This window comes from Podarcis gaigeae (genome assembly GCF_964106915.1).
Source record: "Podarcis gaigeae genome assembly, chromosome: 5".
In the NCBI taxonomy this organism is placed as follows: domain Eukaryota; kingdom Metazoa; phylum Chordata; class Lepidosauria; order Squamata; family Lacertidae; genus Podarcis; species Podarcis gaigeae.
In genome coordinates this window covers 24,220,726-24,340,651 of record NC_139681.1, presented here as the reverse complement: position 1 = coordinate 24,340,651, position 119,926 = coordinate 24,220,726, and the positions used below count along the sequence as shown (strand labels likewise).

The 119,926-nt window shown below is 43.4% G+C and overlaps 4 protein-coding genes and 2 long non-coding RNA genes across 17 annotated transcripts; 3 read left to right on the top strand and 3 right to left on the bottom strand.

The window, feature by feature from the left end:
• Positions 1 to 357: 357 nt before the first annotated feature.
• Positions 358 to 4,104, bottom strand: SLC18A3 (solute carrier family 18 member A3). Its single transcript, XM_083738635.1, has one exon. It carries the CDS (start codon positions 3,021 to 3,023, stop codon positions 1,380 to 1,382), a length of 1,644 nt encoding a protein of 547 aa, XP_083594761.1. The 5' UTR covers positions 3,024 to 4,104; the 3' UTR covers positions 358 to 1,379.
• Positions 4,105 to 18,821: 14,717 nt separating this feature from the next.
• LOC310845199 lies at positions 18,822 to 25,294 on the top strand. 2 transcript variants are annotated; one of them, XR_014564569.1, is made up of 3 exons: positions 18,822 to 19,020; positions 23,536 to 23,720; positions 24,458 to 25,294. It is a non-coding gene; the product is annotated as an uncharacterized lncRNA (long non-coding RNA). The 2 variants fall into 2 exon arrangements; XR_014564570.1 differs by lacking the exon at positions 24,458 to 25,294 and adding an exon at positions 22,349 to 22,476 and having other exon boundaries at positions 23,536 to 24,448.
• Positions 25,295 to 35,460: 10,166 nt separating this feature from the next.
• RGR (retinal G protein coupled receptor) lies at positions 35,461 to 55,319 on the bottom strand. Of its 3 annotated transcripts, none has more exons than XM_083738093.1 (7): positions 55,012 to 55,319; positions 46,125 to 46,281; positions 43,205 to 43,326; positions 41,406 to 41,559; positions 39,886 to 40,003; positions 39,465 to 39,578; positions 35,461 to 38,650 (listed from the first exon to the last, which is right to left on the bottom strand). In XM_083738093.1, exons 1-7 carry the CDS (start codon positions 55,091 to 55,093, stop codon positions 38,507 to 38,509), a joined length of 891 nt encoding a protein of 296 aa, XP_083594219.1. In that variant the 5' UTR covers positions 55,094 to 55,319; the 3' UTR covers positions 35,461 to 38,506. The 3 variants fall into 3 exon arrangements, with proteins under 3 accessions (XP_083594219.1, XP_083594220.1, XP_083594221.1); XM_083738094.1 differs by lacking the exon at positions 55,012 to 55,319 and adding an exon at positions 49,856 to 50,007; XM_083738095.1 differs by lacking the exons at positions 46,125 to 46,281; positions 55,012 to 55,319 and adding an exon at positions 43,506 to 43,820.
• A 14,434-nt stretch (positions 55,320 to 69,753) lies between these two features.
• On the top strand, positions 69,754 to 94,071 carry LRIT1 (leucine rich repeat, Ig-like and transmembrane domains 1). 3 transcript variants are annotated; one of them, XM_083740415.1, is made up of 4 exons: positions 69,754 to 69,846; positions 78,748 to 79,214; positions 88,785 to 89,090; positions 91,909 to 94,071. In XM_083740415.1, the coding sequence occupies exons 2-4, from the start codon at positions 78,773 to 78,775 to the stop codon at positions 92,907 to 92,909; spliced, it is 1,749 nt and encodes a 582-aa protein (XP_083596541.1). In that variant the 5' UTR covers positions 69,754 to 69,846; positions 78,748 to 78,772; the 3' UTR covers positions 92,910 to 94,071. The 3 variants fall into 3 exon arrangements, with proteins under 3 accessions (XP_083596541.1, XP_083596539.1, XP_083596540.1); XM_083740413.1 differs by lacking the exon at positions 69,754 to 69,846 and adding an exon at positions 73,139 to 73,384; XM_083740414.1 differs by lacking the exon at positions 69,754 to 69,846 and adding an exon at positions 75,662 to 77,333.
• Positions 75,375 to 80,126, bottom strand: LOC310845472. The gene is made up of 3 exons (XR_014564781.1): positions 80,081 to 80,126; positions 79,103 to 79,235; positions 75,375 to 75,655 (listed from the first exon to the last, which is right to left on the bottom strand). It is a non-coding gene; the product is annotated as an uncharacterized lncRNA (long non-coding RNA).
• A 3,873-nt stretch (positions 94,072 to 97,944) lies between the features above and the next one.
• Positions 97,945 to 114,517, top strand: LRIT2 (leucine rich repeat, Ig-like and transmembrane domains 2). Of its 7 annotated transcripts, none has more exons than XM_083740412.1 (5): positions 103,741 to 104,020; positions 104,181 to 104,921; positions 105,602 to 105,844; positions 106,406 to 107,187; positions 113,023 to 114,517. In XM_083740412.1, exons 3-5 carry the CDS (start codon positions 105,729 to 105,731, stop codon positions 113,820 to 113,822), a joined length of 1,698 nt encoding a protein of 565 aa, XP_083596538.1. In that variant the 5' UTR covers positions 103,741 to 104,020; positions 104,181 to 104,921; positions 105,602 to 105,728; the 3' UTR covers positions 113,823 to 114,517. The 7 variants fall into 7 exon arrangements, with proteins under 7 accessions (XP_083596533.1, XP_083596536.1, XP_083596537.1 ...); XM_083740409.1 differs by having other exon boundaries at positions 105,568 to 105,844; XM_083740406.1 differs by having other exon boundaries at positions 104,181 to 104,959.
• The last annotated feature ends 5,409 nt before the right edge of the window (positions 114,518 to 119,926 follow it).

Sequence of the window (119,926 nt, the reverse complement as noted above, 5' to 3'; positions counted from 1 at the left end):
GATTGTAGCCTTAAGCACATAGGTGTACATTAATGGCAGTGGCTTTTAATTTTTTTTAAAGTGCTTCCCTTTGATTGGATCTGGCCAGCCTGCCTTCGTCTTTTTTCTATAGTATTTGGGTAGGTGGCAGGAGTATATGATTTCAAGCGCATCTCTTGCGGGGGACGGAAGTTGTATTTCCAGAATGACTCCTATAACTTTACTGTTTCAGCCAGGAATTAAAGCTCCTATATGGACCCATCTGACAGTCACGTGCATTATTATTAGACGTTCCACCGAATGCAATGGAATTTGCTCAATAAGCATGATTAGGACTACACCCGGGTCTTTACACAAACAAACAGCGAAGCCAAGACGTACAGTTCCCCTGAACGCCATTTATTCAGCCGGCACAACCAGTGTAGCAGTTTCAGACTAAAACATGGTACGGTATATTGCATTTATCAGAGTAGCAGCACAACAGAAAAAATAAATAAATGGTTACAGATTTCTTTCCCCCTCACTGAGAGGAGAAATAATACGACGTGTTTTCCATTGCTGGCATTAAATATGAAACCGACAGTTTCCACACAGGTACCTATATATATTTATAAAAATGTACAATATTTATTGAGACCCCGGATGTGCATTTTGCAACTTACTTTTTTCTCCCTTACAATTTTAAGAAGATACTTCATTGGTGCTGTAAGGTGTTTCTATGAGAATTTATGCAGGACAGGGTGATTGGCACCTGTCTCCCTCGAGCTAAAAAATCCAGGGGATGATTCACAAAGGAGGAGCAGACCCTCACAAGCCCAACACCACAGACATAATTTTCAGACCACCTCAAAAACACAACGCTTTCTCGGCGGAGTCAGTTCACACATTCAAGTCATCAAGTGTGCCGCAGTCAAGTGTAGGGAAAAAGAAAGAAAAAGAAAACCCGTGTAATTGTGTGAAACGCTTCCAAGGGATAGCATTACCCCCGTGTATGTGGCAAACTTAGTGATGTACATGCATGTGTGAACCAGCCGAAAGTCACACACAAACATTGCGAGAAAAACTTCTTGGCACAACAGGCTTTTGTCAGGGAGTTTTGGACGTGTGTCCTTCCCTCTTTTAACAGGAAAAGACCATCACAGATCTCTGCAAATGCACCGTTCATGTTAGGATAGTTATCTGGAGCTTTCATCTTGACAGGGTGTTTAAGGTAATACCTTTGAGAGAAGAAGAAGAAGATGAAGAAGAAGAAGAAGAAGAAGAAGAAGAAGAAGAAGAAGAAGAAGAAGAAGAAGAAAGCCATCACATCAAGACAAAGGTTAAAGTAGTATATTGGCACATTGGGGCATAACAGCCAAGATGCTCTCCATAACTCCCTCTTGGGGTACTCCGCCCACCCTCTAAGTATAGTCATAGTCTGAAGAGTCCTCTTCAGACGCCCCTCTGAAGTCTCTATGGAAAGAGTCTACGCTATTCTCTTCAGCGCCCCCTACCGGGTGGAGGTGTTTGCCCTTGCCTTTGCGTTCTTCCATCTTAATAGTGTCGTAGAGCCCCTTGGGCCCCTCCTCCAGGAGAATGTTCCTCTCCGAGTGCGAGGGCTTCATCTGGCAAATGTTTTTGAGGGCCAGGAGGATGGGGGCGTAAAGCACGTTGGCCAGGCCCATGCCCAGGTTGAGTTGCACAAAGCCAAAGGAGTGGACGATCTCCCCGGCCACAATAGGCCCCAGGGCGTATGCCACCGAGTAGGAGATGTCGGCGATGGCATAGACGCTGCCATAGACCGACACGTAGCGGACGTCGACCAGGAAGGCGAGGGTGGGAAGCAGGGCGGTGTCCACCAGGGCAATGCCAAAGCAGATGCCACACAGAGGGACGGTGAGCTGCCAGAAGTTCCGGCAGGCGGGCACCATGCAGGAGGAGGCCCCTATGGTGGCCAGGCCCAGCGCCCCATAGAACCACTGGAGGTGGGGGTACTTGTCTGCCAGCTTGACGGTGACATAGACGCCCAGCACGTGGGGGATGAAGGCCGGCAGCCAGGTGAGGCCCATCTCCCACTCGTTGGCGTCCATGGTCTTCTTCATCCAGTTGGAGATGGTGGGCTCCAGGAAAGCCAAGGGGATGTTGCACGTGGTGAGGGCCCCGGCTACCACCATGATGTAGGGGTCTATCATGAGCTTGTAGATGGGGGTGCCCACGGGCATGTTGTCCCGAGACCTGTCGCTGAAAGGCTTGATGGCCAACAGGAGGAGCAGGCCGTCCAGGAGCGAGATGAAGGCCAGTACGAGGAAGGGCACCCTCTTGCCCGCGAAGTAGTACAGGATGCCTCCGAAAGGGGGCGCCACCAGGCTGCCGAAGGAGATGAAGGCGAGCGCGATGCCCAGCGCGCGGTTGCGCTCCGACTCCTCCGTGTACTTGTCGGCGATTAGCGCGATCCCCGACGTGTCGGCAAACGCCGAGCCCAGGCCCTGCAGGCTGCGCGCCGCGAACAGGGTGCCGTAGTTCTCGGCGAAGGCGAAGATGATGGTGGACAGGAACATGACGCCCAGGCCGATGAGCAGAGGGATGGCGTAGCCCACGCGGTCGATGAACGTGCCGCTCAGCGGGTTGACCAGCAGCTGCAAGATGGCCTTGGAGGCGAACAGCACCCCGATCCGGATGTCGTCGCTGTCGGCCGGGTAGCGAGGCCTCAGCATGGGCCGGGTGCTATTGAGGGACCAGCCCAGGCCACCACCTGTCGTGGAGATGTTGGAGGCGGCGGTGGTCGGGGCGGGCGCCTGTTGCTGCTGCTGCTGCTGTTGCGCTCCCTGCTGGCGTTCCTCGGCGACGTTGAGAGCGGCCACGAAGTCCGGGACGATGGGCACGATCACCATGTACAGCATGTTGTCCAGCAGCAGCGCCACGCACACGATGACCAGCAGGAGGCGCCGCTGGCGGTTGGCTTCATGCAGGGCGCTGCTCAGGGCTTTCGTGCGCTGGCCCACCGCCTCCGACAGTTTCTCCACCGCCGAGCGGGGCCCCGACGGGGCGGAGGCCTCCTCCTCCATCCTCCGCAGCCGCTGGGAGTCCAGGGAAAGGAGAAGCAGCCGCCGCAGCCGCCGCAGGAGGCGTTAGCTGGGCATGGGGCGAGGGGAGCAGAGGAGCCCTGCTGGGATGGGTGGAGGTGGCGGCAAGAGGAGCCTCGTCTGTCCCACCAGTATCGGTCTCTCTTATCTATCTCTTCCTCCCTCCCTTCACTTCTCCGTGCCTTTCAACCCCCTCTTTCCCCAGATCTCATTTCCCAGGGTCTAACAATGCTTCCTCTCCTGTCTTACCCAGCTTACCTTACTCCTTTCTCCAGAACGAACTTTCTTTCTTTTCTTTTTCACCCTCCCTCCTCCACTTCCCCAGGAGGCTCGGCCGCCTCCCTTCACTCCTCGCCTTCCCCCGTTCTTAAACGCAGCCCTCCTTCCACGACGCCACCCCTGGCTTCCCCGGCTTTCCTTCCAGAGGCCCGCTCCCTCCTCTGCTCCCCCCACCCACAAGCCTTTCCTACCGGCTCCTCTCCTTCCGGTGCTCCGCGCTGCCCTTTGGAGCCAGACGCGCACCTCGGTGGCTCGACGTCCAGACGGAGCCCTCCCTCCTCCCTCTCTCCGTCTGTCTTTCCCCCCCTCCTCCTATCCGTCTCCCTCGGACCTCACTCGCCTGCTGAGCCTCTCTCTTCTTTCGCCCTCTCGCCTTTCTGGCTCACGCACACTCTTTCTGGTCAAGCGGCGCTCCGTGGCTGCGCTCCTTGAGTGCTGTCAGTCTTTCTCAAGAAGCATCCGAGGGCGCGTCCTCTTGCGCTTGCCTTCGTCTTTCCCCCCCTGGCCAAGGCTTGGTGAGGTGGCAGGAACCGAGGGTTGCCCATCAATCCGTCCAATCTGGAGAGTGGAGGGCGAGGATCTCTCTCTCTCTCTCTCTCTCTCTCTCTCTCTCTCTCTCCTAGCCCCCTTGCTTCTCCTTCCAGCTCAGGGACTCTTGGAGAGCTCAGACCGTCCCTTCGGCAACTCCATCCTTGGCTGCCTCCAAGCGCCTTCTCTTCGCCTTCCTTGACGGAGAAGCCTGTCTCTTGGTGCCGCCGGCGCGGATGGACTTGCCAGCTCTTACTTTTTCCTTCCACTCCGCCCCGCCTCTCCAAAAAAAAAGCCGGCTCCCCCCACCCTCACGCACTCACACACTGGCCTCCCACCCCGCGCAAGTTGTGACGCACAGTTCAGCTCCGGTCCCCGAGTGGTTCCTTCGCCAGCTGCGTTTCTTTATGCTAATTTAACACATGGAGGAGTCTTAGCCAATTGCTAAGCGGGGAGTCCGCACCCCGGAGCAGACCCCCCTCGGAAGGAGGGAGAGAGAGCCGGCCCGGGGTGTGTATGTGTGTGTGTGTGTGTGTGTGTGTGAGAGAGAGAGAGAGAGAGGGAGGGAGAGAGAGTGGACGCGTGTGTTGAGTGCAGCGCTGCTGCGCCGCTTGGCAGAGAAGAATGCCTAGCCTGCTGGAGCTGGAAAGGGCTTTAAAAAAACCGGAGAAAGTCGCAATCCGCTCAAGTCCGCGCAGGCGAGTGTAGCGGCCACCAATCAGGCTAGCGGAGTGGAGCCTCCAAGCTCAGAAGTAGTCTACCGCGGAAGACTCGGAAGGAAAGGAAAGGAAAGGAGAGGGTCGAGTGCGTTTACTGAAGCGCTTCTCAGACGCATTGGACTGGGTTCCTGCTGGAAACGGGATGTGGGGCGAGGAGGAGCCCTTGTTCTGAGCCAGCCAGGACACACTCCCTGCCCGCCCCCACCTCCTGCTTTAGTAGAGACAGATTCAGCTCTGAAGAGGACTGTATAACGTGAGAATCTGACAACCCCAAGAGGATAATTTCCAGTTTCCCTGAAATGATTTCTGACTCACTGGGGGAAAAGGGGCAGGCAGGCGGGTGGGTGGGAAGAGAAGGGGATCCACCGTCCTCACGGGCACTATTGGCAGAGTCGGGACAAAGGGAACATTCAGACAGGGCTGGATTAAGGCTCAGCCTTGGAGTCCCGGTTCACAGCAGAGGCTTAGGTTTAACAGAAAGCAAAGTGATTTTAAGCATATGCAGACAGCATATGCAGAGAGCACAACTGTGATTTACAGGCTGGCTCAAGCTCAAGCTGTGAGACTTGCCGTTTTTAGATACCAAGCCTTGCATAACACCTAGAGAAAACTCTTTACAGACCGTACAGAAAAGATCCCCTTGCATTATCTTCTATTCCCACTCCCCATACAAAAAAACCGCTGCCGCCAACAATAGTATCGAATTCAAATGCCTTGATTGTGTAATGAACAGCAACACGAAAATGCCTTTTTTATAATGATGGAAGCAAACTGGACTTACTTCTGAGTAAACGTGCTGGTAAAGTGCTCTATGAATGTGTTAAACCCACCGCTGCCGCCAACTTCTCTCCAACTTACTAACTCAAAGCAGGGCTGTTGGCTAACCAGGTAACAACATGGCAGTAGCCGGTTGCTGCTTCAGAGCCCGTCTTTCACCTCATTCAGACTGGATGAAGGTTCAGCATGGCAGTGAGCTGATACCCTGCTCTGTTGAGCTCATGGTGGCTGCAGTAGATGGGTGCGTATATTGATTAGGAGTTATTCTATCCAAGCCACTGATGGTAGCAAAGGCTGATAACAGTAACTACGGGCTAAACAGCACTGCACAATCACCCACCTTTACTCTCATTGGAGAGAACACTTCGCACAGCCAATTTTCACCGACCATTTAGGTTGAAGGATGACAGCTTGTTTTCATTCACAAGCAAAAGGTGTGTTTTTTTTTAGTAAAGAGCAAGATCAAAATCCAGGGGAAGGTTTTGAAAGGCAAAGCCAAGACAGCCAGAACCAATCAATGGTCTGGTTAGACAGTAAAATTCATGTTAAATTGCTGTTTTAGGGGTTGTTTTTAAAAGTCTGGAACGGATTAATCCGTTTTGCATTACTTTCTATGGGAAAGCATGCCTTGGTTTTGGAACACTTTGGTTTTGAAATGGACTTCCGGAACGGTACTGCTTTCCTCTTCTCTGGGCACTTCAGGGAGAGAAGGGGGGGGGCAATCTCCACCATTCCTTCTCAGTCTCAGCCCCTTCAGTCCAGTCCCTGACAACAGCACATAGTTAAACTATGGAATACACTCCTGTGGGAGGCTATCCCCTGCATGCAAAGACAGGCTCTCTGGTGGATTGAGTGGACTAGACCAATAGTGGGTCCAATGGTCAAGAAGCACATGTTGTAGAGGGAAGTGAGGGGCAGATGGGGTCATCAAGTTGGGAAGGTAGCCCACCCGAGAGAAGGAAAACTCTGATCCTAAGACTTCATTGCCTTGCAGGATATCTTCGAGATAAATAAAGGCTAAGGAGTGAAATCCTAAGGCAGTTGGGTGGAGCCTTGTACTCCTTCTGGCAACTCCTGCAGACAAGCTGCTGCCAAACGTATTGCTCTGCTTTCCTTTGGACCACATCAGTGAGGCCAAGAGGGGGGTCTTGCTGTTTGGGCAGCCCAGGACCCCCATACACACTGCCCAGACTTGTGCCCCAGGAAGGTCATTTCAGTAATACTACTGCAGCGGTTTGACTTTATTAGTGCAACCTCTGTTAGCATGTGTTAGAGAGTGCAAGTTTTCATCAGTCTGAATAATTCCCATCAATAAAGAAACAAAATCAGACTAAATATAAGGGGGATTAGTTCCCCCAAAACTTAAAGGCAGCTGGATACAATGATCCCTGTACATACACATTCATTGTTTTGTTCTCCATCAGTGGTCTCTGGCCAAACAAATTTTGCAGGTTTTTGAAGGGGAGAGTGCTGTTGTGCTCAGGTCCTGCTTTTAAGCTTCCTATTAGGCAACTGGTTGGCCATTGTGAGAACAGGATGCTAGACTAGATGGACCAATGCCCATATCCAGCAGACCACAACCCTCCAACGTTAACTGTCCCCCTCTGAATGTAGTTTGCCTCTGAACAGGGAAGGTCCATTGAGTTGCCTGCAGACCTATTTCCCAAGCATTGATCTAAACTTAAAAATCTAGACAAGGGGCCATCACACATCTACATTGTTGTTGTTTAGTCGTTTAGTCGTGTCCGACTCTTCGTGACCCCCTGGACCAGAGCACGCCAGGCACTCCTGTCTTCCACTGCCTCCCACAGTTTGGTCAGGCTCATGTTTGTAGCTTTGAGAACAGTGTCCAACCATCTCGTCCTCTGTCGTCCCCTTCTCCTTGTGCCCTCAATCTTTCCCAACATCAGGGTCTTTTCCAGGGAGTCCTCTCTTCTCATGAGGTGGCCAAAGTATTGGAGCCTCAGCTTCACGATCTGTCCTTCCAGTGAGCACTCAGGGCTAATTTCCTTTAGAATGGAGAGGTTTGATCTTCTTGCAATCCATGAGACTCTCAAGAGTCTCCTCCAGCACCATAATTCAAAAGCATCAATTCTTTGGCGATCAGCCTTCTTTATGGTCCAGCTCTCATTTCCATACATCACTACTGGGAAAACCATAGCTTTAACTATATGGACCTTTGTTGGCAAGGTGATGTCTCTGCTTTTTAAGATGCTGTATTAGAGTATTTGGACCTTAAAATAGACAAACCTCTGGTGATTATGTTAGTTGACTCTGACAAAGCATTTGACAACATCTCATGGAAATTTATGAAAGAACTATTGGAAAATATGAAGTTTGGACAAAATTTTTGTAGAGGAAGAAGTGCCATATATGCTGAACAGCAAGCCAAAATAATTATTAATGGCAATATCTCGAAGGAATGCCAAATTAACAAAGGCACATGTCAAGGCTGCCCCTTATCTCCTCTAATATTTATTTTGATTTTGGAAATCTTAAATAGAAGAATACAAGAAGAAAGACAAATCAAAGGAGATAAGTCTTATAAAATAAAGGCATTCGCTGATGATTTGCTCATAACGATAGAAAACCCCAAAGAGGGCTTATCAAAAGTAATGGAAATAATACAAAACTTCGGTGAAGGAGCAGGATTGAAATGAAATAAAATCAAAACAAAACTACTGGTTAAGAACATATCAAACCAAGAAGAAGAAGAACTGGGAAAAATGTTTGGTTTGAAAATCAGTCAAAAAGCAAAATACTTGGGCGTCTGGCTAACTTCAAAGAATATTAACCTATTTCATGATAATTATGTAGGAACCTGGGAGGAGACCAAAAGAAATTTGGATATTTGGGCCAGACTTAAACTATCCTTTACAGGAAGAATCTCAGTCATAAAAATGAGCATTCTGCCAAAACTGCTTTTTCTATTTCAATCAATCCCAATACTGGGCAAGACCGACCACCTTCAGAAATGGCAATGAGCTATTTCAAAGTTTATCTGGCAGGGGAAGAGGCCCAGAATTAAGCATCAGATCTTAATGGGTATTAAAAATAGAGGGGGCCTCTCCCTGCCAGACCTAAGACTGTATTACGAGGCAGCTTGCCTAACATGGTTAAAAGACTGGTGTACACACCAAAATCCAGAACTGCTTGACTTAGAGGGACCCAACAATAGGTACGGCTGGCACGCGTACTGAGCATATGGGAAAGTAAAAGTACATCAAAACTTCCTGAATCATATTGTTAGGAAATCCTTGTATCTGGGAAAAATATAAAGATCTTATAGAACCTAAGATGCCCAGGTGGATATCACCAATGAAATCACTAGCGGTTAAAAGGAAAAACACAGAAGGAAACTGGCAGACATACCACATATTATTGAAAGAAGAAGAGAACCAACTAAAGCTGAAAAAATTTGAAAAGTAAGAGAATATGTTGTTGATTGGTTCCAATATTATCAATTACTTGAGAGATTTAAAGTGGACAAAGGGGAAGGCTTTGCTCAAGAAAGTTCAAGATTTGAGTTAGACTTACTGTCAGGGGTTCAGGAGCAGAGACACAGGAGATGGAGCAAATGGAGAGCGAGGAGGAGGAATCCGAGGGGGGTGTAGGCAGTGACAGTGGTCAGAGAGATTCCACGAGTCTCTCCAGCGAATCGGAAGATTCACAGAAAGGAGCGCCGATGGCCAGGGCAAGGGGGGTGCCAAGGGGGAAACCCCAGAAGGAAGGGGCCAGCGGGGACTCCCTGAGCAGCAGTTGGAAATCAGGACCAGCTTCCCCACCAGAGCGCAGTGGGGGGGGAGGAGTCCCAGGCATCGGGACCAGTGTTCTCACCACCAGAGAGAGGAGATGAGTCAGGATTGACCACGCCTCCATCGGAGAGCGGGGAAACGGTCAAGAGGAAAGTCACAGGCTGGGCACGCGCGCCAAGTTCAAATGTACAGGCGAGCGGCACAGCAGGTAGTCTGGATAGGGAGCCAGGTCCTAAAGCCCGCCGGAAGGAAGGGCAAGACTCAGGGGGGTCAGCGTCAGAAGAGTCCAGGAAGGAGGAAACCCCAGGGGGCAGAAGGACCCAGAGGAGGAAGGAACAGCGCAGGAGGTGGAGCCGGGCTAGGATCTTAAACTGGTGCGGAAGGGATAGTGACTCAGAGGGGACTTCGCCGATCTAGAGTCAAGACGTAGGGCTGCACGCTCTGGGGTTTGAAATGGAAACTAAACTTCAATAAAGACTTTTGTACATTACATCAACCGGGCGTTGGTCCTCTGTGAGCTGGGACCTAGAGGCAGCTCTGACACTTACGTAATTAGGACAAAAACTAGGGCCCTCTTGAAAGTATACCAACTCCTCCTCGACTGGCAAGTCAAGGAGGAGGTCAAACCAATGATGATTAGATGGGCCCAAGATTTGGGCCACAATAGGGACGCAGGTGGCGCTGTGGGTAAAACATCAGCGCCTAGGACTTGCCGATCGTATGGTCGGCAGTTCGAATCCCTGCGGCGGGGTGCGCTCCCGTCGTTCGGTCCCAGCGCCTGCCAACCTAGCAGTTCGAAAGCACCCCCGGGTGCAAGTAGATAAATAGGGACTGCTTACCAGCGGGAAGGTAAACGGCGTTCCGTGTGCTGCGCTGGCTCACCAGATGCAGCTTGTCATGCTGGCCACGTGACCCGGAAGTGTCTGCGGACAGCGCTGGCTCCCGGCCTATAGAGTGAGATGAGCGCACAACCCTAGAGTCTGGCAAGACTGGCCCGTACGGGCAGGGGTACCTTTACCTTTACCTTTATAGAGATGTCTCAGTGGGAAAAACTTTGGAGGGTAAATTTGAAGTTTACGTCTTGTTAAACTATAAGGGAAAACCTCCAAAAGGTTTTTTATCGATGGCACTTGACACCTTGTAAACTTGCAAAGATGTATAAACATCTCTCTGATAACTGCTGGAGATGTGGAGAACCTGGCGGGAATACATTACATATGTGGTGGACATGCAGGGAGATTAAACCATTTTGGAATGACATATATTTGGACTTAAAAAGAATTTTGAAAGTGAATATTCAAAACCCCCTGAATCATTCTTATTAGGTATTACTGGTTTGGATATTTCCCCCCCCCCCTCAAACAAGGAAAGGGTTATAATAGCTACCCATTGGAAAAGTAGATATATACCCACCTGATCTGATTGGATCCAAAAGGTAACAGAGTATGCAGAGTTAGACTATTTATCAGAAAGAATCAAAGATAAATCCAAACAGGAATTTGTTTCAAACTGGAATTGTTTTAAGGAATACCTGAAGAGTAACTGCTGCAATTTAAAAATGGTGACAGCATTTGAGTAGTTTCTGTGGATAATAATTTCAAAAGGGAAACTGATATATATGAAAACATTATAAATAAAAAGACAATTGATGGATATAGGTAATAAGTTTATTGGTACAAAATACAAGAGACAGGAATTCACTTATTTATGAACAATATTATCATTTTAAAATTACATCTTTTTTCTTTCCCTGCTCTTTTTTATTTTTTCCTTTTCTTCTTCTTTGTGTACAGCAATGTTTGCCGATCTATGATCATAACAATCATGAACCTACTTTGAAAACAAGACTATGTATAATTGCAAGATGTAAAGTTACGATGTAAAGATACATTTGTGAGTACTAAAGGAAAACCAATAAAAAAAAGAAGTTTGTCAGATTCATTTATTAGTTACCTATAGCCACCAGACCTCCACAAAGCAAAAGTTTAGCAAAGTAACATGTAAAAAGTTAGCCAAAATAAAGCTATATACAAGTCTTACTGAGTTCCATGGAGCACTGAGAAGACACATAAGGCCACGGATCCTAAGTAATGCCAAGGAGGTTGACATCTGCATACTATCTATAATAAATGATAATGCCTTGATGTTGCAGAATTATGACTAGGCTAATTCAAGGATGTACTTTGAGAAATGCTGTTGAAGCTCATTAACCCTGCCGGTGGTACAATTTTTGGCATTAGTATGGAGTCCAGACCATCTTTATTTGTGTTATCAGTCTGCTGAGGCCAGCAGGAAAGGCAGTGGTAATTTATAATATAATATAATATAATATAATATAATATAATATAATATAATATAATATAATATAATATAATATAATATAATATAATATAATATAATATAATAATGTATACCACGCCCATCTGGCCATGCCTCCCCAGTCACTCTGGGTGGCTTCCAAGAGGATATTAAAAACACACTAAAACATCAAATATTAAAAACTTCCCTGAACAGGGCTTCCTTCAGATGTCTTCTAAAAGCCAGGCAGTTGTTTATTTCCTTGACATCTGGTGGGAGGGCATTCCACAGGGCGGGTGCCACTACCAAGAAGGCCCTCTGCCTGGTTCCCTCTAACTTCACTTCTCACAGGGAGGGAACTGCCTGAAGGCCGTCAGAGCTGGACCTCAGTGTCCAGGCTGAACGTTGGGGGTGGAGGCGCTCCTTCAGGTATACTGGGCCAAGGCCATTTAGGGCTTTAAAGGTCAGCACCAAAACTTTGAATTGTGCTCAGAAATGTACTGGGAGCCAATGTAGGACCAGTATTATATGGTCTTGGCGGCCACTCCTAGTCATCAGTCTGGCTGCTGCATTCTGGATTAGTTGTACTTTCCAGGTGAGCTTCAAAGGTAGCCCCACATAGAGCGCATTACAGTAGTCCAAGCGGGCAGGTGGGGCTCAGCCTGCGTACCAGATGGAGCTGGTAGACAGCTGCCCTGGACACAGAATCGATCGGCACCCCCATGGACAGCTGTGAGTCCAAAATGACTCCCAGGCTGTGCTCCTGGTCCTTCAGGGGCACAGTTACCCCATTCAGGACCAGGGAGTCCCGTTGGCAGTAGCAGGCTGCTGTGTTAGAAATGAAACTAACATTTAGCCGGGGTGGTCAAATGTCTTTTCTCAGTGAGCTGCCCTACAAGTTCCATGGCAGGATGGAGACTTTGTCAGAGAATCTGACCCCCTTGTGTGTCATTAGGTTTGAGTTGTGTAGCGCATGTATATACCCCTGGCTGAGATGTCCTATGTAAAATCCAAATAGAGACCCCTGACCGAACCCCTGAGTAAAGTTTGGTAAGCTTGCTATGCGTCCAATAAGACCTGGTGGCTTGGCAGCTACCAGTTTGTCATTGCTGGTTTAGTCTTAAAAGCTCATCTGTGCCAAACTGCAGAATCATGGTGCAGTTCCTACTGGCTGGTGTCCCGTCTTGTTGCAGTTGGGAGATTCCAAGACTGAATTGCTTTCCTTGGGTCAATTGCTTCTTGACCAGAGCAGGCAAGATCCCATGAAGAAGGCTTCTAGCCTTCTTTGTGGGGAGGATGTTGTGTGTGTGTATGTGTGTGTGTGAGAGAGAGAGCGCACGTGTCAAAACATATGCTCCCCCCCCATTTTGAAGTGGAACAGTCCAGGAACATTTCTACCGCATGATCAGGGCACAACTATGACATAAGTACACAAAGGAATGCCTGATTCAATGTGAAATTGCTTACTTAGATTATCTTTAGAGTGTATGTCCCGGAATTAGATAGGAAATGGCGGATGGATGGAACCATTTCTATAATGGCAGTCTGGATGCAGAATCACTACCTCCGGAGATGTTCCCCTGGTTTCTACCTTTTTGTGTTGTGGACTCCAGGTTAAAACTGTTTTATTTACCCAGGCATTTAATGAACAAGGAAGTGGTTTTTAAAGCACCGTTACTGCCATTTTATTGCTGTTTTTACTAGCTGCTTCTACTGGTTGCATATTTGGTAACTATGCTTTTATTTTTGTTTTGTGACTGGAAGTTTCCTTGTGAATTCTTGGAACTGGAAGGCAAGGTATGAATAAATATCAGAGGCAAGATTCATTATGTGCAAATACCGTTTCATTTGTACACTGCCTTCCCACAGTTAAAACCATGCTCAAGGAGCTTACAGCATGAAAAAAGTTACACAGTTCAAAACACTACAAAAATAGCCATCCGCAATGAATGAAACATCAAAAAGTACACAACCAAATTGAACCATTTCCACATAAACCATAATAAAAATACAAAATAAAGATTCACAAAATAATAGCAGCAACAACTCTGCCCCAACTAAAACCCCTAAGCAATATTTCAGCTCAAGAGTCTGTTTAGCAGCTTTTGTAGCTGCCATCCTCCATGAATTTGTCTGTTCCTTTTTAAAAAACAAAGAACAAATGCCAGTCACTGTATCCATCCATTTCTAAGACAGCTTGTATCTTTACATCTTTACAAAAGTGTCTCTCATCAAGAAGGATCTCTTATCCTCTTAACCGGAGCTTTTTTTCAGCCAGAATTCTCCAGAACTCAGTTCTGGCATCTCTCAGGTGGGTGCCAATACCATTTTAAGAGTTATGGTGAGTTCTGGCACCTCTTTTTCTAGAAAAATAACACCAATCTTAACTAGGGATGGGGAACCTGTGGTTGTCTGGATGCTACTGTACTCCAACTCCCATCTGCCCCAGCCAGCATGCTCAATGAGCAGGAACGATGGAGTTGTAGTTGAGCCACAGGTTCCCCATACGTGAGTCAATGTCTACAGGTCTTCGATGGATGCATCAAGTTGTCATGGGGCTTTTAAAAAGAGGTCCTCTACAGACGAAACCAAGAATGTATAAAAGAGGAACCTAGCTGAAGGGCGCTCTCCTTTATTTGAGATGCAGGTCACATCCGCAATGAATAGTAATGGGTTTTGTGGCTGCAGTACGAAGAGGGACATTGACTTTGCCTTACTGCTGTGCGGCAGCCAAGAGTATTGGAATCTTGGCCCTTGCTTGACGATGCACTCTATTTGATTAGTCCCTCTTTTAATCAAAGATAAAGCCATTTCCCATCACGAAAATAGAATCTGTCCGAGCTGGAAGGCGGGGTGGAAGAGGACGAGTTGCGTCTGGAAAATGCAAAGGTCTCTTTTCCAGTCTCAAGGGAACCAAAAGCGACATTTATTATTATTATTATTAGCAAGGAGAAGCCGGGATTACATTTGCTAAGAGGGGCATAATAAATTTAGCCTTCTGGACAAATCAAATCAGCCGATTTGGTTACAGCTCTGGTGGATGAGTCATTTGTACGTGGACTTCATTGAGTGGGCAACACAAAGGGTACCTTTGCAATGCGACTATCCTTGAAGGCGCCATTGCAGTATTTTGGAATGAAATATCAATGCGGGGAAGCTTACAGGCCAAAATTCTCATTTTAACAAAGTGCCGCAAGCTGATTGGAGGCAAAACAGCATGTCACATATATATAATTTTTCAACTTAAAATTTTACAGAGATATATCAAACATAAATCATAAAAACAAGATTCCAAGGAATCTCCTGGACTTCCACCCTCCCCTATGTGGGTCCTATTATTAATAAATTCCTCCCGCATCTTTTATGATAATCCAAACCCTTTATCTTTTCCATTATGTCCGGAATCAGCCTTAAACTACAAGTGATATTCCAATCCTATTAATAATTTTAACTGTTTACAATGGTCTTTAAGATAAGTTATAAAATTCCCCCATTCCTTGTTAAAATTATGGTTTTCCTGATTCCTGACTCTTCTGGTCATTTTAGCCATTTCAGCACTTAATGGACTATGCTCTGTAAGATTTTTAAAATGTTGTAACATATTTGGAACTCAAACTACTGGGTAATATATTTTTTAACTAGCCCTTCCATTTTTACATTATTTTACATTATTCATTCGCAGTCCAAAGACAAAATAAAGTTTTTGGTTTTTTTTTTGCAGATGTGGATGATTTATTAGCACTAAACCATTGCTGCCCTTGCTTTAAGCTGGAAGTGGGGGTCACTGTTCTGTTTATAGATTTCTGGCACTCTTTTCTCTTTTTTGAAGCCCATAATGATTGGGACCATTACGTAGGTGAAAGGGTGAAAAACGTCTTTCCCCACTCTTCACTGTGCTCCAATAACCAAGCTCCAGTAACATGGGGGGGGGGGGAGGAAAAAAAAAGGAAATGAATGCAACGCTATTTGGAAAAAAGATGGGTTGAAGTAATTGAGCAGAATTTGAGTGCTCCCAGCTTCCTAGCCCTCCCCCCCACTTTTTACATCAACTTTTAAGAGTGTAAATTTTTGCGTAGTCACCTGGAGTTAACTCCTGGTGGTCGCAGGTGACTGCAAGCATCTTCTACAGAGCTGAGTCAACATTTTGTGAACTTCATTTTTTTGTGCCAAATACTCTAGCTACTGCACCACACTGGCTTAAATTCTATCTATTCACCTATCTAACCACAGAGGTATGAGATAATTTTAGATCTTTATCAAGAAGAAAAAATAGGTCCACAACTGGTGACAAATAATAATCAAATAATCTTGATGAGATAATTTTAGATCTTTATCAAGAAGAAAAAATAGGTCTACAACTGGTGACAAATAATAATCAAATAATCTTAAGTGGCTTCACAACATTGCAATGCAGACATGGTATGTAATATCACAAAAATATCAGCACAGCCAGATATTCTACAACATATTTAGGGCATTTTACACATTGCAGTGTTGTGAAGCCGCTTAAGACTATCTGGTTATTATTGTACATTCTTTTGGCCACTAGCCATAGACCTCTTTTTGTTATGTTTTAAAATTATTTAATCCTATGTTATAATATATAAATATTACATTTGTTTAGACCTTGACATTCATCCATATGATTGACAGGATCGCAACCTACCACTTCCCACACTATAGAATCTATAACCTCCCACACCATAGCGTACTTCAATGAAGAGGTTTATGAGCCTTTGAAACCCTACAGGCATCTAACCAAGAAACCCATGCCTAACCAGGATGGAACCAGCTATAGGGACCAGGTCTGGGTGGTTTGGTCACACATGAGGTCACCAGACTGAACCCTTGATACAAGCACTCTGTATCAAGAGCTGGGAGGAGACACACCATCATAGGCACACCTCTAATAGTGCAGTGCAAGACTCGATCGTAGTTAACTGCCTAGCTCTTCTTCTTTTTAAAAAATATAATTTTCTTAAATTTTCTGTTTTACAACTTAGAATACTCACTTAAAAACCCTTAAAACATCAATGACTTCCCATCTTCTCTTTCCATGGTTCATTTTACATATCATAAATCCCTGCATATTTTAGGTAAATCCCTGCATATTTTAGGTAAGCTAAACCATTCAGTATTCCATTAGTACATCCATCAAAACTTATTTACACTATTGAATTTATTTTAATGCTGCCAGCATTTTCAGCTGTACACAGTTATTTCCCATATATTCAATAAACGTTGTCGAACGTATGTTCTCCTTGTTCTCTTATTTCATATGTTAAGTCTGCAAGCTGCACATAGTCTGTCAACTTAAGTTGCCATTCTTGTTTAGTTGGGACCTCTCTCGTTTTCCATGCTGGGGCTAACGAAACACAGGCCACACACATAACCGTTTTTGACACCTGGTGTCAAAACTGCCTAGCTCTTCTGTGACTCAGGTTTACTAATTCCATTGGCCTACTCCCCTTCAATCCATCCCCATCTTCATTTGCTTCATTGCTAATGCTGGCTGGTTACTAACCCAGCAAGGCCTCATTGTCCATCACCCTGCTTCTATTTGTCCTGCAGCCCAGTGATATGGTTCACCCCACCAGGAACCAGGGGGCTCATGAGCTCTTAGGATCCTGCCCCCTTTCCTCTCTCAGGCTTCCAGAGTATGGATAAAATGCAGGTCCCGAGCCTGGGTTGTGTGTGTGTGTGTGTGTGTGAGAGAGAGAGAGAGAGAGAGAGGAGAACTCTTTGGGGACCTTCCCAGTGAAAGTCCCATCCTGAGGACAACCTGAAGATCAGCCTGACAATCCTGAAGTCAGAGATGGAGTGACCTCAGAAAGCAAGGCAGATGCAAGGGACTGACAACCTTCTTCTAGTGGGGCTCCTGTGCTTTTGAGAGGCGGACAACAGAGGAGCCGCTGGCAGTGCAGCTGTTAAGGATTCCACCTTGCCTGTCCCCTTGCACGGCAGAAGGGGGAAACGCTTTGGTGTAAGGACATGTAATGATTCATCAAGTTAAAGTCGTTGATATCTTTCAAAATACCCATTTCCTTAATGGCTCCTCCTGTACTTAATGTCTTTAATAAAGATTTCATCCTTTTAAGGATCTGGCAGTACATTTTGGCATTCGTCTCCGAGCTGACTTCTTCTTTCTCACTGGGACCAGAATGTCTTTTTCCTTTACGTGGGAGTGGGGTGGGGAATAAGAGGAATAATTATTTTAAAGCAATTGTACTAGGTCCTCTTGGACAGGGAATGGAGGAAACAGACTCAAGATACAGACAGGCAGTGTAATGTGTTCAATGGGACTTACTTCCAGGCAAGGGAATACAGGGTGGAAATGAGTGGTGTGTAGTCAGTAGACTAGTGAGACTAGGCTAGTCCCACAAATGTTCCCGGTAAATTAGAGTATTAAAGCCTGTTGCCTCCTTCCTAAGGCCTGGGAAGCTTCTGTCTGGTTTAGACGGAGGCATGCTGCTCTGATGGGGTCTAATAGCCCTCCCATCACCTTCTGAAAACCAGGCTTTGAGAAGGAGGCAGGAGGACTCCAGCATCTTGTTGGAGGCCTAGCGCCTCCTCCCCAAAGCCCAAGAAGCTTCTGTCAAGCTTAGGGAGGGAGGTGTGATGCTTGTGATGTCACAAAGTCGCCCCCCATCACCCTTACAAGCTGCCCCATCGAGCCTTAACTTTTCCCCTCTGGAAAATTTTACCACATACCACTGAGACAATCATCTACATATATCCAATCAAGGATCCCCATCAGCAATGCTGGCAAAGACCTTGACCCATGACTGTGGAGTATTATTTATTTTTATTTACTAAGTCTTATACTCCACATTTCTTCTGTCATGAAGCTTAAGACAATGCACATGGGATTCCGGGGCAATCTTGTGGGAATGTTGTGGATACTAGGAGAGGATATATTGATTAAATATTATCCTTCCTCACTCATGCTTGTGAGACAGCAGCAGAATATATTCCCCAGCATATAGCAGGAAGCTAGTTGGTAGATTGGTTTGAATCTCTTTACTTAAGCAATCCAATCTGGCTTTGTCCAGATTGGGTATTGTTCCTGGTAATAATACCTTTATTGTCATTGTACAACCTATATACAATTAAATTAAACGAGCCTCCCCCCCAAACACTCAATCTCTAATTGAACAACATACCACCTCACAAGTCAATTTCGCTATGTTATTTTCCATTCAACAGCCTAACAGCCAACGGATAGAAGCTATTTTTTAGCCTGTTGGTACGGCTGATTATACTTCTATATCTCCTGCCCGAAGATAGAAGATTAAAGAGGTGATGCCCGGGCTGTGAGTCATCCCTGATAATTTTTCTCGCTCTCCTAAGGCAATGATCCCTTGTGATGTCATCTAGCGGACTCATGATATCATGTGCTGTATTCACCACCCTCTGTAGAGACTTTCTGTCTGTGGCTGTCAGGTCAGCATATCACACTGTGATACAATATGAAAGGACACTTTCTACTGTGGACCGGTAAAAGGAGCTCATCAATTGTTGTTTAACATTATTCTTTCGCAAGACCCTGAGGAAATGGAGTTTCTGTTTGGCCTTTCTGACCACCTGAGTTATGCTGATTTCCCAAGTGAGGTCCTCACTAAGGTAAGTCCCCTTTTATTCCTCCTAAAAAGAATAAAGACACAACAATCCTCTTTTAAAAGTACTAAGAAGTTTACTTACGTTCAGTTCACAGTTGGATATCTGAAGGCAGGCTTTAGCTTAGAGTTACAGAAAAGGGTTTGAGTTCATCCCATATGGGAATGAGCCCATGTCCTGGTGGCTGAGAGCCAGCAGGCAGCAAAATACATCAGTATCACAAGAGCATGGCATCAAGAAGAAGAGTCAAAAGAGGAAGATCGCTGCATGACCAGCCCCTTTTATGGGGTCTCCCAGGGTCATGTCCACCTACCTGGTCACACGCTGGGGGAGGAAGCTCCAGACCAGGTGTGACAGGAAGTCCTCCTGGCTGGAGTAACACCCCCCCCGCCGCACGTCCACTCTGGGCAAACAAGAACTTGACTGCTTATGTTACATCCCACAAATCTCCCATCCGAACACTGGCTAGACCAAGATCTGCTTGGCTTCAACAAAACAGGGTACAATGTGCCCTTAGGCAGTGCTGGTATTTATTCTACCTGCTCCTTTTCCTCATAACTTGGGGGGTTGGTTTGTGCATGGTTATGCATTATGACAGCTCCAGCATCCATTGGAGACCCCAGAACTAAGTCTACAGGTAGAGCTTCCACATCAGCTCATATGCAGTGCTTTTCAGGCATAAAATACCCACAAGTCACTTCAATAGAAAGTCTTGATTTAAATACAATCAAGAGAATAGTCACAGGATCATCTCTAAAAATGCCATGAAAACCTACCAAAGATGAAACAAAATTCAGTGTGGCAACATGCCGACCATTCAACGTGTTATAAATTCTGTTAGGTTACCTTGCAGTAAGATACCGTGGATAATTAATAGGGATGAATGGAAATGCAAGCAACACTTTAAAAGGGTTTTGGCAGAAAGGGGCATGAATGCATTACCACTCTTCTCTGCTGATCCTCTGGAGTGGATTAAGACATATGGAACAGATTCAGCAACTGATTCTTGGCATGTGCTGAGAGACCCATAGTGCCTAGGCCCCCATAAACTTGCTCCAAATTCTTCAGCATGTAGATGAAATGATGATACCACTGCCCTCCCTTGGGCACTGGAGACTTTGCAGTGCACGCCTCCCCACGCCCAATAATTAATCTTTCATATTCGGCTACATAAATTGCATTTAATAGTCTCAGAACTAAAAATACAACGGCTAGCTTATGCACGTCTCTGTAAAATCTCATCAGTAACAATAGGAGACTCAAATGTATTTTGTGTTAGCTTAGAACTAACCTTTGCGACTCATTACCAATTCGATCAAAGCCTCTCTTGCTAGGAAGTCGTCTTTCCTTCATGGCAACCAAGCTGTCTTTATTCACCTGTGCTTTCTGACAGGACCTTCAGTTTTCATGGAGGCTATATGTGCCTGCCTTCATATAACCACACCTATTCTCTCCCTACCTGTAAAAGTTGCTTCAAAACAGCTTTTTCAGCCAACTTCAACACCTTATGCAAAGAATCGGGTTTCCTGATTACCGTATTTAACCAAGTGACGTTTTCCAGCATTGTGGGCATTCTGATCATGCTTCAGGTGCAGGCGCAGTGTCATAAACAAGCATTCTGGAAAGTCATGTTAAGCAACCAGTAGGATGATTGATAGGTCTCGTGCATCCAAAACATGCAGAAACTGGCTTTGGCAGTCAGACTGAATGGATGATGCAGTGGAAGGAGAAGCAGGGAACTTCTGCCGCTCACGGAACAAAGTGTCTAGTGACTCTAATCTTATGACACCTTCATGGCGCACAACTGCCTTCTGGCTTAAAAGACTTTTGACATGTGCTGTTGACATGGGCAGGCAGAGGACAGATGCACAGATATGTCCCTCACACATTTCAGTCATTTTCATCAGTGCCTTCTCCAGTATCACGGCAAGTTAAAAAAAGAGATTAACACTGCGACCAGAGATTTTGAATGTTGCAATAACTTCCCATATGTTAGCTCAGCCCAACAATCCAGTGAGGTAGGTGCAGTTGTGTAAGTTTAAAGAACAACCACGGCACTTTTACATACGGTACATGCAGTCTTTTCCTCCCTTTTTTTCCTAGAGGAAAGGGTCTCATGGATTCGGAAGCTGCCTTTTAATGAGCCAGACCCTTGGTTCATCTTGTCCAGTGTACACGAAGTGGCAAGGGCTGTCCAGGATTTTGGGCAAATAGTATTCTTAGCCCCACCTGGAGAGGACAGGAATTGAAGGCAGGATCATCTTCATTCAAAGCAGGTGCTTTGCTACTTGGGTCATGACAATTCATGTGAAAATTGGGGGGGGGGATGGGATAGATTTCTAGTTTCATTTAGGTAACCTTATCTGCAATGTGAAAAGGCTTGTCAGTCTGGCAAGTACAGTGGTACCTCTGGTTACGTACTTAATTTGTTCCGGAGGTCCGTTCTTAACCTGAAACCTTTCTTAACCTGAAGCACCACTTTAGCTAATGGGGCCTCCTGCTGCTCCACACCACTGCTGCACGATTTCTGTTCTCATCCTGAAGCAAAGTTCTTAACTCAAAGTACTATTTCTGGGTTAGTGGAGTCTGTAACCTGAAGCGTTTGTAACCTGACAGGTACCACTGTATTCTCTCTCTCTCTCTCTCTCTCTCTCTCTCTCTCTCTCTCTAACACACACACACCTATCTCCTCCTCCTCCTCCTCCTCTTCTTCTTCTTCTTCTTCTTCTTCTTCTTCTTCTTCTTCTTCTTCTTCTTCTTCTTCTTCTTCTTGTCATCTGTCTCGGAAGACAATGGAGGAGTGTCCCTTTGGGGGTGAAGTCAAACTGTTGGAAGGTCCTCTCCATCATTATATAATCATCATTTTCTTTATTTATACTCCACCTTTCAGGACAACTCCTTACAAGTAGCTTACAGCTTCCAAAATATATAACTTCATGTAAAACAAAATAGAAAACAGCATCGATACAACCTCTTCTTAAAACTGTCTCAGTCTCAGGTGACGACAAATGGGACTTCCTTCTTGCCTCCAACACACAATGCTTTTCCAGTGGTTCAGTGGTTCAGCTGTCAATCACTGAATATTGAGACTGGCAAGAACTGACTGGCAAGCAATAAATAAATAAATAAATATGTACATGTGTGAACCTGGCAACCTGCCCTTTTAGGACCGTGGATCCATTAGATGACTTTTTTTTTAAGACTGGTGCCAATGGCTTGAGGCACATAGCAGCCCTGGGAGAGGTTGGGACCATAGTAAGGGCAAATGATTAAAAAAAAACCCGTACAGCCTCCCTCCAGCTATGGTTCTATCAGACTGCCCCAATTACTTTAGATCAGCTTCCCCCAATTAAGGGTCTTTCAGATGTTGCGGGACGCCAGCTCTTATCAGCCCCTGTTAGCATGGCCAAAAAGATCAGCGATTATGGGAGTCATGGGACAAGAACATCTAGAAGGTAACAGGTATGGGAATACTATTCTGAACGATAAATTACACAAATGCTAATAATCACAAAGAGCACTATGTGTTGCGCAGCTCTGAATGTGAAAGGACTCTAATGTTTGGGGAGTCTATCTGGAGCGGAACAAAGGAGCAATCTACCCAGTAGTCCTTGTGACACCTTGTGGCTGAAAAAAAATACAGCTTGAGCGTGGAAAATGGTTTTTCTTTTACACAACAGCCTCTCCTTTTAGTTGACTTAAAAATAAAAATAAAAGAATGACTAATTTCCTTTGATTGCCTGGGGACTATCACTTGAAGTGCATGTTCCATTTTAAAGGTAGATTTGCCGAGTCTGACAGTTGTCCTGGCAGGTGTCAAAAGGTCAGGTATCCACGCTGATTCCTTTAGAAGCATCAAAGTAATCTTTGATACCATGGGGACAGCCAAGTGCATGATTCATAATTAATACATTTTCTCAAGGAACTGAGCTGTTCCTGCTTATGAACTGATTTCTGAGTGATCTGGGCTTGTATCACATTCATAATCTTCTCCCAGGCCTTTGGCCAATTAAACAACCAATGTCCTTTTAAACTGGGCGTGTTTTGTTTGTTACTATGGGTTAACACTCACCTTTTTGCCCTGCTCTTTCAAGGCAGATGTCTGCACTTTAATGCTCCATGTCCGTGTGTGTGTGCCACAAGCTTCCCCCACGAAAATCCACTCTTTAAAGATGAATTGGAGCAAAGACAATTTCCCACGGATTGCTGTTTGCTCCAATTGAGTTTTAAAGAGCAGCTTTTCGTGAGGAAAGCTCCAGACTGCAGTGCTTCCCAAACCTGGGTCTCCAGCTGTTTTTGGACTGCAACTCCCATCATCCAGCAAGACCGCTGGTCAGGGATGATGTGAATTGTAGTCCGAAAGCAGCTGGAGACTGAAGTTTGGGTAACACTGCTCCAGAGCAAAACAGGATGCTCATACGCAGAGCTTTAATTTGTGGACCATGCCTAGAAAGAGTGGAGGAAAGTTTAGTAAAAACACTTTATGTACCAGTTGGTCTTCATCTGCTGTTTCCCTTCCAGAGCTATGAGCCCTTTCTGCTGTTCTCTCGACGCATGATCTTTTACATGCTTCTCCGCCACTCAAACTTGGCACCAAAGCTGTGGGAAACCTGCACAAGTGTGTCTGACCTCGTACTCTTGTGGAGAGCTCATGAATGGATTCTGGTGCTGTGATTAACATCTGGAGGGCTGCCATAAATCAAACTGTATATACTTAAGAAGGCTGGGCTAGTCTAATGGGAAACAATGTGCAGGAACGATGAAAAAAATTAACCTGGGGTAGTTCAGATCAATGCAATCATATGATGCATCCCTTAATGTTCTGATCAGTGCCACTACGATAAGGATCACAGGAACTATCCAAATCTCTCTCTCTTAAAAAAACCACCATGGTCCCAAAGATATCTGACCGAAGCCTCTTGGGTTTTTAAAGGCTAATTGGCTGCAAAGATTGAATTGTTTTTGGCTGGTGAACATGCTCTCCATTGGGTGGAATAAACTCTGCTCTTTATAGGATATTTTCAGCTGAAAATGTTTTTTTTTTAATTTTTTTGCTGCTATCAGATATTTGCTGATGGTTTGAATATTTGCTAAAGGGTCGCTGAATTTGATTAATGACTACGTTTAATTTTAAGATTCATTTTTTATGTTTGTTTTAAGTTCTTTTCATTAGTTTGCCAAATGAAATATAGGTATGCGTTTCAAGCACATTCTGTCTATTCCACTGCGGTATGCTAAATGCAATCATTGGGTTGTAGCCAACCATGTCATCCCATTAGCACAATAACTTCAATCAATACAATTTTTCCTGTATTACTATCTTCCAAGCTCAGAGCAACCAGCTGTTTATCATGGGAATGCCCTGACTTTAATATCTCCATGCTGCCTTAATTCTTGGCAATGCTGAATTAAACTGGTTACTAATTCTATATCTATATAATAGGTATCGCCCAACCCAGCCTCTTCATACTATGAATAGTGGGACAACTTTGCACCCAGCAATGGATGAGGTACAGGGAACAGACATGTGTACAAATTTTGTTCAGCCAGTTCAGTGTGGAGGCACAACTCTGGTTGTTAGAAAGCAGAGGTGGGGAAAATTGTCACCTTCAAACAATACAACTCCCATCATCCATGACTATTGGCCCAGGTGGGAGGGACTGATGGGATATGGAGTCCAACAACATCTGGAGGGCCACGGGTTCCCCATTCCTCCTCTAGACCAAACCTTCAGGGCTACTAGGTCCAGAGTGGCAAGGGATGGAGTCTATTTTGAACTTGCCTGCCTCGCTCACCCAAAACTAATAGAGGGAAGGTGGATGGATCTGGAGAGGCCTCCCTCAAGGCATAACAGGGTGAGCAGCAGTGAGGAATCAGAATTTGCTGGGTCACCTCATCTTGGGACTTAGATGCTGAGCACAATTCAGAGTGTTAGTGCTGACATTTAAAGCCCTAAATGGCCTCAGCCCAGTATGCCTGAAGTAGCATCTCTAACCCCATCATTCAGCCCAGACACTGAGGTCCAGCTCCGAGGGCCTTCTGGTGGTTCCATCACTGTGAGAAGTGAGGTTACAGGGAACAAGGCAGAGGGCCTTCTCGGCAGTGTCGCTCACCCTGTGGAATCCCCTCTCATCAGATGTCAAGGAAATAAACAACTATCTGACTTTTAGAAGACATCTGAAGGAAGCCCTGTTTAGTGAAGTTTTTAATGTTTGATGTTTTATTGTGTTTTTAATGTTCTCTTGGGAGCTGCCCAGAGTGGCTGGGGAAACCCAGCCAGATGGGTGGAGTATAAATAATAAAGTTGTTGTTGTTAGATGTGGAGCATTGACACCTGCAGCCTCAACCCAGTGAGCTACCTGCACTGGTGGAGGTTTAGTTCAAGTTAAGGCACTTGAATATTCTGTTGGACTTGTACACCCATTCAACTTGGAGTGAGGTCAATCGAAGACAGTAGGGCTTCCTTCTGAGCAGACATGTGCAGGACTGCACTGTTAATGTAGTTGTAATGGAGATGTGTAATGGAGATGTGCCCCTTGTCTAGATTTTTAAGTTTAGATCAGTGCTTGGGAAATAGGTCTGCAGGCAACTCAATGGACCTTCCCTGTTCAGAGGCAAACTACATGCAGAGGGGGACAGTTAAAGTTGGAGGGTTGTGGTCTGCTGATCAGGGTATTGGTACATCTAGCATCCTGCTCTCACAATGGCCTACCAGTTGCCTAATGGGAAGCTTAAAAGCAGAACCTGAGCACAACAACACTCTTCCCTCTTGTGGCTCCCAGCCATTGGCATACAAACCCACCCAGTTTATACACAAACACACGTCCCCCATTAGGAAGCTCACGTACTGAAGCCACAGCGCGCAGCTGTTACTTTCTCCCAAGGTACCTTTGGGAAAGTTCTGCTCTGCGACCTCTGCACCTGCACCATCCCCCTAAGTGCTAAGAGTTATGTTTAGCCTACTAATAGCGTGTCAAGAAACAAACAGCCCTGTCTCGTCCAGCATCTGCTAAGGCTTGCTTACCCCGCAGGGATCTCCTCGGTGTGGTTGTCAGAGGGACAGAGATCATTTTGTTCCCACCTGACGTGATCAGCCTTCAAGGTTACCAACAGATTATTTAAAGATGACTTGGCACGGCCCCTTTGGTTTCTCATGTTGGTGACAGAATGTCATTTCCTTTACTGGAGGGCTGGAGCGCACCTTTGTCCCAGCATGTCACCATCTCTTCAGAATCAGAGATGGGACCCTCAAGTTCTGAAAGAGCTTCAGTCTGGAGATTGGCTAAAACTGGCTAATGCGAGTCTCTCTGCAGGTCTATTTTATTGTCAGAGAGCATCATCTCTATTTATGAATGCCTTTTATGGTTGGCAAACAACACCCATTTACAGTGAAAGATTTCCTGGTTCTCACCCCATTAATGAACACACCTCTCTTTTTAATATGTTTCCTTGTTCCCAATCAATTCAAATAATACTTGTTTTACAAACGAAGACTAAAACCAAGCTCCCCCACCCTTCTGCTTCATAAAAGGAAACTTTCTTTAATATAAAGAAATTATTGATATAAACACATACAAAATATATTAAAAGGGATAAGTGTAACCAATACAAATGCAGCAGAAATAGAAAAAAACCACCACAAATAACATGAAAACACAGTGCAGAGGAAAATCTGAAAACAACTTGACAGTACAATATGACACAATACAATAAAAGGAAACTTGAAATATTAGGGAATGGAACATGCAAGAGAGGAAAAGGCTAGGAAGAGAGGCTGTGATGGAGCCTTTTCCTCTGAGCCACAAACAGTCTGATCTGGGAAACAAGGTTTTGAGGGAGCATTTTCTGTGTGAGATAGGCAAAATGATAGGATATTGGGTAGTGATGAGGGCATAGGAAAGCAAATTCTCATTCAGGTACAGGAGTTTGCACTCGCAGAACAAACTTGCAGATAAGTGTGCTCAGAGAATTGTGTTCAGCTGGGAATTGCTGTGGATTGTGACTGGGATCATGTCCCTTTCTGGTGCTCCTTGGCTGATTTTTCTTCACACTAAAAGCCCTACTGGAAAAATTAACTAATAAACTGAAACTGACACGGGGACAAACAGAAGAAGACAACTTCACCCTGGTATGGCTCCCCTTTATCACATACACAGCCCAACAAGACAATGACAATAACCCACCAACAGCATACAAATCAATATGGCTAACCTGATCCAAAACACCCACCCACCCCACTCACACACGAAAACAAAGATCACCACAGTCAATCACAAACAAACAATCACACCCTAGGCCAACCCCAAACTCTCTCACCACCAAAGGAACACAAGTGAACAACACAAACAACGCTGACACCAAACTCTACATACATTAAGCATAACAGAAACACCACCACCTCACCCCACCCCCATCCATCTTCCCTCCCTCCACCCCCTTTCTTTTTCCTTTTTTTCCCCTTCTCCCCCTAATGCCTCAACAAATGAAATGGATTTGTAAAAATGTTACATGGGGGGGGGGGGGGGAAATACGAGGCATTACACTTCTGTAAAACAATAAAATCCTAAATAAAATATACGCGAATGGAAAATGAAAAAAAAAAAAAAGTGATCCATTGAAAGGCCCTCAAGCACACACAATCAACTAGCATGAAGGGTAGTCTGGTATTGTATAGTGGGGATAAGGGAAGGCACAGTGGTGGGAAGTCCAGGGTTCCATACCTTTAAAGGAACCGGGAGCAGGTGAAGAATTACCTGACACCCTGGAGAGCCACTAGCAGTTGGACTAGACAACTGCCCCCTCCTTTCTTTAACATGTTTTAGAGCGTGAAGGACGGATGGTAGCTGGAGGGCGGGTGGGTGAAGGGGCAGCTGCTGGAGCTCAGTTGCTGTGCCGCCGAAGCTGTTGGCAAGACCAGAAACAAACAAAGTTCAGAAGTTAAAAACTCTAAAAAGAAATGAGAAAGGGTGGTGGTGGACAGAGAAGAGCAACCCCCCCCCCACCAAAAATTGTAAGCTCTTCCCCATCAATCACATTGGTTCCAATTCTGAACCGTTTTATCACACCCCTTTTATATCTCTGCTGGTTTCAGTCTAAATGCCCCACCCTTAAATTCCACCAAAGTGGAATGAAATGAGTCCAGCCAGTTAGCTAGATGAACAGATCTGGTCTAAAACAGCTTCCTAAAGGCAGGGTATAAATTCTCTTTTACATAATTGCTCAAATAGCTTTATCAATAAGTTCATTGGGTCACTCTCTCTCTTGCTGAATAAGCAAGCAGAGGATGCTACAGGCTGAGCAAGCTCCCCAGTTTTATTTCCCAGCCAGTGTGGTTATTTGTGAATGGAGGAAATAAAGGCCATTTAGTTATCAGTCAAAACAGACTTGGCTGTCCCTTAACTTTGCATAGACATTGACAATGTGGGACGATCCCCTGCTCTGACTCCCAGGCAAGCACAAGAGCAGAGAGATATAGTGAAACATTAATAGTCATTATTGCACTATTAAAACAGCATATAAAATTCCCGTTTGTGCAGTATAAACCATCTGGAAAGGTAGACTGCATCTGAATTATGCCTCTCCCCCCCCAAGCCATGTTTAGTATTACCTTTTGGAATAGGACCCATTATACATACAATCTATAATACAGTGGTACCTCAGGTTACAGACGCTTCAGGTTACAGACTCCACTAACCCAGAAATAGTACCTTGGGTTAAGAACTTTGCTTCAGGATCAGAACAGAAATCATGCTGTGGTGGCAGCAGGAGGCCCCATTAGCTAAAGTGGTACCTCAGGTTAAGAACTGTTTCAGGTTAAGAACGGACCTCCAGAACGAATTAAGTTCTTAACCTGAGGGACCACTGTATGTCAATGAGACAAATTTATTTAAGGGGTAGCTTATCCTACATGCATGCCCACCAGGGAGCCAGGATTGGTTCCCAGTTACCGTCAGGCCAAAGCCAGATGTTTCTGCTATATAATCTGTGGAATAACCATTAGACACAGAATAGTTCATTTATCAGTTTTGCTCACATAAGAATGATCCTTACTTCAGCACTAGGGGATGGCGGACAGCGGATTACAAAGAGTTCAACAATATCTATGGTTATCTACTGTCACCTTGTGTTTAAAAAATATAATTGCACTTAAGACCCCATTACTGTGAGAGGTAAACCCTGTAATGTAGAAAACCAGCTTGCAAAACACGTATGTCTTTTAAAAAAAATCATTGAATTAGCTAATGTGTATTAATTACTACAGCATGTGTCTGTTTTCCCCCTGAAATATATAAAACATGCCTTTTGGGCTTATATATGATTTTTTCATATCAAATTAAACAAACAAAAGAAGTATCTGCAGTCATCACAATAAAGCTTGATTATGATGACCTTTTGGGCTCTTGCTGAAAGAAAGGCATTTAGACTTCCCCATATTTTGTTAATTTCACATATTGTTGCACATATGGTTATGCAATAAGGCTAAGGAATGTAAAATGCAATTCCTGTCAGGGAAGAAACCTTCAGTCATGTAGCCCTTTGACTATTTTCCAGACATTGTTGATGCATTGCACTATTTTTTGCTGTAACATTCTGTCTCCCTGGATTAGCTCTCAATATTTTTCCCATGCACGGAGATGTTTACCAGACATAAAAATGTTGATTTAGTTTACAAGACTTCTTGATCGATGACCCTATGACCTGAGGATGGATACCTGGCTAGATCTGGAGGGTAGTCATTTCTGACAAAAATGTGTTTTTCCTGTATCTGTATACACAAGAATCCTGTGGAGACAAAGCATGACATTCCAGCTGAATTGCAGCTCCTAGACAACAGAGAATGTTTGTGTTGTAAATGAGACTGATGTCATTCCAGTCAATATTGTTTTCCCCAGTAGGGGGTGCACATGTCTTTTTATTTTTTATTTTGTGCTGGCGGTGGGGAACATTTCATCAATATACTTGTTTCTGTTCCTAGTAAAAGATCATTTCTGTATAAAAAGGGGTTTGAAAAGTATCTCTGCGGAATGCAGATTAGATAAAACTAAAGTTGACTCAGATATTTCCTAATTCAAACAAGACTTTGCCAGCTTCATGCAGTCTCATAAGGTCCTAGTTGGCGCTGTGGGTTAAAGCCTCAGCGCCTAGGACTTGCCGATCGAAAGGTTGGCGGTTCGAATCCCTGCGGCGGGGTGTGCTCCCGCTGCTCGGTCCCAGCGCCTGCCAACCTAGCAGTTCGAAAGCACCTCCGGGTGCAAGTAGATAAATAGGGACCGCTTACCAGCGGGAAGGTAAACGGCGTTTCCGTGTGCGGCTCTGGCTCGCCAGAGCAGCGATGTCACGCTGGCCACGTGACCCAGAAGTGTCTCCGGACAGCGCTGGACCCTGGCCTCTTAAGTGAGATGGGCGCACAACTCCAGAGTCTGTCAAGACTGGCCCGTACGGGCAGGGGTACCTTTACCTTTACCTTTATTCCTAGGATGAGGTAGAATTCAACCAGGTGTGGAGGGGAGACCTACCCCTCCTTCTAGAGACATCGCTGGCAACATATCTGTGCTTGACCAACTCTTTAGACATGTAAATAAGGTGTCTAACAGGTTGGTGAGACCCATTAACCCAACAAAGGACTGGTTTGACCACTTAGTAGTTCCCTCTGCTATACACTCCCATCCTACAGATACAAAATGAAAGGCTTAAAGGTGACCCACAGCATTATCCATTCCCCCAACCCTGTAACAATAAGCTTGACTATAAAGTTCAGTTGCTACATGTGCTTGACAAATGGGACCCACAACAAAATGTTGCAGTGTTGAGTGCTCCTGTTCTTGCTGCCTGCCTGCCTGCCAGCCAGCCATGCCTGCCTGCCTTCTTTCAAGATACTCCATTCCACTTTCCCTCAAGCTTCCCATATTTCCCACTCCGAACTGTCAATCAGCATGCAGTACCTGCTGAGCATGCTCAGGGCACACAGAGATGTTTTTGTACTTCTAAACCAATCGATGATGATGATAATTTATTACTTATACCCCGCCCATCTGGCTGGGTCTCCCCAGCCACTCTGGGCAGCTCCCAACATAATATGGAAAACACGATAAAACAGCAAACATTAAAAACTTCCCTAAACAGGGCTGTCTTCAGATGTCTTCTAAAAGTCAGATGGTTGTCTATTTCCTTGACATCTGATGGGAGGGCGTTCCACAGGGCGGGTGCCACTACCAAGAAGACCCTCTGCCTGGTTCCCCGTAACCTCACTTCTTGCAGGGAGGGAACCTCCAGAAGGCCCTCGGAGCTGGACCTCGGTGTCTGGGCTGAATGATGGGGGTGGAAATGCTGGGCTGAGGCCAGCACCAACACTTTGAATTGTGCTCGGAAATGTAAAGGTAAAGGTAAAGGTACCCCTGCCCGTACGGGCCAGTCTTGACAGACTCTGGGGTTGTGCGCCCATCTCACTTAAGAGGCCAGGGGCCAGCGCTGTCCAGAGACACTTCCGGGTCACGTGGCCAGCGTGACATTGCTGCTCTGGCGAGCCAGAGCCGCACACGGAAACGCCGTTTACCTTCCCGCTGGTAAGCGGTCCCTATTTATCTACTTGCACCCGGAGGTGCTTTTGAACTGCTAGGTTGGCAGGCGCTGGGACCGAGCAGCGGGAGCGCACCCCGCCGCAGGGATTCGAACCGCCGACCTTTTGATCGGCAAGTCCTAGGCACTGAGGCTTTAACCCACAGCGCCACCTGCGTCCCCGCTTGGAAACGTACTGGGAGCCAATGTAGGTCTTTCAAGACCGGTGTTTTATGGTCTTGGTGGCCACTCCCAGTCAACAGTCTAGCTGCCATGACTGCGAGTTGATGCCTACCTCTTGCACCAATAGGGACATGTGATCCATACCAGGAGAATAAATTTGTTATTAGTATATATCCAACAATGATGGTCAGTTGATGGTCCTACACTCATGTTCTGAAATAGCATGTAGTCTAAAGCATACTTTTTGCACCCCTAATGCACCATTTTTTGTCAGTCATGTCATGGTTTATGTGGGTACAATTTTGTAGCAGAATAATAATAATAATAAAAATAGTGTGTACAAACTCTGACTGTGGATGATAAATCTCTCCATAATAAGAGGACCTAGTCACATACAGGCTTCATTACATGAAGGCCAGAGTAAATTACCACTTGGTCACTTGCCTGTATTCACCGACAGAGAGAAGAACCAGAGGCATGTGAGATTTTTGTGTGTGTGTGGCAGTGCATACAACAAAGATTTGCTTTATTTCTGGAAAGAGAACAGGAAGTGGGAAGCCCAGCCTGCAAGTGAGTTGTGTTCACGGAAGGTGAGATTTGCCAGGTCCCAAAGGTCATGTCCACAGGTGAGTCACTCCATAAGCCTTATTGGGAGTGCCCCTAAGTATTTAATAAAATTAACCTGTCTCCTTAAATTAGTCACTTGTCCCCTTCCCCCAGTGTGTGTGTGTGTGTGTGTGTGTGTGTGTGAGAGAGAGAGAGAGAGAGAGAGAGAGAGAACTAAAATGCTACTTCCTCATCTTGATGAATACTCAGGACAAAAGGAACCATAACCAGCCTTCTTTTCCTCTTTTAATCTTTTTATTTCATTTTAGGGGGGACAGAATCAGTTGGTATTTTGAAACATCAGCCATAGTTGCTGGTTGTGCGATATAAGAGCGTAAGAAGATTATACTAGTTTGTGTTTCCTGTGGAAATCAAAGCACAGGTAACCACTTAATGAGCTAATCTCATAAAAAATCAATTAAAAAGTTGCAACAAATGGTCCAGACACAAGTTATATATAAAATTCATTTGGCTTTCAAGGTTGTCATTTAGAAAAGAAAGTCTCTCCCCCTTGCCCTAAACACAAATGTTTCACAGTACATGTGATTATTCCTCAGAGGAATTTCTTCCGTAAGGGGTCGCCCAGACTGTTTCTCCCACAATCCAGCTTGTAATATTATTTTTGCTCACCAAGCTATTTTATTTTATTTTTAATAAAAAAGCCTTACATAAATTAAATCTTTCGGGGACATGGCAAAGGTGTGGAAGTGATTGAAGTGCAATGTGAATCACAAAAAAACCCCCCAAAACAATTTGTCAGATATGGCAACCACATTGAATGAAGGAAAGAAATAAACAGCAGCAAAGCACTGAATGAAATACCAATGTCATAAAAATACCTGAATCAACATTTGACTGTACAAATGCCCAGCGTTCCCTGCAAGGAATCACTGATTGTTAAACCACACCAGGAATTGTAGCTTTGGGAGGGGAATCAGGGTCTCCTAACAACTCTGAGCACCCTTAAACAAACTACAGCTCCCAGAATTCTTTGGGGGAATCCATCACTGTTTTAAATGCATGGTGTGAATGTGGCCTTTGGGGAGGCTCTGGCTCCCAGACATTCTGACTCATGGGCTCTATTAATGCAATAATGTATGTCAGACAGGCTAATTTAGGGAAGATAGGTTTCTTTTGTCTTCAGTTTTAATCTTCCATAGTGAAGGCCTTTGAAGATTTCTCTGATTCTTGTCTATTCCTTTTGCTTCATGTTGAAACCTAAAAAGGGGCCTCAGTACTTTCTCCTAATCATTCTCACTTTTCCCAGCTCTTCTTTTCTTTTCTTTCTTTCTTTCTTTCTTTCTTTCTTTCTTTCTTTCTTTCTTTCTTTCTTTCTTTCTTTCTTTCTTTCTTTCTTTCCCCCTCTCTCTCCCTCTCCCTCTCCCTCTCCCTCCCTCTCTCCTTCCCATTCTGCTCAACTAACTGGTAATGAACCATCTGAGAAACCTTGTTTGGAATTTCCCAGTCCTGCTTTCAGAGAAATAGTTCCAGCTTAATCCTGTTTCGCCATAGTGCCTTTCCTTAAGCATATTAGCTGGCAAGGCTCTCTTGCGGCCTCCACAGTCTGGCTGGAGGTAGTGTGATGTCTATAATAAGGTCTGTTCAGTTTCTAAATCAGTCAAATCCTCTTGGCGCGTTACAAGTTACCAGTCACCTCAAGTAAACAGGTCACTGTTATTGAAGAGGACTTGGGATTTGTAACACATGCAGGAATTGACGTTGATGGGTCTTGGTGTCTACTTATCGGTCTGGGGAGTTCTACCACATGTTCTTTCCTCTAGGCCAATCTACCCCTTCCTGGTACCCTCCAGAGAGTAATGGCCAGTGGGGCAACGTGGCTGGGGCTGTGTTGCTCTCCTGGCTTCCCAACATTGTGTGTTGCTGCTGTTGACAGGGAGGGTGGAAGGGACATGGTAGTAGGAAGCTTGGATAAATGGTATCCTGTAGAATGGTGTGAGCAAGGGAGGATGAAGGTATTGCAGAAGAGCAACCCACCAAGGTACTTGCTTTCCGCATTGTAAGTTGTTCTATAAACCTTATGGTTCAGCAGGGGATACGGGTGGTGCTGTGGTCTAAACCACTGAGCCCCTTGGGCTTGTTGATCTGAAGGTTGGTGGTTCGAATCCCTGTGATGGGGTGAGCTCCCATTGCTCTGTCCCAGCTCCTGACAACCCAGCAGTTTGAAAGCACACCAGTGAAAGTAGATAAATAGGTACCACTGTGGCAGGAAGGTAAATGGCGTTTCTGTGTGCTCTGGTTTCCGTCATGGTGTTCTGATGCACCAGAAGTCGTTTAATCATGCTGGCCACATGACCCGGAAAGCTGTCTGTGGACAAACGTCGGTTCCCTCCTGAAAGTGAGATGAGCACCGCAACCCCATAGTCACCTTTGATTGGACTTAACCATCCAGGGGTCCTCTACCTTTTATGGTTCAGGACCCCAATATCTTATGGAATGCCTTTCGTAATGTGAACTTACTTAGACTCTTGGAGGATCATCTGAGGACCTCTTCTGAAGAAGTCTTGGAAGATGTTGATGGGGGAAAGAACTTTTACAATGGTGGCTCCCCATTTGTGGAATGTTCCCCAAGCAAGGTTTGCCTTGTTCCTTGGCTGACATATTCTCAGCATGAGATAAAAATGTACCTGTTTACCTGGGTTTCCAATGGGCTATGAAAACATTATTTCCTGTAAATGTTGCTGCTGAAGCTTTTCTGCTGCTGTAATTGGGGGTTGTTTGTGGGTTGTTGTTTTTTTAAAAGAATTGCACACTTCTATTATAGTGTGTGTGTACATGTATGGATATATATACAATGCTTATGCTCTTAAGATGTTGCAAGTTGCTGGGAACCCTTTTTTTGTGTAACAAGCAAGTGACAAATTCAGTTGATAATAATTCTGGAAAAGATCTGTTGAAAGTTCTCTGTGGACAAAAGTTATTTGCCACTGCTTACTGATGGACTTACTGAAGCATCAGTCAACAGCAAAGGTCTTAGAGTGGAATAACTATTTTTGTGGTTTTCTGGGTAACAGTTCATACACGCCTTATAATGTACTCCCTTCCTTGCTATTGGTTTTCTGGATACAATGACAAATTCAGATCTAGGATGGACATCTGGCTGGTCCCAGTTTATTATCTCATGTTTTATTCTGCCGTTGAATTGGCTGCAGCACGTTGACACTGTGCATTGTCCTCACAAGAGTACAGTCTTCTTAATCCTTTTCTGAATATATAAGAGGCTTAAAGTATGGAGAAATATAAAGCAAGCACTTGTTTTATACTAAGCTCTGGCTATGCTGCTTTAATCGTATTTGCACTTACACAAATTCCTCATTTGCCATGGAAATTGTTCACACATTGGGATATAGCAATCAGGGCTGTTATTTCCCCCCTCCTTCCAATACTGCAAGGAAATAACAGATTATTCTCCCTCCATTTTCTACTGTGGCCAAAGCCACATATATCAGGCTTCCCTCAACCTCGATCCATGTTTCCTTCACCTTACTTCTTAGTGAGGTAGTAAGTCTCTGTGTGTATCATACGAAAAACATTGCTTCACATCGATAACTAGCATGTCACGGAGGCTAGAACCAGGGACGGTGCCCCACCATAAGGCAAGGCAACCGCTTGTCTCAGATGTAAAGGTGCAGCAAACTGGTGTCCTCTTGGCCTGTTTGCCGGTTCCGACCATTTGCAGAGCCCTGCACTGCCTGCTCCTGTTTTGTTGACTGGCTAGCAGACTGCGGCTGGTGCAATGGCCAGCTGGCCACCACCTCCAGCCCAGTGACAGCTAGTCAGGACTTCAAGAGTTCTGCCACCACTTTACTGCCGCAGGAAAGTGGTAGCAGGGGTCCCAAAGTGCTGCCCTTGGCTATTGCCTCTGCCTTTGAGGTCCCTTCCTCAGAACAAGGCAACAAAAGCAAGGTGAGCCTGCAGAGAAGGCCTGTTTCAAGTGATGCTGTTTATTACCGCAACACGTTAAATGATACTTTGCGGTGGCGGGGCAGGCTTCTTTACCCACAATGCCTCACTCTGAGGAAGAATACTGTGCTCTGCAGAGCAAAGTGGCCCCAAGGTAGCTGGTGGAAGCAGTGGATGAGGGGGCATCATTGGGAGCAGGGGAAGAATGAAGAGGTGATGGTGGTGTGGTGCCAGGAGTGGGGTCCAGGGCACAGGGAGGAGGCAGCTGGTTTGCTGTCTATCATAGAATCATAGCATCATGGAATTGTAGAGTTGGAAGGGACAACAAGGATGAGCCAGTCCAACCCATTGCAATGCAGGAATCTTTGTGCCCAGTGTGGACCTTGAACCCATCACCCTGAGATTAAGAGTTTCAAGCTCTACCGACTGAGCTATCCCAACACTAGTTGGACCTGCTTAGACCTAGCTTTTCATCTGGAGAGCATCAATTTTTGAATGGAAGAGTATTCAGTCACGTTAGGCCCTACCTGAAGTCTGCTCTGCCGTGGTACAACCTGAGCCCTCAACAAAAACTAGGCTGATATGAGAAAGGGGCAATATATATTCTTGTGCCAGGAGGTGGAATACCTTTTATATCATAATAACCTGCCTAAATAGTTATGATTAGCTCCTCCATCTTTTATTCTGTTTGGGCCTTAAAAAACAACAACTCATTAAGGAAAATTCAGCATGAAGCTCTTCTTAACAGTGACCCATTGGCAATAATGAGTTAGTTTGACACAAGGCAGTTTAAAAACAAGATGGTGTGTGTTCCTTCCTGCCTTGGCTAAAATGAAAGGACTTTAGCATCCATGTCTCTCTCATGCAAGGCATTCAATCCAAAGTTGCTTAGGAACTCTGCTTAGCATGGGAGATTCTGTACATGGGAAAGACAATTTTTGTTGTATATTGCAGCCCCAAGAAGGAACCCCCCACTTTCCTTGCTTCTATCTCATCATCATCAGATGATTATATTTCCACTAACTGGGGTTAAAGAATGTTCAACTCTAGCAATGCCAGAATCTGTGGCCTAGGACCTCAGACATAGCAGAAAGCTACAATTACTGCAAACCAGCTTCCAGCCATAGTTTGGAATCTACTTTGGCAGCACCTCACAAACTGTGGCTTGTAAGCTGTTGCAGTTTCAGACATAACACAGTTATGCAGTTTCAGACATAGTTTGGCATAACCCCTGCACAGAGCCTTTTTGTGTTATTAAACATTCTGGGGTTGCGGGTGGGAACAGCATCAGCATCAGCATTCAGCCTTTTGACTGAAATCACAATACATCTCACAACATTAATATAGCAATACAGAACTCGCCAGGCAGATTGCTAAGATGAGAGGCATTAAACCTGCGCAACACATTACATAATGAAGACTGATTTGGCAGGCTTGACTGATGAGAGATCCAGTCACGCATCCCTCCATCAGTTGCCAGATTTAAATAAATGGTATTCATGAAACAGTAAGAATTTTAGAAACAATTCCCTCCTTTTGCAAACACCCATTTTATGCAAATAGGAAAACAGAGGCACAAACATATGCCCCAAATACTGGATACTGCCTTAATTTCTCAACACCCCAGAAATACCCTATGTACAAACAAGCAGAAAGCCTTAACAGATCCCCACTATTCCCCCCCCCCCCGGCTTGGTTTCCTGCAGTTCCATCTTGCAACAACAACAACAAAACAATGTGCCTCACAGTTTGCAGTTCATTTGAGGGACATGTAAAATGAGAGTGACCTGCAGAGGTTAGAGGCATCTTATTTGGCAAGTGGCACAGGGCAGATGGAGAGGCAAGTTCGGCAGCGACATCTGCACGGCATCCTTTCAGTAATGCGACAATTGCTGGTAGACAATGCAAAGCATTTCTAGTGTGAGACCGCAGTCGATTGGAGTCATAGTAAGTGGTTTCTGCTACTGGATGCCTCCAGTTGGGCCTGCCTCAATTTGGGACTGTTTCACACATTACACAGCAACAAGCCTAACACAGAGTGGGAGACTCAATGAGAGTACGCAGCTAAACCTGGATCCCTGGCGAGCATGCCTGTATGACGTACAAAGTTTCAAACACCAATATGTCATGATATTTTCGAGTGCGCACTTCAAAACCCAATCTAGGTGTACATTTAAGGGATGTAGCGTGTGTATGTGAAGAGGCCCTTGCTTAATGCCACAGTGTGTTACTTTGTTTTGTTATCAACTTCAGCTTTTTCAATCTTCTGTCCTGTGAGGAACTGCCATATCCCCCCTCTGTAGTTCTCGTTCCCCAGAGCATAGATCAAAGCATTCACGGCTGGCGAGGTTTTGGCAATAACAGCAGGGATCTGTTAGGAAGCAGAGCATTTAAGAAAGTTAGATAAGGATGGGTTCGTGTTTACAAAGAATTTCATAATGAAATGTATGAGGTCTGGGTGGTACCCTGATCAGCAACTAATTTTTAACAGCGGCCATGTTTTTCACTAAGCTGGGACTGATGGAACAACCTCTCCCATTTGTCCACTCTCTCTCTATTCCTATGTTCTGCCACTTCCATTTGCGCTCCTTAAATCTTGGGCCCACACAACCGTTCTTGGCTCTACCAGAGGAGCAAGGGACTGCACATTTCCTCTGGGTTGTGGTGCATTTGCCAGGATCTCAGGTGTGCTCCTCTTTGCCTGGACTCAGTGGCCAGGCAGGGGGCGATGATGTTTATTTCCCCACTGCCATCCATTTATACGGTGCTTTGCAGAATTAGGCAAAAGGGTTAGTGGCCTGTTCCCAAGGATTTTACAGTCTAAAATGGATTGTGCTTGGGGAAGACAGCAGAAGGGGGGGGGGGAATGGAGAAGAAAGGAATGGATGGGAACCCAAGAAGCTGCCTTATACCATGGCAGAATATTGATCCATCTAGCTTAGTACTGCCAGCAGTTCTACAGGATTTCAGACAGGGGACATTTCTAGCCATATCTGGGGACACGAGTGATTGACCCTGGGGCATTCTGCATGCAAGGAATAAGCTCTGCCATTGAGCTGCATGCTCCAGTCTCCTTGCCTCAGGCTTCTGAGTGTTCTTTCTTGTACTCTCCCATTGATACCAAGTGCTTAGAATTGTCTGCATTACACGAAAGATCTTTGTGCTCTCGGGCTATTTTTACATACCATTCGAATTTTGGGGGAGATGAAAGTCACATTTTCAACTGCGGCATAGAAACATAAAAGCGAGTAGGGACCCCAGCAGATGACCAAAGATTTCACTGGCAAACCAGTATTAAACTGGAAAAAAACAAGAACAGAGAGCGTGGCATTGCGTAGATAAAACCCATATACTGTAAAAAGTTAAGATCGATACAACACACAAAAACCCTTGGGTTACAACAGGAGCACATGATTTCGAGACAAAATAAAAGTTTCCAGCACTTTGCCACAAACAGATTCCACCCCCCTTTAGATGGCAACCATGAGGAAGTTGAAAGACTGCTTCTTTTGTGTATCAGACTATACAACCAAGCTATAGGAGATGGTTCCTTGAGCAGGAAAGGAAGCTGTGTACAACCCTTTATATGCTGGGGTATTTTCTTACCTTGAACTGTCCTGTTTTCTTGAATTTGTGATCTACCGATTGATAGGCTGTTAGCATGATGAACACCGGAATCAAGAAATTGAAAAGGGCCAGAGGAATAAGATAGGAAATATAATTCCTGGAGGGGGGAGGGAAGAGAGGAAAGGACAGAGATCAGTTATTCTGTTTGCAATGTTATATAACTGATATTAAAAACCACTTCGGAGAGAAATCATATATTCAATTAGGTTTAGCAAAACATCTTAAGGGGCAGCTCTCTGTGTTAAACATAATAATAGTTCTGTAGGACAACTCTCTCTGGCGGGCTGCCTGATTTCTTAGGAGGCACAATAAGATTAGTGGAGGTGGGGCAGGCGAGGCACAGGGATGGAAAAATCCATCAATTTCACTTTCTCTCAGTTTCTCATTTTTCTAGCCTTAAGTTCAATCAATCAATCAATCAATCAATCTTTATTCGACCAATAGTCAGAAATAAAACACAGAAATAAAACACAATACAGAATTATAAACTAAAACATCGTAGGGGTACATGAATAAGGTAGGGCCACAGCACTCAACCTCTCACAGATAACCCACATCAAGGCATTCAATTGTACGTTTCCGACGCTTGAGTGCCAGGAAAAGGAATTTAGCCACTGACAAAGTTGTTTTCCTAGAAGACTTATTTAGCAGATATGCTGTCTGCTTTCCTCTTTGTCGGGGAGTAAGCTGGGGTAAGTATGGGGTTATAAGATACTGTCTTAAATCGTTGTAGAAGGGACAGCTCAGTAAAATGTGCTCCGTGGATTCTACCTCACCCAACGCACAATGGCATAATCTCTGGTCATATGGGACTCCTCCATATCTTCCCTTCAGAACCGCCGAGTCAAGAACATTCAGCCTAGCTGCGGTAAATAGTCTGCGGTATTCCACGTAGTGGATATCCGCCATGTAGCGAGCTGGAGCAGCTCAGCACATCTGTTCCCCCAGAAACAGCCCTGGTTTCACACGGGCTATGTCCTCCTGTCTCGCAATATCCCTTAATCTTTGGGCGATCACCGCCTTTGCGTGGCTATACGTCATGGACTCTATATAAAGGGAGGACATAGCCTTAAGTTCAGTTCTCCACATTAGCTTGCAAACTTTTTTAAAAAACAACCTCACGAAAATCCACCAGCATTTCAATGCAAAATCCTTTGAATATGCATGATGTTTATTTCAGTTTCGCCTCATATACATTTTTTTTTGCAAAGCAATTTCCCCTAATGCATTTTTGCAAGTGATTGTCACCAACGTGTGTGTTTTATGCATATTTTACCGCAGTATGTGCATTTTTGAACATGTCACATGGCCGGAGAACCGCATTGCACCATTCAGAATGTCAAAGGATAGCTGCATTTTAGCAGCACAAGAGCGATATTCTGCCAGGCAACCTTTTGCCACTGCCATGTATAGGTTTGTCTGTAAAATTCATTTTTACTAGTTGCGCCTCTTTTTATTTTTATTTTAAAGCCATGCATAAATGCCTAGATGGAACACACCTGTCTCCTTTGCTATAGTCCAATGTGCAACATGTTCTTAGTGGCTCGTAGTCATATTCACCCCATCCTAGAAGAGGCATCACAGCCCAAAAGCCAGCAAAAAGCCATAGAAATATCACCATGGAAATCACTGAGCCCCACTGTAGCTTACTTCCTGTAAATGAGAAGAAATCAGATTCATAAACTTGGAATGGAAATAAAAGCAGCAACTCCGAGTCAATTGACCAGGGATTTCTATTGAGAGAGTAGGCCGTGGTTAGAAAAAGGAGTGACTAACATGTTGAAACAGGGAGTTTCCTCTTTAAGACAATGGATGGTGAAAGAAAAAGCCAACATTCATGATATTTTGGATCTATCTAAAAATTCTAATATCTGTTTTTCTACACTCCAATGAAGGCTGCTTTAGATTGACTCAAGATGGATACTTAGGACAAGATAATTTTTAAAATTCTGACTTTAAATTGTTCATGGACAATCAAATCCAATTTAAGGTAGAGATAACACTGTCTTCCCTACTGGTGCATGAGACAATTACAATGCCTCATATCAATAGTATTGCATCATGGGCCCTGTTCTACAGGCAATTTACTGTCATGCCCAAGAATTTACTGTCCTACTGTCATGCTTTGGACTTGTAATGTGGCAGAATGAAGAGGAAGCAGATGTTCCTCATGTTTCTTGCTCTCCACGCCAGAAAAGTATCTCCTCTACCTTGGAAAATTGCAATATATCTGGTGCATCTACCAGAATCCAGAAAATGCGGACATTTCCCCCCCTCCTCCACCATCCCAAGGTAGCACCATCACATCCATAGTACTTGTTATTTTCCAAAACATTTCATGGAAGATTATGCTCTCAGAATGTTAACGTCTGTTTCAGAGCTACTGCAAACAATGTCTGATGCTTTTTAAAAGCACATATGATTTAAACTGATAGGCAAAGATGAAGGTTTGTATCAAATAAAGTCATCTGGTTTGTGCAAGAACTTCTCCCTATGCAACAAGACTTCCCCTGTCTCTCCTCACCCCATGTGCCCTTACCCCTGCATGCTCCCAGACTGTTCTGGGTTCCCCCCATTCTCTGGAGGAGATTTCAGGAAGGGCACGAGGGGGGCATGCAAGGATGGAAGATGGGCAGAAAGCCCTGTTGCACAAGGGGGAGGTCTTTGTCCTAAAGTGGTAAAACTTCATTCCACTTTCTACCAGCAAACCTTTTTTAAAATTCTTAAGTATTTTATTTGTCATGTTTCCATACCAATTTGTAATACTTTTTTATAAAATAATTTTTATTAAGTACAAATTAGAAAACATACATATTTACAACAAAAGAAAATACAAAGGAAAAAGAAAAGACATATAACCAAGGAAAAAAATTAGAGAATACTTTGCCTCTTTTCATATTTACAGTTATTTATACCTCTATAAAATGATATTCACAATAAAGGAGTGAAATGAAAGATAATACATCAGAAAAAAGAAAAAAAGAACAAAGAAAAAATAAAGAAGTAAAAGAAAAGGATCATAGGTGAAAATTTTCGAAAATTTTCACCAATTTGTAATACTTTTACATCATCTCTCCTTCTTGTAAACTGGGGTAGGTGTAATTTACAATGAACTAATGATCTAGATCAGTCATCCCCAAACTAGGCCCTCCAGATGTTTCGGGACTACAATTCCCATCATCCCTGATCACTGGTCCTGTTAGCTAGGGATGATGGGAGTTGTAGTCCTAAAACATCTGGAGGGCTGAGTTTGGAGATGCCTGATCTAGATCTATACAAATACCAGGCTAGTACTTACTAGTGCAGTATTGATGATATCGGTCCCAGGCAATGGAAGCTGCAGAGCTAATGCTAGTCAGTGCTGTCAAAAATCCTTGAAATCCATGAATCTGGCAACCATCAGAGCCATAGGGCCAGTATCTGAAAAGAGATAAATGAAAACATTGGAACACTGATCTCACGCCCTACCTGGATAGGAAGCAGGGCCTGACCAAGACATTTTGCCACCTGAGGTGAACCACAAAATGTCTCCACCCACCTGGGAAGAAGGGGTGAGGGAAGACTTATATCAGGAACAAGGGGGGAAAATAAAGATTTACTTTAGGAACATGGGGGAGTGCAGCAGCAGCAACAGTGGGCAATGCATCCCTTGGAGGCTGAATCTGCTGTCCTTGTGGATCTTGCCACCTGAGGTAGTTTCCTCATCTTGCCAGCCCCAATAGGAAGGCAAAGTGGGCATCACCAGAGTTATGTGGGTCCACTCATGCTGTATCTTTTATGTTTGTCTTGTTGGAAGTACAACGACAGGGAACATTCAGTGTGTGAATTAAGAGGTTAATACTCTTTCTGTTTTGGCTCACAGCAGACTCTGAGTGGCTGGAGGTTCCAGTCAGTTGGGAAAGAATTGCAAGTGAGCAAGATATTTGAGATTTGACAGTTAGTGGCGTTTGCAGGGACAAGCGGCTCTGAAGGAGCTTCTCCTCTGTGCAGGTCTGGCTGAAGAAAAGAAAAACCTCTCTGTATATTTCTCCTCAGGTTATACCCTGCTCTTGTTCACTTTACCCTAAGTAAAGTATTATCCATTTCTTTTTCTCTTTATTCCAATCTCTCTGCTAACTGGTTATGGGCTCAGAAACACTATTGCTGTCACAAGCAAGTGTGGCTCTTTTTAAAAAAAAGTTTTTATTTATACCTTTCAAGTTTATACATTTCATTTACAATCAATTTAACATTTCAAAATTGGACTTCCTTCCCCCTCTTTTTGTGGTTCCTTAAATTTATTTATTTTTAATATCTTCTGCATAGCTAAATTCATTTCACTTGCTCATCTAATATATGCTCTTGTGAAACTGTGGGTTATTACAATAATCCTGCTAATGTTTATATCTGTTTACAATTTATCTGAAAAAATCAATAAACCATTGCCATTATTTTATTAAAAAGTTTGTTATCTTGATTTCTTATCCTTCCAGTAAGTTTTGCTATTTCTGCATATTCTATGAGTTTCTGTAGCCATTCTTCCTTTCCTGGGACCTCTGCTTCTTTCCACTTGTGGGCAAGTAGCATTCTTGCTGCTGTAGTAGCATAAATAAATAAATTTCTATACAATTTGGGTAGTTTTGTCCCTGTAATTCCCAAGCGAGCCTGGCTCTGAGAGAAAAGGAAAGTAAACCAGAAGCAGAACAAAGCATCTGAGGGGAAAATGGGAAGCAGTTCAGGTTTGAAATTGGGTACTGAAAAGCTGCGCAACAGGAACAACCCACTATGGAAATCCAAACTAGAAATCTTACTGGAAACCCACCTGTGGAAAATGCTGAGTACAGACAGACCTACTGACAACCCTGAAAAACTGGGCCAACGAGAAGAGGCAAGCAAAGGCAGCGATCTGCCTGCTTGTGGAAAATGACCAGCTCATTCACATCAGGAAAGATGATACAGCTAAGGGGATGTGGAATGCCTCATAGAGACTATGTGAGCTTGAAGATTTAAGCAATGATCGCTCCCCACATCAAATGGGGGGGGGGTGCCTTTTGCATGGTTGCGTGCAGCCCCCCAGGTCCCAGTGCGGCTTCTGGTAGCACGGGCTGGCTTTGCTCGCCCCAGGCTGGATACCTGGAGGTCTCTGCCTACCTCAGCCAATCGCCCAATCCCCCCTGGGGAGGCATTGCCAGGGGATCGGCCAAGTAGGGGGAGGGATCACCCTGCCCACACAACGGAAGGTGAATCTTACCTGCAAAGCATCAGTTGCCTCCAGAGCTTCTCCCACCCTGCCCTCCCTCAGTTAAGCCTTTTTTTTTTTGCAGGTTAACATCTTCTCCACAGGTACGTGGGCACTTCTACATCATGGTCGCTGTTGAGGGGCCAGAAAGGAATTTTCCTGCATTGGCAGGTTTTGCCTTCCCCGTAGCAAAATGTCACAACTTTGGCAGTTTCAGGCCTTGGGCGGAATCCTTTAGTCTATCTTCCTAAATGGGAGGGGACATGAATCAGTGATCCACGGCCCCATTGTGGCGGTGATCCCAGGGTTCCTCGTTAAAGGGGTCTTGAGGGGGGAGGCATTGGCCATACACCGAGTGGTTGTCGTTGCTCTCCCTTGCGACGGCGACGAAATGGGGGGGGGCGGGCTCTCTGCTTGAATATATGTTCTCCAGAGCCAGCCCAACCCCCCCACATTCTGGATAACCCTGATGTCTCGCAGATCCCCGGCTGGGGACTGGGAGGGATAAACGCCTAATGCCTGAGCCAAGGTCTCCCTACATCTGAAAGTTAATAAAGTTGTGACCAATTTTAATCCCATAGCACGTTGTCTTGAGTCATTATTCTGCTCAGGGGGTCGCCTGGGGTTGGGGGGGACTCTGCCTGTCCATGCAATAAGATATATCTGCGGTGCAAACTGTATGGAATCTGGATGCTTCGCTCCATTCTCTCCTGACTCACTGCACAATGACTCTTCTTACCAGGAGCTAACACCAAATATAGGAATGGTCAGTTTAAGAAGACTGGGAGCTTCTACTATATAGAATTGAATTTTGTATGTCCAGACATTGTAGCACCCTAATTTATTTTCGAAGCAGCATGTGTGAGTATCACACCTCTGAAACACATTAGTTTATCAGTGGCTTAAAAGGACAGATAAAACACATCAATTGTCATTAGCACTTTTTTTTTTAGTAGAAAGGCACGTTATATTCTTGAATAAATGAATAAATAAAATCTACCTTAAGAAACTAGAGAAAGCTGCAATGAATGCATTGGTGCAGATTCCACAGTCGGACAGTGCAAGGTTGAAAACCAGAAAGTTGCCAGGCGTTCGAAGTGCTTTGATTTTCCAGAAAGAGATGATGGTCAGCAAATTCAGAGAGAATCCAAGCAGCGCTGAAAACAAGCACAGGTTTAAAAAGGTTGTTTTATAACATTCGCTCATGCTTGGACTCAGATGGACCAGAACAAACTACACCAGCGATACCACCAAGCATTCAACAATGCCCCAACTTTTCTTACTCACATAGTTACTTTTGTATCCCTGCATCTATCTATAACAATCAGAGTTGGCTTGGACTAGTTATGACAATAAACTACAGCCAGAGAGAAGAATAAGGAATCAAATTGAAACATGGGGGCTTTTGATTTGCATAAAAATAGAGGGTGGTGTCCAATGCTATTCTTCTAGCTAGTACAAGAGAGTTTTGCATGCACACACCCAACTAAGATAACTGGTCAAAAGAAAGAACAAAAATAATGGACAAATATCAGAAGGGGTTAACTTCACTCCCTCACCATGGTTCCAGTGCAAACTGGGCTTAACCACCCAGGGCTGTTTTTAAATTTAAGCACAATAACTGTGGCAAAACACATTTTCAGTTTTCCTGGGTCATTTGGTTCTTTGCTTTTACTTGCATTTTTTAATTATAAAAATAGCATGGTGTTTTCCTTATTGACATTTGTTCCTCACCAAACAACAGCCAACTGTTAGTAACCCAGTTAAGAGATGCAGCCTTTTCCAACCAGGTGCTTCCCAGAAGTTTTAGACTAAAATTCACACTAGCCCCAGACAACATCTGTCTGTGTCTCTAGCACACCTCTATTTTTCTCAATTTATTAAAAAGCGGAACAAATTAAATTCATTTTCCAAGAGACCAATGTGGGTTACAATAGATCCCAGTCTATTATTTTAATAATTTGCATTTTTTTTTAAAAATATAAACATGTACAGCAAACAATCATGACAAATAAATAAGGAATTTTATTATGCAGATTATAAAGATATATAGATTATATAGAATTGATTATATAGATGATAAACAACTCAGGTTTATGGAAAGCTAAATCTGGTATGACAAAAGACTTGAATAGGGGGGAGTTGGTTAAAAGGAGGTGGAAGAGAGAAAGGATTACAAATTATTCAGTGGAATAGCTGAAACAAAATTGGTTTAATTCTCAACGTATTGATGGATGGCCCTCAGTAGGAAAGTAAGTGTGGGTAAAAGGATCAGACATGCTCTTGTCTGTAAGATGTTAATACCACTAATACTGCCAGTCAGGTGACTGTAAGCATGCCATCTTGAGTTTGACATCGCTAGGAGCTCCCTCAGCCTCAGGAGCAATCCTAAGTGTGCCTTCGAGCAAGATGGTATAACTGAAGCTTCAGAAAAATCAGATCTCCCATGAAAGCTATCTGCAGATTGCCAAAACCAATTGGAAGTCTTCCTGAGTTGCCCTGCAATAATTCTCAGTATCCTCAAATTTCCAAAACACAAGTGTGCAGGATTATTAGAGGCACTTATCATGGTTTACTGGGGCAGCAATCATAACTCTTCACACCATTCTGATCTCCCATGGCCCCACTTAGGACTGTTCTGCCTGTGAACTAAAATGACCTTAGTCCTTTATATTATTGGGAGAAAGCCACAGCTCTGCTTTGCATGCAGAAGAATAAATCTTCAAGCCTCAGCATCTCCAGGAAAGCCTAGGAGACACACCTGCCTGAAATCTGGGAGAGCCACTGTCAGTCATTCATTGTAGATAATACTGAGCTAGTTGGGGATCATAGAATTGTAGATCTGGAAGGGACCATGAGGGTCATTTAGTCCAACCCCCTGCTATATATGTTTTCTCAGAACTGAGGTCCACCGTGTCCAATTAAGTGTGCATAGTATTGGAATTCGAATAATTTCTTCTACTTTATGTGACATCCATTATATTGCTGGATAGTTATAATCGAGGGGCCAGATTCAACTAAATAAAGCTAGTGAGAGCCAGTGCCATGGGTCCTGTTAGCACAACAGGGCTTCCCCCCTCACTTCACATGCTTCCCCATATCTGCCCCCCTCCAAATCAGCTCTGAGGAGTCCAGAGAACACCCAGAACAGCATGGGGGGGGGGGAGAGAGGGTATATCATTCAATCTGGCCAGCAGAAATGCTTGCATCTAGAGCAACACTGAATTCCATCTTAAGACATGATGTAGCCAGAGTTAAGTAATTTTAATTCCCATTGATTTAAACAAGAGAGTTAAACACACGTGCTTAGTTTTGTGCCATGGATATCAATGAAACTGGATCGTGCCCTGCATTTATTACAAAACTTCAGCGGCAGACATCCGACTTACATTGTCCTTTTCCCTGCGGAGATAATCCCTTGAAAACCCACCACCAACATATTTTTACTAAGACTGTGGCTGCAACCTTAAATACACCTACCTGGCAGTAAGTCCCTTCAAACTCAATGGGGCTTACATCTGGCTGCAAATTTACAGATTTGTATTGTAAATGTATCTGTCATCCACACAACTGGATTGGAGGTCAAATATTTTCCCCAGTCAAAGAATTGAACAGTTCTTTTTGACCATTAGAAGAGGACCAAAATACATCAGCAGGAATGAAAGCATTTTTTTCGCTTGACAGGGACATATGCCACCATCAAATTTCATATGCATAGAGTCATCACACATGGAGTATACTTCAGCTACAAAGTGACTGATTTCAGTAAGACAGATGCATTTTTTAATTCTTTGAATTTTTCATTACTTGGGAACTAAAAGTGTGTTTAATTTTTACCAGATTGCCTTCTTTTATATCATTTTAAAAGTCAGCAGGCAATTATCTGTGTTTTTAGTAACAACATTAAAAAGCACAGTAAAAGGGAAAAAAATGGTACAAAACTTAACAGGTTTCAGCCAAAGTATAAAAACGAAACTATAAATAACCAAAAGGATCAGAATTCTCAGCTAGGCTGTTTGCTAATTTATCACTAGCACAACTGTCTGTGAAGCTGAGACACACAGCTAATGTATTACTAATGCAAATGCATTTGCACAGTCTGTTGAAATTCCTACAACAAGTTATGTGAAGAAGAGGAAATAGAGGCAAAATCCATTTAGCTGGACTTTCGAGACAGGTTTTTCTTTTGTGAGTGTGACATGCTTAAAATCCAGTGCTGTTGAATGATGTGTCCTTCAGCCTATTTTGGGCATCTTCATTCAAGTATACAAGATTCTGTTATATAACCTTGTTAGGTGAAAAAAAAATAGGCGCAAATGGAAAGCGATGAGTTTCAGAATAAACAGTAAGATATGAACCATCTGTATGAATCCTCAGTCCTAAATGCAAAAGCACCTTTTAAGTCCATACGGAACAGAAACAATAAAGATCTTTATTCCTGGAATCCTTCAAAACAACCAACTTAACTTTTGCTCCTCAATAGCCTTGTTGCATAACATGCCTTGCAAGCAACCTCTGCCCTGTTTCATAAAGGCATAATGAACAATGGCGTAGCCATAGAAACAAGATTTACCCTGAAGCCTATACTGCTCTATTGAAAGTGTTATGTGGTTATATATAATCTTTCCCCCTTCTTCTTCAAACCACAGTTTTGCTTGAGCAATGAAACAGCAAGAAGGTCTGATCTGATCTAAGAATTCTCTGACCACACCACCCTTCATCCCAGCTTACCTTCTGCCATCATCAGGGTGCCCAAACCAAAAACTTCAACTTCAGTGAAACCTTCAGGGAGAGTGTGTGGTGTTGCCATCTTTAAAGCAGCAAGGCCAGACTAGCTTAGGCTCTGCCTCCCCTACTAGCAAACTCCAAGTGACAATCTCTCTCCTTTTTTTTTGGCTAGATGTTCTGACTCTTCCGAAAGCCTAAAGCAGCTTCCTTCTTAAAGGGCCAGTTGGTGCATGGACTTGGACTGAGTACAGTACAGTGGTACCTTGGGTTACAGATGCTTCGGGTTACAGATGCTTCAGGTTACAGACTCCGCTAACCTAGAAATATTACCTCTGGTTAAGAACTTTGCTTCAGGATGAGAACAGAAATCACGCACTGGCAGCGGAGTGGCAGCGAGAGGCTAAAGTGGTGCTTCAGGTTAAGAACTGTTTCAGGTTAAGAATGGACCTCCAGAACGAATTAAGTTCTTAACCTGAGGTAGCACTGTATTATGAGAAATGAGCTCTCTGTGCAACCTTTTCCAAAATCCCCATAATACAAGCAATTGACAGCAGTCACCTGCCATTACCAGCAAGCTCTGAAAATTATAGTTCACAGAGGGGGAAACAAAACAGGAATGTGCTGATGGTCTTTACAGCAGTTACTGTTGCAATATGGATAAGAAATTAATCCATTCCTGGTTTTATGCTTATGTAGATTGAGTGACCGTTATTTCATCCAAGTTTTCCTCTCATTTGTGTACAGCTTAGGCTTCATATGTCCATGCATGCAAGCATTTAGCTCCAACATAAATCTCAAGTAACAATGGAGTCTAGCCCAACTCCCATTGCTATCTACCTCACAGAAGAGCCCTAGCTTTGTCTACACAGAAGAATGTCCTACTGAATTCAGTGGGGCTTACTCCCAGGTAAGTGGGGTTGGCATAGCAGCCTTAGTCTGAAAACCAAAGAAAGTACTGTGGTGAACAGCTATTTGAAGTAAGGTCTTAGCTAATGGTCAGGGGTCCCTTTACCTTTACCTTTAATTTTCTTGGATAATTTGATATGTAACCATAGCTTGCTATCTCTTTCTCTTAATAAATGGCCTACTTGGGCCTCCATACAAATACATTTATCATGGGTAAATAACCACTAATTACAAACAAATTACATAATGTTAAGCTGCCTTTATCATTTAATTCACTTACATGTTAAATGAGCAACTCAGAAAATGAAATGAGACTTTAAGAGAGTGAACCAAACTCTTTCAAAAAGTAGGAACATGGGAAGCTGTCTTATGCTGAGTCAAACCGTTAGGCCTTCCATTTCAGGACTGCCTATACTGACTGACAGAAGCTTTTCAAGGTTTTAGAGGCTGATACTCCCAGCCCTACGCAGAGATGCTAGGGACTGAACCTGTGACCTGCATGCAAAGCAGACACGCTATAGCTGACCTATGGCCTTTCCCCATGAAATTACCTCAGTGTGAAATGACCATCACAATGAAATATATGATCAAATAAACAGCAGAGCTGTTACCTCTGATGAGCAGATTCCACGGTTTCATAGAAAAACACAGTGAAACATGCAAAATCCACATGGATGCACAGCCTTATCCCAGCTATGGAAACTTTGATAAAGCCTCTTTGGCATCCAGCTTACATAAATAAAGTACCACACAACTCTGTAAAATAAATTCACCTGACTACAATTGCTCATTTCTCCATGCCCATAATGATTTCAGGTTGTCATCTGAAAGCCTGCGAACATTGGATTAAGCAGTAGTTCCAAAGGCTATTCTGGAAAATCATTTTAGTTCCCGGGTTTGTTTTGTTTCAGGATTGCTTCTTGCATCCATAGATGGTCTTCTTAAACTATGCAAAGCACCTGAGAAATGGCAAGACCTTTTAATCTGAGCTATGAGGTCTTAAGCAGCTTCAGCCTCTCAACTACAATGGAAAAAATAGCACTGACCTATACTACATGGTATCTTATTAAGTATAATGTAATATTTTAAGGATGATATATAATATAAAGTGCTTTGAGCTTCTAAAGTGAAAAAAAAATGCTAAATGTTATTACATTTACAGTTCCCACCAGCCTTTGAAGGTGTACTAGGTGTTTTGAAGGTATTCTATTGTTCTAGGCACGTTTTGCGACAGGCAATTGCATTAACGCGAGCAGTTTCTGAGCTCTGGGTACAGTACTGCACCTAAGATTTCAGATTAAAACTGCCACTGCTGGAAGAAAAGGAGGACCTTTTTCTGACTCCCCACTTCTAGCCACTCTCTGAAGACTGGAGAAGAGACCCTCATAAGAATATTGGGGGGGGGGGGCAGGGAAAGGACTAGACCATGTGAAAAATGAACGTAAGATATTAGCTGAAGTTCATTCATTTTCAGCTTTATTTTCTTGTTATAAAAAAGCACACCTGGACATTCCGTTGTTGCGCCCATAACCTAAGTTTAAGGTGCAACTTAGCTAGCATTCATATCTCAGTTTCGAACACTGATTGCGTGTCAAGGTCCCCAGGTCACCCCAAATAACTCACACACCACATAGAATTTTTTAAAAGGCTTTTGGCATAATTTTGGCCACAACTTTATTAAATTACAAAAATGTGAGTGGTTGCTTAGGCATTGGTTACGACTATCTGCCCCCCAGTGGGGGACAGACTGACATTCCGCAAGCCTGCGAAAGTCAGAAAAGGGGAATACATTTTGGGGATAGCGACGGAGCAGGGAAACTGTCCTCAGCCCTCCCCAAATGCAACCAGGGGCTCTTGCATGGCCTTAGTCCCTTGACAGGGTTCGGACAAAAGCAATGTTGAGCCCCTGTGTTCCTTTAATGGAATACCCTGCAGCAGCAGCATTAGAGGGGCAGGCACAGCCAATCCATGCCCCTCAACCAACCAAACCATAAACCAATGCCTAACCGCAACCTTACAAGTTGTGATGATTTGCTATGCAGTAGGCAAAAACCAGATGGCCCCAGCCAATCAGCCAGATGGACAAAATTCCTACCAGGCCCCTGCCCCAAGAGCAGACAACCCCATGACAGGCATAGCAAGGTCAAAGCGAACAACCCTAAATATAGGGAGGGAGGGACGGGCAATATGATGCACGGGCGAAAAGAGGAAGCTCTATGCCTCGTGCAGGGAGTTTTAACATTTCTGGCTGTCAATCAATAAATGGCAACATTAACTTCTTCCCAACAACAAGGGAAGCCCATCACAACAGTGGCCAAAAATCAATTAGCCCGCCCCACAACTCTGGAGTGTCCTGCCAGCCCCCACCGCAACACGTGCTCTCCATGAAGGAGAACACGCTTTCCCACTATATGGTTCATCTCTGTCTTATGCAGAATTTCCACAAGTGCTGCACATTCCTGCATGGAGATTCTGTAATCATTGGGTGAACCAAGTGGTGAGCAGATGTCAAGTGCCTGGTCTTCTGCATTGTGGGATTCTCTTTTGATGGCATCCACATTAGGATTTGGACCTCGTATTTGACGTGACTCATATATTTCAATGAAATCAATGGGTCTTATTTCCAAGGAAAGTATGGAAGAAACCATGAAATATGGTGGTGCAATCAAAATTGATGTTCACCTATACCAGTCTGATAAGTAGTTACTATTGTAATCCTATTTCCTGATCTATTGTCTGTGGTTCTGGAATTGAGACCCTTCAATTCTGAGTGGAAGCGCCATATTATGAATGTGGTTATTATTAGTTCTATTTAACACAGGCTTCCTTCCTTCCTTCCTTCCTTCCTTCCTTCCTTCCTTCCTTCCTTCCTTCCTTCAGAGGTCATATCTGCATTTAATCCTGTCTCCATCCCACCTCCAGTTCATCTGAATTGTAGAAGATGTAACCACAGTAACTACAATGACCCTGTACCCAACAGTATTCCATCACATCCATTTTTCATTGCTTCAAACCCTCCAACATTTTCCCCAGTTGAAAAACTGAGACACTTTTGTAACATTCATATTCTCACTAAGAATCACCGCCTGGGCATCAGTGCCCATTATATTCTTCATATGCTGTATCAAGATACATATAATGAATCAAGTTACTCTGCAATGGTCTATCTTGCAAAGGTATCTGTAAACTGGCCATAATCTTTTCCTAAAAGTGTTTAAAAATGAACCTGGGTTTCGTTATCAGGGACAGGTCTTGGGGATAGATGCCCAGGACCCCACTCAGCAGAACAAGGTGTGTGTGTGACAAGATGCAACAAACCTGGTTTATCATATTTGGAAGGGGATGAAATACCGGTAATACATGTTACTATTTACAGATGCCACCGCCCCTTCAACAAGGCAGGTAAGAGGTCCAGAGTCAGCATTTGCAAGGGCATGATGAGAACATGCAACCTTTCCCCTCTCCTCCAGTGTATAGCAGGAATTATTGACTTGCACCACTGGTATTACTATGGAACAGCTGCAACTCAAATAAATTCAGCAATGCTTGCAATCAGTGATGGGAGGAAGGGAAGAAAATGCACTGGAAGATTGTGCCCTTGTGAGTGCATGTCCTAGAGTAAGTTGCAACCCACCTCCCATTCCACTATCTATCTACTAGAGACCCAGAGGAGGGGCTTGAAACTTGAAGGATACTGTTGTGCAACGTGTTAACAATTTTAAAAAGCCATTCATAGCATGTTCCACAAAGCTGATTTATCAAGATCAAATGCAAAGCATAATGGAAAATAAAGGCCCATCCATGATAAATAGGTAAAGGGACCCCTGACCATTAGGTCCAGTCGTGACCAACTCTAGGGTTGCAGCGCTCATCTTGCTTTATTGGCCGAGGGAGCCGGCCTTTGTCCGCAGACAGCTTCCGGGCCATGTGGCCAGCATGACTAAGCCACTTCTGGTGAACCAGAGCAACGCACGGAAATGCCGTTTACCTTCCCGCCAGAGTGGTACCTATTTATCTACTTGCACTTTGACGTGCTTTCGAACTGCTAGGTTGGCAGGAGCAGGGACCGAACAACGGAAACTCACCCCGTTGCGGGGATTCGAACCGCTGACCTTCTGATTGGCAAGTCCTAGGCTCTGTGGTTTAACGCACAGCACCACCCGTGTCCCCTCCATGATAAATAGGGGTGGTTAAAGTATATGTGTTGACTTCTATTTCTGAAGCCATTTTTATTTGGAGCTACCCCAGCTTACCTTCTACCAGCAGGGCGGTGCCAATACTAAACACCTCTAATTCAGTGAAGCCTTCAGGAACAGGGTATGCCGAAGTAACCATGTCTGCAAGAAAAATGCACCCTATTTTGGGCTCTCCACCCCAGCCACAAAAGTGACCCGATCACTTCTTTTCACTGAATTTCCCAGTAGTCTAAGACATCCTTCCTTCTTAAAGGGCCAATCCGCGTGCTGACACATGAAAGTTCTTATAGAAAAGCTTTGGGGCTTTAATGCCAGCATGGCAATCCTTACAAAAATGCCCTTAATGAGTCCGTCAGAATCCCCATCTCCCCGCACCCCCTGCAACTGCTGCAAATCGCATTTGTGTATTGTGGCAAAAGGAGAAGCATTCACAGAAATCACAACAGGCTCTTTGTAGGGATGAAATTTAAGAACGCCCTCCGGTTAATTCTGCAACACTGGGAAAGAATTAAAGGATGCTGGAATGGCCAGTGGGGGAGTGAGAGGTAATTGGGGAGTGACCTGAATAAAAGCAACAAATGTTATTCAATGTTTAATTAGGGGAAAGGGGACAAAGGGAATTTCTGGAGCACATATTTTGTGGTTCTTATGAAAGAAATCCAATGGCCAGCAATTTTTGTGAAACTTTTTTCCTCCTTTCTGGTCTTGTTTTGTAATGGGCTGCTAATAACTTTACAGATGAGCAAACCACAGTTACATATCTGAGCTGCTCCCATAGAAAAAGCCTGCTCAAAAGGCCATGGCCCCTTGCAAGTTGGTGCCCGCTGCTGCAAGTCCCACTAAAAGCTGATTCACAAAATACATTTCAAACTTGGGACCAGTTAGAGGTGCTGGCCAATGCTCAGCTGAGCTGCTACAAAATGCTAGGCCATGTGTCAAATTTGTTGTCTAGTAGAACTCACGTTATCACTAGGAAGGATGGATGGATCTGCCAGTTTTGGTTCTCTCCATTTCTCATTTTTCTAGTCTTAAATTCAGCTTTCCACATTTCTGAACAAGTTGGCAATTGTTTCAATAATAACAAAAAATGCTTGTGAAAATTCATCCGCATGTTAGTGCAAATTTCTCTGAATAGACACATTTTTGCAAGGCGACTTTCTCTTACAATGCATTCTTGTGTGCTGTTTTCACTGCTGTGTAGCCATTTATGCACACTAAACCTTATCATATGCATTTTTCTACACATTACTTGACTGGAGTACTGCATTGCAAAATTCGAAGAAGTGCAATTTTTGAAGAATGGCTGCCTTTCTGTTCACATATTGTTTCAGAAAGTGTGAATTTGGCAGGTTTGTCATCAGATGTGAGAGACTGAGCAGAAGAAGCAATATTGCATTCCCCTTTTTCTTCTCCCAATAATGGCCATCCATCAAGGTGACCAAGGCTGATATCATCCCCGAACAGGGCCTGAACTTGGACTGAGATAGGTCTACATAATCAGTTTCATCCAACAATACCTGCAGCTGCTTCACCACAACTCGCTCAATCACCTACCCAAAAAACAACATATTAGCACCTAGCCAAAAACTATTGTAGACTAAAGGGCGCCACTCCATCACATTCACCATATCCTTGACCTACCCAGACATGCTCTGCCAGCTAGATTTTATTAACCTCAAGGGACAGGGATCAAGGCTGCACATGGCTGGATGCATAGATACAAAAACCTTGTCAGGGTTCTCAATCCACATCAGCTGAAATTGATCTCATAAAACCTGGCCAGATGTGTCACTGGAGGGCTCACTTGCTTCTGCACAAACTATGTCAGCAATAACACTATGAAGCCGAACACAGTATATGAAACCCAACACTTTGTTTTCAAGTAGTGTTGTCATCTTGGGTTGGATAGGCACATGCCATGTTACTCTTGTCTGAAATGTGTTCAAATGGCCAGGCAACCCATGTCCAGGCAGAAAAGAACTAAACTTTTGTACTTCTTACTTCCACTGGAAGTTCATAAATCAATCTCTAGACCAGAGGAGGAAAAGCTGTGATCCTCCAGATGTTGCTGGAGTCCATCTCATATCAGCCCCAACTGAAGTGGTCAAGGATGATGGGAGTTGGAGCTCAGAAACACCTGGATGGTCACAGGGATCTGCAACAGAAGCAAAGTATTTTTATTGACTTTGTTAAAGTGGGGATAGCACTAAAAAAATAAAAAATCAACAGGTTACTAAATTGGGGGCATAATGTATTAAGCTATGAGATGTTGTTGTTGTTGTTTAGTTGTTTAGTCATGTCCGACTCTTCGTGACCCCATGGACCAGAGCACGCCAGGCACCTCTGTCCTCCACTGCCTCCCACAGTTTGGTCAAACTCATGCTGGTAGCTTCGCGAACACTATCCAACCATCTCGTCCTCTGTCGTCCCCTTCTCCTTGTGCCCTCCATCTTTCCCAACATCAGGGTCTTTTCCAGGGAGTCTTCTCTTCTCATGAGGTGGCCAAAGTATTGGAGCCTCAGCTTCAGGATCTGTCCTTCTAGTGAGCACTCAGGGCTGATTTCCTTCAGAATGGATAGGTTTGTTCTTCTTGCAGTCCATGGGACTCTCAAGAGTCTCCTCCAGCACCATAATTCAAAAGCATCAATTATTCGGCAATCAGCCTTCTTTATGGTCCAGCTCTCACTTCCATACATCACTACTGGGAATACCATAGCTTTTACTATACGGACGTTTGTTGGCAAGGTGATGTCTCTACTTTTTAAGCTATGAGATAGAGCAATCTTAAGGATGCTAACCTGCCCCATCTGGGTTAGTCAAAGTGTTTTAATAGGTCTCAATGAGGCTGAAAATGTCTTAAACTTTATTGGAATGCCAGACAAAGCAGGATAATCGATAATACTTTCCCATTATTTTTTGCATTATTTTCTGTTTGGCTACAGACTGTATGACCTCAGTCTCAAAACGTCCTGTACACATGGCCTTTGTCTATTCTGTGCATTCACAAAAGAGCTGCAGGCTTGATTTCTTTCTCCTACACATCCAAGCAGAAGTAGAGATCCAGGCACGGCAGCCTATTCAGTGCCATCCACTTACAAACCGTTAAAATGGGATTACGAGCCTGTGCTGCTATAAAACCTTTTTTTTCTGTGTCTCTGCTGTCGATTGTTAAAAGGCCTTTCCATTATGATGTTCATGAAAAAGGAGAGCAGAGTGTTCTAGGGAGAGGACAGGGCTGTTGCATAAACTCTTCTTTCCAATTGTCCCCTGTGTGCTCTTTTGGTGAGGTCCAAAAGCCTCTTGTTTTGATTTCTCCTGCGATTACACGGTACAAACAGTATGGGTGCAATCAATAAAGAACATCTCTTGTTCTGGCCTTGTGCCCGTGCCCTTCTGGTATCACATTTATTTCATTCTCTGCAGCACAAAGTAGTTTCTTTATTTTGTTTTTGCTAGTAAGCACTTATTGATAAGCCAATAAAGTCGGAGCAAATTCAAAAAATAGACTTTCAAGTGTCAGAATTCCAGAAATGAAAATGCTCTATTCAGCAACTGGTGAGTGAGAGGGGATAGAAAATATGTTGAACTGGGGAGACCTGAACTTGAGTTCCCATTCAAACTTTAACTCTGTCTCACATTCATTGGAAAACAGTAGGGTTGCCATATCCCCAAGAGTGAAAATCCGGTTTTATGAGATCAGTTTTGGGGGATCAAAGTTGTTGAGCTTTTTTGAGGAACATTTCCCAAAAAGACATTCATTTTGGGGGTTTTATTAGTTTTTTAAAAATAAAACTTCAGCAAAAATCTGCCCAGGCACCATTTTTCTTAGCGATTCCAGGACATGTCCAGGAAAACCAGGACGTATGGCAGCCCTGGAATGCAACAAATCTTCCAGGGCAAACAAAGTAAAGAATATGAAGTAGATCTTTAAATTCATATTTCTATTTTTTTTATTAAGCTTTTGAAATAGCTAGTTTGTATTTCCTTGCCAAGTCACCACTGGCAGAGGAAGGTGGGTGTGGTAGGTACGGCCTGCCCCGGGTGTCATCCCTGAGGGGGGTGACATTGCTGCCCTGCCCCCCTGGGATATTCACCGCAGGCAGTGGCGCCTCTCTGGGATGCTCATCGTGGGCAACATCCCCCGTGCTCCCCGCCCTCCCCCTGTGGGATGCTAGCCCTGCGGGGAGCTAGCCCCACCCCACGGGTGACTAGCCCCACCCCCGGGTGCACAGCATGTGTGCCACTCCAGGTGCCGAAGCAGCTAGCTCCACCTCTGCAAGTCACACAGCTGAAGTCAATAGCCAGTTTCACCAATCCTATTAATTATACATTGGTCAGGCTTTGAGAAATACTCAGCAAACTCCATGGGGACTTTTTGTTATTTGATCGACTTCTTGGAACTTTGGATCCACTAAAATCCGCTTCTACCATTGTGCCTGTACTAGTCTATTCCCAGTGTAAGTAACTTAGGAATGCCCCATTTCAGCAGCTTCTTCTGTTTGCCTTAGTCCATGGCAAGGATATTTTAGAGAAGGTTTGTCTCCATGCTTTTAGGATCTTACGGGTTGGATCCAATATCATCAATTGCATGAAGTGTTCAAGACAGATAAGAAGAACGGTTTCTCAAACGAACCTTCATTATTAGAAAAAGTGTTATTACAAAACCAAACCAAGGTAATATCAAAAATATATGATACATTATTGGAGTAGGAGGTCAAAGATGAACAGGTCAAGGAGGTAATGATCAAGTGGGCTTTAGATATTGGGAAAACCATTAACTTAACAGCATGGGAAGAACTATGGAGAAAGGATTGGAAATTTACAGCCTGTGAAGTATTGAGGGAAAATCTAATCAAGATGTTTTATAGATGGTACTTAACACCTACCAAAATAGCTAAAATGTATAAGACAAAAACAAATCTGTGCTGGAGGTGTGGTAAAACAGAGGGGACACTTATACATGTTTGATGGACCTGTGAAAAAATCAAAAGCTTCTGGAACATAGTATATGACGAGCTTAAAAAAATGTTTAAGTATAACTTTATGTAAAATACAGAAGCTTTTCTACTAGGGATAACGGACACAGGTATAGCAAGAGAAGATCAGAAAATACTCCTCTATGCCACAGGAGCGGCAAGGGTCCTAGTTGCTAAAAACTGGAAAAAAAAAACTGTGCCAACAAAAAGGGAATGGCAAGACAAATTGTTAGAGTATATTGGCCTGGCTAGATTAACAGAGGCAATTAGAGATCACACTAGACAAGAGTTTTAAAAAGCATAGGGAAAATGCAGAGAAAACAGTGCCCTAAAATACATACCTGGACTTGTTTCGATTAATGTCTGCAGGAGACTTTGTGGATATTTAAGTTATAATTAGAAAAATCTCAATAATTATTTGTAAAGGGAACAGCTTATAAGAAGTAAATAAGGAGGCCAGATACAGGATAAAGGAAGTCTTTTATTTGGTTGTTTGTATTGTTGTATGTTATGCTCATTGTATGTTATGTTGACGTTTAATGAGGGTGGATTTCTGTATTGGGGTGGGGGTGGGGGGTTTATGTTATGTTGTAAATAAAATTTCCAATAGAGAATTCAAAAAATAAAAAATAAAATAAGGATCTGCAATGATTCTGTTGTGGCCATGATAAGGCTGAGCCCAAACTGCTCACTTCACCTGAGATTTATTTCCATGAGTGTCAAATTGTGTCATTCCCAGCAATTCTTTGTGTCCATTGTGAGCACACTTGTACTGATTTTATTGGGGTTTTTTTTGGGGGGTGTGTGCTTATTGTTATTTTTTGTCTGTCTATTATGCTTATTTCCTCACAATTCTGTTTCTGCAAAATGCAAAATGTGTATGCTTCCTTTCGATGGCTAATTGGCATTCCCAAGGCAGTTTATAAAGGAATAAAAATCCCAACATTGTAAAATAAACAAACAATAAAACTACACAGCTTAGGATAAAAACCATTTAAGTCATATTGGCTTTGGAAAGCTACATGATTTTGTTCAAGTTGTTGCAGTATTAAACCTGATAGGATGATGTGATGGATACTTGTAAACAAAATTATGTGGCTTACTATAGCCAATACATTTAAAGGTGTGCAAAGGGGGAAAACAAATTCATTTTTATTTGTTTTCTTTTTAAGTATTCATTTGTTTTGTTTTCAGTTTGCTGAAAATTGCATTTGTTCCTCTGTTTTCTGCAGAAGAGCCGAATTATGACTTCTGCTTGTTTGATCCAAATGGCGTGACATTTGCAGCCCCTCATGGCATTCATCACTCCAAATTACAGATAGATAAAGGTAAAGGTAAAGGTACCCCTGCCCGTACGGGCCAGTCTTGACAGACTCTGGGGTTGTGCGCCCATCTCACTTAAGAGGCCAGGGGCCAGCGCTGTCCGGAGACACTTCCGGGTCACGTGGCCAGCGTGACATCGCTGCTCTGGCGAGCCAGAGCCGCACACGGAAACGCCGTTTACCTTCCCGCTGGTAAGCGGTCCCTATTTATCTACTTGCATCCGGAGGTGCTTTCGAACTGCTAGGTTGGCAGGCGCTGGGACCGAGCAGCGGGAGCGCACCCCGCCGCAGGGATTCGAACCGCTGACCTTTCAATCGGCAAGTCCTAGGCGCTGAGGCTTTAACCCACAGCGCCACCTGATAGATAGGACAGATAGATAGGACAATGGAAAAGGGTTGGAATCTGAATACACACTGAGATTTATTGATTTATTTAGTGTTAGTATTTAATTTTTATTGTTGTTGGATAGAACCATCCATGTTATTGAAAGACTGCATTTGTTTTGAACATTTTGTAATGTCAATCCATCATCACAATTTTTCTTTTGAAAATCAATAAAATATTTTTTCTTAAAAAGAAGAAGAAGAAGAAAAGAGAAATCCTATATGATTCACATTGCTTTCAATGGAAGACCCGGCTGAATTTCTCCTGCTTCTAGCTTCAGTGTTTTTGATTCTATTGTAATGAAATTTTATGAATTCTATGTGCAATTTTGGGCCAATGGTTGACAGGGCCGGAAATGATTTTTTTCTCTCAATTTCACCGGCACTTGGTTGGTTCCCTGCCCCACCTTTCTCTTTTTGAAATTATGGCCTTCCTTTGTTAGGTATAAGAAAGTTTGCATGACAAGGCCCCGTGCCCCCCTTATACACATGGACACGGATAAGTTAGGTTAATGTGCAAAAAATAGGCCAAAACTTTACTGTTTACAGATGTGAGCGGTTTGGCTTAGGCACTGGGTGAAACCAGACTATATCTTGACTCCTGCCCATCTGCAGGGAGTCTCCTAAGGGTAAACCACCGGTAGGGGGAGCCCTATGATATACATCAAATTGGGGCACCTCCAGGGCCCCCGATGGGGGCATGGCATGGCCCTAGCCCACGCCCAGGCTACGGACAGAATCTACACACCCGGATCCCTTAAAAGGGATACTTTTATTGAGGAGGGGCAGGCGGAGGCTATAACCATCCTTCCCATCACAAAGGCTTACCCAATGCCTAACCTCACAAAGTTGTGGCGATTGCTACAAGGTAGGCAAAAACCAAATGGCTGGTGCCAATTTGCCAAGTGGGAAAAAATTCCTATCCGGCCCCATCAATATGGCAGCCGACATATGTCCATGGCAAGCTCATGTCATACCAAAGCTTAAAAAGAGGGTGGGTGGGCTGGGAGATCTGGTGAGGAAGCAAAAGGAGGCCGCCTCCCACCCGTGCCACATTTTAAACGTCTTGAGTGTTAGAATTCCTGCTCCGTGATTGCAGTCATGGGATTGTTGTCTATCACATGATGGTATATGTTTTGACTCCACAAAGTGGGAAGTGACAGAGACAGGATCTTTGTGTTACTGTGTTCCATGAAGTGGGACTATTGTCCTTTGTTCTTTCTCTCTGCTGTCTGATGCTAGAGAGGGTGTGTGTGTGTTTATATGTAAATAAAGTAGATTAGCCAAAATGCTGAGTTGCTGAGGTCTGTCACTCAAGCTGCGAAGACTCTGTGGATCCCTAAGTGTGTCTGTTGGCATCAGTCTGTTGGCATCAGTCGCTGTGATGTTCGGGCTGAAGAAAGCTTTTGAAGCTCCCGAATGATAGACCAGGAGGGAGAGAACATGCCAGTCAAGCATGTGTCTCTGCCAGGGTCCTACTTGAGTGTAGGATGAGCTCCTGACACTGAGGTCACGTCCCCCAGATTGGTTGACTGGGGGTGTGACACGGCTGGGAGTCTCGGTGACATGGGCGGCATCCCTCCGTCCCCAATCTGGGTCACTGGGGGTCCCAGATGCCAGTCTGCAACACCGCCCCCCAGGGAAGGGGAGCGGATTTGCTGAGGGCGGAAATAGCTTTGGGCAGGATCAATGTAGTAGAGGCCTGAGGGGAGGATTGACCACAGCACCTGCAACTGCAGGGTGGAGATCTCCCTGTTGGAATCTGCACCCTGGTTGCCCAGTGAGACCTTGTTTGCCTGGCTTGCACCACGGCACGGTTCAACCCCGGCTGACTCACATGGAACAGGTTTTGGGTGGTCCAAATCTGGTGGATCCATTCCATCAACATGTGGTTTGGGGAATAATGAGCTGATCCTGGCCCCAATGTCATGCCAACCCTTAGCCTACCTGCTGCTGCCAATGAAGATTTGGGCTGATTTTATCCCATCACTGTTGTACAATTTGGCTTTTCACTGCTCTCATCAGTCACATAATGCACCTACCTGGGCAAGCATGATTATATACTGGTGTTAAAAAGTCTTTAAGATCTCTCATCTCCCTCTCCATGGGGTTTCCTGAGGAAATGGAATCATCAGTAAATTACTTACATGTTTAGTCAAGATGTGACCTCAGTCTCAAAAAAAGGGTGACAGTGGGCATTAGGGCCAGATGTTTAGTGCTGGAGAAGTTCCAGTTGGCCAGGTTCCTAATTGAAGAGTTGGGGGTTAGCACAAGTGGCATATTGTTTGAATTTCCCTGAATTAATTTGGCTAGCTTAGTTGGGCTGAATTCTTCTTCACCAACTAGGAATCTGCCCCAACCTTTGTGCAAGCATATGATTGGTACAGTGCAATGATATGGAACACAGCGCATGGTGTTTTCAGCTAATGATGTCTCTTAACACACATTAGCATCATGTTAATAATAATTCCAGTCAAAGCAACAAGAACTTTCATCAGTGTGACTAATCTCATTTTCTTCCTCAATGCTCTGAAAATTGGATTTTTTTTTTTTAAAAAAACCATTGTTGTGAGTTTAAATGTTTATTTTCCCCAAGACAGCTTGGTCTGGATTTTACTTGGATAAATTTCATAAGCTAGTTTTCTGCTGCGTCTAGTTTTAAACTTTTAACTATATTACTGATGATAAGGAATGCTGAAAAAAATTAACTAAGTGCAGCAAAGAGTGTTGCACTGTCATCAGTTCATGAAAGCAGGCTGGTGCAACATTTTTTGTTGTTGATTGGGGTGGTTGCCTCACTCTGACGAGAGCTAACCCATCTTGCCCTTAAGAACTTCCAGTCATGCTGGTAAGCAAACCAAGCTCTCCACAAGACTGAGAAGGGCCCCAAAAGCAAACTGTATTATACGTGATAACCAGGCAATGCTAAATGTCTCTAGCATACCCAAGGTAATTTTTTTCTTTTCCATTGCAAATCATGTAACTTTTTCCTGCATGCCATTTCTACTGAAGCTAGGGAGACATTGCTTTTAAATATATATATATTTATAATTTTAATTTATATACATTACAACAACAATTCAGCAATAATTCTAACATTTTGAATCTTGACTTCCTTCCCCCTCTTTCTGCGGTTCCTTATATTTATTTTCACATTCTCTGCATACTCCAAATTATCTTAACTTATTTCATTTGTTCTCATATATTTTTTTGAAACTGCAGGTTTTTACAATAATCCTGCCAATGTCTTAATCTGTTTACAGTTTATTTGCAAATATTCAACAAACCATTTCAACTCCTTTATTAAAAGTTTAGTGTCTTGATTAGTGTCTTCTGTTAAGCTTCACCATTTCTCCATAGTCGGTGAGTTTCAGTATTCATTCTTCTTTCACTGGGACATCTTCTTCTTTCCATTTTTGGGCAAATAATGTTCTTGCGGCTGTAGTTGCATACATAAATAAATTTCTTAGGAAGACATTGCTGGAGCATACTGAAATATGAAAGGCCAGTAAAGTGATTCACAATATTAATTCTGCTTGTGTGCTCTGATGAATCGATGACGAAACTGATTCAGAAGTAAGCAAGCACCGTCCCCTAATCCGAGGTGACCCGACAGAGCTTAGTGTAATACTATTATGCTTCAAATCAGAATAGATTGTTTCTGCATAAAGTGACATGTAGGAATAGTCTAGTGTCCCCCCTAAAAATAAAAAGTATGTTTTGAACAAAAAGTGCCTCATGTTCTATTCTATTTGCAGGGGGAATATTTTGAAGAAAGCATAATCATATGCCTTAGAAATCTGATTTGCAATGTGCACATTTTAGAAGCATTTAAGGTGCCATCCTTTTAAATTCTTCTGCTCGCCACCACATTTCGTTATTCCTCCACTGTGTGTTCTTCTGAAGATGCACCCATGCTTTGTAAAAATAATGGAGGTGGGCACATATGAAGCTGCCTTATATTGGTCTGTCTAGTTCAGTATTGACTCCTTGATGGGTAGGCAAACTATGGCCTGGGGGCCAGATCCGGCCCAATTGCCCTCTAAATCCGGTCCGTGGACGATCCAGGAATCAGCGTGTTTTTACATGAGTAGAATGTGTGCTTTTATTTAAAATGCATCTCTGGGTTATTTGTGGGGCAAAGGAATTTGTTCATTTCCCCTCTTCAAAATATAGTCCGGCCCTCCACAAGGTCTGAGGGACAGTGGACTGACCCCCTGCTGAAAAGGTTTGCTGACCCCTCTGACTGGCTGTAGCTCTTCAGGGTTTCAGACAGGAATCTTATTCCCAGACCTGCCTGGAGGCACTGGACAAATGTAATATTTACATGCCAGCATTAGGCCCATTAGGGCATCTTGGTGGTTTGCAACAAATGGCCATATCAGAACTGCAATAAAGCCAATCTAAAAGGCAATGGGTTGCATCCAATGGTATCCTTGCCCTAGTGGAAAGCGCATACATGTTTGCAAGTTGGAGCTGACATTTTTTCCTGAGCAACCTCATCCACTGCAGCTTCCTGTTCCCCTCCAGAAAATCTACTACTGATGGTGAACCTGTAGAATAGAATGTGATGTGGAGGGTTAGGGGAATAACATGGGACAACTTGTACCAGACTTTATGGCAGGAGGAAACAGAGAGCTCACATAGGCCTACCAGTTTGGGCCGCAGCCCAATGTTTCTTTAAAGAAACCAGAAGACTGTGAGTTGTGAAGTCCCCAATTCACATCTTATTTGAGTCATGGATTTACTTCTCTTTCAGCTGAAGCAATATGGTCATACAGATATATTGACTTACTTTAAATATTTTTTTAGCAGTAGCATATTATTACTCTTAGCATCCATGTGTTCAACAGCAGTGGTACCTCAGGTTACATATGCTTCAGGTTACACACTCTGCTAACCCAGAAATAGTGCTTTAGGTTAAAAACTTTGCTTGAGGATAAGAACAGAAATTGGGCTCTGGCGGTGCAGCAGCAGCAGGAGGCCCCATTAGCTAAAGTGGTGCTTCAGGTTAAGAACAGTTTCAGGTTAAGAACGGACCTCCGGAACGAATTAAGTACTTAACCTGAGGTACCACTGTATCTCAGACTCACTTTGATCTCCAGTGTGGCCCAACTCTCCAGTTATTACAAAGTGAGGTGCTTCTGGCAAAATGCCCCTTGGGATCAGTGGGCCCCCTTGGCTAGCTTACCATCAGTGGCGGGCAACGGCACTGCTGTGACCTGAAGCAGGCAGCCATGAGCCATTTATCATTTTAACTACCCACAAGAATCAGGAGGGACTGTGGCCCAAAAAAGGTATCAGCCATTGTGGGCCATGCTGGGGCATTTGGCCCTTTGTAACTGCCTGATAGTACCAGGTGCTGCCACTGGGTCTGACTGTGCATTGAGTTTCCAGAGGTGCTGTGTGGAAAATGCCTGCATTCTTTCCCAACTGCTCTCCATCAATTAATGAGAAAAACTGTATTTGATAATTATCAAAGGAGAGTGAATTTTTGGAGGAATTCTCATTGGTACAGGGGTTTTGTGTGTGTCCCCGCCCCTTATTTTCAAGGCGGCCATGGGATGCTTGTGAGTGCCTTTCATTCTACAAATCATCTTTGCTCTGCAGCCTTCCTGGGTGTCGCATTTATGGAAATCCTCATTTGGACTGTGCTGTAAGTGTAGAAGGCAAGTATGCTGCCTATCATGTGTCTGACTGCAGTCCATTGCTGTTGCTCTTTTAAATGTGAAGTCTTTGCATTTTAAAGAAAATCAGTGCAGAAATAGGTTTTTAAAAACGTAAATAGGAGTTCCTGAAAAAAAGAAAAAAAACCCCAGCATGCATCTAAGGCGCTCAGTAGCCCAGTCGCCTGTCTTCTAACACTTCAATTAAAACCTAGTGGAAGAATACACTGTAGCTTTAACTCCTCTCTTGGGGATTTCTGAGATCAGGAAGAGCAGGCAGCTGGGGAGGCTGCAGAGTTCTGAAGGAATATTTATTGGGAAGAAACTATCCATGGATGCTTTGCAATTAAGTCAGTCCTGCATCCACTGGAAGCAATCCTGTAGCACCTTGAGAAGTAGTCGGAAAACTGGAAGCCTTCTTCACGGGTGAGCAAAATGTTTGAGAAACTGGAGGACAGGTTTTCACATGGTACAGCCTCCCATCTGGACACAGAGCAGATCCAGTCCTGCTTCCACAAGATTGGTGCATCATGCGCTTTCAGACCACGCCAGGGATTCTGCACTGGCTATTGATAACACAAGTGCTGAGCACTAGCTATTTCATGCTGTAGTCATCCTCCTCCTATCCCCCCTTGCTTTGTGTCTTTGATTTTCCTGATGGACAAAGAGGAAGAAAAAACCTTAAACAAGGAAAGGAAAGGAAAGGAAATGGTGGCAGGTGGTTCAACCTGCTTTTAATCAGGTAATGTTCCAGTTGCACAGCCCTCAAAGAAACCACTCTGATAGGCTTTAATATTCCATGCCAAAATGCATCAGGGTTTCTTTTATTTCATTCACACACCTAGAAGTTCTACTTAATGACTTAAGTCCTATAGGTCTGGAGGAGCTTTCTTCATCAGCCTTAAGTGCAAAATCCAATTGCAAATGACATAATGCATTAATGTGCTCTCAGGCTTGTACCAGTGGGAAGGATCTGCCCCTTTCCAAGATGTGCCCTTTCAGAAGCTTTGGCATGATACATTGGACTAATGAAATTGCTTGAGCAGCTGGCTGCAAAGTGCCCGCTTTCAAAGCATCTAAGGAAATGTAAAAAGATATTGTTGTTGCTGGTAGTTTATCTATACAGATTTTCTGTTTGAACAAGTGTGTGTCTATTGCTTTTGTAAGCATGTAAAATAGCAATCATGGCTGAACAAGTGTCACAAATTCAGAGTGTATTTAGTGTCCAGAGTATATTTATTCTGTGTGGTTCTCTCCCCCCCCCCCCCCCGCCTTAGGGGCCCTGCTGTAAAAGTGCATAGCTGTAAAAGTGCATTATGGAGAGATGATGGCCTTCTAAAATTATTCTCCTTGTTTGCAGGAGGCAAAATAGAGGTAGCCATTTTAGCAAATGTTCTTGGGGTAGGAGCAGAATTCTTCAGCTGTATAGAGAAGGGTGTTGAAAAAGAAAATTATCAGAAAATTTAATATACTTTTTAAAAGACACCTTGACTGAATGGGACTACAATACAGTGGTACCTCGGGTTACATATGCTTCAGGTTACATACGCTTCAGGTTACAGACTCCGCTAACCCAGAAATAGTGCTTCAGGTTAAGAACTTTGCTTCAGGATGAGAACAGAAATTGTGCTCCGGCAGCGCGGCAGCAGCAGGAGGCCCCATTAGCTAAAGTGGTGCTTCAGGTTGAGAGCAGTTTCAGGTTAAGTACGGACCTCTGAAATGAATTAAGTACTTAACCCGAGGTACCACTGTATATAGTTACTTCCTTCATTCACCAATATGAACTAATAGGCAAAGAAAGGAGGACAAGAAGGAGGAGGAGGAGGAGGAGGAGGAGGAGGAGGAAAGTCCATTGCTTCCTTCCATCGTTTTAAAATATATTGGGCTAGATGCACAGTTGTGCTCAAAAATTCCCCATCCTACTAATGGGCGGGGAAGCTGAGGGGCATTTTGCCAAATATTCTCCAAGGGTGAGGGAACATTTCCAACCATTTACAGTGGTACCTCAGGTTACTGACACTTCAGGTTACAGACTCCGCTAAACCAGAAATAGTTCTGTGGGTTAAGAACTTTGCTTCAGGATGAGAACAGAAATCACATGGTGGCACAGCAGCAGCAGCAGGAGGCCCCATTAGCTAAAGTGGTACCTCAGCTTCAGAACAGTTTCAGGTTAAGAATGGATCTCTGGAACGAATTAAGTTCTTAACCCGAGGTACCACTGTATTGAGAGAGCCTGAAAAAAATAAAATCTGAGAGAATATCTCTGGTCACCTCTGCACTGTACTTCTGAGGCAGCATCAAACCACTTTAAGCAGTAATGGCTTTGCCCAAAGAATCCTGGGAGCTGTGGTTCTTTAATGATGCTAGGTGAGTTGCTAGGTGACCCCTCTTCCCCACACAGAACTTCAGTTCCCAGAGTTCTCTGGGGAGAGGGATGGTTATACCACTCTAGGACTTTTAATTCTGAAGGAGAACAGGGGTCGCCCAACAACCTTAAAAAAGTTACAGCTTTCAGGATTCTTTGGGAGAAAGCCACAACTGTTGGTATAATAATGGTTTAGGTGTAGAGTATGGATGTGGATGGATATAGAATTGATTATATTTATTAGGAGTCTGGAAAACTCAATAACCATGGGCAAAATCATTTATTTCAGGCTCAGATACCTCTCCCCCAACAATCTGAGGATAAAAATATCAACCTTTACAAAGCTTCTCTCTGCCTCTTACACACCCACATGCTCCAGCACCGGGGGGAGGGGGTGTGGAGGGGTGGAGAGCAGGCTGCCATGTGTCCTGGGGGCGTGGTGGACTGCCCACAGGGGCATGGCGGACGTCCTGGGGGCGTGGCGCATAGCTGTCAACTTTTTCCTTTTCTTGCGTGGAATCCTATTCGGAATAAGGGAATTTCCCTTAAAGAAAGGGAAAAGTTGACTGCTATGGCATGGAGTGCTGCCTGCAGGGGCATGGCACACCGCCTGTGGGAGCATGGCGTCCAGCACAGGCGGGAGACAGCTGCGATGGCACCCCACTGGGATCGTGCCACCGGGGGCAGTGCGCTCCCCCCACACTCCTCTGCCTCCGCCACTGCCTCTTCTTCCTTTTTCCAGTGCAGGGACTTTATCACATTGGCATTTTGTCTCCTATTTCACATGTATGTTCCTTGGTAGAAAATGGTGCCACTAGGGCTGACTATGGGATGGAGGTCCAGATCTTCCTTGGAGGGAAACCAAGTGGCAGCTGACTTCTGAGGCACTCTGGGAAATGAAGATTGCAGGAATGAGTGTTTGGTGCCCACTCTGCAAAACATTTCGAGAAAAATGAGGAAAAGGTACAAGAGCTGTTACTGCTGCTGCTACCAGACCACCTGATAAGGGGAGGGAGGGAGATGAGCCAGGTGGGTGGCACCTGAGATTTGATGGGTTTTTTGTTTTGTTTAACAATCAAGTGGTGTATAAATTTATGAAATAAAACAAAGCAACGAATAATAAATAAACATTTATCTACTTTTCACACCCTGGGGTGTCTTTGACAAGAATGGTGGCATATACAAAACTTACGAAACACTTTTGTGGTGTCAACTCTTTATAGGAACAGGTGTGGATGCTGTAATGTTTGAAACTGGGCTAGTCGTGCAAGGCCTGCACCACCAAACATGTACAGTAATCCACCAGGCTGAACAAACCTTCTGTTTCTGCTTCTCGCTTTTGTGAAAACAAATCTTTCTAGCACCAGGTAGGCTACAATATACAGCCAGTGCAGCTCAGTGTGTTTGCCTGCAATAAACCAAGTGGCTGCTCAATCCATGGATTCACTGTGTAATCTGTTGTTGTTGTTTAGTCATTTAGTCGTGTCTGACTCTTTGTGACCCCATGGACCAGAGCACGCCAGGCACTCCCGTCTTCCACTGCCTCCCACAATTTGGTCAAACTCATGCTGATAGCTTCGAGAATACTGTCCAACCATCTCGTCCTCTGTCGTCCCCTTCTTCTTGTGCCCTCCATCTTTCCCAACATCAGGGTCTTTTCCAGGGAGTCTTCTCTTCTCATGAGGTGGCCAAAGTATTGGAGCCTCAGCTTCAGGATCTGTCCTTCCAGTGAGAACTCAGAGCTGATTTCCTTAAGAATGGATAGGTTTGATCTTCTTGCAGTCCATGGGACTCTCAAGAGTCTCCTCCAGCACCATAATTCAAAAGCATCAATTCTTCGGCAATCAGCCTTCTTTATGGTCCAGCTCTCACTTCCACACATCACTACTGGGAAAACCATAGCTTTAACTATACGGACATAACTATACGGATATAATGATAAATGAAAATTAATACATACATACTTTCCCATTTCTTATGGACCTGTGCCTCTTCATGTTATTTCTGCAGTTTTTCTGCTCTAACTCATCAATAGGAGTAGTAATCTACTCAGCATTTAAAGTGATATTTGGCATTTGTAGCACTTGTAAAATATTTGCACATATTCGGGTTGCCATATGACCTCTTTTTCCAGGACATGTCTTCCTTTCCAGGATTAAAATTTCTGTCTGGATTTTTAAAATTTGGAAAAATGTTCAGGGGGGTTAGTTAGTTTTGTTTATAGTAACCGAAGAATTTTTTTCTAGTGCATTAGATCTAAGGCACCCAGCTAAGCTAGTCTGCAGTAGAGAATCACAACAGAGCAGCATCTTAAGCTAGCTACATACTGTATAAATCCCTTGTGGCTGAACTAAAAGGACACTGGCTCAGCTACAAAATCTTGGAGAAGGAGTCTGGTAAGGCAAGAGCTAACATCCCCCTGCCGTTAAGGAGAGTCCATATGTACATCTTAAACAGTTTAATAAACTGTTTTGTGCACACTTATGTTCACAAAGATGTGAACATGAGCCCAAATACGTTCATGTGGCAAGTGAGCAAGCAATATGTATTATTATTATTTTGTTCCTGAAAGTTAAGAACATTGCTGCTAGCAATATATCAGAGCTTCTATAGCCTACATACAGTAGTATTCAAAATGAGAGTTGTCTTAGTGATCCATAATTAAAAGTAGAACGTGTCCTCTTTTTTGCTCTTCAAAATATGGCAACCTTGCCTTATAACCCTGGATGATAGGCCCATATTATTATCTCCTTATTGCTGGTTCTAGGGGAGGTGCTCAAGATGAGAACAGTGGGCTCGCTATGGCCAGATACTGAGCGCGTGTCCTAGAGGAGGTCTGAGGCAGAGATTTTCTGCCTTGCAGGTCACGACTCATACCTGAGCTACTCATTCGTGTGAAAAGTCTGTCAATCTTCCTCCATTTGGCTGAGATTCAGACCAGGCTGTTGCTGTACCACTGAATCTCTCTTCAGTTCAGCAAAGATGTTTGTGTGTGTGTGTTTGTGTGTGTGTGTGTGTGTGTGTAAGAACAATATTATTAAAATAATCATATTATGCCTTTTTAAAAGCTATTCTCCCCCCAATTTTTTTTCCACATTTTCTACCCACAGCACGACTCCAATCCATTCATCCATGTGAAACATTTAACACTGAGAGAGGTCGCTCCAGAAGACCCAATCCCCCAGATTGTTAAAATATTGCTGTCTGGATAGTGAAAAGGATAATTTTTGTTCCATAAGCAAAAAGCTGCTCATCTTTAGGAACATTGCTTTGAAACTGTGCACTGAGGGAAGAAAGAAATCTCCCCCCTCCCTCCCTCTTTCTCTCTCTCTCTCTCTCTCTCTCTCTCTCTCTCTCTCTGTGTGTGTGTGTGTGTTTCCAGGAAGCAATAAGCACCTACATGAAAATAACTCCATCCTTAATCCCCTGCCTATCCGTTTTTATCTGATGGCTTCGGCACGGGCAGGAAGATCACTGCGCGGCAGAAAACGAAGGCGAGTTAACAAGATGTGGCCAGTCCCATGGATAAAACAATAGAGAAAACCCTCTTCCACTTTGTCTAGCACCCTGGTGTCGTTCTCATGCCCAGGTCGCAATGTGGCTCATGGTGGGCTTAGTTTGTTGCCTTGTGTTTGGGGGGCTGCCGTTGGCTCTCGCCTCATGCCCTTCCCAATGTAGCTGCGCTTTCCACAGTATCAACGAAGGGACGAAAGCAAGGTATGTTGACAACTGTCTATTTCTTTTATTCCTCGGTGGGCTTTGAAGCGTTGTTTCGTGAGTAGAGGTTAGCGCATCGCCTGAGCAGAACTGCCCCCCCCCACCAAGTAGACGTGGGTCATTCCATGGCTCTTTGTTGCAAATGTTATTTTCCCAATCACTTTGTACTACAGCTTTCTGCACAGTCGGATTAGCTCCAGAGCAGACTGTAATCTGATTTCAGAGATGTCATTTGCTGATCTTCTGTATGCCAAAGGCAGAAGCAATATAATTAACATTGGTACAATGTTAGGCAAAAGGGGCACTAAAATTGAGCTTTTGGAAAATATATGTGCAGGGAAATGGTTTTCATCACCATGTTGGACCAACAAATAAAACATAACCATGGACTTTTCATTTTTTTAAAAACAAAAAAACCAGACAGCAACAGTACCTATATATTTTATTTTGCTTCCAACATTCCAGCTGAATGCTTGTTTCTGAAACTAGCTAAGATATGAAGCTTACTCTGTTTTTTCGATCTGGTTTTTTTTTTTAAGAAAAGCAGCAACAGATGTTTCCATTTTTTCAAGGGCATACATGTTGATCATGGCGACAGAGATGCTCGTTCAAAGTATTATGTAAAATGCTTGCAAGCGTCGAACAATATGTGCCTACACTGAGCCTGCCTAAACAGGCAGCCAGTGAGATTTGCAGAGAAGTGTTTTGTTTATTTAACTTTGTAAGCACTTGTTGATCTTCTTTATACCAAAGGCAGAAGCAATATAACTAACATTGGTACAATGTTAGGCAAAAGGGGCACTAAAATTGAGCTTCTCTAGTTCCGTATGCAGGAATTAATAACATGTAAAATAAAATGTAATACTCAGGACTCATATAGTGCCTTTTGATCTCCGCCGAAAATACTTTGCATATATTGCCCTGGCTGTTCTTATAACAGCCCAGTAACACTGGTCGGAATTATCTCCACATTACAAACTAGGTTTTTTAGCCTGAGAAATGACGCTTTGCCTAAGGTTACCTGGTATGTGCCAGTGGCTTTGCAGGCAGCTCACATTTGTAGCCTCCCCATCTATACATGCCCATGCGCAATTGCGCATGGATATACAGTGTGCACAACAGGTTTCCTGTTGAACAGTTAAGCCGAAGGAAATGAACCATTGATTACTGTAGCACATAATATGAATATTTAGATGCTCAATTAGGACAAAAGGCATTTTGATTGCTGTGAGAGTAATATCATCCATTCTTACATATAAACCAATGGCTCTAGTAAACGTTCTTTGGTTACCATTTTAGGAACAAAAAGAGAGTTATTTCTAATTACTGTGCAGATCCCACGACTCCTTATAGAATGATCAATGCTCTGGGGTGTTGGAATATAATCTAGACTAATCTAGTTAGAAATATTCAAAGCAATTAGGCAATGGAGCAAGCTTTCCTAAGAGTTTAAAGAGGAGGGCGGACATGAATTTTATCAGGGCGATTTTACTTATAGTAGCACAAGACATTAGGGCAGATCCTTCCAATCCAAGCAATTTATCTATGAACTTTGAAGTGATTTCTGTTCCATACTGAAAAGCACACATTTAGGGCAGCAGCTTTGCCAAGCAAAGCACTTTATTTTTCTCTCTGTAGGAATGAATGGTGATGTTTCACTTATATGGACGAAAGAAGCAGGAGCAACTGAGGCCTGCTCCCTTCCTCTAATTAGGAGGGATGGGCAAATTTCAGTTTCTCTCAGTTTCTCATTTCTCCATTCTTAAGTTCATTTCTCCACATTTACTCATCGGCTTGCAATTATTTTTTCTAAGCTCTCACGAAAATTTCATCAGTGTTCCAGAGCAGATTTCTCTTCATATATATGTTTCTTTATGCAATTTTGCCAAATATAAACAATTTTGCAAAGCAATTTCATCCAATACAATGCATTTTTGTACGTCATCTTTACAAATACATGTATTTATATGCATGATTGACCTTGATATATGATTTTTTATATGCATCACATGACCGGAGAACTACATTGCAAAGCTTGGAGAAGTACAAATTTCGAAAGATGGCTTTGTTTCAGATTTCATATTGTTTTGGAAAGTATCAGGTAGGTTCACCTTGAATGTGAACTGAATCTCATTTACATCTCCCATCTCAGCTAGTGAGTGGACCTGGCCACTGAAATTCATCATCTACTTGCACAAAAAGCCATTCTGGATTCTGCTTCTTGGAAGGTCATTCTTGGAACACTGGAGACTGGCTTTCACGACTTGAGTACTTTGGAAAGACAGGATAAAAATATTTTGAGTACATTATTGGAATAATATATAGAGGTGTCACAGGTTTTTTACCTGGTATAATAAACAGCTATGAATCTTATTGGATTCTTCAGATTTTGTTGGACTCCAACTCTTATAATCCCAGGCTACTAACCATATGGACAGGGCCGGCACCACCAAACATATGGACAAGAGGCAAGGTGAGGTGACCTCCTCAGGTGACAGGATCCACAGGGGCAGTAAATCCTGATGTAACTCTTCATCGACTCCTTCTTCCCTGACAGGGAGAGGAGCGCCATTTTGTGGTTCACCTCAGGTGCCAAAATGTGTTGGGCTGGCCCTGCATGTGGGATAGGGCTGATGGGAGTTGTAGTCTGAAACATTTAGAGGGCCACAGGCTGCTCATCCCAACAATGGGCAGCTGCAGAGGATGGTTAAATTTATTACAGAGGGTGCTGTCACACTGCATAATACAAGATGTGGCCAATGCCCTGCATGAGCTCAGTATGTATCCTAGAATGCATCCCAGAATCCTCTGTGGTGTACAGGAGTCCTTTAGCAGACATGAAATGGGTGTGGAAGGGGTTCCATGAATTTAGACATGTTCAATGATTTTTATTTTATTTCTGACTCACCCTTCCTCCCAAAGTAGCTCCAGCAGCAAACAATAACACAATGCAATTTTAAAAATCTGAAACCAACATCAAGTCACGTATTCGTACAACGAAAAATGTCCATGTTGCCAGGAATGGTATCTTTCCACCATTAAATGCCTGGGAGAACAGGATTCTTTAGAAATTCTACTAGTGTAGGAACAAGAGGCAACAACTAGCCAATTTTATGCTACTTTATGCTTCTGTTGATTTTGGTGAGTTAAAGATCTGCATTAGGCAGAGACCTAAAGCATAGTCATTTGGATTTTAATAGGAGTGACTCCCAAGTAGTTTCATTATTTTTGTATTGTTTATAGTCCATCTCCCTTGCATCAAAGTGGTGGCCTACAGAATGTGGTTCCCAAGCATTCACCTCTGCAGGCAATGAACAGACCCAGAGCTGCTTAGCTCCAGCAAGGTGGTGCCCACACATGCCTTCAGATCACACCCTAGTTTCAACACAATTAGCCTTAGGTTTCAAACATCTCTCGTTGAAAGTCATGAGGTTGAAAAGTGCTTACCATTGAGTTATGCCAGGACCGGCATGATTAGTCAGCACCATTGGGCATCTGCTGAGACCCCCAGTTTGGGGGAGGGCACTGGTGGCCACCAGAGCCAGGTGGTGCTGTTGCTATTGCCAACTACCCAACCTCTCTGGCCAAGGCTGAGAACATCAGCAAACAATGGAAATGAGTAGAAGGAGCAGCAGTTGCCACTGCCTGCCCACTCATGTGCCCATTTTGGGGGGCAGAGATGGAGGGGAAGCGAGTAGAAGAAGAAGAGTTTGGATTTGATATCCCGCTTTATCACTACCCCAAGGAGTCTCAAAGTGGCTAACAATCTTCTTTCCCTTCCTCCCCCACAACAAACACTCTGTGAGGTGTGTGAGGCTGAGAGACTTCAGAGAAGTGTGACTAGCCCAAGGTCACCCAGCAGCTGCATGTGGAGGAGCGGGGAAGCGAACCCAGCTCACCAGATTACGAGTCCACCGCTCTTAACCACTACACCACCCTGGCTCTGTAGGTAATTACAGGATATAGGAGCATTTGCCAAGGTCCTCCAGAAACATGCAAAAATTACCCTTATGATTTCTCAAAGATTTAGCCATGTTCCTTTGTCACAAAAACGCTCCACCCAAGGCATGATGGAGAACAGCAACAACCGGGAAAAGATAGACATAATATTTTACAAGGACAGGAAGAAACATTACGGACAGAACAATTGCCACACACAGGAAGAAGAAGGATATTGTTTGAGTGCTTCACCTGCAGATTTATAAATCATTTAATGTGTCAATACAAATGGAAGTCATTAATATTGCAGTTGTTGTATAAGGGATTGGTATTTTGACTGGAGTGTAATTGAAATTAGTAAGATTTTGCAACACAGAAATAAAGTAAATTATCAAACCACAAATTCTAGCACGCAGGGGGACACCTAAATTTTATAATTTGGCATCTGCATGATTGGTATTAGTAATTGTATTATAGTTTGGCATTGTTATAATGAATTTATTATGGGATTATTGTAATTATATAGTTTGTCACAAAACAACCAAGTCCTGTGGTAACTCAAAGGCTAAGAAAAGGATGTCAGGCCAGAGATCTGACCAGTTCGTTTGTGCATTAACCTCTCTTGTCCACCCCCTCGGGCATTTTAGCAGTATACAAAAGAATGAGCCATTAAACCCCTTGCTGAGAACCTTGTCCTGCAATGAAGTTCTCTCCCTCTCCCCAAGGTACAAAGTGGTATTCTTCATGTTGAAGTTCCCAGGTTCAACTCGTGTCACCTCTCATCGAATGATCTTAGATCTTAGACCAGGAAAGTCTCACAGAAGACTCTACCACTGTAGATGGACTGATGGTATAGCCTTTACACACCTTTTTTTGTATGATTCATATAATGCAACAGGTATCTGACTCCACAAAACGCTGCAATACTGTGGCCTTTAGAAGACAAACAGAAATAATTGGGAAAAAGGGAAGGCTGTCAAAAGCATGCCAGGCAGACACAAGCAGGGATTCGCAGAAGTAATTTATAGCTTGCAAATTTGTACAGTCAAACCTTGCTTGTCGAATGTAATCCGTTTCAAAACATTCGACAACCAAGGCGCATATTCTGATTGGTTGCAAGAGCTTCTTGTACTTAAGTGGAAGCCATGTCGGATGTTCGAGTTCTGAGGAACGTTCAAAAACTGGAGCATTTACTTCTGGGTTTTCAGCGTTTGGGAGCCGAAACATTCGAAAACGGAACCGTTCGAGGTTTGACTGTACCCACTTATTTATTCTTATAAAATGGAACAAAGTTCTAGAGTAAGAATGTGTGTGTGTGTGTGTGTGTGTGGAATTAAAAAGGTTAAAAATGCATATAAATGAACCGATGATTAAAAGGTTTCAATTTGAGAAATGTTCATTCAGCGATCCATTTGTTCCAACAGAGCAGTTCTGTGCAATGACCCAGAGATGACTCTCACACCCGTGAACTTCCCCGCGGATACATTTAAACTCCGGATAGAAAAGACAGCCATCCGCAGAGTCCCGGGGGAGTCGTTCCATTCCCTCCGCAACCTGGAATTCTTGTGGATGCCCTATAACTCTTTGGCAAGTCTCACTGTCACTAACTTCCGGGGTCTCCGCCGGTTGCAAGAGCTGAGGCTGGATGGGAACGCTCTGACCTCCTTCCCTTGGGAAGCCCTTCTGAGCATGTCCCAGCTGAGGCTGCTGGATCTGCACAACAACGAACTTGCTTCTCTCCCAGCTGAAGCTGCTCAGTACATCCGGAACATCACTTACCTAGATATCTCGAGCAATAAACTGGTGACGCTTCCTCAAGAACTCATCGCTGTCTGGTCGAACCTCCAAGCAGTTCCATACTTCCCCAATGACAATTCTAAGATCATCTTAGGTAAGAGGTTTAACAATGAAACTGAACGAAGGAAAGGTCTACTATTCACATTATTTATGCCTCAGTGGGCTGGATCGATTTCTCTCACTTTCTCATTTTTCCAGTCTTAACTGCAGCTTTCCTCATTTCCATTTCAGTTGGTGATTTAAAACAAATATCCGCGTCAAAATTCATGAGCATTTTCATGCAAATTTCTCCTTACACACACACATTTGCTGAGCAATTATTCTACATTATTGTCAATAATATTTGCATCTTAATGCCCGCTTTATCCCACCATATTCATCTCCATACACATTACTTGGTTGGAGAGCTGATTTGCAAAATTTTGAGAAGTGCTAATTTTGAGGGTTGCCTGTGTTTCTGTTCACGTATGGTTTTAGGGTGTGCAAAACGAGGTGGGTTTGCCTTTAAATATGAACAGCATCGAATCCCGCACCCATCCCTAATCCAGACTAAGTTACTAGAAATTTAGCTTCCATTGAAATTGATGGGACGGAAGTCATGACTAATGTGTCCTCTTTTAAGATTTTTCTGACTATTGTTTAGCAATTGTCATGCTAAAGTGTTATTTTAAAAATCTATATGGATTTCAAACATTGGTACAATAATATACAATAAGAATAAAAAGAAGCAATAAAAATACAATTAAAAATCAATACAATTTTTTTAATGTAATGGATATGCCCGCTGTGTTAACAAAATTCTTCAATATTTGGCCTGATCTTTGTTACCCTGGATGTGGCACTACAAAGACCACTTCCATAGTTGCTTCCAAACCTACCTCTGAAGGATCTCCAAAGAGGAGATTTTACAACTGTCCGAGATAGCTGATTACATTATGTCACGAATGAATGAGGTCTTACCAGAGCTGAACAGCAGTATCCTTTCTTTTACATGATGCTCCTGTGAACACAAGCATAAACGACAACAACTTTTTGTGAGACAACATTACATGGCTGACTCATTTTCAGCACAACATTCAGTGCAACCTCCAAACATTTCTGAGAGATGCATCTGACTAGCAAGTTATGCTTCAGCTTGTACATTTGCTACCTCTTAAGTATGTGCAAAACCTTACACTTTGAATTTCATTATGTAGTTCCTTGTCTGGTGCTGCTCATGGTAATTGTTGCATTGAATGCCTAGGCTGTCCTTGAAAGTGTTTGCAATTTGTTGAGGTTTTCTGTCATCTGAAGGCTGCTGCTAGCACAAGAAACCCAACTGTGGCTTTAGACGACAATGTATTTACAGACCCTGGAGAAGCAGGCTGAGATCTGAGAGATCCCTTTTCATCTGTCAGAAGAGGTTTGAACAGAACTTTTCAACACCAGAAGAGCCAGATGGGATTAATGGAGTAGAAAGCAGGGATGCCAGTATATGGAGACAGAGCCAAAAATAGGTGGAGCCAGCTAATTCTAGTTTTTTCCTCTTCCTCCTCCCTCCTGGCTTGGGGGCCCAGGGGAAGGAGAGGTTGAGAAACTCCTGTTGTGGTGGCAGGACTCATTGTGCTGGCTTCAACATTGTTGTTGTTTAGTCGTTTAGTTGTGTCCGATTCTTCATGACCCCATGGACCAGAGCACACCAGGCACTCCTGTCTCCCACTGCCTCCCGCAGTTTGGTCAAACTCATGCTGGTAGCTTCGAGAACACTGTCCAACCATCTCATCCTCCGTCGTCCCCTTCTCCTTGTGCCCTCCATCTTTCCCAACATCAGGGTCTTTTCCAGGGAATCTTTTCTTCTCATGAGGTGGCCAAAGTATTGGAGCCTCAGCTTCAGGATCTGTCCTACCAGTGAGCACTCAGGGCTGATTTCCTTAAGAATGGATAGGTTTGATCTTCTTGCAGTCCATGGGACTCTAAAGAGTCTCCTCCAGCACCATAATTCAGCTCTCACTTCCATACATCACTACTGGGAAAACCATAGCTTTAAGTATACGGACCTTTGTTGGCAAGGTGATGTCTCTTATTTTTAAGATGCTGTCTAGGTTTGTCATTGCTTTTTCCCCAAGAAGCAGGCATCTTTTAATTTCGTGACTGCTGTCACCATCTGCAGTGATCATGGGGCCCAAGGTAGTAAAATCTCTCACTGCCTCCATTTCTTCCCCAGCTCCAACATTACACAATGTCAAAAGAAAACATTGCAAATGAAAATCAAATACAAGATACAATAAAGACCTGCATTTAAAGCAGTATGATTAACAGGGAGACAAGATATTCCGTAAACATAAAAATCAAGTAAAATCAAATATAGAAAATGAAATGAAAACTCCATGTAGAATCATTATTAGCCACTAAACAAAATAATGGAGATAGAAGCTGTTCTGCCCTTACACAGTAACATCTCCCAAAGATATCCTTAACACTCTTACACATATAAATTTCACCATCACTCGAGTATTCCTGCCATCCACACTCATAGCACAGACTAACCTCTAGGCAACCATTTGTCACAAAGTGATTGTCTGGTTTATGAAAGTATCTCTGGCAGCATTCAGCACAATTCACAACCAGCTCATTCACCGATCTCCATCTAGGCTTAACATTTATATAGCACTTTCAAATTTTCAGTGCTTCATCATATGCATTATCATGTTGTAAGGTAACAACGTCCTGTCATGTAAGCAAATATGATTATTCCTCATCTTGCAGACAGGGGAGACTGAGGCTGAAAGTGAGCGATTTGCCTAAGGCCACCTGGCAAGTTTATGACAGAGGTGAGATTCAAACTGGGGCCTTCCTGATTTGCAGCTCCATCTCTTAGGCATTATAAATCAACTTTTTTTTCCTCAGACAAAGCTAGCAACACTGCAAAATGTTGCTGCCAAACACCTACCTTTGTATTGAAATTTGCCAGTTTGGCTTTTTCAGGAGGCTGCAGTAAAATCCACAGGCCTTGCCAATGTGAATTTTATTCATACTGTCAAACTGGCAAATTGACACATTTCTTTGTTTTCCTGATCAGAGCTCATTCTTGCCATTGATTTATTCAGCGTTTACAGATATCTCAGCATAACATACCCTGTCTCCTTCTCTCTCTCTCTCTCTCTCTCTCTCTCTCTCTCTCTCTCTGTGTGTGTGTGTGTAAAGTCTGAAGCATGGTAGACACTTAATAATTCAGCATTCTTTATATCCTCTGTCACTGCCTTTCCTTCATCACTGAGCAGCAACTTCTCATATACCTCTTTTAAAAAAAGCATTTAACTTTTACTGGTCTTTGCTTGTTTCTTTTCTTGATCTTTGCTTTCCTTGAAGACACTGTAAGGTGCAGGTCATCTTAGGAAATGCAGAAAGATAAGAATTCTCTGCATAGTAAATAAGCATATAGAACATGCTTGCATCCTTTGATTGTACAGTAACCCTTCATGACTTTAGCACAGGCATAATGGTATGGGGATATTTCCATGCCAAAGTGTTTCTGTACAGCCTGACAGTCAGCATTTTATGTAATGATCTGTAGACTAGGGGATGATTCCTTTATAAAGACACAGGGAGCTGCCTTTCCTTGTTTGCACATCATGGTAAGCCAAACTATAGCTTTCTGGGACAATGCAAGAATGCTCGCTTCCATCTGCCCTCCTTTGCCCTTTCAGCACAGAATGGTAATCCAAGGTTTAGCAGAGTGTTTCCTCTGAACCTGGTGTCATAGTAAAAGGTCTTTCCTTCTGAATCACAATCTATAATCAAAGAACAACCAGTGGTTTTCAACCAGTGTTCCGTGGCACCCTGGGGTGCCTTGAATGATGGTCGGGGTGCCACAGGCAACGCTGGCCTCTGTCCCTCTTTCCTTCCCTCTTTCCTTCCCTCTCTCCTCTGATGCCCTCTTGCATCTCTGCCTCCCAAAGGCTTGCAATGGCTGTTTGTTGCAGCAGCCCTCAGCAGGTGAATGGAGCCTCTGGGACTGGCCAGGGGGTGCTTCCCAGGCCCCTGTAGGGTAATGGGAGGAGGCACCTCTATTTGGGGCAGGAGGGTAGCTCAGAGACCAGGGGCGGCAGCTTTGGCTGCCCAAAGGACTCCCACAGAGAAGGGAGAATAGAGGAGGCAGATGGAACACTCCAAAAGGGAGAGTGTTCAAAAACGGGTGAGAGGCTGCCAGCTCTGCAGGCAAAGGGTGACATAACTGGGCTCCAGAGCCCCACATGGGTGCCACAGAAAGAATGCAGTTGGTCAAGGTAGCCGTGGATCCAAAAAGGTTGAAAACCATGGTCCTGAGTTCCGATGGTACCCTAATCCAGATCTTCACTTAGCTGCTGCATTATGCTGTGCTGAAAGGTTCAGGGATGAACAAAGTGGGTGCGATCAGTCCTGGTATGCCATTGTTTGGCTTATAGTGACATATGAATGAGGCCGCTGAATCAAGCCATTGATCATAGCTGTCAACTTTCAGATTTGAAAATAAGGGATCAGCAGCCTCGAAAATAAGGGATCATCAGCCTCACCTGTCCCAGGGACAGTCTACGGGATATCTAACAATCTGGGATAGCAGCGGGAAGCAGCGGGAAATGGTGCTGGAATAAGGAAATTTCCCACACAAAAAGGGAAGGTTGACAGCTATTCCATTGATCAATCTAGCTCAGTAATCCATCTCAGTACATGACTGGCAATAGCTCACTAAGGGTTCAGACAGGAATATCTCTCAGTGTTATGTGGAGATGCTTGGGACTGAACTTACTTTCTGAGTGCAAATGTGTGCTTTAGCATCGACCCTTCCCCGAGGTTTTCTGTTTTTACCTTTCCACTGCTGTGACTTTGCCATGCTGAACCTCTACCCACAAATATCAGAGTCGTTCATGATCTTGGGTGAGGAATCAAGGCTGGTTAGAACCAGAAACAAGGAGTGAAGCAGAGAAGGAGGAATGGCCAGAATCAACCTCTGTTTGACCTGGAGAAATTCCAAAAGTCAACATCTGTGGAGAGAGACTTGCATCAAGTGTGCATTGGCCATTAGAAGGGCATCCAATGAATTTAAAAGCAAATTCAAAGCACTCTTTTCAGGATGGTTAGAGGCTATGTAGGGGACTGTCGGTGCTGTAAACACATCACTTTGCCCCTGAGGCAACAGAGCACGCAACAGGAGAAGGCAACCAGACCACATGGGTACACAATAACACATCATATTGCAAGCTGAAGCTATAATATTGGCGATCTGTTTTCAGGGCTATATAAGTCTTTTGGATCACAGAAGCTGTGATCTTGAACTATTCTTTCTCTGGGTGATGAAGATAACCAGGAGAAATTTGCCTAGCCTAAAGAGATTTAGAATCCAGCATTGTATATTTTTACCCTAAAAAATTAAAGCAGAAACATATTAGGGTAATTTCAACAAATAGGCAAGCTTGCCACATTTCCCCCTCTGCAATCTTTTTGACAATCTTTGCTTCTTCTCCCGTGATATTTATAGACTGCTTTCCCAATAAACTTGCTCAGGAGCAGACAAAGATGTTAAAAGAAGCAGTAAAATCGTGCAGATAAGAAAAAACCCCCAGACAGTTTAAAACATCAGCAGCAAGTAAAAGCCACATGAGAAATCATTGAAAATGATTTACAGATAGTATTTAACTCCGAGGAGACTTGCTAAGATGAATAAGAATGAATCAGATAAGTGCTGGAGACGCAACGAGGTTGAGGGTACGTTCTTTCATATGTGGTGGACCTGTAAAAGGATAAAAGAGTATTGGGAAATAATTTATAATGAATTGGAAAAAAAGATTAAAAGGACCTTAAAAAAACACCAAACCCACCAGAGTCCTTTTAAAAGGCAAAGGTAAAGGGACCCCTGGCCATTAGTCCCAGTCGTGACCGACTCTGGGGTTGCGGCGCTCATCTCGCTTTATTGGCCGAGGGAGCCGGCGTACAGCTTCCGGGTCATATGGCCAGCATGACTAAGCCGCTTCTGGCAAACCAGAGCAGTGCACGGAAACGCCATTTACCTTCCCACCGGAGTGGTGCCTATTTATCTACTTGCACTTTGACGTGCTTTCAAACTGCTAGGTTGGCAGGAGCAGGGACCGAGCAACGGGAGCTCACCCCGTTACGGGGATTCGAACCACCAACCTTCTGATCGGCAAGTCCTAGGCTCTGTGGTTTAACCCACAGTGCCACCCACGTCCCTTAAGTCCTTTTAGTTGAGGATAATTCAGATGGAAATTCCCAGGTCTCAAAAAAGGTTATTTATGTATGCCACTACAGCGGCCTGTGTTTTGTTAGCCCAAAACTGGAAAACGAGCGAGGTCCCAACTAAAGAAGAATGGCAGCTTAAACTGATGGAATATGCGCAGCTTGCAGACCTAACTGATAGATTAATAGAACAAGAAGAACATAATGTTTAAAGAAGATTGGAAAACGTTTATTGAATATATGGGGGGAAACTGTGCACATTTAAAAACGTTGGCAGCATTAAGATAAATTCGACAGTGTAAACAAGTTTTGATGGAAATAATAGTGGAATACTGAATGGTTTAGTTTACCTAAAATATGCAAGGATTTATGCTATGCAAAATGAACCATGGAAAGAGAAGAATGGAAGTCATTGATATTTTAAGGTTGTCTAAATGAATATCCTAAATTGTAAAACAGAAAATTTAATAAAAATTACATATATAAAAGCAACATGAGGTGATGATGATGATGATATGAAGGAGGAAGATTGTGTGTGTGCATGTGGAATGTGGAGAGAAAGTTTTGGCTTTTCTCTCATAATACTAGAACTCAGGAAGTTGAGTCCTGGAAGATTCAGACGAGGCAAAGTGCATAAGCATTTAAATTTCCTCACACAAGAGGCAATGATGGCCACCATCTTAGATGGCTTTAAAAGACGATTAGAAAGATTTGTGGAGGATACGGCTATTACTTGCCACAACGACTGTTTTCTGTCTATGCTGTCGGAAGCAATATGCCTCCGAATATCATTTGCTAGAATCACAGGCGGGGATAATGCTTTTGCACTCAGCTCCTGCTTGTGGGCATCTCATCGCCACCTGGTCTGCTGGGAGCCACCCAGAGTGCATGAGGAAACCCAGCCAGATGGGTGGGGTATAAATATTATAACAACAATTAGAAAAGGATGTTAGACAGGCCATTGCCCTGATTTGGGAGGCTCTTCTTATGATGTGTTTGTGTCAAGGTGGTTTGGTGGGCATCAACAAATTATTGAACAGAATACCATAGGAGAATTTTATTTCCCAGTTATGCAGATAAATAATAGTCTAGCCAGCAAATGGTAAGGTAGAGAAGGGGCATAAGAATCACAATAGCAACAGTCCTGATGCCTTGTATAAATTCTTATGTTACTCCAGATTAGGATCACCATACATCCCAGTTTTCCTGGATATATTCAGAATAGTGCGGTTAGCAGTACTGTTTGGGTGGAAATCACCCAAATGTCCGGGAAAATCCAGACGTATGGTGGTTCATGTTGATTTTCTATAAAAATAGATTAAAAAAACCACTAAATTTTCTTTAGTGATTTTGCCAAAAAAACCCACCTCAACAACTTTGGCCAGACCCAAAATAGCTCAACAACTTTGGCCAAAAACCCCCCAAAACAATGAAAAGAAAGCTCATCAATTTTGAAAAAACAAAACAAAAAAAACTCAGTAACATTTCTGTCCAGATATTCACTGTTTGAAGTATGGCAACCCTACTCCAGGTTTAAAGAAGAATGATGATTTGTTGCGGTTGCATCCTGTTTGCTTCTAAGGAACCCAGAGAGTGCACAGATACACTGAACGGCAACATTTTAGATGTTTTGGGCCCTCCTTCTGCCACATGGTGGCATTCAAATCACATCAGGGGGAAAATAAACCATTTAACCAAAGTAGGAACAAATAATCACATTACAATTGCATAACTGAATATTATCAAAGATCTTGGGTAAACAGAAGTACCTTTGGCTAGCATTTAAAAGGTACTAAAGTATGTGTAATTTTGGCGGGTAGGAATGTGGACGGGGCATGTTCTGTTACTGGTAATAGGAAGAATAGTTAGATATGTTAGTGGCCTTGATTGTGGTGATCTTTTAAGTGGGGTGGGGAGGGCTTTTTCTGTTTAAATATATTGTCAGATGAATATTTTTGTTTTTGCGTATTGTTATTATGTATGTTTATCTGATTTTTGATATCTGTGCTATTTTACTTTACTGTGTTACTTTGAGGCACTTGAGTGAAAAAATGTGACTAAATAAGAACAACAATATACAATTCAGAAGATCCTCTTACTGAGATTCATCTTCCTCATTTTCCAGAGATGGACATGTTTGAAGCACATTTTTTGCAACCCCAAGGTGTTTGTATCAAGGACAGAAAATGTGTGTGTGTTGAAAACTCTTCAGAATCTAAATATAGTAAATATTGAACCTATTTGCAAGATCAAGACCAGCTTTGGATTACCTTTTTAGGGTATATAATTTACTATGCTTAAGGGTGGAGGAGAAATTTGCTTTCTGAAGCACTTTCTGAAACAATATTCAAACTAAAAAACAGCCATCCTTTGAAAATGGCACTTTTCTGAATTTTTGCAGTGCAATTTTCCAGCCATGTAATGTGTGCAAAAATGCATATAAGCGTAAGCTAGCACTCTCTGTCTGCCTGTCTGTCTGTCTGTGTTTGTGTGATGCTGATTTTGATGAAAACAGCATTCACTATATTGGGGGACATTGGTTTGCAAAAATGTGTATAATAGGCAGGATTGCATTCAACAGTGGCTGGATCTAGACACATCAAAAAAGCCATGCAGTTAAACGCATTGTAAACTTTGTAAAGGGAACTCCTGTTGGCAAAAGATATTCACAGTGCCATCTGGTGTCACAGTGTTATAACTCATATAAAGTGCTTTTTCTTTACTAACGCAGCTGAGTCCAGTGTGTTTCTCAGGAGAAATTTGCAGAAAAATGTGATTTGGATGAGGATTTTTTTTTAAAAAAAGCAGATTGCTATGGAAATGTGGAAAACTCAATTTAAGATCGGAAAAATGATAAATTAAAAGAAGTAACTACATCTAAGTTTAGGGTCCTGTTTGTGGGAGTCCCATAGGCACCTGATTTTGGACTAGATAGGCCTCAGACCTGATCCAGCAGGCTCTTCCTTTTTATCATTTTATTTATTTGCATTTTTGGTATAATTCCATGTCAGTGAAATATAGACAAAAAGAACACAATAAGAAAAGAAACTCTGAAATAAAAAATAGGTTGCAATTTAAAATTTCTAAAAATAGACCAAAAAATATTCCTTAGTCAACTTCCTCTCCCCTCCTTCCATGGTTCCTTTTATCTCTTTTCCCCATGTTTTGTTGGTTCACCCCATCTATTGTAACTACTTTTATAAATTTTATTTCTTACACTGCTGAAAATCTTACCATCCTCCTAGGTAGATTGTTTGCTTATAATACTTTTTCATATTTCCAATAAACAATATCCAGTCCTCCTTATATCTTTAATCATTTACATTTCTTATTCTAGTGGTCAGTCCTGCAAGCTCCACATATTCTAACAGTTTAATATGCCATTCTTCTTTTGTTGGTACCTTATTTGTTTTCCATTTTTGGGCTAGTGACACACGCTTCCTTCTCTTCCCAGGTTTGCAGGACAATCCTTGGACGTGCGACTGCAGCCTCTATGAAATGGTCCACTTCCTCAATTTCCAGTCCCCCAACGTAGCGTTCATTGAATCCAGACTGAAATGCTTCACTCCCCGGAGCTTGGCCGGAGTTTTCTTCAGCCAGGTTGAACTGCGGAAGTGTCAGAGTCCCGTCGTGCACACATCCGTCGCCAAAGTGAGGACCATACTGGGAAGCACTGTGCTTCTGCGCTGCGGCACCACAGGAGTGCCCATTCCTGAGCTAAGCTGGAGGAGGGCTGATGGAAACCCTCTAAATGGCACAGGTAGGTTCTCCTTTTTCAGTTGCAGGCCCTGTGACTGTGGTTTGTAAAGAAGAGTGTAATGGTGTCCCTAAAGGATTCTGCTAAGTAGGTAAATGGGACGGAGGTGGCGCTGTGGTTTAAGCCACTGAGCCCCTTGGGCTTGCCAATCAGAAGGTCGGCGATTTGAATCCGTGCAAGGGGGTGAGTTCCCGTTGCTCTGCCCCGGCTCCTGCCAACCTAGCAGTTCGAAAGCACACCAGTGCAAGTAGATAAATAGGTACAGCTGCAGCAGGAAGGTAAACAGCATTTCCATGCACTCTGGTTTCCGTCACCAGATTCTGTTGCACCAGGAGTAGTTTAGTCATGCTGGCCACATGACCCAGAAAGCTGTCCATGCACAAACGCCAGCTCTCTCAGCCTGAAAGAGGGATGAGCGCCACAACCCCATAGTCAAGTTTGACTGGGCTTAACCGTCCAGAGGTCCTTTACCTTTAGTTCTGCTAAATAATTTGTTAGAACATTCAACCAAGTCCTTTGGGCAGTTTGCATCAAGTTCAAGCCATGTTCAATTAAGCCATTGGAACATTAATTGAGACATTAAAAATCTATTGATGTGGTTCACTGCCTAGAAACCAACATAAGCAGCACAACAGCATTTAAAGCCAGCAGAAATAATCTGCTCCAAGGGCAGATGATTTCTTGAGCTATGAAGCTACAATCCTGTACATGCCTACTCAGAAATAAGACCTTGTTAATTTAATGGTGATTATTCTCATGTAAATGGGTATAGGATTGTAGTCCAAGCCTGCTGCTCAGGTCATGGTTTAAAGATATACTTTAAATTGCATTAGCATCTTGCATCTTGCATCTTCAATGGCATCCTGTTCTTATGTCAAAAGATACCATGGGGCCCTAATTAGACTTCTTTAGAAATAAACTAGGGATGGGGAACTTGTGGCCATCTAGATGTTGTTGGGCTATACCTCCTATCATCCCTGTCATGCTGGCTCAGACTGATGGTAACAGGAGTCTTACAACACCTGGAGGACCACAGCACAGGTACCTCATTCCTGCTATAAACAGCGGCAACTGATATGATCATATGTTCAGAGCACTTTCCCTTTAAGGAAAGGCAAAAGCATCTCAGGATTTTCAGTGGGACATGGCTGAGGTTTATTAAACAATGGTGCTCCAAGAATGGTTGCAGGAATGGTCTTTTTATTAACACTGGAACTCAGGTGTCACCCTTGGGAACTGAATAAATAGAAGCACTTCTTCACCCAGTGTGAATTGACTTTTGGACACTAGCTTAGAGATGGCTTTTAAAAGGATTCTACAACTGCATGGATAATGGGTCTATCACTGGATGTTAGCCATCGTAACTAAAGGGAAGCCTCCATGTCCAGGGGGAGGGGTATATCTCAGGTAACCGGATTCTGGAGACAAATGGCAGAAGGTGGCTGTCATCCTCTTCTGAGATTCCTAAAGGCATCTTGGCTGGCTGCTATTGGAAAAAGATTGCTGGACCACACTGGTTCTAGTTAGCGAGGCAGTTCTTAAACAGAGGGATGTTCTTGCCACTGCTATGGTTGTTCCCAAGCTCACTTGAGTAATGTCTACAAGTTTTGCTCAAGCGTTCAGGGTGGAGCAGATGGAAGTTTGTCCAGCCAAGCAGAGCACCACTTCTGGTCTCAACTGGGCTATCATCTTAAGAATGACATCACTGTAAAATCTATTCTGATCTGATGTACCGTATTTTTCGCCTTATAGGACGCACTTTCCCCCCTCCAAAAATGAAGGGGAAATGTGTGTGCGTCCTATGGGGCAAATGCAGGCTTTCACTGAAGCCTGGAGAGCGAGAGGGGTCGGTGCGCACTTCAGGAAGCTATCCCCCTAGCCCGGCAAGCTCTGGGAGCGATGGCGAGGTTGCACAACCTCGCCTTCGCTCCCGGACCCCCGCTCATCCCGCTCACTGTCTTAGCTTCTTTGCACTTTGGGGCTGGGGAAAAAAAATAAATTTATTTTCCTTTATTCCCACCCAAAAAATAAGTGCGTCCTTTATTCCCACCCAAAAAATAGGGCGAAAAATACGGTATTTTGATGTTTAGGGAACAGCCATAGTTCAGTAGTAGAACACACACTTTATAAGTAGAAAGTCCCAGGTTCATTCCTCAAAAATGCTAGGCAGAGATGCAAAATACTTCCTGTTTGAAACTCAGGAGAGCTGCTTTCAGTCATTACATGATCTAGATGGGCTAGATAAAGATAACTGCAGGACTCGGGTGGCACTGTGGTCTAAACCACTGAGACGCTTGGGCTTGCCGATCAGAAGGTCGGCGGTTCAAGTCCCCGCGATGGGGTGAGTTCCCATTGCTCTGTCCCAGCTCCTGCCAACCTAGCAGTTTGAAAGCACGCCAGTGCAAGTAGATAAATAGGTACCGTTGTGGTGGGAAGGTAAACAGTGTTTCCGTGCGCTCTGGTGTTCTGTTGTGCCAGAAGTGGTTTAGTAATGCACATGACCTGGAAAGGTGTCTGTGGACAAACGATGGCTCCCTTGGCCTGAAAGCGAGATGAGTGCCGCAACCCAACACTCACCTTTGATTGGACTTTGCACACATGACTAAGCCAGCATCAGCCTTTGACTAGACGTAACTGTCCAGGGGTCCTTCATCTTTTTTTTTTTTAAAAAAAGATGAACTAATGTCCTAATTCAGTAGAAATCCAATGAAGTTATCAGAACAATGATAACTTTTAGGTAATGAAATGATTATCTAAAAGAGGGGGGAATGGAATCTAAGCAGTCCGTTTTGCTGAATTCCATCCTGTTTCTTTCTTCCAGTGCACCAAGAAATTTCCAGCGATGGAATGAGCTGGTCTATTCTAGGCTTGCCTGTTGTTTCATACCTTGATTCTGGAGAATATATATGCAAAGCAAAAAACTTCCTGGGAGCAACAGAAGCTTTCATCTCCCTTATCATCACTGACTCAGAAAGCACAGATGACCCCACCACAAACTCAAAAGGGACATGGAATGGAAAAGTGAGTGGGATGGAAGCAGCGGCTTACAACGACAATTTAGTAGCCAGGTACGTGATCACCACGTCAACTTCCCCTACCATGGGTGCTCGATCCATTCGTGCCAACACAGAAGGGAACCTGGCACTTCGAGATCAGGCACTAAATGTGATCAACAACCCAAGAAATCTCTTAGCGAGTCCACCTACTGCCCAACAGGAGCCAGAGCGCATTGTGAGGTCTGTCAGAGTCATAGGAGATACTGACCACAGCGTTTCCTTGGCATGGAAAGCTCCTCAAGCCAAGAACACAACTGTCTTCAGCATCCTTTATGCAATCTTTGGAGAAAGGGACATGCGTAGAATTAACGTGGAGCCAGGTAAGACCAAGATCACTATCAATGGCTTGATGCCGAAGACCAAATATATAGTGTGTGTCTGTGTGAAAGGGCTGATTCCCAGGAAGGAGCAGTGCATCATCTTTTCCACAGATGAAGTAGCCAGTGCAGGTGGAACCCAGAAACTTATCAACGTTGTGGTCATCAGCGTGGCCTGCGTCATTGCCGTCCCTCTGACGTTAGTGGTGTGTTGCGGGGCGCTGAAACGGCGCTGCAAAAAATGTTTCACCCGGAAACCCAAGGAAATCCAGGACTCTTACGTCACTTTTGAAAGCCTCTCTCCAGGCGCCAAAGCCAAAGGAATGGAAGGGGAATACTTGACTAGACACACACCTGACGAATCCAATAGGTTGCTCTCTGCCAGGTCGAGTGTGGACTCAGAAGCAATACCAAAGGCAGAGGGACAGCCGAATGAGTACTTTTGCTGACATTGATCTGTTAGTGTGCAAAGTGATTGCGCTTACACCTCTATTGGACAGTGCAGAAATGGCATGACTTTGAAGACTCACATGTCGCAAGTATTGTCTCGATATATTTGTCAAAAGAACAATGGACAGCTCTACCTGGACTGTGTTCCCCTCACACTTCAACAGCAAAAAGTCTATGTGTACATTTGCTGAGACCTCCCTCCTGCCAATCCAGTCCAGAACTGAGTGGAGTACTTATTGAATCTACACTGAGCAGATTTCGTTTTTAATTTTTGTCTGTTGGGGCATGCAGGAAGGAGGATAGAAGTGGAAATTGTAAGTTATTAGGACCCAGCAGATGATGGCTGGATTCTAGTTTCCTGGGACTCCAGAAAGGGAGTGGGTGTGAAAATGTTTAGGCTGAGGGGATGGAAGATGAGTGGGTATATTTATATGCAAAGAAGCAGATTGATATGGGAATGACTTGAGTCTTTGTCAGGTAGATGATGCAAAAAGGAAGAACACACCTCCATCACAGAAAAATAGAAAGAAAATGTGGAAAATGACTCAGGTGCAGAATAAACGTTATAATATTATCAAGTACAAAAAGTCTGATCAAGGACAAAATGAAATGTGAACACATGTAGAATAACACTCATCTTCAGGGAATCAGTTACAACTATTCTCCTGTTAAAATACAAAGTAAAGGAGGAGACAATTTATCAAGGACTCACAAGAGATAACGACAAAAGGCTTCATCTAGGTGAATACTTTAAAGCAAAGGTAGACAATGTGATGCTCTCTAGATGTTGTTGGGCTCTAACTTCCATCAACTTCTATCATGACCAATGGTCAGTGAATCAAAGCAGTTGCAGTCCAACAACATCTGGAGGGAACCACAATGTCTACCCCTGCCTTAAAGTATCTGTCTAGTCCCAAATTCTCTCACCACTCCTGCTCCTAAGAACTGCATTGTTTCCTGGAAGGAATTTGTGATCAAAGATTAGGGAAGGAAGAAGGATGGATAGTGGGAATGTCCCCCAAGCAGTCTAGGCCTATGGTTCCCTTCTGCAAAATAAACCCCATTCCATGAATACATGTACATATATGTCACGTTGTTAAATGTATATTATGGTGTGTTGTCTATTCTCAGTTTTGAAGTACATTAAATAATTTAAAACATGGTTTCCTAAATTTATTTTAGGATGCTACGCAGAGAAATGGCTTTTGATAATGATAAGGTAATATTAAATTACTGTCCGGATTCACAGTCATCCTTCTGACCTAAAAGAGGAGTGACTTCAAGGGCTGGGTGTCTCAGCATTCTCTATTCTCTTAGAGTGGGAGGAAGACAAAGAGCTGCATCTGTTGTTGCTCCACATCAACAAAATACCGTATTTTTTGCTCTATAAGACACACCAGACCACAAGATGCACCTAGTTTTGGGAGGAGGAAAACAAGAAAAAAAATATTATGAATCTCAGAAGCCAGAACAGCAAGAGGGATCACTGCACAGTGAAAGCAGCAATCCCTCTTGCTGTTCTGGCTTCTGTGATAGCTGCGCAGCCTGCTTTTGCTCCATAAGACGCACACACATTTCCCCTTACTTTTTAGGAGGGAAAAGGTGAGTCTTATAGAGCAAAAAATACGGTACTATTTAGCAGTTATATCTGCTACTGAATCAAGTTTTCTAGCAGCGACTGCCTTTGTCTAGCTAAGCAAGATCAGCTGCTGCTAGAGCAGACTACTCATAGGCTTTTTCTTTTAAAAAACAACACGGAGCTGGAACTGCTGAATGGGAAGGGTTAAAAAGGAGTGGCAATTGCTCCTCATTATCCTCTGCACCTTCCTACCCGCCACCCCCCCCCCCCGGAAAGGACAATATGATGAGCTGTGCATTGGTCCTAGAAATCTCTCTTCCCCTGCTGACAAGTCAGAGTGCTGATCAACGGGACACCCTTCCACTCCTCATAATTCCAAAAGAGCTGGACTCTTCCCCATGTGGTGGAGAGAATGTTGTAACAGCTTCAGGCCTTTTAGAAAATACTTTGATTGCCAGATCACAAAGTCAAAACCCACCAGCAATGGCACAAAGTTAAACTATGTATTGATCTAATCAGATACAAAAAAAGCTGTATACACTTATTCAGAGTGTGGATGGGGGTAAATGACGATGTTGCGTTTCATTTCGCTTTTTTTAGAGTTGGCTCCTCAAGGAGATTGGCTAGATGATGAGATGATCTAAAATCTCTGACTTGGCTATGGGAAATGTTTAATAAAGTATTTTCAAAACATATCAACCTCTTGCCCCGACATGCACCAGCTGTTAAGTTTGTTGAAAGATCGCCAAGATGATGGGTGGCTTTCATGTTGTGCTGCGTCTTCTAAAAAAGTTGTTGAGATATCTGGGTGAATATATCTTGGAGATGCTTCCTGCATCTCAACTCTGTGCCTAGGATTTTATATAGTCAGGACAATGTATGGCTTTTGGGGGGTAAATGGAGCAAAGCCCGAATGATGCATTGTTCTGGAACAAGGCCCATGAAGAGAAATGGTGTGGAGTAGATTGAATTACAACTGCTTCAATTTCAGCAAGACTAGGATGCGTAAAATGCGGGCTCTACAGTAGTAAATGTTCAATCTACAGCAGCTTCATCTCTCTCTCTCTCTCTCTCTCTCTCTCACACACACACACACACACACATACACACACCATCCCCACTGACTCCTGTGGTCTCCTGGAGACAGACTGTATATACTGAGAATCCTGTCATTGTTTAGTCAATATTTTGACTGTCTGCCAAATTTTTGCGGAAGACAGCTTTAGTCAAGAGAAAAGGCAAATGAAGGACCCTCATTAGTTTAGTGCTGAAAGAAAACTGGTGATATGTTCATAGCCCAGTTATTCAAGAAGAGGTGCTGCATTGCAGAGTACCACATGTAATTCCAGACTCTGATTGGAGTTTTCAGCAAATCACATACAAATAATCAGCGTTATTCTACTACTAGACTGACAAGTTCAGACTGTTACAGTTGCTTCCTACTTCTTACTCTAATGGGTTACAAAATACAGAAACCATCAAGTCTATCTCTAATGTTGCAACACCATGGTATAAAATAACAGGGAACGGGAAGCATCAAGTGTACACCTCAAATGTTAGAGTGCTGAACTGAAGACGCAGGTTCAAAACCCCACTCAGCCATGAAGCTCACGGGGTGATCTTGGGCCAGTCACGATCTCTCAGCCTACTCTACCTCTCAGGCTTGTAGTGAGGATACAATGGGAAGGGGGAGAGTCATGTACCATGCCTTGAACTGCTTGGAGGAAGGGTGGAATCTAAATGTAATAATAAAATAAAATAAAATAAAATAAAATAAAATAAAATAAAATAAAATAAAATAAAATAAAATAAAATAAAATAAAATAAAATAAAAATAAAATAAAATAAAATAAAATAAAATAAGAGCAGCCCTGCTAGATTGGACCAAAGGCCCAGCCAGTCCAGCATCCTATTCTTACAGTGGCCAACTAGATGCCTATGGGAAGCTTGCAAGCAGAATGCAAGTCGAACAGATGTGGATCTCTAATGTGAACCCAGTTAAGATTGTAATACAGTGGTACCTCAGTTTCCGAGTGTCTCAGAAGTCGAATGTTTTGGTTTTCGAACGCTGAAAACCTGAAAGTAAAGGCTTCCATTTTCGAACGTGCCTCGGAAGTCAAACAGCTTCTGCTGAGGTACCACTGTATTTTTCTCAATTTCCTCTGTAAATTTGCAGGCTGCCCTTAGCGCCTCGGTTTTTGAACGTTTCTGAAGTCAAACGGTCTTCCGGAATGGATTATGTTTGAAAACCAAGGTACCACTGTACACAAAAAGGCATTGATTTTTTTAGGAATGTGATAAAATTTGAGTTCCATAAAACTTTTTTTGATGAGACGCAGTCTTCTAACCCAAATCGGAGCCATTCTCTCTTGTTGTCTCTCAACTGTTCACATGAGATCAACCTTGACACGCAGACCTTCTCAAATAATGAAATCCAAGCTCAACATTTGAATTTGGAATGATGATTGGAAAATGTGAGATGCTAAGTAGGACTTTTAAAAATATATTTTTTTAAAATGTAAATTGTGCTATATATTTGGGAGTTGGAAAACAGGAGAAAATTATAATGGAATTCCATTCACTATGCACAGTGAACTCTTGGAGCTGAATTCATAAGGTGTGTTGGAGGCCACAAGGCAAGATAAAAGATGAAAATGGGAAAGTGACATACACATCCAACCAGCAATCACCTCTAGATAGTTTTTTGTTTGATAGTGAATTTCATAGGAGAGCTGGTGGATTACATGCAGTGTTAACTATCAATAGGCTGCAGAGCTGATGGCATGTAGTGTTTAGTTCAGCATCAGTACCTTGGACAGCTCACAGAGGAGGCAAGAGCTAAGAAGCAGGGCTGTCCCACTTCACCTTCAAGCAGCGTAAAAACTCTTCCATCACCTGCCTAAATATGCATTCCATTGACAGCATAAGAAGCAGCCACCTTGCCTGGACAAAGCTACTCCAGCATTTCTATATTTTAAGCATAGATTGTCTGGGAGAATGAAGATCTTCTTTACATGTAGACCTCTGCCTGCTCTTACTTCCTCTCTTGCTTCACCTCCTGTCTTTTTCTAGTGGCACAAGCGCCACCCAGTCCATTTCCACACAATTTAACTATCTCAAGCTGTACTACACATTCAACAGAAGGCCTCTTCATATGTTGCTTGCATGTAAGTCTTGGCTGTGTTGATCCTGGACCAGATCTTTAGCCCCACCTACGGACATCACCATTCCTTCCTGCAGCAACTGCAGGGCACACATTAGGATGAGGATCAGGCTATTGCTTTGTCCCACCCCAATCTCCAAGTGGTGAGAGACTCCCAGGGTGCCTGTTGTCCACTTCTTTTCCAGGAGGCTGTTTTGGTGCCCCCTTTTTTTGGTCCCATTGGGGATTCTTCTTCATAATGCTATTCCAGCCAATCAGCGATTACTTTGCTGATGTCACAATGCCAAACAGCTCAACAGAATCAACAGGGCAGCAATGACACGGGAAGCCAATGTTGCCAGTTCAGAGTAGGGACATTTCTTTCTGTATCACATTGCCCTGACCAGTCTGGCGGAATTAGGGTGGCGGGCACAGCTGCTATTGTAAATGCTGTTGTCTGAGGTGGTTATACAGACGAGTTGTAGGAGCAGCATAAAAAACACAAGAGCCAGTGTTGGATCAGGCCAATAGCCCATTTAGTTAAATACCCTATTCTCACAGTGGCTGACTAGATTCCTGTGGGAAACCTTCAAGCAGGACCCAAACGCAAGAGCACTATCCCATTTCTGGCTTCTAGCAGCTCCCCTATCCAGACAGAGAGAGCCAGTGTGGTGTAGTGGTTAGGAGCGGTAGACTCGTAATCTGGTGAACTGGGTTCGCATCTCCGCTCTTCCACATGCAGCTGCTGGGTGACCTCAGCCTCACTCACCTCACAGAGTGTTTGTTGTGGGGGAGGAAGGGAAAGGATAATGTTAGCCGCTTTGAGACTCCTTCAGGTAGTGATAAAGCAAGATATCAAATCCAAACTCCTCCTCCTCCTCCTCCTCCTCCTCCTCCTCCTCCTCCTCCTCCTCTTCTTCTGCCTACTGTTGTCTATGCTCTGGTAACCTCAAGGTTAGATGACGGTTCAGAAACTTCAGCTAGTGCAGGGTTCAGTGGCCAGGTTGCTCACCGGAGCAAGACAGTTTACACCAATCCTGGTCCGACTGCACTGGCTACCAATTAGTTTCCGGGCCCAGTTCAAAGTGCTGGTTTTGACCTATAAAGCCTTAAACAGCTCAGGACCGCAATACCTCAAGGACTGCCTCTTCCCATATGAACCTACCCCTCTGAGGCCCTCCAACGTGTGCCCCCTCCTTGAGAGATCCGGAGGGTGGCAACTGCAGTGGCTCCCCATCTGTGAAATGCTATCCCCAGGGAAGTTTGCCTGGCACCTTCATTGTACACCTTTAGGTGCCAGGCAAAAATGTCCCTTTTTAACCAGGCCTTTGGTTGATCTGATTTACATCCTATGCTCTTTTTAAATGTGGGGTTTTTTTTTGGGGGGGGCTATTGGGTTGTTATTTTTATTACCTATTTTGTGGTTTTCTATCTTGATTTTATTTTGTGAACTGCCCTGAGACCCCCAGGTATAGGGCGGTATATAAATTCAAATAATAATAATAATAATAATAATAATAATAATAATAATAATAATCAGAAGCATTATGGCTTCCAACTGTGGAGTGTTTGGCTAGTAATAAGCTTGATAGCTATCTCCTCCATGGATTTGTCCAATCCTTTTAAAAAGCCATCTAGATGGGTAGCCATCACTGTTTTGCGTGGGAGCAAGATCACACTTGTACAATAAGAATTATTAGCAAAACTCTGAGATTTTTGGAAAGCAAAAAATAACAATGAACCAAAAAAAGACAACACTTGCAACAACTTTCTAAATATCCGGCTAGGCTTGTCTAAACAAAAATCTTTTCGGCATTTTGATAAGGTAAGCATCCGAGGGGGCAATCCGTTTCGCTGTGTTGAATGCTCGGCTCCGAAGCAAACATAAAAATTACAGAACATTTGGTGAATGTTTGCGATATAATTGTGGTGGGATTGAGCAAATATGATTTCATTTTGAAATATAATTTTCATTTTGAAATGCTCCTCCAGAGCATTCTTTTTCTTGCTGCTCTAATTTAAATGTAATTGGACACATGACCACCAGAGGGCAGATGCAAGCTTAATATCTTATGCTTATTATAGCCTATTGTTGTCTACTTCTGGTTTAATACCCAGTTTCTCATATTTTCTATAAGTTGTGTAGCAGTATTCTTGTAACAGTGCGTTCTAGAATATGTCTGCTTATTGTGTTGAGTGATTCCTTTACATAGTATATATAATTTTTATTAAATTTTCTAATTTACATTTCAAAATATTCATTTGAACAACGTTAAATCAATGACTTCCCTCCTTATCTTTCCGTGGTTCATTTTGCATACCGCACATTCCTGCATATTTTACATGAGCTAAACCATTCAGTAACCCATTGTTACATCCATCAAAACTTATTTACACTGTGGAATTTATCTTAATGCTACCAGCATTTTGAAATGAACAGTTTTCACCTATGTATTCAGTAAACATTTTCCAGTCTTCTTTAAACGTGCATTCTTCTTGTTCTCTTATTCTATATGTTAAATATTCAAGCTGAGCATATTGCATCAGTTTAAGTTGCCATTCTTCTTTGGTTGGGACCTCGCTCGTTTTCCATTTTTGGGCTAACAAAAACATGGGCAGCAGTAGTGGCGCACACACCCACACCCACACCCACACACCCACACACATACCTGAGAGTTTCCCTCTGAATTATCCCCAACAAAAAGGACTTTTTTTTTTGGAAAAGGTACTTTTAAACTTACTTTTCAATTCATTATATATCATTTCCCAATACTCTTTTACCCTTTTACAAGTCCACCACATATGATAAAACGTACCCTCAACGTCATTACATTTCCAACGCTTATCTGATTTGGACTTAAACATTTTAGTGAGTCTACTTGGAATTAAGTACCATCTATAAATCATTTCAGATAGTTTTTCTACAAAGAATAACATGCAGTGAACTTCAAATCGCTCTTTCAAATCTATATTATGTCCTATATCTATTGCCCCTTGTATTATAGAAACTTTAACAAGCTCATCTTTTGTTTCCCAATCTAACAGCAGATTGTACATTTTTGTGATTCCTAGGCTTGGAGAGATGGAGATGCGAGATCTATATGTTGGCCTTTATTCTATATCTCATCTTTTCGTTGGTCTTGTATCATGTGATACAAATGTCTGATGCAGCAGCACTACACATACCTTGCGACAGTGTGTTTCCTGACACCTCTGCGGTTGCTTCCTAAAGTCGTCCGTCCCCACAGACACCTCAGAGATCTTGGTTAGCAGTCATGCAAACACCACACCTTTCAAGGCAACCTTCCTGTCACTGGGAGGAAAAAGCTGCAGCAGCCACAACAGCCACTGGCAATTTTGAAGACCCTCACCAGTCATGACGTCACTTGCATGCATCATTACACCAAGCAACAGGCAATGACATCACAAACGCAGAACTTACCTCACTTAGCCCACTCCCCCAAGGGGACAACGGTACCCTTCCTTTGTTGGCCCCTCTTAGCTCTGTCCCCATTGCTGAGTGGTGAGGAAGGTGACTTGTGGAACTGGGGTTCAAAAATCAAACCTAAACATTGTCCCTTGGGAGGATGGTTCAAGCCTACCATTTGCTCTTGCCAAATCGACACAATGCAATGTCTCTAGACACTGAGGCCACCAGGAACAGCAGACAGATCCAATTTTTATTTCAGTGGTGTCTTTGAGGGCAGTGGAGCATGGCTGCCATTCATATCTATGGGGGAAACCGAGGGCTGCTCTTGAGAACAATGGGGCAAAACACCTGTAATGAACCGGCCCCATATTCTGTGATGAATTGATTTCTGCGATGAACCTGCCCCTGACCATTTTTGCTGATCTGGTATTGATTTCCCCCCTTTTTAATCCCACCCCCTGTTCTGATATGGTTTCAAATACAATCTTGATGATGTGCTATTATGTTTATATGTTTTATCTTTATATGTTTTATATGGTCATGCTGGCCATATGACCTGGAAAGCTGTCTGTGGACAAACGACAGCTCCCTCAGCCTGAAAGCGAGATGAGCGCCACACCCCATAGTCACCTTTGACTGGACTTAACTGTCCAGAATAGAAGAAGAGGAGGAGGAGGAGGAGGAGGAGGAGGAGGAGGAGGAGGAGGAGGAGTTTGGATTTGATATCCTGCTTTATTACTACCCTAAGGAGTCTCAAAGTGGCTAACAATCTCCTTTCCCTTCCTCCCCCACAACAAACACTCTGTGAAGTGAGTGAGGCTGAGAGACTTCAGAGAAGTGTGACTAGCCCAAGGTCACCCAGCAGCTGCATGTGGAGGAGAGGGGAATCAAACCTGGTTCACCAGATTACGAGTGCACCACTCTTAACCACTACACGACACCGTTACCTTTATGTTTTATATGTAAACCACTTTGATGAGACGTCCCAGAAGTGAAAAGTGATATAGAAACTCTCCAAATAGTTAATAAAAAAATACAAGCTTCACTTTTCCATAGGACAGCCACAGTGTCAAAACCAACATTTTGCGGCGAGAAGTACTGCAGATCTAAAGGGAGAGCAAAAGCAAGCTTCCTGCAACAGCATAGTCAACACAGGGACTTCCCACTCAAAGGAAATACTGTCATGGTTAGGATGACTGTATGGGGGCTTATACATAGCACTGATCCAGTCTGAGTAAATAGGATTCCAACTGAGGTTACTTATCCCATTCTTGCCCCTCCTGCTTGACCCTTTCCATCATCACCCATTTTGACCTTCGTTGACATTGCAATGCTTTAGTAATGACACGGGGCACAGCATGACAGCAGCATCACAATGTCAGATTATGGCATGCTAGGGGACTTAGTAGTGAGCCTGCCTTGTCCAGCCGGCATAACAGGAGGATAGGCTCATGCTGTAAAAACAGCCAGTAATTAAATAGCTTATTTGGGAACAACGCTGAGCACACAGCCTGATGGGCTTTGTTATGGTTAGCTAATGACACATAGAACCAAATATGCAAAGCAGGTATCTTGGGGGCTCTCTTTATACAGCAGAACCTTTCCAGAATATGTCTGCCATGTTGACTATGTCCATTTCCTACCAGGGATTCAAAGGCTCCTGTGACTTAAAGGGCTCTACAGAATCAGGACCAGTGCGCTCGCTCTCTCTCTCTCTCTCTCTCTCTCTCTCTCTCTCTCTCTCTCCCTCCCTCCCTCCCTCCCTCCCTCCCTCCCTCTCCAAACCAAGATGTTTATAGACCAAATCTGTCACCTAGGTAGCTATAAATACTTTTCTATCCTAGTCTTCTAAGGTGATGGGTTAAGCAGGTTCAGGCTAATCTCTGTTTTCAGCTAGGCTTCATGGGGATGAGACTAATCATTTTTCCATCAACATAGTGTTCTCTGAAAACACTAATACCAACTACTGACACTAGATGTCACCAAAAGAATAGATCATTTCCCACTCCAAAAGGTGCTGGCTCTGTGTTGTTGACACATTTTCATGCAGGTGAAGGCTAATACCTGTTTTTGACCCATCTTCCTAAGGATTGTTGTTCCATCAGCAGGGTTTCTGCCTTTGCTCTTTGCTTATGACATATCTAGGTTTTTATTGTTTTATTTTTGTTACTGTTCTTATTTATGCTCTGTTACTTAAGCCATATCTATGCTACATTTGGGTTACAATTTGTGGGAGCTTGCCGAAAACTACAAAACTAGCACTAGATGTTGCCAAAGGAATACAGATTTCTCATTTCAAAATGTTTCAGCCCTGTGTCGATGTTTTTTCAGTGCCATATCACTTTTGGTGATCTCCATCGAACCAAGTAAAGAGTAGCATCTAAGCATTTAGTTTGGGGTTTTCATTGCAGAGCAAAAAGCTGATGGCTCCCCCTCTCCCCTGTTAACACCAGCGAACAATTATATATAGGATTAGGCTGATGGGAGTACCTTGGTCTTTGCCCAACAACTTAGGCACTAAATTTTAAGAGATATTTCATTTGTAATAGTGGGCCCCATGCAGTTGGCTTGTGAGAACATTGCAGCAACATTGCAGCCATGGCTGTCTTTGTTGGGATACTGCCAGGGAGACGGAGGCATCAGTCAGGCCTCCAGTTGTCTCCGGACGATCACCGGTCTCCCGTGGAACAGCATCAGTCAATTAGCGACACGAGCCTCAGAGACATTCCAAGACCTGTGCACACCCTTTCAGCAGTCTCCACAATGAAAGATGCAGACAGGAGAGCATATTTACAGCTTTATTCAACGTAGTTCAGAACAAAGGAAAGCATGACGGCTTGCCTCCATGTCCAGGAAATAAGTCAGAAACAAAAGCTATATACAAAATGGAAGTTCCCAGCAGACAGTGCTGGGAGTAAACAGGCATGTGATACACAACAATCATGCCTGACCCTTTAAGGCAGTGTTTCCCAACCTTGTGCCTCCAGCTGTTTTTGAACTAAGCTGTTTTTGAACTACAACTCCCATCATCCCTGACTAGCAAGACCAGTGGCAAGGGATGATGGGAATTGTAGTCCAAAAACAGCTGGAGGCACAAGGTTGGGAAACACTGCTTTAAGGTGGAACAGAACTATATCCTAACAGTCTTCTACAGGAATTACTGTTTATGTGAACCACCAACATGGGTGTCGTGTATGTTTCAGTGGTGGAGATGCTTGTTTGTACAGATGGGTGGTGCTGTGGTTTAAACCACTGAGCCTCTGGGCTTGCTGATCAGAAGGTCGGCATTTCAGATCCCTGAGACAGGGTGAGCTCCCGTTGCTCTGTCCCAGCTCCCGCCAACCTAGTTTTTCGAAAGCACACCAGTGCAAGTAGACAAATAGGTACCGCTCCGGTGGGATGGTAAATGATGTTTCCGTGCACTCTGGTTTCCGTCACAGTGTCCCATTACACCAGAAGCTGTTTAGTCCTGCTGGCCACATGACCTGGAAAGCTGTCTGTGGACAAACACCTGCTCCCTCAACCTGAAAACGAGATGAGTGCCGCAACCCCATAGTTGCCTTTGACTGGACTTAACCATCCAGGGTTCCTTTACCTTTACCCTTTTACAGATGGTGGATCCATGCAAACACGACTAAGCCAGCATCAGCCCTCCATTATGACATATGGGCATAATGTCATAGGTGAACTGTTGCTTTGCGCCACCTTTTATCCGTCTCACAGGCCCCTTTCGGTGAAAATTGTGAGACTACCCCCGGTGTCACTGAACTCTCCCACTCCATTTGATGTTCACCAATTTCTTGTGTAGAAGATCTAGTGACTTTAGAGGTTTATTTTCTCTTGTGTCATTTACACCTGGGGTGTGTTATTTTCTTTTGAGTCTTTTAGGTAATTTTGGGTCATTTAGATTGTTTTCTGCTGTGTTGTTTACACCTGGGGTGTGTTGCATTTCCAGAGATGGTACAGCAGAGCCAGTGAAGCAATGTGGCTATGAGCTAGAAAGCCCCTTGTTTAAACCTCACCTTAGCCTTATATCCCTCCCCCCAAGAAGCCTATATATGTTCTTCCCTGGTCTCTTATCACAGGCATGTGAACATCTCCCCTCCACCAGGCATTTGGGAATTAGATTGAGATTCCATTTTTATTTTCTTTTATGACCTTCCAATTTTTTGAGGGGGGGGGGGAGGGAGGGTAATTAATTACATTTTCAGTGCTATTTTTCTAGCAATGGCGCCCACCTGAGAGGTGCTGGAACTGAGTTTTGTTGAGTTTTGGCTGAAAATCAGGCCTGTTTATTCTTATATTGGGAACTTGTGTCATGTTGAAAGCTGGTCTCTAAACAGTTTAGAGTTAACCTATCACTTAACCATGGGCTTCCTGGCTGAATGTCCACTGCAGTTTCCTTTGCCGTATTCTATATTCTCACGTCATCCATTGAATTAAATATAACTGTTACTTAGGCACAGATTTATAGCTACCTAACAGAGCAGTTGCTTCTTGATACAGTGATGTTTGGAAAAACATGTGCAAAAATCCATAGGATCCCACCAGGTCTTCAGAAGCAGCTATCCCTGCGTCAAAGAAGATTACTCCTAATAGGATTTGCTACTTGGAGGCTGTTGTTCTGTCTGTTGCAAAACCTGCACAGTGTTTACTTCAGGAAGAATATGGATCTCATCTGTCATGCATGTCTTCTTCTGCTGCTGCTTTTCTCTTATGGGACAAACCCAACAATTTCATCTTGTGTCACAGGATGCACCTGTTCCAACGATAACTTTGGAAGGTAAGAAACATTGGTAGGACTATATAGAAACCTGGGAACAACAAGTAGTGGCTGAATTGTGCCCAATATTGCTAGTATTTTTTTAAGAATTCTGTTTAGTTTCAAGTTCATTTTTAGGGCATGATTAGTTTTCTGAAATAGTAAGTCTTCGGATATGATGTAAATAGAGATGTTAATGTACTTTTGTTTGGGTGTTAAAACAAGAAAGATGAAAATGAAGCAAGTGCATTCTTAACAGTGTCATAAAAAGAGAAACCTTCACTTGGCTGTCATTCCATATACAGTGGTACCTCGGGTTAAGTACTTAATTCGTTCCGGAGGTCCATTCTTAACCTGAAACTGTTCTTAACCTGAAGCACCACTTTAGCTAATGGGGCCTCCTGCTGCCACTGCGCCACAAAAACACGATTTCTGTTCTCATCCTGAAGCAAAGTTCTTAACCTGAAGCACTATTTCTGGGTTAGCAAAATCTGTAACCTGAAGCGTATGTAACCTGAGGTACCACTTTAATGGATTAAAACCAACTAAGCAATATGTTAACTTTGCTGTTTTGTTTTCTAGGAGTTTGCTTTGCATGTCAACATCATTGAGAAAGATCCCTGCGGGCATCCCTGAAGATATAAAAAAAATTAGAATAGAAAATTCTCATCTAACAGAATTGCCCCGTGGGTCATTCTCTAATGTCAGTGCCTTGGAATATCTTTGGCTTAATTTCAATAACATCACGGTCATGCATCTGAAAAGCCTCGAGTACCTGACGGATTTGACTGAGCTGAGATTGCAGGGGAACAAGCTGACTTCAGTACCATGGACAGCGTTCCAAGACACGCCGGCTTTGAAAATACTGGATCTAAAGCACAACAGGCTTGATGTCCTTCCAGAACATGCCCTCCGCTATCTGCCTAGCCTGACCTATTTAGACATCTCTTCCAATCAGCTTACTGTCATCTCCAAGGATGTTTTCTATAACTGGCCTGTGTACCAAAAAACCCAGCAGCTGGAGAAGAAGCTAGATGCTATTTCCAACGCGGTCTTGGCTTTGCATGACAACCCATGGATATGTGACTGTCGCCTGCGAGGGTTTGTCCAGTTTATCAAATCTATTAGTCCACCCATCATTCTGATGAATTCTTACTTAACTTGCTCAAGCCCCAAATTCAGAGCAGGAAAGTACTTTCATGAAGTGGAGCTGAATAACTGCATGAAGCCGTTGGTATCACCCTCTGAGCCAAATCCCACTGTATATGTTGGGCTGAATGTGACCTTAACCTGTCTGGTACAGGCCAGCCCTTCCCCAGCAATCTGGTGGACCTATATGTTAAAGCACCTACGAGGATTTAATGGTAAGCATTACTCCAAGAAAAGTTATATTCATTTGCCTCTGAACTTCTAGTCAGGGGCTGACCGCAAACCAGTTAAGCTGAGTTAGCCCACTGGATTCAATGAGACTAAACTGCCTTATTCACTTTTTTTGTGAATGGGCTGCCACTTACCAAATAGAAAAGGTGGGTGAAACGTGGACAACCATTGTGTGATATTATATGAGTAAAGCCAGTCAGATTCTTGTTAAAAAATCATGTTGATTTAGGAGGGCTGAAGTATTAGATACCTTCACCACCAGTCCCTTCTCTGCCTATTATGTCTATATTCCACCTATCCTCTAAGAAGCTCAGGGTAGCATGCATTGTCCCCTCCCTCCATTTTGTTCTTACAACATTTCTGTGTCCCTTCCCTCCATTTTGTTCTTATAACATTTTGTGAAATTGACTGGCAAAGGGATAGCAACTGCACAAGATCACTGAATGAGGTTCATGGTTGAGTGTGGCTTTCAACCTGGGTCTTCTCAGTCCTGTTTGATGATGATGATGATGATGATGATGGTGATTAATTTATTTGTACCCCGCCCATCTGGGTGGGTTTCCCCAGCCATTCTGGGCGGCTTCCACAAATACCAAAAATACACTAATGTGTCATACATTAAAAACTTCCCTGAACAGGGCTGCCTTAAAATGTCTTCTGAATGTCAGGTAGTTGTTTATCTCTTTGACATCTGATGGGAGGGCGTTGCACAGGGCGGGCGCCAATACCGAGAAGGCCCTCTGCCTGGTTCCCTGTAGCTTTGCTTCTTGCAATGAGGGAACTGCCAGAAGGCCCTTGGCGCTGGACCTCAGCGTCCGGGCAGAACGATGGGGGTGGAGACGCTCCCTCAGGTACAACTAACAACCAACAATGGCTCCCCTCTATATGAGCAAGAGACTGATGAAACAAGCATAGTTTTGGTTTAGACGTACAAAAATCTCTCTCTGTGTCATCAAGAGAAATATGATTGTCATGATTTCAGATTGAGTATTATCATTTGATTTAGGTTTTGTATGCCTTGTCTTCAGTTGGCTATATTATTGAAATTTTATTGTTGTTTACTTGTTTCTCTGGTTCCATAATATTTTTTTTTTGGGGGGGGGGTTGGAATTAAAACAAAAACAAACATACTAAGCCTGGATTGATATGCTGAGCTTCCTGGATGCTCACATTTATTATGACTTGCTTAAAAATACCATCCTTTGGGTATGAAACCCGTACCACGGCGACTTAGGGAAGGAGCATAACCCAGTGGCTGATCACATTCTTTGAATGTAGAAAGTCCCAGATTTAATCCTTGGAAACTCTAAGCTAAAAGGATCAGTTACAGATAGGTAGCCGTGTTGGTCTGCCATAATCAAAACAAAAAAAATTCCTTCCAGTAGCACCTTAAAGACCAACTAAGTTAGTTCTTGTTATGAGGAGGGTCCCTTCCCACCTTCTCACTATATAGAAGGGTCTGGTAACTTCTGTTTCAGTGTATCTGAAGAAGTGTGCATGCACACGAAAGCTCATACCAAGAACTAACTTAGTTGGTCTTTAAGGTGCTACTGGAAGGAATTTTTTTTGTTTTGACTAAAAGGATCAGGTACCCAGTGATTCCTGCCTGAGATCTTACTAGTGCTAGTAAGACTATAATGGGGTAGATGGGTGAATAGTCAGACTGGATATAAAATAGCACTCTATGTTCCTTAGAGTACATCAAATGATTTTAATTGGACTGCTCCAGTGTCAATGAATTGCTGAAAATAGCTGAATATATCCATCATATGCCATGTGCTCTCTCACATTTTCTTTGAAACATCTTAATGAGATTGCCAAGTCTACTCATATTTCCCTTCTTCCAGACCCCTCCTCACATCCTCAGGGTTGACCCATCACTGGAGTGCCATTTTGTAACAATGACTTCTCTACATCTAGTATGACTTGCTTCATTAGTAATACTTCGTTTATTAATTACTTTATACATTGGCCATGGTATAGCATCCAATTGAAACAAATTGAATTGTGGGCTTTGAGAATAATCCAGCACAAATTAGCCACAACTGCATTCAGCTAAAATCAAGGGAAGCTGAATTATTTTCTTTCCCTTCCTTCCCTCTTTATCTTTTTCTCTCCCCCACCCTTTGATTTCTTAACTGTGCTTTCCTCTAATGTCCTGGGATGACTTACACAAGCTAAAAAACAATCATGAAATAGTAAATATAACCCACAAACCATAAAACAACAGTAGCAATGAATGAGATACAACTAATGATACAATTTACAGGGAGGACGACAACGACGACAAAATACTTCAGTTACAAAAGGAGAGGTGAAAGATGTACCCCTATGGGAGGGAAATTCCACAGTTTTGAGGACACTTCAGAGAAGGCCCTGCCATGAGCCACCACCCTCACACCACAGAGGGTTTCATTAGTCACAATGAAGCCCCTTTCCATTGTTTTTGAGAAGAAATAGTTGTCAGCAAATTTTTGCTGGACTGTGACTCTTTAAAGCATATTTGATCCTGGAGCTTTTCAGACATCCATTTACTGCTTATGAATATCTGAATGGTGTATAAAATGAAGGCAAGAGTTAACAATATCAACCAAGCAATTCTATACACTTATACCTGGAAGCAAGCTCCGTTGACTTCAAGGAGACGTAGTCTTGCATACAACCAAAGGCTGCAACCCAAAGTTCCAGATGGAGGCAGTAGGGCTGAACGGAGCTGCATTTGAATCCCAGCTGCTCGTGCCAACCATGGCTGAAGTTGGCAGAGTAGATCAGTAAAACGGGTGATTCTTGCTGTTCCACTTCCAGGCTGCCACAGAAGAGAATCCTGGGTTGCCCCACTGCCAGTAGCTGCACTGGCTTAGGATACAGCAGAGGCTTGGTGGGCATCCTCCCTTCCCACAAAGTGACCCCATTTGGGGAGTTTATGCTGGCTACCCCAGGCGAGCATATAACCAACCAATTGGTAGCATGTGTTGCCAGCAGAAACAGTAGGGACCTCCCTAGCAGCAGGGACCCCCTAATAGCAAAGCCTTGTAGAGCTGAGTGGAACCAAGTGGAAGGAATCCTTTGACACATCCTGACCCCCTCCAAGCCATAAACTGGGGGTGAGGATTGCTATAGCCACATTTGCAGTCTTACTGTATTGGCTAAATTGCATGCAGCTTTCCTAAACTGATTCCTACAGGGCTGGAATTTTCCTAGGCTGGACTCAGCCTTGAAGTAAATTATTCTAGACAGTTGAAATGAAATTGCTTCAGCTAGTTTCTGAGTGTATATATATATATATATATATATATATATATATATATATATATTCCCATAGGTCTTAATTGCTTCTTTTGCAGTTCACCTGAATGGTTGTAGCTAGAAACAGTGACCTTGATTTGATTCATAGACCTTATGGAGAGGAAAGGAAAGTCTCAAGAGCACGGTAAAAGAGTTCCATATTATTCTGGCATTTGGGGGTCAGTTGCCAACCAGTATGGATGACTGCTGCTCTGTTGACTTAAAAATCCTGAATGACACCAGACACTTCATGATTTTTGAAGTTAGGGTTTGCCACTGCGTAGCTACCTTCAGTCAAGACCTGCCATGTCACACCTGAGAGTTCTACGATCACTGGATAAATCCATGTTCTTCATAGCAAGCTCTCTTGGCTCTCCATGGTGTATGAAATGTACAGAAGCTGTCGTTTCCTCGATCACTAGGTGATAATGTGCACTAAATAAGTGTAGGGATATCTGAGGCCTTCTTCATCCTGTGCCCTTCGATGGCACCTTCTCCGCCATTGTCTCATCGTCTTGGTAACGAATATGATGAGGTCTAGTGGTGATTGTAGTGAGGGTCCCATCTTGCTCAGGAGGTCCTTAGAGAATAACAGGATCTGAATTCCAGAGTCCACAATCAGGCAAGACTGTTTTAAGGCTAACCAAAATAAGGAGCAAGTTTCTGGGTTTCCCAGAACTCTTCATCGAAAGCTTGCACACCCTTCTGACATTTTTCATGGCATTGCCCTAATGTGGAATTTGCTGCTTTTCTTATGGGCCAACACAGCAGCCTTTCAACTTCAGAAGTTTAGAATTGTCGTTAATATTTTGTCTAGTATGATACCTTTCAAAGATGAGTTTGGAGGTTCTTTTCAGGCAAGAACACCTGAGGTCATTGTGAGAGAAGTGACAAGAAGGGCAGTGAAATTTCTGGGGAAGACTTTCCAAAAAAGCAAACCTTCTGGGAGATTAGTTTGGTCATATTTGCATACTTCCTTTTCCTCCTAAGTAGCATGTGTGGGACTTCCCTGTTTTATCCTTCACATAGTGTGAGGATAAAGTTTCCCACTTGATCCTCACAGCAGAAGTCTTTTAGGCTGGGGTTTTTATTTAAAAATAAATAAAAAGAAAACATTTTATTGAGTGTTGTTGGAAGCAGTATCATGCAAGCCCCACCGTGAGACACAGGTGAGGTAGCATGGAACAGAGAATTTGAAGGATCCATCAATCATGGGAGAAGGGAGAAGGGAAGAATAACGACTTCCACCCTTGGGGTTGCATCCACACTCCTGTTACCTGAGCAGAATAGGATCGGCTCATGCAATGGGACTTCCCCTGCCTCACCTTCTTCTTACAGCCCTCCGCATACCCTGAAAATATTCTGCAGAGTATTGAAGGGCTATGTGGGGGAAGGAGTGAAAGGGAAATTCCATGAGCAGGTCTACTTGCACAGTGTGGGATTTCACCCATTATCTGCATTTACAGCAAAACAATGAGTTTTATGCTGCTGAATTCTACCAAGTAAAATTAATGGACCTACATCAGTTATGTTCACTAGCTCTAAGGCAGAGCTTTCCAAACTGTGTGTTGTGACACATTTGTCTGTTGGCTGCAGTGTGTGGGTGTCACACAAATGCTCCCTGCACTCCTCGCGGGGCTGGAAAGGGGTTAGTTTAACCACCTGTTTGCTAGTGAAACTGAATGACTGCATTGTGAAATGATGCGTGTCTAAAAAGTGTGTCCCCAACATGAAAAGTTTGGAAAGCTCTGCTCTAATGGGTTACTCTGAGTATGACTTGCATTAAATACAACACTTTTAATATGATGACAGCAACCAGCATCATCATAAGTTATAGGATATGTTGAACCCTAGAGAGATTAAAAAGGAAATGGCTGGCATAAGCAGAGAAATAGTAAGTCCTAATCCAATATCGCTGAGGGAACTTCATGAATGAGCATGGATCTCAGCCCAGGTCTCCCCAGTCCAGATTCAGTACTTTAAGTATATCACACCTGCTCTCCTAATTTGGCAAACCATTTAAGGAACATCAAGCCCTTAATGGCCTTGGCCCAGTATACCTGAAGGAGCGTCTCCACCCCCATCATTCTGCCCGGACACTGACGTCCAGCTCTGAAGGCCTTCTGGCGGTTCCCTCACTGCGAGAAGTGAGGTTACAGGGAACCAGGCAGAGGGCCTTCTTAGTGGTGGTGCCCACCCTGTGGAATACCCTCCCATCAGATGTCAAGGAAATAAACAACTATCTGATTTTTAGAAGACACCTGAAGGCAAACCTGTTTAGGGATGTTTTTAATGTTTGATGTTTTAACGTGTTTTTAATATTCTGTTGGGAGCCGACCAGAGTGGCTGGGGAAACCCAGCCAGATGGGCGGGGTATAAATAAATAAATAAATAATAGCTGAAATCATTGCGTTGAAACCGCTGCAATTTTAAAGGAATTTTTGCACATCTCTATGTTGTTCTATTAAAACATCAGGGATCTAGAGTGCTGGTACTACTAACATGTGTGTCCTTTTTTCCTTCCCCCTCCCTAGCATCCACCACCCATATTAGTGAAGATAGAATTAAGTCAGAATTGATTATTCCTTCTGCCCACCTTGTGGATGAAGGCAATTATACATGCACAGCTGCTAACTTCCTTGGCAACACCTCAGCCACAATGATGCTGAAAGTTCAAGCTCCAAGGGCGGCGGCCTCCTCCTTCTCTTCCTCAGTCTCAGGTGAGAATTCATACATCGATGTGAGGATTGCCAAGCAGACGGTCTATGGGATCACTTTGGAGTGGTACAGCTTGACAGAGAATCCAGGAGAAGCCTGGTATACCCTCCATTTTGGGAAGTATGATGACTCTAAGAAAGACATGATATACATTGGCCCCGGCATCAATAGCTACTCTGTCAACGACCTTCTCCCTGCCACCAAGTATGAAGTGTGTGTTACTCTGAGGAACCAGATGCCTCAAAAGGGGCAGTGCATTGTGTTTGTTACAGGAAGTGACATCAGCGAGCTGGAGCAGCGGGAGAAGCTCATCCATATCATCATCATTGTATGTGCCATGGTGCTCGCTGTCCCTGCTGGGATGTACGCGTGTACCACCGAGACCAGGTTTAATTGCATGGAGAAATGTGCCGACTTCTGCCGCCAGAGCAGGAAAGGGCAAAATCTTCGGGCGGCCAATAAAGAGAACACGTTTGACAGCTTGCCAACGGGCAGTGAAGAGGGGCTGTGCCACCGAGACTCCAGTGACGACAAGAAAAAGCTGAAGGCTTGTGAGGACAAGGAGAAGGCCAACAAACAGAAACCCGAGCACAGAAATAGCGCTGATCTCTATTAGCCGATCTCCAAGCACAATCCCATGTTAGATAAGAGAAAGGTAAATATAGAAAGACTGGTGGAAATATCTCTCACACATGGGGACAGTAGGTTTTCATGTTACATCAGTGTCAACAGGTGACAAACGTACACAACAGAATTTCTGAGGCCACCAAAAACCTACAGCGGTTGAAGTTGTTGGAAGGCAAGAGAGGAACACACAGGGTCATCATTTTAGCAGGAACGCTATGCCTCTGCCAGCCTTCTAGCTGTGATTTATGGTTAACAATGCAGGGGATGAATGGAATTGCATTGCTTGTTGAACGAGCATAGAGTATGATCTATCAATATACAACCAGAGGGTTTTTCTAGAGGCATATCTGTAATTTAGATTACTGAATTGTTTTAGGACATCCCCACACCTTTCCTTCCCATTGTAGCTGCTGGTGATGGATTTTTATAAATAAATAAATAAATAAATAAATAAATAAATAAATAAATAAATAAGGCAAGTTCAAAAATAGGACCTTAGCAATAGCACTGGTCAGACCAGGAGAGTTTGTCCAAGTGCATTTAAAAGGTGCAAAAAGTGGTGGAGATTTCTAATTCAGATTAAGAACTCTTCTGCACAAAAATAACTCAGAAAGACTGAAACTGTTAAAGAAATAGAAACAAAATGGTTTTCTTAAAATAAACTGTTTGTTTGTTTTAAAATCACATCAGTCCAAATGTGTAATGACTATTGGTTTCAGAAGTAAACATGCATCCCTACCAGCATGAAAAGAACATTAAAGAACATTTAAAGCACACCCATAACAGCGTTTACCCTTAACTGAGCTACAGTTCCTAGCACAATACAGTTATCATGATTGTTTGGGGCAGGGATCTGCTTTCAATGTCTGGTATGTATGCAGCTTTGGTTAGATCCAGCAGCCTCTTCCTAGGTTCTTGTAGATCTCTCTTACTGGTTAGTCAGCCATAACTTTAGATTTAACTTTATTGCCGCCTTCTAGTGAGCTTGCAGCAGTAATTTTTATCAGCAGCACAAAAAGTTAGTGGTGTCTTAGTTAATGGTGAAATTATATAACAGAGTTTATCGTACAGAAGCCCTATTTGCTGCTAAAATGAAGTGATACTTAAAAGTACAACCAGTCACACAAGGTACACACTGATCACAACAAGGATTCTTAGTTGTCTGCACAGACCAAAATCTAATGTCCATGGAGAAAAGATGCCAGTTTCAGCCCCGCCCCCCTGGTAGTAGTGAAGCACATCTCTCCCTAGGGATGAGTGAATTTGTCAATTTTGGTTCTCTCAGCTTCTCATTTTTCCAACTGATACTCAGTTCTCTGCATTTTGAGCAATGCAGGTTAAAAAAAACCCTCATGAAAATTCATTCTTCATTTTAATGTGAATTTCTCCTTTAAAAGCTACATTTTTAATACGCAGACCCCAAAATAACACCTTTTTGCACGCTATTTTCACCAGTATCTTCATTCTTGTGCCCACTTTCCCCCAATAGATGCATTTTTGTAGACACTGGCTGGAGAACTGCATTGCAAAATTCAGCTAAGTGCGAATTTTGAAGGCAAGTTGTGTTTGGGTTTGCTTATTGCTCCTGAATGTGCAGTTTTGATAGATTCACCTTTAAACGCACAATTGGGTTACTCCTCCATCCCTCCATCTCCTCACCAATCAATTTCACACACACACATTGCATTAAAAAAGGGGGGGGGACACTTCTCAGATCTTCCATGCCACATCTGATTTTGCCATTAGAAACAATCCAACAATATTTTATTCCCCAAATGTAAAATAATTGATAATAGGACACGAGGGGGGGAAATGCAATCCATTTTCAGCAGAACTTACTAGTCTCCTTTTTGCAAAGGACACCCAAGGCACTTTACATTAGAAGCAATTAAAATACAAAGCAGAAAGTTGCCCCCATCAGTAAATGATCATTATGTTTAATGAAGCCATTCTCTTTTAAATGTGTGAAATCCCCCTCTCCTGAAAAAGGTATATAAACACAGTTGCATATCTGCATGCAGAAAAATTATCTACCTGTTATCTACCTGTCTGTCTTTATGTATGCATGTGGCAATTTTGCCCCAGAGTCTGAAACGTCCATCAATATTTTTTAACTGGGCTCTTAAAAGATGATGTAGAAACAGTGCTATTTTTTAATAATAATAATTATTATTTTTGAAGTTTACTCTTCAAAAGAGTTCAGCATATTTAGTTTAATCTCCCACAGCAACTCTATGAGGTAGGTTCAACTGAGTGGTCCAGTGACACTTAATGATGCTGACAACCAAGGAGAGATTTGGCCACAGGTCCCCACTGTTCCCTATGCCATGTTCATAAGCTCAGCAAAGTTTTATATTCCAGAGCTTCCAGAGCAAGCATGTTCAACTGGTCGATCGTGAGGTGTCCCTGGTCTATGCTGGTCGATCGTGTGCTTCTGATTGCTCAACAACTTTGGTTAATCCAATGGTTAATCCATTGCCAGTTTATATATAAGACGAATAAATGCACGTATCGCAGAACACAAGAATGCCGTCAAAAAAGAAGAAAAAACTTCCTCTCTTTTCCAACACATGAAAGAAACAGGACACGAAATTAATTTTGCAGATTCCAAATTGCTCTTTAACACGGAACATCACCACAAGAGAATAATCATGGAAGCCATCGAGATAGAGAAACACCCTCACAACATGAACAAGCGTGACGACACATCCCGCTTGCCAGACATCTGGAAATTAGCCCTCCCCACAAAAACTGACACCAGATCCAGAGGCACACAGAACGCCAACACCAATCAACCACACCAGACCCAAACCCAGACCCTCTCCACAGATGAATTACTGACACCATCCAGTAGCCAATCCATGGTGGCACCTCCGGATGCTGCACCCCCCTGCAATCCCTACACAGATCTGGCTGACACAAGCCACAAAACCACAGCTCGCCCCTATACACGAAGCCAAGCCAAAGCACAACTAAGTGCAATACAGCCATCTTCTCAGGAAAACTCTTCACAAAGTTCAAGAGGTCAAGACACAAAGACTTTAGCAACTAATCCACACCTAATGACCCACCTAAGTGGTACTCAGGATATCACTCAAGAAATCACTCAAGGTATCTCTCAAGTAATTAAGGAACAAAAGAAGAAAAGGCACACTAGCCTGGGAACTTCCTCTCTGCCCAGAACATTGGAGGCTAGACACCACACCCCCTCTACAGTATTTATAGGAACTCAAACATTGAGATCCCGCTCTGTTCCAGTAACAAGAAGCCGAAAGCACCAGCCTGAAGATGACGAGTGAGACCTCGTCGAAACGTCGCCTAGACACCCCAACTTTTACACGGGAAGACACCCGAGGACACCAAAACCTGCATTCCTGTACCCGTGAAAATCTACGAAAGCATATATATATATATATATATATATGGAGTAGATTGCAGTCTCTTGGGAGTTGGACATGCCTGTTTTAGAGCAACTAATTTACAGGATTTCCTTGCTCCTCTAACAACGACCATTTCAACACATTATTATCCTGGTCCTTAGATATGACTGTGTTATCTTTTGGATATTGAAAGTATATGCGGTAGAAAGAAGTTGCTGTTAGCTGGAAACACACATCTTGAAATAAAAGAAATGGTTTTTCCAAATGCTCTGACGTTTCTTCTCTGTTGCGACACCATTTTGCACATATACATGTGGAGGTTGATGGGGAAGGGGCGTATGGGAAGGACACACACCCCAGCAAAAATGGAAGGCTTCAAACGTTAACGCTTCAAATGATTCAGGTGATCATAATGGCGACCAGCTATTAGGAAGAGAGAACAATTAGGGGAGTTCAGTGACCTCATTAAATTTTTTCATCTCTGCCAAGCTAAGCAGTTGGCTCCTTATCTCTCTCGCCCTGACCTAGCCACTGTGATCCACGCGACAGTCACCTCTAGACTGGATTATTGTAACTCGCTCTACGTGGGGCTGCCCTTGAGACTGACCCAGAAACTCCAGCGGGTGCAGAATGCCGCGGCGAGACTCCTTATGGGGTCTTCGCTGCGAGATCACATTCATCCGGTACTATACCAGCTGCACTGGCTCCCGGTGGAGTACAGGATCAGGTTTAAGGTGCTGGTTTTAACCTTTAAAGCCCTATACGGCCTAGGACCCTCGTACCTACGGGACCGTCTCTCCTGGTATGTCCCACAGAGAAATTTACGTCTGCAAATAAAAACATCCTAAAGATCCCAGGCCACAGAGAAGTTAGGCTGGCCTCAACTAGAGCCAGGGCTTTCTCGGCCGCAGCTCCAATCTGGTGGAATGCTCTGTCACAAGAGACTAGGGCCCTGCAGGACCTGACATCTTTCCGCAGGGCCTGCAAGACAGAGCTGTTCCACCAGGCCTTTGGTCAGGGTGCAGCCCGACCCCCTCCTCTGGCAATCTGCACAGAATTTTGCTTGATGGTTGTCATTAATTTGATCTTAATTTGATTTTAATTAATTTTATAATGAATGTTATTAGAATGTTGGACTATTTTGATTGTTGTTAGCCGCCCTGAGCCCAGCTTCAGCTGGGGAGGGCGGGATATAAATAAAATTTATTATTATTATTATTATTATTATTATTATTATTATTATTATTATTAAATAGATTTTAAAAAGTGGGATGGGAGAGGACGGAAATGAGCCAGGTTTTAATTTGGCATCTCAAGCATCCTCTGCAAAGCGAAGTGTTCTGAGCATGAAGCACCTTTTGAACAATGTAATCCCGCTTGACAATTCTATGCCATTAGCTCACGAGAAGATGGTACAAATGGGGAAATGGAGTGGTCGAAATAAGAGTGCATAGATCTCAGGCCTGCCAATAAAGTTTTGACATTTAAAAAACTTGTAGTGCAATGGAAGTTGAATTGATCATGGCTCAGAACAGCGCCGGATTTACGTATAAACTAAACAAGCTATAGCTTAGGGCCCCTCTCTCTTGCCCCCCCCCAATTAAAGAATAAAACACCTGGATGTACATTTCCAAAATATAAGATAAAAAACAAATAAAATAAAACCTACATACGGCAACAGTGTTTTGTGTTGTGTAGGCTCCTATGATGTAAGCAATGGGCCCCACCTGCTAGCCTGCTCCCTAAAATATCACTGGTTTGCTCATTTCTATATATAGGGTGCTTACATTTTGCATGGACTGGTTGTATGGGCAACATGTGCAAATGGCTTTAGATACCTATTAGGTCTATAAATTACCATATAGCATATATTCAACACAAAAAACAGCATCAACTTGTTGACAAAGGACAGCTGGACATATAAAGGGCACCATTACCTTCAGTAGCTTAGGGCCTCATCGAACCTAAATCTGGCCCTGGCTGAGAACCAGATTCGGTAGCGTTTCTAATGGTAAGAGGGTGCTGTTTAAGTGCCATGAAAAACTACTTGTCCTTATCCATAACTTCTGATTCTACTCCTTGCCTCTGAAACCCTACAGTCCATCTCACTGTGATCCCCTTTCTCTTCCAATTGCTTCAAAAGGGTGAATCTTAACCGAAATTGTTTTAAAACTTTTGTTGTGGTTGCATGCATACACCTGTGGGATGTGCTTGTTGTATTTGTGCCATGGCAATGAAATTCTGCATGTGGGCTTCACAGGGACATCTGATTGACTATAGTAAGAACAGGATGCTGGAGTAGATACTGGGCAAGCAGGTGGCACTGTGGTCTAAACCACTGAGCCTCTTGGGCTTAGTGATCAGAAGGTCGGTGGTTCGAATCCGCATGATGGGGTGAGCTCCTGTTGCTCTGTCCCAGCTTCTGCCAACCTAGCAGTTCAAAAGCACGCCAGTTTAAGTAGATAAATAGGTACCACTGCGGTGGAAGGTAAACGGTATTTCTGTGAGCTCTGGTTTCTGTCATGGTGTTCCATTGTGCCAGAAGCAATTTAGTCATGCTGGCCACATGACCTGGAAAGGTGTCTGTGGACAAACGCCGGCTCCCTTGGCCTGAAGCAAGATGAGCACTGCAACCCCATAGTCACCTTTGACTGGACTTAACTGTCCAGGGATCTTTTACCTTTACCTTGCTGGAGTAGATGGGACATGGCCT

Excerpts from the sequence above, each read along its gene's own strand:
- RGR (XM_083738093.1), bottom strand. The coding sequence starts at position 55,093 with ATGGTTACTTCGGCATACCCTGTTCCTGAAGGCTTCACTGAATTAGAG. Across the intron at positions 46,282-55,011 it reads CACCGCCCTGCTGGTAGAAG|CGCTGCTTGGATTCTCTCTG; the intron begins GTAAGCTGGGGT and ends GCTTGTTTTCAG. Across the intron at positions 41,560-43,204 it reads ATATCATCAATACTGCACTA|GAAGTAAGCTACAGTGGGGC; the intron begins GTAAGTACTAGC and ends TCTCATTTACAG.
- SLC18A3 (XM_083738635.1), bottom strand. The coding sequence starts at position 3,023 with ATGGAGGAGGAGGCCTCCGCCCCGTCGGGGCCCCGCTCGGCGGTGGAG.
- LRIT1 (XM_083740413.1), top strand. The coding sequence starts at position 73,263 with ATGTGGCTCATGGTGGGCTTAGTTTGTTGCCTTGTGTTTGGGGGGCTG. Across the intron at positions 73,385-78,747 it reads AACGAAGGGACGAAAGCAAG|AGCAGTTCTGTGCAATGACC; the intron begins GTATGTTGACAA and ends TTGTTCCAACAG. Across the intron at positions 79,215-88,784 it reads CAATTCTAAGATCATCTTAG|GTTTGCAGGACAATCCTTGG; the intron begins GTAAGAGGTTTA and ends TTCTCTTCCCAG.
- LRIT2 (XM_083740406.1), top strand. The coding sequence starts at position 104,847 with ATGTTCACCAATTTCTTGTGTAGAAGATCTAGTGACTTTAGAGGTTTA. Across the intron at positions 104,960-105,601 it reads AGTCTTTTAGGTAATTTTGG|GATCCCACCAGGTCTTCAGA; the intron begins GTCATTTAGATT and ends AAAAATCCATAG. Across the intron at positions 107,188-113,022 it reads GCACCTACGAGGATTTAATG|CATCCACCACCCATATTAGT; the intron begins GTAAGCATTACT and ends CCCCCTCCCTAG.